Here is a 144,179-nt window from a genome sequence, read left to right as displayed (position 1 = left end):
TCCCCTGTGTGACTCCGTTCACCCAGGCAAACGAAGTGCAGAACAGCATGACACCGCCATGCCCTGCACATGTGGTATGCTGGAGGGGCACTTTGATTTGTTCCTGCAGAGGTGGCTGAGGACACTGGAGGATGAGAAGGCAGAGGCGGACATTGTCGCAGGACCAATGGCGTGACAACGTGGAGGAGGAAGCAGCGTCACCTGGCCAAGTTGCTGGTGTGGCTGTGCAAGAACCACATTAACCCAGTGGGCCATAAAGGACATGTATTGTCCCTGACCGCAGTTACAGCTTCACACGTCCGCGCTGCCATGCGCTTTGACAGATAGCGACAGGCTCAAGGACTGACCCACCTTCTGTTCTACATACGTGTGCACGGCTGATACTGCATTTTTGGCAAAGAAATGATGTCTTGGGACTCTCCACCTCTGCTCGGCAGAAGCCATCAGTTCTCTGAAAGGTGCACTACTTGGAAAATGAGGGACTGCAGCACCAGCAAATTGGCCAGGAGCACATTCAGCTTGTGCGCCGTTGGATGAGTGCACGCATACTGTTGTCTCTTGGCAATTGCTTTGGTGATCGATTGCTGACGGAATGACTGATGAGGACTGGAGTAGGAGGGCGAGGAGCAGGAGCATCAGGACCAGCAGATAATGGGAAGGACAGACAGCTCCCTTCGGCTGAGGTGGTGGATCCTCGACTGCGTGAAATCAGGTGCAAGCCATGAGGTGATGCAGCGGTTGCTGCGGCAGGTTTGACCACAACATCTGAGACACAGTTCTCCCAGGCCACTTTATGATGATGCTGCATATGTTGATGCAGGGCCGTGGTGTCAACATTGGCACGCTGGCCACGCTTCACCTTCTGCCCACAGAGTCTTCGAATGGCCATGTTCACCTCCTCCGGTGGCTTAACAAAAAACTGCCACACCTGCGAGTAGGTGATTTTACCCCCAAAATTCTGCATTTACTGATTGCTACCAACGCTGCTTCCATGAACCCCTGCACCACTACTTTCCAGGCAGGTAGGCTCCTGCAAAGCAGGTGGTCTTCCCCGGGCAGGTTTGGCTCCCATACCTCTTACTGCTGCCACCCTGCTGACTCCCGGCCATGATAGCGACTTGTTGGCTCCTCCACTGCCTCACGGGCAAGCTGCCACCCTCTTCTCCCGATAATGGTAAAACCTCTAATTCACCCGACTCCCAAGTGTGATCAGCTACATCATCATCCTCCACTACTGTCTGCACATCACTGATGTCCTCCTCAACGGTCTCTGGGTCAGGAGCCTGACCGCTCGAAACACTAGCTCCCACGCCACTCTCCTCATCACTACTTGCCGGCCTACCGGATGTGTCTCCTCCACATCTTGGCTGGCCAGTAGCTGCTGACTGTCCACTAGTAGCTCATCCTCACTGTATAGTGGAGCTGAGCCCACAGCATACAATACTTCTCTGGCTGAGGGAACAGAAAAGGACAGAGGCAGGTTGAGGATACTTGGCAAGAGCGGGAGAGGCGCTAATAGGGCAATAGTATCAAAGTTATGCTCACCTTTTCTTGTTGTGCAAGCATAGGCACAACACTAGTGTAGGTGTATGTTTAGATACCACACCACAAACCATTCGCCAATCAAAAAACATCCACATTTTTGTTTACCCCTACTGATAGTCCATACATCGATTCGACCACACCAACGCCACTAACACCGGGTCCTACCCATAACCCGAAAAGTCCGCTCATACCTCATTCCCAAAATTTCAATAAGCCACAGGACAACAATTTTGACAATTCTGCTCTCCTGGAGGATTCACTCATTACAATTCACAATACCAGTACCCACGCTCTTCAGGGACTACTATGATAACGGACTTCTTCCGACCGACTCTAAAAAAGGGTCTCAATAGAAGAATAAGCCTCGAAGAGGACGACGGGGTGGAAAGAGAACAATCAGCAAATCCCAAAGTAGGATCACATACAACCAAGATCCCAAATGCAAACATCCAAAGTCCCAAGAGGAACAAGATGAATCACTAGTATCTTCAACCTATCCTTTCATCAACTCACCAATACAGTAATTAACACTACAAAGACACTTCGAGATCAAAGCTCTCAAACCCCAAGCCATCCCTCAGACTACATTAGGGATCCCCTCAACCACTATAGATGAAACACCTAAGGCAATCAACACAGGATTAAGACCTAAATCCTCATTTAATCCTGTCCATCACAAAGGCAGTAATATCGAGACCTTTTCCACCCTTGTTGTCAAGGATCTAAGAAATAATAATAAAGATCTAACAGTCCCAAATAACCTTAGCAAAAGCGAGAAGGACGCTCTCAAAAACCTCATGTCCATCGTAATCAGTAATGCAGATAGAGGAGACATCGTTATACAGGATAAAGTTGATTATCTAAAAGAAGCTCAAAAAATTATGGAGGATAAAGATTATTATCAGGTTCTAACTGAAAAACCACTGAAAGAGGACATCAACAATGTTACACTCTTACTAGAAGAAGCTGAAAAACAGCAAGTCTTAACAAAAAAAGAAAGATTATATAACTGTTTATCATCCGAATCTAGCTCTGTTCTACCACCTTCCGAAAGTACAAAAATCCACCTCCAACCCCCCGGGGAGACCAATCATATCTGTCATCTCCTCTCTAACCTGCAATTTGTCCCATTACGTATACATCCTATTGCAAAAGTATCTCATCAGACTACCATCATATTTGAAGGACTCACCAAGTCTAATATCTCTACTCAAAGACGTTGAGTGGCAGGAATCATACACTTGGATGACGTTGGACGTCTCCACCCTCTATTCCAATATTCCACACATAGCAGGCAGAGAAGCAATAAGACACTTGCTTCAACAAGATACAACAATAGGTATCTCACAGAGCCATTTCGTACTAGATGCAATAGACTTCATTCTAACCCACAACACTTTCTCCTTTGAAAACAAAATATACAAACAAATTAAGGGTACCACGATGGGTACGCGTTTCGCGCAGAGTTTTGTAAATTTATATATGGGCCACTTTAAAAAACAAAACATCTACAACAACCACCACTGGACCAATAAGATAATACTGTACAAACATTAAATCATTGACCTATTATTTATCTGGAATGGAAACATGAATAAAGCCATGGAATTCACTTCATAGCTAAACAATAACAAGTTCAAGCTCACGTTTACAGCCAATCATTATACCACAGCCATCGAATACCTAGATTTATTTATTTTATTCAAAAACGAATCCGTCAAAACCAAAACCTTTTTTTTTTTTTTTTTTAAGTTGATGGCAACAGCTTTCTGGACTACCAAAGCTCTCATCATAAAAAAATGGAAGAACAACATATCCCAACATAGCCAATTCAAGCGGATACGTAGAAACTGCACAATGATGATGATTACATCACCCAAATCCAAACTGTCAAAAGCAGATTTAAAAGATTATAGAGGCGGCCTACAAGCGGGCAAAGAACCAATCCCAGGAAGAATGCCTAATATCCATGAAAAAGAGAGAGGACCATCAAAGAATATCCGCAAGCTTCAAATCCACTTTCCTGACGACATACATCGCCAACCACAATATATTATGCAACATTTTGACCAAGCATTGGTCCATCCTACAGGTGGATCCTTTTCTAAGGAAATACATCAAACCAAGACCTCAAATAACCTTCAGAAGGGCCCAGTACCTGAAAAACCTTATTGCTCCCAGTCGTATATGAAACAGAAAAAATATCAAACCTCAACAAACCACCCTCTTCTCCCAACTTCTTGGCAGCTATAAATGCGGCCACCACTGATGCAAATGTCTGAACATTTCCATCCACACCACCAAATTTTCCAGTAATATCACCAGGAAAAATTTTGAAATATATTTTTTTTGATTGCTCCTCTTCTTATATTATATATTTATTGGAATGTACCTGCCGACTCCAGTACATCGGCCGAACTTCCCTGACTCTAAGAGAGAGGACCAACAAAAATCATTAGAGCATAGTCAATGGTTACAGCAAACATGTGGTCTCTAGTCCTTTTTTACAAGTCCACATCAAAGACCCCACTAAATTCACCATTAATCCTATAGAACAGGTCCTAAATAGTGATGATCGAGCACCAAAGTATTCGTGTGCTCGGTTGAGCACCCGAGAATAATGGAAGTCAATGTGAGAGAACCAGGGGGCTCTGAAGAGGGGAGGGTGCCTGGTCCATTGGAAAAGGTCAGAAAGTGACAGAAACACCACCGAAATGGATCAGAAACACCATGGGGACGATGCATCTTGGACTCCCAGGTCGCTGCTGGGAACCATGTTATGCGAGTTGTACACCACTTTTACAGACTGACAAAAATACGCACAAAACCCCCCAAAAAAATTATTTTACAGGAAAAATTGTTAGGAAACATTCTTTCCTGTATATTCAGTTGTATATAAAGTGCAAGTGCTGCAAAAAAATTACAAGCAAGAGGCACTCTGAAACAGCCTGTATATCACATAAAAGAGGGCCTCATTCACATTGTGGTACAATTGTTCAGGTAGTGGGACTCCTACACTAATAAAGCCTATGCACTAAGTGAAAGGGCTGCCAAAAATTACAAGGAACCGGCACTCCAATACACCCTTTGTTACACATAAAGGAGGGCATCATACATAGCCTTGAAAAATTATGATTGATGGCCTGCTGGTGACCCTCAAAAACATTTGGAGCAAGGGCCTGCTGATCTGACCATCTAAAACCTTAGGGGCAAAGGCCTGCTGCCTCATTGGTGACTCTAGATAACCTCTGGTTGATTGTACTTCCCAGTGACGCGATGATCCATTCGCATGTCTGCAGTATAAACTTTCAATGTTCATTTCCGCGCCTACCATGATGATCATGGGTAATGGGGAATCAGGGTTCAATGCCGATCAGGGTTCAATGCCGGAGAGGGAGCTTGAGAAAGGGATACCACATCCAAGGGAGGTCAATGGCTGAAATCTGATTGGGTGGAGAGGGTGGTTCGTTATTAAAGCAGAAAAATCGAAGGAAGGCAGCAGGCGCACGGAAATTACCCACTGGGGAGGTAGTGACGATAAATAACAATACAGGACTCTTAAGATGCCCTGTTATTGGAATGAGTAATAAAAAATTACAGGGAATGTAACTGTGGTATTTTGAATGAGGAAACGTTATACAGGAGAGGCCCTGTTGCCGCTTTGTTAACTTCAGCCCGATCGCATGTCCCCGTGACATCCACAATCCATTTGGATATCTTCCCTATCAACTTTCGATGTTCTTTTATGCGCCTAACATAGTGACCACCGGTGACGGGGAATCATTGTTCGATTTCGGAGAGGGAGCCTGATAAACGGCTATGGCTACTACTTCAAAACAAGGCAGCATGAGTTGCGGGCCTGCAGGTGAGCTTATCCAGTAAAAGATTTGAGTTGCGGCCCTGAAGGTGAGCTGACTCTGTAAAATATTTTAGGTTTGGGCTTGCTGATGAGCTGACCCTGTAAAACATTATATGCTAGTGCCTGCGGGTGAACTGACCCTTTAAAACATTATATACGAGGGCCTGCAGCTGAGCTGACCCTCTAAAAAGTTCTATGCGAGGGCCTTCATGTGAGCTGACCCTATAAAAGATTTCAGTCGTGGGCCTGCAGGTGAGCTGACCCAGTGAAAGATTTTAGGTGCGGGCCTGCTGGGGAGTTGAGGTGGAACCGACAAACCCACCTTGATTTTGATGGCTGCATTAATCTGCAGGTGACCGTGATACAGCTCCACAGATTGTTTCCATCTCCATCTTTCTAAGCAATCTGTGGCCTTAGTCTATTATCCAGACTCAGTCATTGTGCCACTATGTGGCCTCCTCATGCTGCCAGCTCCACACCATGTCACCTTGCCACTCATTTTTATCACCATGCTGATGCAGCTTAAAAGGTCTTAAAGTGATCACCAGGCCCACAATCTAATTAAGGTTTTACGCACAAAACCAAAGTAAAAAAATCAATTTTATAGGAAAAATTTATTGAAAACATTCTTTCCTGTATATTTACTTGTATACAAAGTGCAAGTGCTGCCAAAAATTATAATGAAGAGGCATTCCGATACAACCTGTATATCACATAAAGGAGGGACTCATTCACATTGAGTTGAGGGCCTGCGGGTGAGCTGACCCTGTAAAAGATTTTAGGTTTGGGCCTGCTGGTGAGCTGACCAAGTAAAAGATTTTAGGTGCGGGCCTGCCGGTGAGCTGACCCTGTAAAACATTATATGCGAGGGCCTGCTGGTGAGCTGACACTCTAACATATTATATGCAAGGGCCTGCTGCTGAACTGACCCTCTAAAACAATAGGGGCAAGGACCTGCTGCTACACTGACCCTCTAAAACATTGGGGCGAGGGCCTGCTGCTGAACTGAACCTCTAAAACATTAACCCTTTGAGGACCAAGGGACGTATTTGTCCCATGTTTTTAATTGCCTGTATCGTCTGATTAAGAACTTAAAATACTTCTTTTTTTTTTCTGTTTGAGTCAAAATATTAGTTCTTATCAACAAAGGGATTTTGCTTTTTGCCAGTTATTTCATGAAATGGCTTAGTTACAGCAACTGAAGTGTACGAACTTCAGTTGCTGTAACAAAAAAAATGTAGCTTATTTTGGCCTTCCATTGAAAGTAATGTAAAAAGTCACATTTGTCCCGTGTCATAACTCCTCCCCCAAAAATGACACAAGTGTGGAAATGGTTTTATTTATTGTTCAAATACATTCTTAAATGGAAAAAAATATAATTATTTTTATATTGATGACGGTAATCTTATGGTCCTCAAAGGGTTAAGGGGTGAGGGCCTGCTGCTGAGCTGACCCTCTAAACATTACAGGCGAGGGCCTGTGGCTGAACTGACCCTCTAAAACATTAGGGCTGAGGCCTGCTGCAATACTGACCCTCTAAAGCATTAGAAGCGAGTTCCTGTTGCTGAACTGACCCTCTAAAACATTATGGGTGAGGGCCTGCTGCTGAGCTAAACCTCTAAAACATTAGGGGCGAGGGCCTGCTAGTGTGCTAACCCTATAAAAATTTTAGTTGAGCTGACCCTATTAAAAAAATTTGAGACAGCATACAGTGCAGTAATGCCTGCAAGGGATCGATCAGATTGGTAGTCTGTGCAGACTCACCAATCGGATTACGGCAGTGCTAAAATGCCGGTTTCAGGCTCTGATCTGCGCTCTGCAGATCAGAGCCTGAAATCAGGTAATGTGTTCTGGTGCCCCCGATCTGTGCCCCCTTCTTGTGCGCCTCCAACCCCCCACCACCACCGTGAGCCCTGCCTCTGCCTACCCCTGATGCGGTTCGTCCCCACCCCCCCATCCATGTATTGTGCCCTGCCCCCTCCCCGCCCAATACATTTATCCTGCCCCAATCTGTGCCCCCTCCATGCTGGCCGTACCCACCGTTTCCAGCCATGCCCCATTTGTGCCCCCTGCCCCCCATACGGTCCCCCTGCTGTGTTTGGCGGCTGCTCCATTCCTGAGCCGCCACCATCAACAGCGAGTGTCAGCTCTATGCTGACACTCTGCTGTAACCCCTTAGATGCCGCAGAAGCGGCATCCATGGGGTTAATAGAGGGAGTGGGCTCCCTCTCTCAACCATCGGGGCTGCTGCGCTGCGATTGCAGTGCCCGATGGTTGCCATGGCAACCGGATGGTGTTGCCACCTACAGGAAATCTGGTAGTATTATACTTTGCAATGCAAGAGCATTGCAAAGTATAGTACAGCCATCAGCTCCACTGGATCTTCAAGATCCAAGAGGGACTTGATAAAAAAAAAAGTGAAAATAATAAAAGTCAAAATAAATAAATAAATAAATAAAAATGGAAATGAAAAAAATGAATTGCCCTTTCCTATAAAAAATGCAAAAAAAAAATACACACATATTAGGTATCACCGCATCCGTAACGACCGTCTATATAAATATATCACATGATCGACCCCGTCCAATAAACACCATAAAAAAAGTGTAAAAAAAAAAGCTATTTTTGTCACCTTACATCACAAAAAGTGCAACACCAAGCGATCAAAAAGGCATATACACCCAAAAATAGTACCAATTAAACTATCACCTCATCCCGCAAAAAATTATACCGTATTTAAGACAATCGCCCAAAAAATAAAAAAGCTATGGCTCTCAGACTATGGAGACACTAAAACAAATTTTTTTGGGTTTCAGAAATGCTATTATTGTGTAAAACTTTAATAAATAAAAAAAAAGTATACATATTAGGTATTGCCATGTCGGTAACAATCTGCTCTATAAAAATGTCGCATGACCTAACCCCTCAGATGAACGCTGTAAAAATAAATAAATAAAAACTGTTACAAAACAATTTTTTGGTCACCTTGCCCCATAAAGTGTAATAATGAATGATCAAAAAATCATATGTACCCAAAAATGGTACCAATAAAAACCTCTACTCTTTCTGCAAAAAACGAGCCCCTGCACAAGACGATCGGCAGAAAAAATAAATAAATATATGGCGTTCAGAAAATGGACACACAAAAACGTAATTTCTTTTTCAAAAATGCTTTATGTAAAACTGAAACAAACAAACAAACAAAGTAGACATATTCGATATCACTGCATCCGTAACAACCTGCTCTATAAAAATAGCACATGATCTACCCTGTCAGATGAATCTTGTAAAATATTAAAAATAACAAAACGGTGCCAAAACAGATCTTTTTTTTATTACCTTGCCTCACAAAAAATGTGATATAAAGCAATTAAAAATCATATGTACCCCAAAATAGTACCAATAAAGCTGTCACCTTATCTTGTAGTTTCCAAAATAGGGTCACTTTTTGGGAGTTTCTACTGTATGGGTGCATCAGAGGGGCTTTAAATGGGACATGGCATCTAAAAACCAGTCCAGCAAAATCTGCCTTCCAAAAACCATATGGCTCTCCTTTCCTTCTGCGCCCTGCTGTGTGCCCTTACATCAGTTTATGACCACATGTGGGGTGTTTCTGTAAACCACAGAATCAGGGTAATAAATATTGAGTTTTGTTTGGCTGTTAACCCTCAATGTGTTAAAGAAAAAAAAATTAATAAAATAGAAAATCTGCCAAAAAAGTGAAATTTAGAAATTTCATCTCCATTTTCCTTTAATTCTTGTGGAACACCTAAAGGGTTAACAAAGTTTGTAAAATCTGTTTTGAGTAACATGAGGGGTGTAGTTTCTACAACGGGGTCATTTATGGGGGGTATCCACTATGTAATATGTAAGCACAACAAAGTGACTTCAGACCTGAACTGGTCCTTAAAAAGTGGGTTTTGTAAATTTTCTTAAAGATTTTAAGAATTGCTTCTAAACTTCTAAGCCTTGTAACGTCCTAAAAAAATAAAATGACATTTCCAAAATGATGCCAACATAAAGTATACATATGGGGAATGTTAAGTAATAAATATTTTATGAGGTATCACTTTCTGTTTTAGAAGCAGAGAAATTGAAATTTTGAAAATTGCTAATTTTTTAAAATTTTGGGTAAATTTGGGATTTTTTCATAAATAAAGATGAAATATATTGACTCAAATTTATGACTGTCATGAAGTACAATGTGTCACGAGAAAACAATCTTTGGCCAATGGCTTGGATAAATAAAAGTGTTCCAAAGCTATTACCACATAAAGTGACGAATGTCAGATTTGTAAATTTTGACCTGGACACTGGGGCATCAATGACTTTGGTCATGAAAGGGTTAAGCACTGGGATATCCTGAAAAAAGATGGGAGTTTGAGAGGCATAGTGGATGATAAACCGTTAGTCACGTATAGACGTAGTCACACAATAAAAGATAGGATTGTGAGAAACAGATTTTTGGGAGAAAAAAAGACTAATTGGTTACAGGAGAGGTTGCCGGCTGGTAACTATAAATGTGGCAGTTGTTCGCTATGTGAACATAATTACCAAAAAAAGATTGTCAAAATAGGTCCCATCACAAAAAGGATCACTAGTTTCATAAACTGTAGAAATACTTATGTAGTATATGTTTTGATGTGTGATTGTGGCCACTTCTATGTGGGAAAGACAATTAGAGGTTTATTTGAGAGGATCAGGGAACACTTTAACTCTATAAAGACGGGAAAAGGTTGCACCAGACTAATTGACCATGTGAGAAAGGTACATGGAGGTGATGTGAAAGCACTGCAGTTTGCTGGGATATAGACTGTCCCATACCCAGTTCAGGGAGGAGACAGACACCGCACCCTTTTGCAAAAAGAAGCAAAGTGGATCATTTGTACAGGAGCAACAGGTCAGCTTGGTCTGAATGACCGCAATGATTTAAATGCATTTTTGTAATATTGTATCTCTTTGTTGTAACATGTTTATTAATGATCTCTTGTGTGCACAGCGCCTGGTTGTTGTGGGTTTCCATGGCAACCTGACGCGGGGGTATAAGAGGTCAGCACGTATGGGCGTGCACCTGTAGTGGCCTGAGGAAGCACGATCACTCGTGTGCAAAACGGCCGTCACCACTGGTATGTGAATCTGGCTAACTGCTACCTTGCCGCATGAAGCACTTGTCTGCTTGAAATAAAGAAGCAAATGAACCATTGGTGAGTGCTGCCTATTTTTTCTTCATCTCAGTCTCCAAGATTTAATGATCTTTTGGATTGTGCACCACCTTGTTGGTTTTTGTTTGGAGGTATCGAGAGGCTTGTGCAGGCACGGACCAGTGTGAACACGCATCAGCAGTGCCACCTGTGATTCTTTTGCTGTTAAAACAAGATTCAACCATATACTCTTTTTTTGCCGTGGAAAAGGTGCATGGGAATACACTACAGTAGATGAGTACATTATAAATGATAGATTGAAAGTGCCTTTATGTTCATAATCAGCTCAGCTGTCCTCTGGTGGAGTTGAGAAGTCAGGGGCAATCCAGGCCTTGTTCATTTTTATCTGAGTCAACCTGTCAGCATTGCCAGTGGACAAGCGGATACGCTTATCTGTTATAATGCCACCAGCAGCACTAAATATCCGCTCAGACAAAACGCTGGTGGCAGGGCAGGTCACCACCTCCAAGGAGTAGAGCGCAAGTTTGTGCCACGTGTCCAGCTTGGACACCCAGTAGTTGTAAGGCACTGAGAGATCATTTAGGACGCTAATACGGTCTGCTATGTATTCCTTCACCATCTTCCAAAACGTTTCCCTCCTTGTACCACTAGGCCGCGCTTCACTGTGAGGTTGCTGGCGGGGTGTCATGAAAGTGTCCTATGCCTTGGAGATTGTTGCCCTGCCTTTGTTGCAACTGCTGTGTGTTGCCCTTGTCTCCCTTCCTCGGTTGCCTAAGGAAGTTCGGACTCTGCCACCTGCGTTGTCAGATGGAAAATTTTTGAGCAATTTTCCAACAAGGATCTTCTGGTATTGCACCATTTTGCTCGTCCTCTCCACCAGAGGAATGAGAGATGAGAAGTTATCTTTGTAGCGGGGGTCGAGAAGGGTGAACACCCAGTAATCCGTGTTATCTAAAATGTGTATAAAGCGAGGGTCGCTGGAAAGACAGCCTAACATGAAGTCATCCATGTGTGCCAGAGTACCAACAGGCAAGACGTCAATGTCGACATCAGGATGACTCTCCATCTCCTCATCCTCCACTTCTGCCCATCCACACTGAAACAGATGGAATTAAAGTTTCATGGGTACTACCCTCTGTAGCAGAGGCAACTGTCTCCTCCTCCTCTTCATGGTCCAATTCGAGCTGAGAAGACGAAATGAGGGTGGGCTGGCTATCACCCTGTGTAATGTCCTCCCCCATTTCCTCATCTGCCACATTCAGAGCGTCGTCCTTAATTGTAAGCAGCGATCATTTGAGTAGACACAGAAGTGGGATGTTTACGCTTATAATAGCGTTATCGCCACTAACATTCTGTGTGGATTCATCAAAGTTTTTTAAAACCTCAGAGGTCTGACATCAATGCCTACTCCTCGCTTGTGAATAGTGGCAGTTGACTCGAAAGGCGACGACCATGTTGCAGCTGGTAGTCCACAACTGCCCTCTGCTGCTCACAAAGCCTGGCCAACATGTAGAACGTAGAGTTCCAGCGTGTGCTCACGTCGCGCAACAGTCGGTGAGCTGGAAGCCGCAAGCGCTGCTGCAGCATTGACAGACCGGCTGAAGCTGTGGACGATTCGCGGAAATGGGCACACACGCGGCACGCCTTCACCAGTAGCTCTGGCAAATTGGGGTAGGTTTTGACAAACCGCTGAACCACTAAGTTTAAGACGTGGGGTAGGCATGGAATGTGTGTCAGATTGCCGAGCTCCACAGCCGCCACCAAGTTACGGCCATTGTTAGACACAACCATGCCTGGTTGTAGATTGTGTGGCGAGAGCCACAGCTCGGTCTGGTCCCTTATACTCTGCCACAGCTCTGCAGCAGTGTGCTGTTTGTCCCCTAAACAGATCAACTTCAGCATGACCTGTTGATGCTTACCTACAGCAGTACTGGAACAAATAAATATGAGGCGGCACTGCCGCAAACCTCTTCAGGTAAGGGGTGGTATACTGTGAAAGCCAGTCCAGTTCAAGCAATATAAACGCGGTGTTCTGCTATTAAATAGTATAGAGCAACTTATGGTATAATCCGGAGATAAGAAACAATATCGGCACTCACCAATTGCAATCAAGATCGGTTACACGGGCTGGGGCAGACATACAGCGTTAAGCTACTGAGTGATCAGCTGGCGACGGCTGCTTCGCGGACTTGCGCTTCTTCTGGCCTCTGACCTATAGCCGTGCTACACTGCTTCCAGCAACCAACTGATGGCGGACTGCTGCTGAAGGTGGAAGTGAAGAAGGAGGCGGCAGAGAAGGAGAAGTGGGGTTTGGAGCCAGTAATATAGCTGCTGGCGAAAACTCTGATGGACGTAGAGCCCACAATTCTAAGTGTGGGTAGCACCTGGGCCATCCCAGGGTACGATTCACTCCCGGCCTCCACAACATTCACCCAGTGGGCGGTCAGGGAAATGTAGTGTCACCAGCACTTGTCCATGTGTCTCTGTGGTTAAGTGGACCTTCCCAGTAAATTGGTCAGGGCACATGTGATGTTCTGGGACACATGCTGGTGTAAGGCGGACACGGCACACCGTAAAAAATAGTGGCAGCTGGGGACTGCGTACCGAGGGACGGCTGCCGACATCAGGCTGTGGAAGGCCTCAGTGTCCACAAGCCTAAAGGGCAACATTTCAAAGGCCAGTAATTTCGAAAGTTGCGCATTTAGTGTTTTGGCCTTTGGGTGGGTGGGTATTTGCTCTTGTGTTCAAATGTGTTATGGACATTTGGACGCTGCGCTGAGACAGGGAAGTGGATGTTGTTGCTGATGGTTCATGCGAAGGTGCAGGGCGAGGGGCATCCGGGCCTGCGCCTTCGACAGGGGATTGGCCAGCAGTGCGTAACACAGGGGAAGAGGAGGCAGTGGTGCGACCTACAGACCCAGATTGTGGACCCAGGCATAGAGTGCTTGGATGTCATGTGGTGGATCATGCTTGTGGTGTTGAGGTTGCTTGTGTTCACGCCCACGGCTCATTTTGGTACGGCACAGGTTACAAACTACCACTCTTTTGTCGTCTGCACTTTCCTCAAAAAAGTGCCATACTGCGGAACATCTACTCCTTGGCAAGGTAAATTTATGCATTGGAGTGCTCGGTGTAATGGTTGCGGCCTGTTTGGTGTGGGACGACTTCTCCCTTTTGCAACCCCACTGCCTCTTTCAGCCTGTTGCGGTGCTGCGGATACCTCCCCCTCTGTACTGCTGTCCTCGCTCGTCTTTTCACCTTCCCATGTTGGGTCAGTGACCTCATTGTCAACCACCTCCTCTTCCACTACCTCACTCTGCTCATCCTTCTGTCTTGATCTAACCACAACCTCAGTGATTGACAACTGTGTCTCATCATCATCCACCTCGTGAATGAATGATTGACGTTCACTACCGTCATCTTCTTGAGACTGTGAATGCTCAAGAGGTTGGGAATCAGGGCACAATATTTCAGGTCCCTCTTCAAGCGTGCTGGGTGTGAGGGCCAAATGTAATAGTAGCGCTGGATAGAGGTCCTCAGAATATTCGAGTGTGGGATCACTCATTTAGCAAGCCTCTCCATGGTGGGAGGAAGGATGATCAGAGAGAGGATTCGGTTGACCAGACTCTTGGCTACAGAGACTGGACTGGTGGAAGAGAGGGTGGTGCTTAACTCAATGTAAGCATTATCTTCAGCAATCCAACTGACCAATAGAGATGTCCCGAACTATTTGCCGGCGAACAGTTCCCGGCGAACATAGCTTGTTCGCCGCTGCGGGCGAACATATGTGATGTTCGGTCCGCCCCCTATTCATCATGATTAAGTAAACTTTAACCCTGTACCTCACAGTCAGCAGACACATTGCAGCCAATCAGCATCATACCCTCCCTCCCAGACCCTCCCACCTCCTGGACAGCATCCATTTTAGATTCATTCGGAAGCTGCATTCTCAGTGAGAAGGAGGGACAGTGCTGCTGCTGATTTAATAGGGAAATCGATAGCTAGGCTAGTGTATTCAGTGTCCACTACAGTCCTGAAGGACTCATCTGATCTCTGCTGTAAGGACAGCACCCCAAAAAGCCCTGCTTTTTTTCCCCTGTGTAATCTAGTGTCAGGCTTACAGCGTATACTGTTCCCACTTGCCCAGTGCCACCACTAATATCTGGTGTCACGGTAGCTTGCATTTAAAAAAACAAAACATTTTTGACTGTAATATAATAGCAGTCAGTTGCCTGCACGCGTGTGTGTTTCATGCCCTGCAAGTGCATAGTGTCACCAGTGCAACTTATATCTGGTGTCACCGTTTTTTACATTTAAAAAAACACTTCAATTTTGACTGTGAAATAATAGCAGTCAGTTGCCTGCACACGTGTGTGTTTCAGGCCCTGCAAGTGCATAGTGTCACACCAGCGCAACTCATATCTGGTGTCACAGTAGCTTGCAAGCATAGTACCACTAATCGAAAAAAAAAAGACAGGCAGAGGCAGGCCACCCCGCAGGGGCTGTCGTGGTCGTGATGCTGTGATTCCCTTTGGCCCTAGAATAATGCCCAGTATTCAGAGGCCACGTACCCTGAACTCGAAGTTCTGAGGACATAGTTGACTGGCTAACACAGGACACCCAATCTTCTACAGCTTCCGCTCGGAATCTTGATGCACCATCCTCCTCCAGCTCAGCTTCGGGCACCTCTCAAGTTACCACTCGCCCGCCTGCCGCCACCACCAACACTAGCACAGCTGCTTCACCTTATCTGTCAGGAGTTATTTACACATCAGTTGGAAGAAATGAGTGGTGCGCAACCATTATTGCCAGAGGATGTAGATAACAGGGATATGTCTCAGTCAGGCAGCATTACACACATGGACATACGGTGTGATGATGATGATGATGTTATACCCGCTGCTTCCTTTGCTGAGTTGTCAGATACAAGGGAAGCAGCTGTTGCCACCACCAGAATGACGTCATTGCAGAGATCAGCAGTGTGGCATTTTTTTTTGTGTATCTGCCTCTGACATCAGCGATGACATTTGCAACCTGTGCCAAAGGAAACTGAGTCGTGGGAAGTCCAACACCCACCTAGGTACAACTGCATTGTGAAGGCACATGATCTCAAATCACAAACGCCTATGGGATCAACACTTGAGTACAAGCAGCAAACAAACTCAAAGCCGCCATCCTCCTCCTGGTCCATCATCTTCAGCCACGTCATACACTGCTGTCCTCCTTGCCCCCTCTCAACCATCCGCCATTCCGTCTCTCGCCTTGAGTAGTTCCTGCTCATCTGCCCACAGTCAGGTGTCTGTCAAGGATATGTTTGAGCATAAGAAGCCAATGTCACAAAGTCACCCCCTTGCCCGGCGTCTGACAGCTGGCTTGTCGGAACTCTTAGCCCGCCAGCTTTTACCATACCAGCTGGTGGAGTCTGAGGCCTTCAAAAAATTTGGAGCTATTGGGACACCGCAGTGTAAGGGACCCAGCCGAAATTTCTTTGCACAAAAGGCAATCCCCAACCTGTACTCGATTGTGCAAAAGGAAGTCATGGCATGTCTGGCACACAGTGTTGGGGCAAGGGTCCACCTGACCACTGATACCTGGTCTGCAAAGCACGGTCAGGGCAGGTATATCACCTACACTGCGCATTGGGTAAACCTGCTGACAGCTGCCAAGCTTGTATTGCGTGGCTCTGCAGAGGAGTTGGTGAGACCGCCACGACTTGCAGGCAGGCTGCTGCCACCTCATCTACTCCTCCTACTCCATCCTCTTCCATAACCTCCTTGGCTGAGTCCTCTTCTGCTGCTGCGCCTTGCTCCACATCAACGGCACCCCCCCAGCTCCCCAGGGGCTATTCCACATCCCGGATACAACAGTGTCACGCCGTCTTGGGGTTGACTTACCTGAAAGCAGAGAGTCACACTGGACCAGCACTCCTGTCCGCCCTGAGCGCACAGGTGGATCAGTGGCTGACCCCGCACCAACTGGAGATCGGCAAAGTGGTGTGTGACAACGGAAGCAATTTGTTGGCGGCATTGAATTTGGGCAAGTTGACACATGTGCCGTGCATGACACATGTGTTGAATCTGATTGTACAATGCTTTGTGCATAAGTACCCAGGCTTACAGGACGTCCTCAAGCAGGCCAGGAAGGTGTGTGGCCATTTCAGGCGTTCCTACACGGCCATGGCGCACTTTTCAGAAATCCAGCGGCGAAACAACATGCCAGTGAGGCGCTTGATTTGCGACAGCCCAACACGTTGGAATTCAACACTCCTAATGATCGACCGCCTGCTCCAACAAGAAAAGACCGTCAACGAGTATTTGTATGACCGGGGTGCTAGGATAGCCTCTGCGGAGCTGGGAATTTTTTTGCAACGTTACTGGACGCTCATGCGCAATGCCTGTAGGCTCATGCGTCCTTTTGAGGAGGTGACAAACCTAGTTAGTCGCACCAAAGGCACCATCAGCGACATCATTCCATTTGTTTTCTTCCTGGAGCGTGCCCTGCGAAGAGTGCTGGATCAGGCCGTAGATGAGCGGGAAGAGGAAGAGGAAGAGTTGTGGTCACCATCACCACCAGAAACAGCCCTATCAGCATCGCTTGCTGGACCTGCGGCAACGCTGGAAGAGGAGTGTGAGGGAGAGGAGTCAGAGGAGGAATGTGGCTTTGGGGAGGAGGAGAAAGACCAACCACAGCAGGCATCCCAGGGTGATCGTTGTCACCTATCTGGTACCCGTGGTGTTGTACATGGCTGGGGGGAAAAACAGACTTTCAGTGAGATCACTGAGGACGAGGAACGGGACATGAGTAGCTCGGCATCCAACCTTGTGCAAATGGCGTCTTTCATGCTGTCGTGCCTGTTGAGGGACCCTCGTATAAAAAGGCTGAAGGAGAACGACCTGTACTGGGTGGCCATGCTACTAGACCCCCGGTATAAGCAGAAAGTGCCTGGAATGTTACCGAATTACCGCAAGTCGGAAAGGATGCAGCAGTTCCAAAATAAATTTAAAAGTATGCTTTACACAGCGTATAAGGGTGATGTCACAGCACAACGGGAATCTAACAGGGGAAGAGGTGAAAGTAATCCTCCTCCTACCATGACCACGCCGGCAAGGACAGGACGCTTTACAGACGTGTTGTTGATGGAGGACATACAGAGCTTTTTAAGTCCTACGCATCGCCACAGCTCTTCGGGATCCACCCTCAGAGAATGACTCGACCGACAGGTAGCAGACTACCTCGCCTTAACTGCAGATATCGACACTCTGAGGAGCGATGAACCCCTTGACTACTGGATGTGCAGGCTTGACCTGTGGCCTGAGCTATCCCAATTTGTGATAGAACTTCTGGCTTGCCCCGCTTCAAGTGTCCTGTCAGAAAGGACCTTCAGTGCAGCAGGAGGTATTGTCACTGAGAAGAGAAGTCGCCTAGGTCAAAAAAGTCTAGATTACCTCACCTTTATTAAGATGAATGAGGCATGGATCCCGAAGGGACTGACAGTAGGCGATACATTTCACTAATAAAGGCCTGGTGATGAGATGAGCTGCCTTGGGCTAAAAATGGTCCACACGCTGCTGTATTTTATCTCTGCATGCCGGATGACTTGCGTGACTTCTCCGCCACCAACTAGGGTTCAAGCCGCAATGTTTTAGTGCACTTTCTGCCTGGAAAACAGCAGCGGCTGCAACAATACCTAATTTTTCAGGCATGTGTACATGCCTAATTTTTCTGGGCTCTGGTGCTGCACTGTGGCTGCAAAAACAAAACAAAAAAAAAGGCACATACATGTGTCAATTCCCCTTCGTGATCATTACCTTGTTGTTGTGAAGAGGCTTGCGTATCACAATGAAGCGATCACCTCTATGAGCGTGTTTGCAATGGCAATGTTGGCACACCGATAAGGTCATTGCTTCATTGTGAACAGACCAAAAGCGATTGGCTGGATAACTTTGCATAGAAAAATCATACATTTTCTTTGTGATCATCTAAGGTGATCATTAAAGCCTACTAGGACAACAATGGGCCCACACTGCAGAATCATTGTTTTCTGGGTCACTTAACTGTCACTGAACTACCTCAGCATGACCATAGGCTTTTAAAAACCCCCATCGCCTGCAATCTCCCAAACGTGCGCACGAGCACAGTCATCACTACACCAAGATTGACACATAGAGGAATAAAATTTATGTCATGAGTGTGTCAACTATTGACAACTCTTTGCGGTTGTCTAAAATCTATTCCATAGACCGGCTCCTGATAGGGGACGTAACAGGGATTAAACTGATAGGAATAGTACTACTTAACACACCACTCATATCTGGTGGCACAGCACATTGCACGGCGCACGCCCAGTGCCCCAAATTGGAAGTAAGAGGACCGACCAAGCATCTTTTTCCATCTCCCGGTTCCTAAAATCTATTCCATACACCGGCCCCTGATAGGGGACAAAACAGAGATTAAACTGGTAAGAACAGATTATTATTTTTTTTTAAAAGAGGACAGCCTTTGCGGAGCTGGGTATTTTTTGGCCGCGTTACTGAACGCTCATGCACAATGGCTGTAGGCTCATGCGTCCTTTTGCGGAGGTGACAAACCTGGTCAGTCAAACCCAAGGCAACATCATCGACCTCATCCCATATGCATTTTTTCTGGAGCGTGCCCTGCGACGAGTGCTGGATCAGGCCGTAGATGAGCATGAAGAGGAAGAGTTGTGGTCACCATCCCCACCAGAAGCAGCCTTGTCGTCGTCGATTGCTGGACCTGCGGCAATGCAGAGAGAGGAGTCTGAAGAAGAGGAGTCAGAGGAGGAAGGTGGCTTTGAGGATGTAGAAGACCAACCACAGCAGGCGTCCCAGGGGGCTTGTTGTCACCTTTCGGGGACCCTTGGTGTTGTACGTGGCTGGGTGGAGGTAGAGACCTTCAATGACGTCAGTGAGGACAAGGAACGGGACATGGCTAGCTTGGTATCCAACCTTGTGCAAATGGGGAGTTTGCAGTTGTGCAAATGGACTGTTTGCGGTTGTTTGCGGTGCGTTAAACGGGGAATTTGGTCTGTCATAGTTTGGTCTGTCACTGTGAAGCGGGCGTAACTCTTACACTACCTGATCGATACAACATCATACCTGATGTTTTAAAGCACGCTATTCCAAACAATTTAGGAATGTTAGGGGATTTATGCCCTTTATGGATTAAAACCCGACTCTGCGTCAACTACGTAATTTTCCATGGGAGTTTTGCCATGGATTCCCCTTCGGCATGCCACAGTCCAGGTGTTAGTCCCCTTGAAACAACTTTTCCATCACTATTGTGGCCAGAAAGAGTCCCTGTGGGTTTTAAAATTTGTCTGCCTATTAAAGTCTATGGCGGTTCGCCCGGTTCACCCGTTCACGAACATTTGCTAAAATTTGCATTCGGCATTCGCGAACGGAAAATTTTATGTTCGCAATATCTCTACCGACCAACTGTTCGCACTAGTCCGACTTGGACAATGTTGTCCTGCGCCGCCCAGCTAAGTTGGACATGAAGCTAGGTACGATGGATTATTTTTTTTTCTGGTGCACTGGCAGTAGGCACAGTTTCATTGCGCCCAGAGCCACGGCCTCTGCGTGCACCATCAGCATCAAGCCCATGTCACATGACCCCTGGTGATGTCAGTGATCCTCCAATATTAATGTTGCCGCTTGAGTTCTTTCTGGTAGCGGTGCTCTTCATCATTTTAGTACTAAATGTAGCCCATGGTTTATAGGCCCTATGTGGCACTTTACCTTTGTATGTGTGTTACAGTTTTGTTTAATTGTCTCCATCATCAAGTCATGGGGTTGCCTTGGGAAACCGCCCACCTCCCCTTTGACCCTGATTGTTTGCATGTGGGTGTATGTGTATATATACCCAGTCTGTTTGATAAGGTGATGACACTATTCACCTGAAGAAGGGGAAGTGGTCCCCGAAACGCGTAGTGATTCTGCAATAAACATTAAAGATTCTTCATCTGCACCTGGTTGGTTCTTTGCGCCGAGTGATGTCTTTTCCTTCTACTCTGCATTAATCCTCCATGAGGGCCCAGGCGCGCTCATCTGAGGAGACCTGCATCCGTGGCTGCATACCTACCTCTCTATTGGGGATTGATCTTATTCCCTATACACCATCATTAGTGTTGTGCCTATTAATTGCACAACCATCTAAGGTGAGCCTCCAATTTGGAGTTTATTTTACCTTTCCCCATACGTTTTCACCCTATGGTGCGCCCTGTTTTTTGTTTATTTAGTAAAAAAACACCTGTATATTTGTCACTAGATGTGGCGCTGATTTTTTTACAGTCCGCTAAAGACAGTTTTCTGATGCAGGACAGTATATGTCACAGAAACACACAGAATATGGACACTATATTAAGCCCAGATTATTGGAATCTGCGGTACAGACACTGTTTTCTGATGTATTTTATATTTATATTTTTTCCGATATCTAGGCCTGACAACCACACAGATCGCACAATTGACGGATTACACCGTTGACAGCAAAAATGTGGATAGATTATGGGAAAAAAATAGTGTTTTCTGTACTATAATTTTTTCCCTATATCTGGGCCTGACAACTACACAAGGTATTGAAGCACAGATCACAAAATTTACGGATCACACCGTTGACAGCAGAAATGTGGATTATGGGGATTTTTTTTTTATTTTCACTAATATTCTTCCTATCTCTGCCCCTGACACACAGAAGGTATTGCTGGACAGATGTCACAAGTCACTGCAGACACCTTCTATATAGCAAAATAATCGCTATTTCGAAAAGTACAACTTTGCACAATTAAATTGCTGCCACCACACACAAGAGTCCCTAAAAGGACTTTTGGGTCTTTGAAACGTTTTAACATTGAATAAATTGCGATCACAATCTCCCTACACCATCTGTCCCTTCCTAAGCGCAGCTCTCCCTGACTCGCAATGAGCCGAACTCGCGTAATCGGGTGCTGTATTTGGCCGAGCATGCTCGCTCATCACTACTGCTGTCCCATAGACATACAGCAGCAAAGCAGGAAGAGAGACGGCACGTACACACAGCACACGCTGTCTCCTCAAACAGCTGATTGTCCGGAGTGCCGGGTGTCAGACCCACACCGATCTGATATTGATGACCTATCCTGAAGACTGGTCATCAATATGAAAAAACCTGGAGAACCTCTTGAAGCTACCCCCAATACTGTGCCTGATCTGCTCTCCCACCCATGTCCACAAACACTGTACTATCCACCCAGACTGCCCTCATTAGTAATAGTGCCCCCAATAGTGATAATACTCCCCAAGATAGCCCCCATTAGTAGCAATTAGTGATGTCCAGAAATATTCGCCGGCGAACAGTTCCCGGCGAACATAGCTTGTTAGCGTTTGCCGCGGCGGGCGAACATATGCGATGTTCGGTCCGCCCCCTATACATCATCATTGAGTAAACTTTGACCCTGTACCTCACAGTCAGCAGACACATTCCAGCCAATCAGCAGCAGACCCTCCCTCCCAGACCCTCCCACCACATGGACAGCATCCATTTTAGATTCATTCGGAAGCTGCATTCATAGAGAGAGGAGGGACAGTGCTGCTGCTGCTACTGATTCAATAGGGAAAGCGTTAGCTAGGGCAGTGTTCTGTGTCCACAGACTCATCTGCTGTAAGGACAGCGTCCTGACAGCACCCCAAAAAGCCCTTTTCAGGTCTGGTACATCAGTCTGCTTTTTTTTAAATATATATTTCAGTTGCCTGGCTGCCCGTGTGTGAGAGGCTACAGGCTCAGTCACAGACAGCACAGTGCACACCATTCATACAGGGTATGACAGAAAATACCTCGCAGATAAAAAAAAAATTATATTTAATATTTTTCTGTGACATAATCACATTTGCAAGCCCGTGTGTGTCAGGCCCACACAGACTGTATTGTGGCCACTGGCTAGTAGCTGGCTAGGCCTCCACTCATACCGTTACAGGGTGTCATTCACTCAAATACCTTGCAGATAAAAAAAATTATATTAAAATTTTTCTGTGATATTATCACATTTGCAAATTGCAAGCCCGTGTGTGTCAGGCCCACACAGACTGTACTGTGCCCACTGCCCACAACTTATATAGGGTGGCACAGTACCTTGCACGCATAGTACCACTTATCTAAAAAAAAATGTCAGGCAGAGGCAGGCCACCCCGCAGAGGCCGTCGTGGTCGTGGTGCTGTGATTTCCACTGGCCCTGGAATAATGCCCAGTGTTCAGAGGCCACGTACCCTAAACCCAAAAAATTCGGAGAAAATAGTTGACTGGCTTACACAGGACACCCAATCTTCAACAGCTTCCGCTAAGAACCTTGATGCACCATCCTCCTCCAGCTCAGCTTTGGTCACCTACTCTCAAGTTACCACTCTCCCGCCCGCCACCACCACCACTACCACCACAGCCACCAAAGCCGCTTCACTTGATCCCTCAGAGGAGTTATTTACACATCAGTTGGATGAAATTAGTGATGCGCAACCATTATTGCCAGGGGATGTAGATAACAGGGATATGTCTCAGTCAGGCAGCATTACACACATGGACGTACAGTGTGATGATGATGATGATGTTGTACCCGCTGCTGCTTCCTTTGCCGAGGTGTCAGATACAAGTGAAGTGGTTGATGATGACGATGTGTCCGTGGATGCCACGTGGGTGCCTGCTCGAAGAGAAGAAGAGGGGGAAAGTTCAGAAGGGGAGACAGAGAGAAGGAGGAGACGAGTTGGAAGCAGGGGGAGGTCGTCGCAAGGAGCTAGTGGCACAGTCAGACAGCATGTATCGGCACCCGGGGTCAGCCAGACAGCACGCCAATCAACGCATGCTGTTGCCACCACCAGAATGCCGTCATTGCAAAGCTCTGCAGTGTGGCATTTTTTTTGTGTGTCTGCCTCTGACAACAGCGATGCCATTTGCAACCTGTGCCAAAAGAAACTGAATCGTGGGAAATCCAACACCCACCTAGGTACAACTGCTTTGCGAAGGCACATGATCGCACATCACAAACGCCTATGGGATCAACACATGATGACGAGTAGAAGCAGCACACAAGCTCAAAGCCACCATTCTACTCCTGGTCCAGCATCTTCAACCACTGCTGTCCTCCTTGCCCCCTCTCAACCACCCGCCACTCCGCCTCTCACCTTTAGCAGTTCCATCTCATCTGCCCACAGTCAGGTGTCTGTAAAGGAAATGTTTGAGCGTAAGAAGCCAATGTCACAGAGTCACCCCCTTGCCCGGCGTCTGACAGCTGGCTTGACGGAACTCTTAGCCTGCCAGCTTTTACCATACCAGCTGGTGGAGTCTGAGGACTTCAAAAAATTTGTCGCTATTGGGACACCACAGTGGAAGGTACCCAGAGAATTTTTTTTTTAAAATAAGGCAATCCCAAACCTCTACTCAGTGATTGAAAAGGAAGTCATGGCATCTCAGGCATACAGTGTTGGGGCAAGGGTACATCTGACCACTGATACCTGGTCTGCAAAGCACGGTCAGGGCAGGTATATCACCTACACTGCGCATTGGGTCAACCTGTGACTGCTGCCAAGCATGGAATGCGTGGCTCTGCAGCGAAGTTGGTGACACTGCCACGACTTGCAGGCAGGCCTACTGCCACCTCCTCTACTCCTCCTACTCCATCCTCTTCCATAACCTCCTCGGCTGAGTCCTCTTCTGCTGCGGCGTCTGGCTGCACATCAACTGAATCCCCCCAGCTCCCCAGGGGCTATTCCACATCCCGGATACGACAGTGTCACGCCGTCTTGGGGTTGACTTGCCTGAAAGCAGAGAGACACACTGGACCAGCACTCCTGTCCGCCCTGAACGCACAGGTGGATCAGTGGCTGACCCCGCACCAACTGGAGATCGGCAAAGTGGTGTGACAATGGAAGCAATTTGTTGGCGGCATTGAATTTGGGCAAGTTGTCACATGTGCAGTGCATGGCACATGTGTTGAATCTCATCGTACAACGCCTTTGTGTCTAAGTACCCAGGCTTACAGGACGTCCTCAAGCAGGCCAGGAAGGTGTGTGGCCATTTCAGGCGTTCCTTCACGGCCATGGCGCACTTTTCAGACATTCAGCGCTGAAACAGCATGCCAGTGAGGCGCTTGATTTGCGACAGCCCGACACGTTGGAATTCAACACTCCTAATGTTCGACCGCCTGCTCCAACAAGAAAAAACCGTCAACGAGTATTTGTTTGACCGGGGTGCTAGGACAGCCTGTGCGGAGCTGGGAATTTTTTTGCCACGTTACTGGACGCTCATGCGCAATGCCTGTAGGCTCATGCGTCTTTTTGAGGAGGTGACAAACCTAGTCAGTCGCACCGAAGGCACCATCAGCGACCTCATCCCATTTGTTTTCTTCCTGGAGCGTGCCCTGTGAAGAGTGCTGGATCAGGCTGTAGATGAGCGTGAAGAGGAAGAGTCACCATCACCACCAGAAACAGCCTTGTCATCATCGCTTGCCGGACCTGCGGCAACGCTGCAAGAGGAGTATGAGGAAGAGGAGTCAGAGGAGGAATGTGGCTTTGAGGAGGAGGAAGACCAACCACAGCAGACATCCCAGGGTGCTAGTTGTTGTCACCTATATGGGACCCGTGGTGTTGTACGTGGCTGGGGGGAAGAACAGACCATCAATGACATCAGTGAGGAGGAGGAACGGGAAATGAGTAGCTCGGCATCCAACCTTGTGAAAATGGAGTCTTTCATGCTGTCATGTCTGTTGAGGGACCCTCGTATAAAAAGGATGAAGGAGAACGATCTGTACTGGGTGGCCACGCTACTAGACCCCCGGTATAAGCAGAAAGTGGCGGAAATGTTAGCAAATTACCGGAAGTCAGAAAGGATGCAGCAGTTCAAAACCAAACTAAAAAATATGCTTTACTCTGCTTATAAGGGGGATGTCACAGCACAACGGGAATCTAACAGGGGAAGAGGTGAAAGTAATCCTCCTCCTACCATGACCACGGCGGCAAGGACTGGACACTTTACAGATGTGTTGTTGATGGAGGACATGCGGAGCTTTTTCAGTCCTACACATCGCCACAGCCCTTCTGGATCCAGCCTTAGAGAATGACTCAACCAACAGGTAGCAGACTACCTCGCCTTAACTGCAGATATGGACACTCTGAGGAGCGATGAACCCCTTGACTACTGGGTATGCAGGCTTGACCTGTGGCCTGAACTATCCCAGTTTGCGATAGAACTTCTGTCCTGCCCCGCTTCAAGTGTCCTGTCAGAAAGGACCTTCAGTGCAGCAGGAGGCATTGTCACTGACAAAAGAAGTCGCCTCGGTAAAAAAAGTGTTGATTACCTCACCTTCATTAAGATGAATGAGGCATGGATCCCGAAGGGACTGACAGTGGGGAATACATTTGACTAACAAAAGGCCTGATGACATGCCTTGGCCTCTAAATGGTCCCCACGCTGCTGTATTTAATGTCTGCATACCGGATGACTTTCGTGAATTCTCCGCCACCAACTAGGGTTCGAGCCGCAATGTTTTAGTCACCTTTCTGCCTGGAAACAATACCTCATTTTTTAGGCATGTGTACAGGTCTAATTTTTCTGGCCTCTAGTGCTGCACTGTGGCTGCAAAAACAAAAAAAAGGCACATACATGTGTCAATTCCCTTTCGTGATCGGTACCTTGTTGTGGTGAAGGGGCTTGCGTATCACAATGAAGCGATCATCACCTTTATGAATGTGTTGGCAATGTTGCCACACCCCAGATGATAAGGCCGTTGCTTCATTATGATCAGACTAAAAGCGATCGGCTGGATAATTTTTCATAGAAAAAACATTATTTTTCTTTTCTTTTTTTTAAGTTGTATGTTAGAAATAATGCAGACAATTTAAAAAATCCACATCAATTCCAATACAAAGCAAGTATAGAGCTCAGAACAAAATTATTTTAGGATGTCGTTAATTTGACAATGATTAATCAATTCGACACACGTCCCCGGATAGGGGACGTAACAGGGATTAAACTGATGAGAATAGTACTATAGAAAATACCATTCATATCGGGTGTGACAGTAAATTTGCACGGCGCAGACGCAGTGACCGTGGCGTGGACTCAAACAAAGGGGAGGGAGCCAGCGTTTTTTTAACCGTCTCCCCGTTGGAAAAATCAATTCAATTCACCTTTCGGGGACCCTTGGTGTTGTACGTGGCTGGGTGGAGGAAGAAACCTTCAATGACATCAACGGGACATGGCTAGCTTGGTATCCAACCTTGTGCAAATGGGAAGTGTGGCGAAACCAACCTCGCCACTGGGTTTTGGAGAGGCCTATTTACCAGCCTCTTGCCTCAGGATTACGGCCCTTTAAGATACTTTTACTAACTTTTAAACCCCTGAACCTATTCAAGTGAATTTTGGATAGGATTGTCCCCAAGTTATACTGGTTAAATTGATATAAGTTATATGTATGTACAATGTAAACTCACAAAGTTGTAACAATTTATAAGAAGTGTAACTTTTCAGCTTAGGAGATAGTTGAGTAGATACAGAAATTGACTCAATTATCTCCTAGACAGAGGGGAGGAATATGCTGGGTGTGTTTCTATTGTCCCATTGTGCCATTGTCCCATTGTGTGTTTAAATGGTGATTTCTGTCACATGTGTATTGGCGATTTCCCTTTGTCCTGAGAGATAATTGGATTGCTCCTCGGGTGTCTCCAGGGCAGAGAGGAGGAAACCATGATGTGGGGATGTGTTGTGTGTGTGTATTCTGAATTGCTACATATCTGTCCTGTGTCACAGTCTTCCTTCTGGTCCCCTATGGGCGTGTCCGATTGTTTGCTGTACTTACATTGTATGTGTTGTAATATATTGATTGGTTGTATTTCAAAACCCTGTGGGCAGTACTATGTTTGTGGATTGTGAATAAAAGAGGCTGTACGTGCAAGTACAGTCAGGGGCTGCTTTTATACCTTCATGAAGTTTTGGCTCATGTTTGGGGAATGTGATAACTACACTCTTGGGGATTGCTATATCACAATACTCCCCTGAGTATAAGCTCTTGTAAGAGCTTGTTCATGGTTCCTGCTCTCTGGATGTAGGAGAGGTTCACCCACTGGAAGCTGAAGCCCGGTCTTGGGTCCAGAGTGGGTGGAGGACGGTGAGACCCCAACTAAGCTGTTGCGGTTCGTGGGGTCTGCAGGGCGTACGGTGTCCGGTGGAGTGCTTGGAGTCCTCGGAAAACACTAGGAGCATCTGTCGACGGAGGTACCCGGTCGGGGTGCTAGGCGTTCTGTTACAGGAAGTTTGCTGTTGGGCAAATGGACTGTTTGCACTAAAAGGGGAGTTTGGTCTGTCAATGTCTGTGAAGCGGGCGTAACCCTTACACTACCTGATCGATACAACATCATACCTGATCGTATACACACACACTGGATGTTTTAAACCACGTTGTTCAAAAAAAATTAGGATTGTTAGGTGATTTATGCCCTTTATGGATTAAAATCCAACTCTGCGTCAACTATGTAATCTTCCATGGGAGTTTTGCCATGGATCCCCCTCCGGCATGCCACAGTCCAGGTGTTAGTCCCCTTGAAACAACTTTTCCATCACTACTGTGGTTAGAAAGAGTCTCTGTGGGTTTTAAAATTCGCCTGCCTATTGGCGGTTCACCCGGTACGCCCGTTCACGAACATTTGCAGAAATTCGCGTTCGCGAACGGAAAATTTTATGTTTGCGACATCTCTAGTAGCAATGCCCTCCATATTGCATCAAATAATAAAAAACGCCCCTAAAGTACCCTAGTAGTAATAATATAATCATAATGCTCCCAGTGGCTCTAATGTCCCCCTGTAGTGCCCCCCCACTAGTTCCAATATATAATGCTCCCCCCATAGTGCCAGTATATATATATATAATGTTCCACCGTAGTGCCAGTATGTATATAATGCTCCTCCATTCCTCCCCAGTAGTGCCAGGTATATATAATGATCTCCTTCCCCCCTCCCTGGTGCCCCCAGCAGTGTGGACATTTAGTATAAAAAAAAAACTCCTATCCCCCCGCCACTGTTTTATATGTGGCTTGTGTTGCTGCGTCCTGATGCATGCGGTCCCAATGACATCACCGCTCCTGCCATGAGTGAGCCCCCCCCCTTTATGGGTAGCGAAGTGGCATCCTAGACGGATGACTACCCTCCGCTATCCATCATCCCGGCCCTAATTCAGAGCACATTACTGCAAGAGGTATAACAGGAGAGGAACATAACTCCCAGCATGTCTAAGCCATTATTATTATTTAACATCAGAGAACATTACAGGGAGACGTATAAGAGGATGGGACTACAACTCCCAGTATGTCCAAGCCGTTATTATATAATACCAGAGTACATTACAAGAGGAGGTATAAGAGAAGAACTACAACTTCCAGCATGTCCAATCAGTCATTATGTAATATCAGAGTACATTATAAGAGGAGGTATACAACTCCCAGCATGTCCAGGGTGTTGTAATGTACCCTGATATTATATAATAATGGCCCGGACATGCTGAGAGTTGTAGTTATCTCCTCTTATTCCTTCTCTTGTAATGTACTCTGATATTACATAACAAGCTGCACATGTTAGGAGTTGTAGTCCTCTCCTCATACCTCCTCTTGTAATGTACTCTGATATTACATACCAGGAGGTATAGGAGGAGAGGACTACAACTCCCAGGATTTCACTGGCGCTTACATTGAATCCATCCTTCTTCACATGCATGGCTAGTCTTCTTCTTCTTCATTACTTTACTGCACTGCTGAGCTCCACCTCCTGTTCTGGTCACATGATGATGAGGTCATTGCAGGTCCTTCAGCCCCTCTTCTCTGCTGAGCTCTGCCTCTTGCATCTGACATTATGGCAGGTCCTGTCAGCACTGTGGTAATGATTTCTCTTATATGTGAGGGGGGGGGGACAGTACACTGGATTACTAAAGTGCAGCTGTTCAGCTGTCCGCCCGTTTGCTTCCTTGGACGTTCAGCTGAACAGCAGCACTGAATCAGGGGGCCCCTTAGACAATGGGGGCCCTGGCCAGTTTGTCCCCTAATGCCGGCGTTAACTGTAGCCTACCGATGATTTCCCGGCTCCCCGGTGGGCCAGTCTGAGCCTGCCTAGCACTAACATCAACCTATAAGGCTGAGATCACACTTGAGTAATTTGGTCAGTTTTGGCCCCATAACTGCCCAAATAAGTGAAGTGTGAAGTGATTATAAGAGTGACGCCTGTCATCTGCATGTCATACTGACTCACAGTACTGTTTCACTACCACAGCAGACTTCTTATGTGTGTGTTTTTGCAAACAGCCATGAAATAGCTGTTTTTTAACGCGATTCGTCACAAATAAACTTGGATCAAATCTTTTTGAAAAATGTGCTCATCTCTAATATTCAGCATAAAGAACAAGTAGTCCTGGAAGTCATCCAGTCTGTATGGGATTACATGAAGAGAATGAAGGATTTGAGTAAGTCTACATTCACGGATCTGTGGTTACTTCTCCAAGATGTTTGGAACAAACTCCCTGCCGAGTTTCTTAAAAAATGGTGTACAAGTATACCTAGAAGAAGTTAAAGGGAGTCTGTCACCAAATTTTGACCTTATAGACCGCTTACATAGCGCTCTAGCATAGCAGTCTATGATTCTAATGGTACCTTTGATGTTTTCTTGTGAAGTTCCCCCAAGGCAAAAACAGACTTTTATTCATATGTAAATTAGGTCTCGCAAGTGCCCAGGGGCGGCGTTCACCTCGTTGGTGCCCAGGCTGTTCTGCCTCTTTTCATCATATCCCCGCTCCAGCCTGTTACTCTGCCCGCCCCTCTCTTCCTTTGCGTCCTCCTTCTCTACAGCGAGATCCCGCGCCTGCGCTATCCATAGCTTTGCCGGGGCATGTGCACTGTGATGCCCATTGTGGACACGGCATCACAGTAGCTACTGCGCATGCGACGGCAAACGGTGTGAAACAGCGGCGAGGAGGCGGACCAGAGACACCCACAATGGGCATCGCAGTGCGCATGCCCCGGCCAAGCAATGGAGAGCTCAGGCGCGGGATCTTGCTGCAGAGAACTTGAGAAGGAGGACAAAAAAGGAAGAGCGGGGTGGGCAGAGGAAGAGGCTGGGGCTGGGATATGACAAAAAGAGGCAGAACAGCCTGGGCACCAACGAGGTGAACGCCGCCCCTGGGCACTTGCGAGCCCTAATTTACATATGAAAAAAAAGTCTGTTTTGCCTTGGGGGAACTTCACAAGAAAACATCAAAGGTACCATTAGAATCATAGACTGCTATGCTAGAACGCTATGTAAGCGGTCTATAAGGTCAAAATCTGGTGACAGACTCCCTTTAACCACTTAAGGACCACAGGTTTATACCCCCCTAGTGACCAGTCCCTTTTTTACAAATCGGCACTTCACAACTTTAACGGTTTATTTCTCTGTCATGCAACTTGGCACCCAAATGAATTTTACCTCCTTTTCTTCTCACAAATACAGCTTTCTTTTGGTGGTATTTGATTGCTGCTGAGATTTTTCATTTTTCTGATATTAATCAAAATAGACCGCAATTTTTTTTTAAAAATGTGTATTTTTTACTTTTTCTAGTAAAATTGTTTAAATATAATTACATTTCTATGCAAGTTTGTGTCAGAATTAATTTTGTTACATGTCTTTGATAAAAAAAAAATCCAATAAGTGTATATTTATTGGTTTGCGCAAAAGTTATAGCGTTTACAAACTATGGTACAAAAATGTGAATTTCCGCATTTTGAAGCAGCTCTGACTTTCTGAGCACCTGTCATGTTTCTTGAGGTGCTAGAATGCCAGGATAGTATAAATACCCCCCAAATGACCCCATTTTAGAAAGAAGACACCCCAAAGTATTCGCATAGGGGCATGGTGAGTTCATGTATGATTTAATTTTTTTTCACAAGTTAGCGGAAAATGACACTTTCTGAGGAAAAAAAATTAAAATAAAGTTTCCCTTTCTGCTAACGTCTGGCAAAAAAAAAAAAATCTCCCACGGACTCACTATGCCCCTCAGTGAATACCTTGGGGTGTCTACTTTCCGTCATTTGTGGGGTGTGTTTACTGTTCTGGCATTTTGGGCGGGGCTAAATTCTGAGCAACCCTGAAAAGCCTAAAGGTACTCGTTGGACTTTCGGCCCCTTTACGCACCTAGGCTTCAAAAAAGTGTCACACATGTAGTATCGCCGTACTCAGAAGAAGTAGGGCAATGTGTTTTGGGGTGTATTTTTACATATACCCATGCTGGGTGAGAGAAATATCTCTGTAAATTGACAACTTTGTATAAAAAAAATGTAAAAAGTTGTCATTTACAGAGATATTTCTTTCACCCAGCATGGGTATATGTAAAAATACAGCCCAAAACACATTGCCCTACTTCTTCTGAGTACGGCGATACCACATGTGTGACACTTTTTTGCAGCCTAGGTGCGCAAAGGGGCCCAAATTCCAATGAGTACCATTAGGATTTCACAGGGCATTTTTACGCATTTGGATTCCAAACTACTTCTCACGCTTTAGGGCCCCTAAAATACCAGGGCAGTATAAATACCCCACAAGTGACCCCATTTTGGAAAGAAGACACCCCAAGGTATTACGTGAGGGGCATGGCGAGTTCATAGAAGATTTTTTTTTTGGCACAAGTTAGCGGAAATTTTTTTTTTCTTTTTCTTTCTTACAAAGTTTTATATTTCACTAACTTGTGACAAAAAATAAAATCTTACATGAACTCGCCATACCCCTCACGGAATACCTTGGGGTGTCTTCTTTCCAAAATGGGGTCACTTGTGGGGTATTTATACTGCCCTGGCATTTTAGGGGGCCTAATGCGTGAGAAGAAGTTTGGAATCCAAATGTCTAAAAATGCCCTCCTAAAAAGGTACTCATTGGAATTTGGGCCCTTTTGCGCATCTTGGCTGCAAAAAAGTGTCACACGTGGTATCGCCGTACTCATGAGAAGTAGGGCAATGTGTTTTGGGGTGTATTTTTACATATACCCATACTGTGTGTGAGAAATATCTCTGTAAATGACAACTTTTCACATTTCTTTATACAAAGTTGTCAATTTACAGCATGGGTATATGTAAAAATACACCCCAAAACACATTGCCCTACTTCTTCTGAGTACGGCGATACCACATGTGTGACACTTTTTTGCAGCCAAGATGCGCAAAGGGGCCGAAATTCCAATGAGTACCTTTAGGATTTCACAGGGCATTTTTACGCATTTGGATTCCGTGAGGGGTATGGTGAGTTCATGTAAGATTTTATTTTTTGTCACAAGTTAGTGGAATATGAGACTTTGTAAGAAAAAAAAATAATAATAATAATTTCCGCTAACTTGTGCCACAAAAAAAAATCTTCTATGAACTCGCCATGCCCCTCAAAAGTGATCTTTTAATAGCGCCGCAGCGATTTTACGGTGCTTTTGCAGTGATCAGAAAAAAAAATTCTGTCACTGCGGTGAGGCGGACTGAACGCAAGTGTGCGCACAAGATCAGGCCTGATCAGTCGATCACTGCATTTTCTATATAGTTCTGGCAATGTGCGGATCCGCAAAATGCGGAAAGCACATTGCCGGTGTCCGTGTTTTGCAGTTCCGCGAAATCTCGGGTCTCACGAGATGACGCCAATAGGCGTCATCGAGACTTGAGAGAGCCGCCACACTGAAGCCTTTTGGCGTTAGTGTGACGGCAAGCGGTTAAAGGGTGGTCACGCCAAATATTGATTACATTTAGATTTCTTCACTCACTTTGCATTTTGTTAATTGATAAAAAAAAAAAAAGAACTATTACTTCTATTTTAAAGCATTTCTACTTTGCAGCATTCTCTCCAGACCTTTTGCACAGTACAATTTTGATGACTTCAGGGTAAGTCATCGATATCAGATCGGCGGGAACCGATCAGCTGTTTGAAGAGAACACTGCACTCGTACAAGGTAGGTCATCAATATTACAAAATACTAATACTGTAGACAATCCCTTTAATTCTAGGACCTGGTTTCTGCAAGACCTTTTCTTCTTCACAATGTCCTGTTTGACGTTTGGGTTTACAGGTTGCTTAAAGATGGCTGCTTTCTTCCAGAATCAGTGCCACAAAACTGCCCATAGGTTGAGTCTGGTATTGCAGCTCAATTCCACTGAAGTGAATGGAGCCGAGCTGTAATACCATACACAACCTGAAGATGGCAGTGCACTGCTCTTGGAAAAAGGCAGCCATGTTATTCTAATGTTGGACGAGCCTTTTAAGTTGCTAAAAATAAAATATCAAATCCATGTTCTGAGTATTCATGTAGTCTTTATTGATAGTATATGATTATGTGTTTTTTTTTTTTCACAGGATGCAAAATTTGTAATATAATAATCAATTATGTGATTATGTAATATCAGGCAGGTATCACACATAGCAGTTTTTGGAAAAATTACACTTTCTGTGCCAATTTGCCATTTATTTATATTTTTCCAGCAAAAAAAGCAGCATCTATACTGTATACCAGCTGTAAGGCTACGGGAAACTATAACACATCGCAAAAAAAAATGCTTTGTTTTTTTTTCTCACTTTTGTTGCTCTTTCTGTGGCCATTTTTCTTTTTTAAAAATGCAGCATGCTGAGTATGTTTTTTTTAAGCATTTTTTCCATAGACTTTTTTTTCAAAGAAAAAAAAAAGCTTGAAAAAAATGTATGTACCGTAAAAATATATGACCAAAAAAATCCTGTAAAAATTCCCAAAATTCATAGGTTCTTCATTGTATTTTTACAAGCCCCATGAATTTGGCTTTAGCAAGTTTTTAACATTAAAAAAACAAAAACGCAATTTTTAGAGAAGGTGGTGCGAAAACCTGGGGAAAAAACCTAAGGGCTCCAGCAGGCTGTGTTTTTAAAAAGAAGTAAGGCCTCTTGCACACAAATGTTTTTTGTTAGTTTTTTTATTACGTTCTGTTTTTTGCTATCCGTATGTGGAACCATTCATTTTTAATGAGTCCGACAAAAAATGGAAGTTACTCCGTATGCATTCCATTTCCGTATTTCTGTATTTCCATTCCGTTCAAAGATAGAACATGTCCGTGACTCCATTCAAGTCAAGTCAAAAACAGAACACATATGGAATGCATCCGTATGTCATCCGTATCCATTCCGTTTTTGCGGAACCATCTATTGAAAATTTTATGCCCAGCCCAATGTAATTACTGTATACAAATATTAAATGCTTCTGTTTGCGATGCGCAAAAAAATGGATCACAAACGGAAGCGCAACGGAAACAGAAACACTACGGTTATATAAAAAAACGGCCCGTGAAAATTGGATCCGAGAAAAACGGCCTGCAAAACCATACGGTCGTGTGCAAGAGGCCTAAGAAAGACAAAAAATGCCACCTAATGAACATCAGTGGTCATTGAATGGTAATGAACATTGTGTGTCCCGCAATGCGTATTTCCCATAAGCCTTCAGCTAACACCAGGAGATGGAATTTGTATTGCAAAAAAAAAGGCTGCAAAACGCTTCACAAAAAAGAAATGCAAAAGTGCAAAATGCGCGACTAAAAAACTACATGTGAAAGCAGGCTAAAGACATTTCTATACGGGTTAATCCATACAATTATTTTGCTGAACACCATTTGTAAAGCAACGAATGCAGTTATTTCCATTACAGCGATACAATGGCATATAATTATTCAATGTTCTCCAAGAAGCCCAAGTCTGAGGTTTATCTGCATCATACCAAAACACTTGTCTAAATGCAAATACCTTGTCTTGAGGGACATTAGTCACTGACTGAAGTAAGTTAATAATATTATACTTTCCATTAGGTCTGATGCATTTTGTTATACATGGGGAGTTCAGAGAATAAAATATGGCGCAACCAGCAACAGGTTCTCTCTGCAGCAGCCTACTAATCGGGGAACTATTCTCAGGGGTTAACAAGCGATATTCGGAATGTTCAGTATAGCTCCCTTGTTTTAAGTATGAAGCGGCCACCATTCGATTTCCTTCATAAATCCCATAATTATTTACTGTCTGGACCAAGTTGTTAGAGTTTTCTCTTTGCAGGGCTTCCCGTAAGACTTGATTCGTTAAACCTCTGTTGCATTCGTCTGCAGTGAACTTGACAAAGTAGGCATACTGATAATTAAAATTTCTGCAAGAAAACAAGAACAAACATGTCATATCAAGAAGTTACATTTAGTGTAGCAGAATTCACTACTCCCATGGAATCTCAGGACATCTTCCTAGTGGTAAGGAACCATTATTCGTGTAATACACACAGTACTGTCTCCTCTTCACTAACTATTGCATAGTTGTTAATGTGTGTGTTCATATGTGTGCCTTCAGCACCATCTAGTGACCTTTAGCTGTAAGTGCATCTTCTGCCTTGTTAAACTATGCATATTCATCAGGTCGCCTGACTTCCTGCTCACAGTGCTTTCTTGGAAAGAGACGGACACCTTCTTCCTTTTCTCCTCACCTCATGGAAGGAGCAGCTGCACATTGTGTGTCTCTTACTAAAGCATAGTCGGTAAGGGATTAATTAATGTTTTTGTATAGGTTTTGTGTACATTGTGCTGTATATTCAGTTCTTGTATGTTCATTTTCTTATAGTTTACCTTATCTACTGCCGGTTAACCACTACAGGACCGCCGCACGCAGGATTGTGTCTTTGCGGCGGCCCTGTTATTCCTCCTGGACGCCCCGGGGCGTCATCTCGCGAGACACGAGATTTCGGGCAGAGCCGGCCCGCGCTTGCGCATTGATCATCGCTGCAGGCTGGTGATTTTCAAAAACGAATCACAAGCCAGTTAACACATTTATATTTATAAATATAAAGGGGTTATATGGCTTGTCTGCTCCTCTGCTGGTCCTTTTCGTCGGTTGGTCCCAGCAGAGAGCACAGATCACAGTGAGAACACCAAACAACACACTTAGCCCCCAGATCACCCCCCAGCACCCCAATTAACCCCTTGATCGCCCCCTGTCAATCACCTAGTAAAAGGGAAAAAAGTGATCAGTGTAAACTGTCACTTTTTTTCACTAGTATTGACGGTTAGGTTTTAGGATAGTTTAGGCCCCTTGGTTAGGTAGTTAGCGTCGGTTAGCGCCCAGCCCACCGCACCGCAGTCACTGATTCGCTGATTAGCGTATCGCTAATCGGCATTTGTACTTTTATAGTATCTGTAAGTGATCAGAACTGATCACAGTCAGATCTATAATAGTTGAGTAGCTAATATGAGACGCACAGGAGTGAGTGAAACCACAGAGGGAGGTGCTCTCAGTAATAAAGGATTCGCCCTTCCTTTAACAAATGAACGATACAAAACAATATACTGGGCACTCGCACTAAACGTGGAAACATACGACAATATAGTAGTTTAAACAGTTTATTAATAAGCTTGATGTGAATAATATAAAATAAAATAAAATAATACACAATATACTACACTGGGCTTATTTAAAAGTCAAAAAATGAATACATTAGGTATAAAAACCGTGAAGTAACGTTAGACTAAAATTGATACAATAAATACAAGGAATTAATAGTACAGTTGAAATAAAAGATAGCAGCGATGATGTTTCATAAGTAATGTCTCATTCCAATTTGGGAATAGATAGTAGGTTGGGAAAAAGTCTCCGATTATTTCAAAGGACAAAGATCTATAATAGTATTAGTGTCACCTTAGCTCGCCCTCCACCCAAAACAGTGTTTGCCCGATCAGGCCTGATCGGTCGCCCACACGTGCGTTCCCCCACGCCCGCCCCGCCGCAGTGACAAAAAATTATTATTTTTTTGATCGCTGCACAATCACTTTACAAGCGCTGCGGCGATAAAAAAATAAGTTTTGATATTTTTTATCGATCGCAGCGGCCTCCGGTACTTCGCTAGCCTCCCATTTGTAAGACAGGCTTGCTTTTTTTCTTGGGTAGTCTCAGGGAATACCCCCTAAATTTAGTTGTCCAAATGGCAAATAAGGGGTATTCTTCTAAAGAGGCCTACAGGCTTCTGACCCAGTCGGATGAGGAATGGGAACCCTCATCTGACGAATCCAGCGGTTCAGAATATGAACCTGTAGAAAGCAGTGGCTCTCTGACCCAAAGTTCGGACGAGGAGGTTGAGGTCCCTGATACCACCAGGCGTACCCGGCCCCGTGTTGCTAGACCATAGGTTGTGCAGGATCCGCTTCAAGGGCAGCAGAGTGGGGCTGGCGCTGTCAGATCACGTGGTGAGGCATACACCAGCAGCGCAGCCCATCCTGGACCTAGTGCCAGCACTGCCGTACAACATGGTGAAGGGGCAAGTACCAGAAGAGCAGTTGAAGCTGGTACGGTGGCACGTGCATTAGTTCCCCCGTCGCAGCCACCACACAGACAGGCCCGTAGAGCCCCTAGAGTCCGTGAGGTGCTGGCAAACCCTGATTGGCAGCCCCCAACTTCAGCCGCACCAGTAGTTCCACCTTTCACCGCCCAGTCTGGAGATCGGGTTTCCGAACTCCAGCTTTCCGGTGGAAACCCGTCCAAGTTTCCAAAATTAAAACTTTTCTGGGCCTTCTCCTCAACATGGGCCTAACAAAAAAGTATGAATTGCGGTCATATTGGTCCACGAACCCAATTCATCACATGCCCATGTTGTCTGCTGCCATGTCCAGGACATGCCAGTTTCCTGCACTTTAGTGACAACAGCACCTCTCGTCCCAGAAGCCATCCAGCTTTTGACCGGCTCCACAAAATTTGGCCCCTCATAGACCACTTTACCACCAAATTTGCAGATTTGTATACCCTTGAGCAAAACATCTGCGTAGACGAGTCCCTTATACATTTTACCGGGCACCTTGGCTTCAAACAATACATCCCAAGCAAGCGCGCCCGGTATGGGGTCAAATTGTATAAGCTCTGTGAAAGGGCCACAGGCTATGCGCACAAATTTCGTTTCCATGAGGGTAAAGATCAGACCCTGGAGCCGGTCGGTTGCCCTGACTACCTGGGGAGCAGTGGGAAGACAGTCTGGGACTTGGTGTCACCCTTATTTGGCAAGGGGTACCATCTTTATGTGGACAATTTTTACACAAGTGTGCCCCTCTTCAGGCATTTGTTTTTAGAACCGATTGGCTGTTGTGGCACCGTGCGACGTAGTCGCCAGGGCTTCCCCCAACGGCTCGTTACCACCCGTCTTGCAAGGGGGGAGAGGGCTACGTTGTGTAACGAAGAACTGCTTGCGGTGAAATGGAGAGACACGCGTGACGTTTACATGCTCTCCTCCATTCACGCAGACACGACAATCCAAATTGAACGATCAACCAGTGTCATTGAAAAGCCCCTCTGTGTCCACGACAATAATTCGCTCAGGGGAGGGGTGGACTTCAATGACCAGATGTTGGCTCCCTATTTACTTTCCCGCAGAACCAGACGCTGGTATAAGAAGGTGTCTGTATATTTGATTCAATTGGCTGTATATAATAGTTTTGTTCTCTACAGTAAGGCTGGGAGAGCAAGATCCTTCCTCAAATTTCAGGATGAGATCATCGAGAACCTTCTGTATCCAGGAGGTTCCGTGGCCCCAACCACCAGTGTAGTGAGCCGTCTACACGAGCGACATTTCCCCAGTGTCGTTGCTGGTACCTCAAACCAACCGCCACCCCGAAAAAAATGTTGCCTGTAGCAGAAGTGGAATAAGGCGTGACACCCGATATTTGTGTCCTGACTCCCCTGACCACCCTGCCCTATGCTTAGGGGAGTGTTTCCGGAAGTACCACACACAGGTACACTTAGCATAGGGATTGCATCTCACAGGACAGGCACACAGGGCTATTAGGGCCCATTCACACAGAACTGCTGCAATCTCCTTTCACCTGGGACAAAGTGCATAATGTACTTCGCCACATCTCTGGGCGATTTGCGCTTTGCACATTGTCCCATGGGGAAGGAGAGGTTTGCCCTATAAAAGGTAAAAAAAGCAAAACAGAAAAAAAATCACCGGTAAGCAAAAAAGTTAATGTTCTGTTCAAATATTATTATAAAGTACATGTTAATAAATTTATTGCGTTGCAGCCTGGTTTTTTCTTTTTTGTTTAAATTTTTTACCTTCTAGGTGGACCAACTGATGAACCAGCTGCAGCACTGATGTGCATTCTGACAGAAGCATTGCGCTGCTGTCAGATTACACAAAAGTGGGTGTATGCGGCGCTGCAGGACGAGATTTCTCCTCTGCAGTAAAAAAGATATGTTTGCCTAGGCTTATGAGCTGAGGGGGCGGTGGTGTTCATATGCTTTGGCAAATACTTTGTATATAAAAAAAAACAAAAAACCGGGCAATGATTTATTCATCCACATCGATTAATGTGAATGGAGAAATCGGGTTTGCCAGGGCATACAAGCTAAGTGGGTATGGATGTTGGGCGGAGCTCCTATGTCCTGGCAGACGCCTTTCCCCTCCTTTTTTTTTTTTTTTGGCAGAGATTTTTTCATCCACATTGATCGATGCAAATGAAGAAATCTGTGCCGTTCATTTTTTCTTTCAGCCCAGAGGCTGAACGAAAAAAAAAAAAATCTCACCCTAAGGTCTTCGCTGATGGGCATAGTGAGTTCATAGAAGTTTTGATTTTTTGTCACAAGTTAGCGGAAAATGTTTTTTTTTTTTTTTTCTTACAAAGTCTCATATTCCACTAACTTGTGACAAAAAATAAAAACTTCCATGAACTCACTATGCCCATCACGAAATACCTTGGGGGGTCTTCTTTCCAAAATAGGGTCACATGTGGGGTATTTATACTGCCCTGGCATTTTAGGGGCCCTAAAGCGTGAGAAGAAGTCTGGAATCCAAATGTCTAAAAATTCCCCCCTAAAAGGAATTTGTGCCCCTTTGCGCACCTAGGCTGCAGAAAAATGTCACACATGTGGTATCACCGTACTCAGAAGAAGTTGGGCAATGTGTTTTGGGGTGTCTTTTTACATATACTCATGCTGGGTGAGCGAAATATCTCTCCAAAATGACAAGTTTGTATAAAAAAAATGTGAAAAGTTGACTTTTAGAGAGAGATTTCTCTCACCCAGCATGGGTATATATAAAATGACACCGCAAACACATTGCCCAACTTCTCCTGAGTACAGCGATACCACATGTGTGACACTTTTTTGCAGCCTAGGTGGGCAAAGGGGCACAAATTCTAAAGAGCACCTTTTAGGATTTCATTTTTTACACATTTGGATTTCAAACTACTTCTCAAGCATTAGGGCCCCTAAAATGCCAAGGCAGTATAACTACCCCACAAGTGACCCCATTTTGGAAAGAAGACACCCCAAGGTACAGTACAGACCAAAAGTTTGGACACACCTTCTCATTCAAAGAGTTTTCTTTATTTTCATGACTATGAAGGCATCAAAACTATGAATTAACACATGTGGAATTATATACATAACAGACAAGTGTGAAACAACTAAAAATATGTCATATTCTAGGTTTTTTAAAGTAGTCACCTTTTGCTTTGATTACTGCTTTGCACACTCTTGGCATTCTCTTGATGAGCTTCAAGAGGTAGTCCCCTGAAATGGTCTTCCAACAGTCTTGAAGGAGTTCCCAGAGATGCTTAGCACTTGTTGGCCCTTTTGCCTTCACTCTGCGTTCCAGCTCACCCCAAACCATCTCGATTGGGATCAGGTCCGGTGACTGTGGAGGCCAGGTCATCTGGCGCAGCACCCCATCACTCTCCTTCATGGTCAAATAGCCCTTACTTTCAAAGTTTTCCCAATTTTTCGGCTGACTGACTGACCTTCATTTCTTAAAGTAATGATGGCCACTCGTTTTTCTTTACTTAGCTGCTTTTTTCTTGCCATAATACAATTTCTAACAGTCTATTCAGTAGGACTATCAGCTGTGTATCTACCTGACTTCTCCTCAACGCCACTGATGGTCCCAACCCCATTTATAAGGCAAGAAATCCCACTTATTAAACCTGACAGGGCACACCTGTGAAGTGAAAACCATTTCAGGGGATTCCTCTTGAAGCTCATCAAGAGAATGCCAAGAGTGTGCAAAGCAGTAATCAAAGCAAAAGGTGGCTACTTTGAAGAACCTAGAATATTACATATTTTCAGTTGTTTCACACTTGTTTGTTATGTATATAATTCCACATGTGTTAATTCATAGTTTTGATGCCTTCAGTGTGAATCTACAATTTTCATAGTCATGAAAATAAAGAAAACTCTTTGAATGAGAAGTGGGGTCCAAACTTTTGGTCTGTACTGTATTTCGTGATGGGCATAGTGAGTTCATAGAAGCTTTTATTTTTTGTCATAAGTTAGTGGAATATGAGACTTTGTAAGAAGAAAAAAAAAAAAAATCATAATTTTCCGCTAACTTGTGACAAAAAATGAAAACTTCTATGAACTTACTATGCCCATCAGCGAATACCTTAGGGTGTCTACTTTCCGAAAAGGGGTCATTTGTGGGTTTTTTCTACTCTACCTCAGGAAACATGACAGGTGCTCAGAAAGTCAGAGCTGCTTCAAAATGCGGAAATTCACATTTTTGTACCATAGTTTGTAAACGCTATAACTTTTGCGCAAACCAATAAATATACACTTATTGCATTTTTTTAATCAAAGACATGTATAACAATAAATTTAGATAAAAATTTATATAGAAATGTAGTTTTATTTGAAAAAAATTTCAACTGAAAGTGAAAAATGTCATTTTCTTGCAAAAAAAATTGGTAAATTTCGATTAATAACAAAAAAAAGTAAAAATGTCAGCAGCAATGAAATACCACCAAATGAAAGATCTATTAGTGAGAAGAAAAGGAGGTAAAATTCATTTGGGTGGTAAGTTGTATGACCGAGCAATAAACGGTGAAAGTAGTGTAGTGCAGAATTGTAAAAAGTGGTCTGGTCATTAAGGGTGTTTAAGCTAGGGGGGCTGAGGCGGTTAATAAAACCAGACTACAGAAACAAGTCTCATCTTATCAACTAGTAGAATGATGATATCTGCCTGTTGAACTGCATATAGACCCCGGGGGTACATTTTGTGAGTACAGGACAGTAAACGACGACTTCTAGCGAGAGAGACGCACCTGACTACATAGAAGTCTGTTACAGTCCACGCAATCTCTGCAAATGGACACCACAGCGACTTCTATACAGTCCAGTGCTGCAAGGCGATAGCTGCTTCAAGCAATGTAGACACATTTGATTGCATAGAAAAAAATAAGGGGTTGGGTCAGCACAACCTGCCTGTAGGTGCAGATCACTATGGCGAAATACATATATAAACGGAAAATGCAAATGTGATCGCACACTACATCCAGCACTCTGCCCTCCATGCTGGATGAGACATTGGTTTATATTTTGGCCAAAGCATAGTAAGCCACTCACCGCGTCAAGGTCGTCTCATGAGTGGTCCCTAACTCTTGTTCCTACCTGTTCATGGGCCATGACAGCCACATAAAATCCAGGGAATGCAGGTCAGCATGCAAGCCAAGTACACTTTGCTTGTAACCCCGTCCGGTGCCATTACAGCTTTCATCGGATCCAGGGATGCAAGTACCAACATGCATGCTTAACCCACCATATACTTCTCCTGGAGCCAGATGGCTAATGGTAGGTTCTATACAAGCAGACTCAGTTTTATACTGACTTTAAAACCAGCCTCAAGGACAGATTAACTGGTCAGGTGTGCAATGACTCCAAGGAGATCGCCACGCCTCCAATATATACTACAAAGAAAAAAATAAGGGGTTGGGGTCAGCACAACCTGCCTGTAGGTGCAGATCACTATGGCGAAATACATATATAAACGGAAAATGCAAATGTGATCGCACACTACATCCAGCACTCTGCCCTCCATGCTGGATGAGACATTGGTTTATATTTTGGCCAAAGCATAGTAAGCCACTCACCGCGTCAAGGTCGTCTCATGAGTGGTCCCTAACTCTTGTTCCTACCTGTTCATGGGCCATGACAGCCACATAAAATCCAGGGAATGCAGGTCAGCATGCAAGCCAAGTACACTTTGCTTGTAACCCCGTCCGGTGCCATTACAGCTTTCATCGGATCCAGGGATGCAAGTACCAACATGCATGCTGAACCCACCATATACCTCTCCTGGAGCCAGATGGCTAATGGTAGGTTCTATACAAGCAGACTCAGTTTTATACTGACTTTAAAACCAGCCTCAAGGACAGATTAACTGGTCAGGTGTGCAATGACTCCAAGGAGATCGCCACGCCTCCAATATATACTACAAAGAAAAAAATAAGGGGTTGGGTCAGCACAACCTGCCTGTAGGTGCAGATCACTATGGCGAAATACATATATAAACGGAAAATGCAAATGTGATCGCACACTACATCCAGCACTCTGCCCTCCATGCTGGATGAGACATTGGTTTATATTTTGGCCAAAGCATAGTAAGCCACTCACCGCGTCAAGGTCGTCTCATGAGTGGTCCCTAACTCTTGTTCCTACCTGTTCATGGGCCATGACAGCCACATAAAATCCAGGGAATGCAGGTCAGCATGCAAGCCAAGTACACTTTGCTTGTAACCCCGTCCGGTGCCATTACAGCTTTCATCGGATCCAGGGATGCAAGTACCAACATGCATGCTGAACCCACCATATACTTCTCCTGGAGCCAGATGGCTAATGGTAGGTTCTATACAAGCAGACTCAGTTTTATACTGACTTTAAAACCAGCCTCAAGGACAGATTAACTGGTCAGGTGTGCAATGATTGCATACTGTGACCGCTCTCTAAGCACAGCGACCGGCATTCCACAGCACAGTAGTCTCCACACAGTTAAGTGTCTTCACCAACACGATGTCGCGTAGCACAGTATCAAGCTACAAGACCAGATCAGGGAAGGATGGTTCCACCAAGTCGTCTTCCGTTAGCAATGCAGCTGCCTATCACGATTGGCGTGACTATCACATACGTGACACAGAGGGAGGGAACGAGGAAGGCCCTGCCCAAGTGAGAGGGAAGGTGGTGACCCCTGACTCACCTTGCGGCTGGCACCTGGCTGCCCTGACGTCCCTAGACGGGTTCCTCACCCGTACGCCGATCACGTGCCTAAAACCCTGGCTTTCCCTGAGCTGAGCCCTAGATAGTGAACAGGGCGGTGGGAGCACTAGTCCGCACCACTAGCTCTAAAGGAAAACACCAAGGGGAGGACAAACAATACAGACTCAACATATAATCCCAGGTGGGCGACAACAGGAGACGACAAGAAGCCCAACAGGGATCCGGAGGGTAGCACTCTGGAACGACAACCAGGATTCACAACTCCAGTGGGTCAGTATAGAAGTCCAGGCAGGAAGCTCTATAACTGGCAACTAGAGAAGTGTGAGGGGAGAATATAAGGAGGTTGGGAGTGGCAGACAAGAAACAGCTGAGGAGGAGAAGTTACGGATCCCTGAGTGAGACAAAAAGGATAGCAAGGCAAACACAGAAAACAATCACTAAGAAACAACGTGATCTTTAGATATAGAGCGCGCAGCCACCCGCTGCGACTTCCTGACCCCGGGTATAACGGAGTCAGACGTGGCTCTTGATACCCTCGTGACAGTACCCCCCCTTTCACGAGGGGCCTCCGGACACTCAGGACCAGGTCTCTCCGGATGAGAGGCATGGAAAGCCTGAATTAACCTGTTGGCGTTTACCTCTGACGCTGGAACCCACATTCTTTCCTCGGGACCGTAACCCCTCCAATGCACCAGATACTGAAGAGAGCGGCGGACCCGACGAGAATCAACAATTCTGGCTATTTGAAACTCCATATTACCATCCACAATAACAGGAGGAGGTGGCAGCGGTGATGGTTCTAGAGGTGGAACATACTTCTTGAGTAACGCTTTATGGAAGACGTTATGGATCTTAAAAGTCTGAGGTAGCTCCAGGCGAAAAGCCACAGGGTTAATGACGGCTACTATTTTATAAGGACCAATGAACCTAGGGCCCAGTTTCCAAGAGGGAACCTTCAACTTAATATTCCTAGTAGACAACCACACATAGTCATTCACTCCTAGGTCCGGACCTGGCGACCGTTTCTTATCGGCCATGCATTTATATTTACCACTCATCTTTTTCAAGTTAGCTTGCACCTTCTGCCATACCGATGAAAGAGATGAAGAAAACCTTTCCTCTTCGGGAACCCCAGAAGACCCCCCCTCTTTGAAAGTACAAAATTGGGGATGAAAACCGTATGCACCAAGGAAAGGTGACTTGCCAGTGGACTCCTGATAATGATTATTTATGGAAAACTCAGCTAACGGTAAATATGAAGACCACAATTCTTGGTTTTCAGACACAAAACACCTTAAATATGTTTCTAGGTTTTGGTTGGTACGCTCAGTCTGTCCATTCGACTGAGGATGGAAAGCTGAGGAAAAGGACAAGTGTACAAAAAGGACAAAAAGCTTTCCAAAACGTAGAAATAAACTGGGTTCCCCGATCCGAAACCACATCTAAAGGGACCCCGTGAAGCTTCACGATTTCACTGATAAACACCTGAGCAAGAGTCTTAGCATTAGGAAGTGCGGGTAGCGCAATAAAGTGTACCATTTTGCTAAACCTGTCTACTACTACCAAGATAACTGTTTTCCCCGCAGACAACGGTAAGTCAGTAATGAAATCCATTGACAGATGAGTCCATGGCCTATTGGGGATGAAAAGTGCCAATAAAGACCCTGCTGGACGTGTATGAGAGACTTTCGCGCGTGCACAAGTAGAGCAAGTAGACACGAAATCCATTACATCCTGACGCAACCTTGGCCACCAGAAAAGACGAGATAATAGCTCCAAGGTTGCTTTACTACCCGGGTGCCCAGCAAGTGCCGAATTATGATGTTCTTTTAATAATTCAAGACGCAGGTTTAACGGTACAAACAATTTCTCTGAGGGGCAAGAGGCCGGGGCGTCCCCCTGGGCCTCTAACACCTTTCCCTCTAGAACAGAGTGTACAGCAGAGACAACCACTCCTCTTTGTAAAATAGGTACCGGATCACTAACATTACCCCCTCCAGGGAAACTACGAGATAATGCGTCTGCCTTGGTATTTTTTGCCCCAGGACGATAGGTGATTACAAAGTTAAATCTGGTAAAGAATAGCGACCACCTAGCTTGTCTAGGGGTGAGACGCTTAGCCGATTCTAGGTACAGAAGGTTTTTGTGATCCGTAATCACCGTGACGGGGTGGATTGCTCCCTCTAAGAAGTGACGCCACTCTTCAAGCGCCAGTTTAATCGCCAACAGTTCCCTATTTCCAATATCATAGTTCTTCTCTGCAGAAGATAATTTTTTGGAAAAGAAAGCGCAAGGACGCCATTTGCCAGGAGACGGACCCTGAGACAATACAGCCCCCACTCCCACCTCTGACGCATCTACCTCAACAATAAAAGGCTGGGAGACATCAGGTTGAATTAGAACAGCTGCCGAGGTAAACCTCTCTTTTAGAGAGGAAAATGCATTTTTAGCGGCGTCAGACCATTTGGAAAAATCAGTCCCCTTCCTAGTCATGTCGGTAAGGGGTTTAACGATCACTGAATAATTTTTAATGAACTTTCTATAGAAATTTGCGAAACCCAAAAACCGTTGTAGGGCTTTAAGGTTCTCAGGAAGATCCCAATCTAAAATTGCCTGGACCTTCCCAGGATCCATACGGAAACCTGAAGCAGATAATAGATATCCCAGGAACTGTATTTCCTGAACGGCGAAGACACATTTTTCAATTTTCGCATATAATTTATTCGTCCGTAGGACCTGCAGTACTTGCCTGACATGCACCTCATGTGTTTTCAGATCAGCCGAATAAATTAAGATATCATCTAGGTATATGACTACAAACCTGCCGATGAGATGACTAAAAATATCATTAACGAAATGTTGGAAGACAGCAGGGGCATTGGTCAGACCGAAAGGCATAACTAGATTTTCATAATGCCCCTCAGGGGTGTTAAAAGCTGTCTTCCACTCATCCCCTTCCTTGATACGAATCAGATTGTAGGCCCCCCTAAGATCAAGTTTGGAGAACCACCTAGCACCCGCAATCTGATTAAAAAGGTCAGGAATGAGAGGAAGAGGGTATGGGTCTCGGATGGTTATCCGGTTTAGCTCACGGAAATCTAGGCAAGGACGCAGGCCCCCATCTTTCTTTTTAACAAAGAAAAACCCTGCAGCCACGGGTGAAGAAGAGGGTCTGATGTGTCCCTTAGCCAGACTCTCTGAGATATAATCTTTCATGGCTTGTCTGTCGGGACCCGAAAGATTATACAACCTGGACTTGGGTAATTTTGCACCGGGAATCAGGTTACCGGGCAATCATAAGGACGATGAGGTGGTAGCTTCTGACAACCCTTTTCAGAAAAAACGTCCTCAAAGTCCGAAATAAATGTAGGTAGAGAAGCTATGGAGGCGATTAAGCAATGGTTATTTAAGCAATTCTCTCTGCAATGCTCACTTCACTCCAATATCTCCCTGGCCTGCCAATCCACCACTGGATTGTGAGCTACCAACCAGGGGAGACCCAATACCACAGGAGAGGGAAGGCCCTCCAGAACGTAACATGAAAGACACTCATTATGGTGGTCCCCTACCCGAAGGTGTAAATTATGAACAACGTGGGTGAGGTTTCTCTGAGACAGAGGAGCAGAATCTATAGCGAATACGGGAATAGGTCTCTGCAGCGTACAGAGAGACAAACCCATAGTGCGGGCAAAATGGGCATCTATCAAATTTACCCCTGCTCCACTGTCTAGAAAAAAAGAAATAGACTCCGTCTTAACACCAAAAACAATAACCGCTGGTAACACAAATTGAGATGTTCGTATGGAGGAAACGTATACCCCCCGGCTGACATCCTCCGCACAGCCTGGGGTTAGTAGTTTTCCGACGGTCTTTTGTTTTTGAGAAAGGAGGGACAGACATTAATGAAATGACCCTTCCCCCCACAGAAAAAACAAGCCCCCTCCCCCTACGGCGAACCTCAGGAGGACGGACCTGACGAGAAGTTCCGCCTAGCTGCATAGGCTCATCTAAGTCAGTACAGACTAACTGTTGCTTGGGAGAGGCGACCAATTGCTCAGGAATTTTCGATCTCTCCCTAAGACGTCTATCTATTCTGATAGAGAGAGACATAACAGCATCAAGGGAAAGGGGGGTCTCATACAGCGCCAGTGCATCCTTAACCCTTTCAGATAACCCAGAGCAGAACTGACTCCTGAGAGCCGGGTCGTTCCACTGAGTATCCGTAGCCCACCTACGGAACTCTGAGCAATATTCCTCTGCTGACCGATTTCCCTGTAAGAGTCTCCGTAACTTCGACTCAGCCAGAGCGACTCGGTCAGGGTCATCATATATGAGACCCAAAGCCCCAAAAAATCCCTCCACTGACCGGAGAGCCTGGGAACCAGGGGGTAACGAGAACGCCCAGGATTGTGGATCCCCCTGAAGCAGGGAAATGACAATCCCTACCCGCTGTTCTTCATTACCTGAGGAGTAAGGGCGCAACTTAAAATATAATTTGCAGGCCTCACGGAACGTCGCAAATTTGTCCCTTCCCCCAGAAAATCTGTCAGGAAGAACAACCTTGGATTCTGTAACAACCTGGTTACCCATAGCAACCGCTGGGGGTGCGGTCTGCTGCATTTGCTGCTGTTGTTGGAGGACAGACGCCTTCAATCCTGCCACCTCCAAAGACAGGCCTTGAAGCTGTTTTGCCAAGGCAGCAATAGGATCCATATTGGATTCTAAGTAGAGAAAAAAAAAAAAAAAAAATTTTCTATTTATTTTTTTCTCAAAAAGTAAGGGCCAGTTATAATATCACGATCGGCGTGACTATCACATACGTGACACAGAGGGAGGGAACGAGGAAGGCCCTGCCCAAGTGAGAGGGAAGGTGGTGACCCCTGACTCACCTTGCGGCTGGCACCTGGCTGCCCTGACGTCCCTAGACGGGTTCCTCACCCGTACGCCGATCACGTGCCTAAAACCCTGGCTTTCCCTGAGCTGAGCCCTAGATAGTGAACAGGGTGGTGGGAACACTAGTCCGCACCACTAGCTCTAAAGGAAAACACCAAGGGAAGGACAGACAACACAAACTCAACATATAATCCCAGATGGGCGACAACAGGAGACAACAAGAAGCCCAACAGGGATCCGGGAGGGTAGCACTCTGGAACGACAACCAGGATTCACAACTCCAGTGGGTCAGTATAGAAGTCCAGGCAGGAAGCTCTATAACTGGCAACTAGAGAAGTGTGAGGGGAGAATATAAGGAGGTTGGGAGTGGGAGACAAGAAACAGCTGAGGAGGAGAAGCTACGGATCCCTGAGTGAGACAAAAAGGATAGCAAGGCAAACACAGAAAACAATCACTAAGAAACAACGTGATCTTTAGATATAGAGCGCGCAGCCACCCGCTGCGACTTCCTGACCCCGGGTATAACGGAGTCAGACGTGGCTCTTGATACCCTCGTGACACTGCCATTGCCCGCGCAAAGGCAGAAGCCGCGAAGGTCAAAGCAGCCTTTGCTGAACAAGAAATGAAGATGAAAGAAGAAAAGGCACAACTAGAGGCTGAGAAAGCAAAGCAACAGGCTTCAATAGACATGCAAAAGGTCCTCTTAGATGCAAAGCTAGAGAAATTTGCCGTAGAGAAAGAAACGCCAGCCACCATAGCTGAAGCAGAGTTCTTGGAAGCAATGGAATACCTGAAAACCGGAAGTCACCGCAGTGTGCTTAGCCCAGAACTCGGCCAGCAAGATCCTGTACAACGCACTTCAGAGTACGTCCGTCAACACTCTAGACCAAACAGCAATGCTGATCCATTCCCAGGAACCGAAGATGTCACCTATGCCACAGAGGAATCTTACCATCCAAAAGAAAGAGTCACGCTCGGAACCCAGTCCTACAAACAAGAGAGCCCAGAGCCACGTGACAAAACTCCAGCTAACTTCCCTGCACACCAAGGAAGCCAGCTTCCAGTCCAGCCTGCAGAGCCACCTTATCCCACAAGACGGTATGACATGGGCTGGCCTAAGTCAGAGACTCCATACAGGTATGATCGCCCACCACACTCTCACTGTGACTTTCCACCTCCAACCAACCTTAGTAGTAACCAGAGCACAATAGACTTTGCCAGGTTCTTTACTAAACGAGAGCTAGTTACAAAGGGACTGGCAAAGTTCAGTGAACGCCCTGAAAACTATAGAGCATGGCGGGCCTCCTTTTATAACATTACAAAAGACTTGGGTCTGTCATACAGTGAGGAGATAGACTTCCTTGTAGATCGGCTTGGAAAAGACTCTGTAGAACATGCCAAGAGAATCAGGGATATTAATATAAACTACCCAGAGATTGGCCTAAAAATTATCTGGTATAGACTTGATGAATGTTATGGTTCTGCAGAGGTCATAGAGCAGGCATGTCCAAAGTGCGGCCCTCCAGCTGTTGCAAAACTACAACTCCCAGCATGCCTGGATAGCTTACAGTTATTAGGGCATGCTGTGAGTTGTAGTTTTGCATCAGCTGGAGGGCCGCAGTTTGGACATGCCTGTCATAGAAGATGCGTTGTTTAAAAGAATTGACAAATTCCCTAAAATATCTAGCAAAGGGTTCCAGAATTTTAGGTATTTAAGTGATCTACTGATGGAATTACAGGTTGCCAAAGCCGAAGGGGACTTACCGGGGCTTGCTTACCTCGACGCTGCCAGAGGTGTCAAACCTATTGCATTAAAGCTTCCCCACAACCTGCAGGAGAAATGGGTCTCCCACGGGTCAAGGTACAAACATACCTACAATGTGCCATTCCCTCCCTTTAGTGTGTTTGTTGACTTTGTAAGGCTAGAAGATAATATTCGTAATGACCCTAGCTTTGATCTATCACAGTCTTGTGCCACTCCCTATGACCACAGACCACACAAAGGATCAGTGGCAGTGCACAAAACTAACATTTCACCTGCAGATTCTTACAGGCATTACAGCTCCGCCAGCCGCGAAAGAGTCAAAGATCCTGGTAAGCGGTGCCCTCTACACAAGAAGCCACACCCTCTTCTCAAGTGCAGAGCCTTTAGAGAAATGTCCATAGGAGATTGCAAAGCCTTCCTCAAGGAGAACTGCATTTGCTACAAGTGCTGCTCATCAACATCACATATTGCCAAAGACTGTCAGGTTAGTGTAAAATGCACAGAATGCAACAACTCAGATCACAACACGGCCCTACATCCTGGGCCTTTCCCATGGACCTCATCACAGAGTAACAGTGCCAGAGAGCATGGCGGGGAGGAAAGTACCGCCGAAGCTAACCCACCAGCAGTTACTTCACAATGCACTGAAGTCTGTAAAGGACTCATAGGCGGCAGGTCCTGCTAAAAAATCTGCCTAACAAAAGTATACCCAAAGGGCTGCAGAGACAAAGCCATCAATGTTTACGCCATCCTAGATGACCAAAGTAATGCGTCCCTAGCCAAATCTACTTTCTTTGACATTTTCAACATCAAAGGGCCCAACACTCCTTATTCTCTAAAGACTTGTGCAGGTACTGTAGAAACAGCGGGGAGGAGAGCTAGTGGCTACCTAATTGAATCCATAGATGGTAAAACGTGTCTTTCCTTACCAACTATTACTGAATGTAACCAAATCCCTGATAATAGACACGAGATCCCTACACCAGAGGTAGCCATACATCACCCCCATTTACAGCGTATAGCCCATCTCTTACCAAAACTCGATCCTAATGCTCAGATAATCCAACTCCTAGGGAGAGATATCTTACACATTCATAAAACTAGAGAACAGATTAATGGCCCACATCATGCTCCTTATGCCCAAAGGCATGACCTAGGATGGGTCATAGTAGGAGATGTCTGCTTAGGAAGCATACACAAACCAACTTCCATTAATAGCATGCTTACAAGCACATTACATAATGGACGTCCCTCTATCTTCCAACCATGTAAAAACAACTTCCTCATAAAGGAATTACCACATAGTACTCAACTACCTTGTTCTTTCATAGACTCTGTAGACCACGACATAGCTTGTGACAGTAACAAAGACCACTTAGGTTGCTCAGTGTTCCAAAGGACCAAGGAGGACAATCAGGTAGCAATGTTCCACAAAGACAAATTGTTTTTAGAAACCATACTAAAAAACAATACGTCAAAACACAATGTCCATATTCTCACTGTTTGTAAAAATACATTAAAAAAACAATATAGGCAGGGACTGGTAGAACCAAATTCTCTCTTTTTATATTCCTAATATGGACTCAAAGGGTCCTAGATGTTGGATATAGGCTGTTGTTTATAGAGAGAAAATGGTGCAAACAGTCTCCGCTTGTTTAGGTGGTAGTCCTCCTAATAGGTTATCCTTCATAAAACATTCTCATGCACCAATCCTATATTTATATAAAGATTGCACCGATTGTGCTCATAGGTCACTGAACGTTGATAATGTCCTGTATTAGTAAGTTATATCCAGGAGTAAATATTCAAATAGCGCTCCACACACTTGACACTTTTAATAAACAGTATCTAGTTCCTATATATACTGTTTCAATTGGTTATAATTGAATCGCTGGAAAGAAAAAAATCCTTGGTAGGTGACTAATAGGTTTGTATCACTTCACCTCCTTATATCTTAGTAAAGTAACTCTTTATATTTCACCCACAAGTGTGGGCTTACCTCCGCCTGTGCTGTTGTTTTAATGGGACTTGTTGGTAAGTCTTTCCTCCGTTCTCTGAGCCGGCGTCCCGGCTGCGGAGTTCTTAGCGTCCCTCGTGTCTCTCACAGCTGATCGTGAGGTGGTGGTGAGGGTCACGAACCTTAGCTTCCAGGCGCTGGTAAATGACGTAATGCGGTCTTTTGTTGTAGAGTGAAGAGAATCCTTCTTTTTGTTAAAGTGCACTATGATTTAGTCCATATGGAATTATTTCATGTTGGGCCTTCCATTAATATATTCTGCCTTACAATATTCAATACAAGGGGGTAACTTGTGTTTCCTTGTATATTACCACTACGACTTATTCAATTCAAGCGGCAGATCTAATCTCGATGCAGTATGACGATGAAATTGGTGATGTATAGCATAAAAAATATATAATAAAAAAGATTAAAGTAAAATATAAAACCAATAAATATGTGTGCTTTTCTGTACAAAAATCCTTTATGATTAGTCTAATAAACGCAATATTGTGGATATGAGACAAAAAACACATCTATAATTAAATTAAACGCAACCAAAATCGCAGATGCGCTTTTAATTGAAATGGGTCTTTAAGGGATTTGTTACTGGAGGGAATATACCCCTTCCATATAGAACTAATAGAAACCTATATCAAGCACACATATTTATTGGTTTTATATTTTACTTTTATCTTTTTTATTATATATTTTTTATGCTATACATCACCAATTTTATCGTCATACTGCATCGAGATTAGATCTGCCGCTTATATTGAATAAGTCGTAGTGGTAATATACAAGGAAACACAAGGTACCCCCTTGTATTGAATATTGCAAGGCAGAATATATTAATGAAAGGCCCAACATGAAATAATTCCATATGGACTAAATCATATATACAAAATTGCAAGTATAATAGAAAAAAACGCACCTTTATAAAGAAACCGCACCTAAATCGCAAGCAAGCCGCAATGATATAAAATGATATCCAGGAATTGGATCCAGACCGGATTTTGGACGTAACCAAGATCCAGACCGGACTTTTTGAAAGACCAGTAGTAACTATAAAATACACTGACTTATGGAATTGGGGTATGCCACTGAGGAAGGGGAAAGCGTCTCCCCGAAACGCGTTTGGCGTGAATCCTGGACAGATACCCCGAATTTTCTATGGAACTTAGTGCACTTTAACAAAAAGAAGGATTCTCTTCACTCTACAATAAAAGACCGCATTACGTCATTTACCAGCGCCTGGAAGCTAAGGTTCGTGACCCTCACCACCACCTCATGTTTTATGAAGGATAACCTATTAGGAGGACTACCACCTAAACAAGCGGAGACTGTTTGCACCATTTTCTCTCTATAAACAACAGCCTATATCCAACATCTAGGACCCTTTGAGTCCATATTAGGAATATAAAGAGAGAATTTGGTTCTACCAGTCCCTGCCTAAATAGTTTTTTTATTGTCTTTTTACAAACAGTGAGAATATGCATATTGTGTTTTGATGTATTGTTTTTTAGTATGACATTTTTATTGTATTTCATGTGCTATTAACCCATTAAATAGTGTCCTATATTTCCATATATGAGTGCCCAACCCATATTTCTATGCAAACTATATTAAGCCTTGATGGGTGTCTCAAACTCGGGTTTGGAGCACCTATCGTGAGAGAACAGAAGTGAGCGGATCTCTTTATCTATTTTCTTGTATTTAGAAACCATGCAAAAGAAAATCACTAAGGATGAAACAAATAGTTGGGTCGCACCCCTTCCTTTCAGGCCTCAAAGGCAACATTTGCCTAACAGAGAGCAAGTCTACAGACGTTTTGTCTCTCTAAGACAGCGGTTCTCAACCTAGGGGTCGCGACCCCTTTGGGGGTCGATCGGCCCTTTCCGGGGGGTCGCCTGAGGCTTATCGTAAAAACTCAAATTCGATGGTATATTCTAACCCCCAGACGTTCCCATGGTGACAGGGACGCTTGCCTGGGGGTTAGGCTACTTTCACACTTGCGTTAGGAGCGGATCCGTCTGGTGTCTGCACAGACGGATCCGCTCCTATAATGCAAACGCTTGCATCCTTTCAGAACGGATCCGTTTGCATAACCATGAACCATGTTCTTGATAATGCAAACGGATCCGTTTTGACTTTACATTGAAAGTCAATGGGGGACGGATCCGTTTGAAAACTGAGCCATACTGTGTCATCTTCAAACGGATCTGTCCCTATTGACTTACATTGTAAGTCTGGACGGATCCGTTTGCCTCCGCACGGCCAGGCGGACACCCGAATGCTGCAAGCAGCGTTCGGGTGTCCGCCTGCTGAGCGGAGCGGAGGCTGAACGCTGCCAGACTGATGCATTCTGAGCGGATCCGCGTCCACTGAGAATGCATTAGGGCTGGACGGATCCGTTCCGGGCCGCTTGTGAGAGCCTTTAAACGGATCTCACAAGCGGAGCCCCGAACGCTAGTGTGAAAGTAGCCTTAGAATATACATGGCCACGCCGCTCACAGCAGTATATTTATAAACTAATCAGAAACTACTTTAACTTTAATCATTGCTCATTGCTGAGCTCTTTACTTAGATTATAATTTATTTGGATATGGGATATCTTACTTTGTCTTAGCTCCGGTAATAGCAGGCAGTGCGGGGGGCGGCGCTCACTCACTGACATCATGGCACTGTTTAGGGGAGGGGGGATCTGTGGATGGCACTGTTTAGGGGGGATCTGTGGATGGCACTGTTTAGGGGGGATCTGTGGATGGCACTGTTTAGGGGGGATCTGTGGATGGCACTGTTTAGGGGGGAGATCTGTGGATGGCACTGTTTAGGGGGGAGATCTGTGGATGGCACTGTTTAGGGGGGAGATCTGTGGATGGCACTGTTTAGGGGAGGGGGATCTGTGGATGGCACTGTTTAGGGGGGATCTGTGGATGTCTTTGTGATTAATTACTCTGCTTTAATTATGTTAAATTTGTAGCAATAAAAATACATCCTGCATATCAGATATTTACATTACAATTCATAACAGTAGCAAAATTAGTTATGACGTAGCAAGGAAAAAAATGTAATGGTTTGGGGTCACCACAACATGAGGAACTGTATTAAGGGGTCACGGCTTTAGAAAGGTTGAGAACCATTGCTCTAAGACGTAGCTTCCACAAGAAACCAGAAATGAAAGACCACGTCTTTACTTTCATGAGGAAAATATTTGAGACTGGTCCTGCTGAGGTAGCTCCCACCCTTAAAAACTCGGAAGATTGTTGGTATTTACCCATATTCGGGGTTTACCATCCAAAGAAACCAGGTCAAATTAGAGTAGTGTTTGACTCTAGTGCAAAATACGAAGGTGTCTCCTTAAACGACATCCTGCTCTCAGGTCCAGATCTTAACAGGCTCCTAGGAGTACTGCTTCGTTTTCGCAAAGACTCTAGACTAATTTAGTAGATGTTTCATTGCTTTCTCGTTAAAGAGGAACACAGAAACTTCTTAAGATTTCTTTGGTTTATTGACAATGACCCCACAAAAGATATCGCGGAGTACCGCATGCGGGTACATATCTTTGGTAACAGCCCCTCCCCTGCAGTTGCAACTTATGGTCTCAGACACTCTGCTCAGGAAGGCGAACTAGAATATGGGTCAGACGTCAGACAATTCGTAGAAAGAGACTTTTATGTAGATGACTGTCTAAAATCCCTACCCACTATTGAGGGTGCAATAAGTCTCCTTAAGAGAGCTCAAGAAATGCTCGCATGCTCAAACCTGAGACTTCACAAAATAGCCTTCAATAGTAAGCAGCTGATAGAAGCATTTCCCTCTCAAGACCACTCAAATGACCTACAGAGCTTAGACTTAGGGACTGACTCCCTTCCTATAAAACGTAGCCTTGGTCTCCACTGGGATCTAAAATCAGATATGTTTACCTTCCAAGTCAGCCAGGAAGAGAAGCCCTTTACCCCTAGAGGTGTCCTGTCTGTCATAAACAGTCTTTATGATCCCTTGGGATTCACGGCCCCCATTAAAATCCAGGTCAAATCATTACTTAGAGACTTAACTCAGGAGACATTGGATTGGGATCACCCACTTTCCCCTGAAAAAAGAAACATATGGATAGAGTGGAGAAACTCCCTAAAGACTTTATCTAACCTGCATGTTCCACGTTCTTATACTCCTGTGCCATCCACAGAAGTAAAAACACAAAGACTTTACGTATTCTCTGACGCGTCCGTCTAAGCAATTGCCGCTGTAGCTTATCTTAAAACTGTAGACAACAAAGGTCAATGCCACACAGGGTTTGTCATAGGCAAAGCGAAACTCGCACCACTTCCCGAACATACAATACCCAGGCTACAACTCTGTGCCGCTGTACTAGCCGTTGAACTAGCAGAATTAATTACATCAGAGATAAACCTAGAGATTCGAGACATCGAGTTTTATACAGACAGTAAAGTGGTCCTGGGCTACATTTAGAACCAAACTAAGCGTTTTTACGTTTACGCTAACAACCGAGTGTTAAGAATCAGGAGGTCCACTTTCCCAAAGTAATGGCGCTTTTTACCTACTGACCATAACCCAGCAGACTTAGCAACCAGGTCAGTTGCTACCAGTCACCTTAAGGACACAGTTTGGTTCACGGGTCCTGTTTTTCTATGCAACTCATAGGCGTGCGCACGGGGTGTGCCGGGTGTGCCTGGGCACACCCTAATAGGTTCGTCACCGTGCGCACTGCCCCCCAGCCTATTTCCCTGTCTGTTTTGCTGGTGGCCGCCGCCCGCTGCGCTGTCAGTTCATTTACAATATCTGGCTGTGGGCTGCCGGGCGGTGGCTAGTATTCAAATAGGGGGGCGGAGTCCTGGACCCGGCGGAGGCAGAGAGGGAGTGCGTGCTGTGCGGCGCAGGCTGAGTTGACGCTGACGTTACGTCACGCTGCATCTGAGTATTAGTACCCTGCCTGCGCGCCTGGCCGTCTGCTAGCTGGTGAGGTGAGGGCTGGGCATATAAAAAAAAGTAGTATGTACCCCCCCTGTCCCACAGTGCTACGAATCCTCTGTTGTCGTCTGTATTATCCTGATACCCCTCAGTTATATAATATATCTGATGGGTATCAGGGTAAATCATACAGGGGATAATATAACTAGGGGTATCAGGGTACATGAGGGGAAATATAACTGAGTAGGGCTAGGCTACTATCAGACATTATACAGGGGTAATATAACTTATCTTACCCCTCACCCCTGTATTATGTCCCTGATAGCCCTCCTCACTTGTATTAACCCTGTATAATGTACACTGATACCCCTCAGTTATATAATATAACTGAGGGGTATCAGGTTAAATTATACAGGGGGTAATATAACTAAGGGGTATCAGTGTACATTATTATACAGGGGGTAATATAACTAAGGGGTATCAGGGGACATTATTATACAGGGGTAATATAACTTAGGAGGGCTATCAGGGGACATTATACAGAGGAAATATAACTTATATTACCCCTGTATAATGTCTTTGATAGCCCTCCTCAGTTATATTACCCCTGTATAGTGTACCCTGATACCCCTCAGTTATATTACCCCTGTATAAAGTCCCCTGATAGCCCTCCTCAGTCATATGTCATCCACAGGTCCCCCATAATAGTGTGTCATCCACTGGTCCCCCATAACCAGGGCCGGCGTCATAACCCGGCATCCCTGGGCAAGTGCCGGGGCCCAATGCTCCTGGGGGGGCCCACTAAGCTGCTATGAGCACTTCCATCAATACAGATGGAAGCTCTCACTGCTGTCATTTCACTTACGTAGTACCCCTTTGGTCGGCCCTCTGAGCTGCAGAGACTCAGAACACGCCCCCTCTACACAGGACATGCCCCCTCTACACATGACACGCCCCCTCTACACAGGACACGCCCTCTCTACACAGGACATGCTGCCTGAGGAGAGAGACCTGGAGCAGAGAAGTGTGAAGACAGTCTGTCACGACCGCTAGCCCAGCAGCAGTCGTGTCGCACCAGACGGAGGGGAAGGGGGACCCTTATCTACGGATGGGAAATAGAATGGCCACCCCTGACTAACCCTAAGCTGGCACCTGTCTGCCCTGATACCCTAGATGGGGTGTGAACCCGTGCGGCGAGCAGGATGCCTAAACCCTCAGTCACCCTAAAGCCTAGAGTGGGGAAAGGCCGATGGGAGCGCTAGTCACCATCACTCACGTCTAGGAGAACAATAGGGGAAGACAGCAACAAACAAACAATCTATATCAGAGATAGACTTATCCAGTCACGAGCAGAGAAGGCGATCCCAAACACGACAGTCCACGCCGGACAAGAGCTCCACAGCATCACCATCAAACGATCTCCTTCCAAGGTCAGAGTAGCACTGGAAGTAATGACTATATCTGGCAATGACTGCAAGTGAAACTGAAACTAATATAGTAGCTGGGAGTGGCAGACAGGACTCACCTGAGAAGGATGCCTACAAACTCCCAGTCAGGACAAAAATGTTCACAAGGCAAAACCCAGATGACATACCCTGAACCACGGAGCAAACTCACAAGCTATCGCGAGTAGCAAGTCGCTGCGACCTTCTCCTCCCAGACCTGTCTGGATCAGTCACAGTCGTGACAGTACCCCCCTTTCTACGAGGGGCCCCTGGACCCTCAAGACCAGGCTTCTCCGGATGGGAGCTATGAAAGGCCCGAATGAGTCTGTCCGCTTTTATCTCTGATGCTGGAACCCACATTCTCTCTTCGGAACCATAACCTTTCCAGTGCACGAGGTACTGAAGAGAGCGGCGAACATATCGTGAATCAACAATCTTTTCTACCTGAAACTCAAGACTGCCATCAACAACCACCGGTGGAGGCGGTAGTGGCAATGGTTCAGGAGGTTCTACATATCTCTTAAGCAGAGATCTGTGGAAGACATTATGGATCCTTAGAGTCTGAGGTAGCTCCAGACGAAAAGCCACCGGGTTAATGATCTTAATTACCCTATAAGGACCAATAAATCTCGGACCTAATTTCCACGAGGGAACCTTCAACTTGATATTTCTGGTAGACAACCACACCAAGTCATTCACCCCAAGGTCCGGACCTTCAGAGCGCTTCCTATCAGCCGCACATTTGTATCTACCACCAATTCTCTTCAAACTTTCTTGCACACTCTGCCACACTGAAGAAAGTGAAGACGCAAATCGTTCCTCCTCGGGAATCCCAGACGGCCCCCCTCACTAAACGTACAAAACTGAGGATGGAAACCATACGCACCAAAAAATGGTGACTTATCGGTGGATTCTTGACGACGATTATTAATGGCAAACTCGGCTAACGGTAAATAAGATGACCATTCCTCCTGATTTTCGGAAACAAAGCATCTCAAATATGTCTCTAGGTTTTGATTGGTACGTTCAGTCTGACCGTTGGACTGTGGATGGAAAGATGAAGAAAACGACAGATGAACGCCTAAACGAGAACAAAAAGCTTTCCAAAATTTAGAAACGAATTGGGTACCACGATCCGAAACAATATCGGAAGGGACCCCGTGAAGCTTCACGATGTGGTCAATAAAAACCTGAGCCAGTGTGTTAGCATTAGGCAATGCGGCAAGAGCAATAAAGTGCACCATTTTACTGAATCTGTCAACAACTACAAGAATAACAGTCTTCCCCGCTGATACTGGTAGATCCGTAATGAAATCCATTGACAGGTGCGTCCAAGGCCTGTTGGGGATGGCCAGAGGTAAAAGACGCCCTGCCGGACGAGTATGATCTACCTTAGAACGAGCACAGGTAGCACATGCAGACACAAAATTCAACACCTCCTGGCGCCATTTAGGCCACCAGAACCAACGAGACACTAACTCAGAGGTTGCCCTACTACCTGGGAGTCCTGCCAGTGTGGAGTTATGGTGTTCTTTTAGTATCTCCAGTCGTAAATTTTCTGGCACAAACAGTTTACCCGAGGGGCAGGAGGCCGGGGCGTCCCCCTGAGCTTCCAACACCCTCCCCTCCAAACCTGAGTGTAATGCAGAGACCACCACCCCCTTTTGCAAAATGGGCTCTGGTACCTCAACATCACCCCCTCCAGGAAAACTTTAAGACAATGCATCCGCCTTAGTATTTTTTGCCCCCGGGTGATAGGTTATTACAAAATTAAACCTAGTAAAAAATAACGACCACCGAGCCTGTCTAAGGGTGAGACGCTTAGCAGACTCCAGATATAATACGTTTTTGTGATCCGTAATCACCGTGACGGGATGAACCGCCCCCTCCAAAAAATGACGCCACTCCTCAAAAGCCAACTTAATAGCCAAAAGTTCCCTGTTGCCAATATCATTGTTCCTTTCTGCAGTAGACAATTTCTTTGAAAAGAAAGCACACGGACGCCATTCACCAGGGGACGGGCCCTGAGATAGTACCGCTCCCACCCCCACCTCTGATGCGTCAACCTCTACAATAAAAGGAAGCAAGACATCTGGCTGTACAAGAATAGGGGCCGAGGTGAATCTCTCCTTCAGAGATGCAAAGGCAGTTTTGGCTGCATGTGACCATTTGGAAAAATCGGATCCCTTTCGGGTCATGTCCGTCAGTGGTTTGACAAACCAAGGAATAGTTCTTTATAAACTTTCTATAAAAATTAGCAAACCCCAGGAAGCGTTGCAATGCCTTCAGGTTCTCAGGCAGATCCCAGTCTATAATCGCCCGGACTTTCTCTGGATCCATGCGGAAACCTGAATCTGACAACACATACCCCAGAAATGGCAGTTCTTTTATGGCGAACACACATTTTTCTAACTTAGCAAACAATTTGTTGGCCCTTAATATCTGCAGCACTTGTCTCACATGGATCTTATGTGTATCCAGATCCGGGGAACAGTGTTCCCTCTAAGCTGCGCGGGTGGGCGGCCGCGCAGCAATTATTGTGGCCCCGCTCACAATTTTATAATGCCCGCTCACTCAGCCTACAGCGTGCCGCTAAGTTCGCTAACGCTGCTGGTAAAATGCCAGCACTTGTCGTCAGACTCATCTGCGTGACGGCGCCGACGTCCTCCGCGTAGTCTTGTGCAGCGGCACGGCACAGCGGGGCGCCGCCTACCAGCTACCACGTGCGACTTCTGCCTCCTCCTTCTTTTTGCAGGAAGAGGAGGACTGAGCAGCAGCAGCAGGCAGTAAGGTGCGATAGTGGCGGCGGCACCGCCATCTTAGAGCCAGGCCAGAGGCACACAGTGAGAGTGAGTTTCTCTTATGGGCTACCTACAATAAGTAAAATCCTAGAAACCGTCATTGATTGCTGAGCTGGTCTGTCCTGGTATTTCTAGAGTGTGAACTCGTGACAAGAAGTGGAGAACAGCGGGGGACAATAGTGGCACTAGTAGACTACTAGTGCCACTATTGTCCCCCGCTGTTCTCCACTTCTTGTTACGAGTTCACACTCTAGAAATACCAGGAGAGACCAGCTCAGCAATCAATGACGGTACAATGTCAGTAGTAGGGGAGAACACAACAATCAAAGTTATTTTTAATCCTATAGGCTAGAGTGAGTGAAGTGAAGGAGTCTCTCTGGCCGAGCCTGATAGTGATAAGTCCTTCATGTGGGCAGCAGGAGCTGTGTCTGTGAAAGCAATGAAAACAGCATGTTCTGTATGGGAGGTTTTATCACAGCAGACTCGCCAATGCAAAACAAGGGAATGCTGGTTGGTGCCGCCATCTTAGAGAGGCTAAAGGGAGTCTCTCTGAAACAGCATTGCATTCCCTTCAGGTTTTGCATTGGCAATGTTGCTTGTCTCAGCCAAGGAAAATGGGGGGGAAAAGTAACATATATAACTATATAAAACAGGAAGTAAAAGGTCCCCCCTGCGCTCCTATTGTTTGGATGTGTAAATCTACCTTAATAGGAAGATCCCGCTGCTTGCTGTCTATCAAGGAGCTATTGTTCTCCTTAGGAAAGTATATATAAAATGGTATATCACCCGTGGGTGATGCGAGACAAAAAGCGCTTTTTGTCTCACATCACCCACGGGTGATATACCATTTTTTATATACAACAGGAGATGCCCAGGTTATACCAGCATGTTCCATATCACTGTATACAAGAAGATGTATAACTTATACCAGCTGTACGTATATAATTATATACAGAAGATACCCAGGTTATACCAGCATGCTCCATATCACTATATACAAGAAGATGTATAAGTTAGATGTCCTAGCCAGTGTCAGGTTAGCACTTAGCAAGGTCTTTCTTCACTCCGCAGGAGACATTTTGTGTGCGGTTCTGTTCTGACCCTTATGTTAAAACATAACTTTCATTTGATTGCTTTAATACCTAAAGGAAAAAAATAATTTTAAAAACCTGCTGTTTCTCTAGATGACCTTATGTTTATGGTAGTGGTAATAGAGTCTCAAGGGTCTATAAAAGCAGCTACACTATTTTTACAGACCTTTGAGACTCTATTAACACTACTATTAACATAAGGTCATCTAGAGAAAAAGCAGGTTTTTAAAATTCTTTTTTTCCCCGTTTAGGTGTTAGAGCAATCTAATTAAAGTTATGTTTTAACACCTAAAGAGAAAGAAAAAAAAGAAAAACCTACTGTTTCTCTAGATGACCTTATGTTGATAGTAGTGTTAATAGAGTCTCAATGGTTTGTATAGTGTAGCTGCTTTTATAGACCTTTGAGACTCTATTACCACTACCATAAACATAAGGTCATCTAGAGAAACAGCAGCTTTTTAAAAAAAATAAAAAAATATTTAGTTGTTTAGGTATTAAAGCAATCAAATGAAAGTTATGTTTTAACATAAGGGTCAGAAACTGGGTTTTGTTTTAGGCTCTTGGTTATTAGTTTTTCTATGTAAGTTCTCTGGATCAAAGATTTTTTTTCCCTGTATGGTTTTTATATGGAGAGCAATGTCCAGTGATCACAGAGAGGACTATACTGTATTGTACGGGATGGTGCAGGGGTTATACTGTATTGTACGGGATGGTGCAGGGGTTATACTGTATTGTACGGGATGGTGCAGGGGTTATACTGTATTGTACGGGATGGTGCAGGGGTTATACTGTATTGTACGGGATGGCGCAGTGGTTTGTATGCTCTTTGATGTGACAATTATCTTAGGTTTTCCTATCGCCCACCTTTGATGGCGCTGTGCACAGCTCTGAGCCGACCCCGCTCAGCAGCTGCCAAGGCTTAGAGGGAACACTGCCGGGGAATAGACCAGGATGTCATCCAGATATATCACAACAAATCTCCCGATAAGGTGACTAAAAATATCGTTGACAAAATGTTGGAATACCGCAGGCGCATTAGTAAGACCAAATGGCATGACCAGATTTTCATAATGCCCTTCCGGAGTATTAAAAGCCATCTTCCACTCATCCCCCTCTTTGATGCGAACCAGGTTATAGGCTCCTCTGAGATCAATTTTGGAGAACCATTTAGCACCAGCATCCTGATTAAAGAGGTCGGGAATGAGAGGAAGAGGATAGGGATCTCGGATAGTTATCCGGTTTAAATTCCCGGAAATCCAGGCAAGGACGTAGGCCCCCATCTTTCTTTTTAACGAAAAAGAACCCTGCAGCCACAGGTGAAGAAGAGGGTCTGATGTGTCCCTTAGCCAAACTCTCCGAAATATAATCTTTCATAGCCTTCCTCTCCGGGCCAGAAAGATTGTATAACCGGGTTTTAGGTAGTTTTGCCCCAGGTAATAGATTAATCGGGCAATCATATGGACGATGAGGTGGTAACCCCTGACAACCCTTCTCAGAGAACACATCCATAAAATCTGATAGAAAGGCAGGTAAAGATGTTACAGAGAGTGTTGAGCACCTACTACTCAAGCAGTTGTCCTTACAATGTTCACTCCACTCCACAATCTCCCCGGCCTGCCAATCCACCACTGGATTGTGAGTCACCAGCCAGGGAAACCCCAATACCATAGGAGCCGGAAGACCATCCAGGACATAACAAGAGATATGCTCTTTATGGAGGTCCCCTACCTGCAGATGGATATTATGGATGATCTGAGTTAACTCTCTCTGAGTAAGAGGGGAGGAGTCGATGGCAAAAACAGGAATAGTTCTGCATACCGGTTCCGGAGTAAAACCCAGCGCCTGAGCAAACCGTGAATCCACCAAGTTGACCCCCGCCCCTCTGTCCAAAAAGACGGAACAGATCTCAGTTTTATTGCCCGCCTCAACGGTAGCGGACAACAAAAACTGAGACATGCGTATGGAGGAAACGAATACGCCCAGACTGTTATCCTCCGCACAATCTGGGGACTCTAGTTTTCCGGCGGCTCCATTGTTTGTGGTCTCTTGGGTTCTGATGGACAAACCTTTACCAAATGACCCCTCCCCCCACAACGAAAACAAACCTCTGACCTACGGCGGAACTTAGGAGGATTCATCCGTCTAGTGGCGCCCCCTATTTGCATTGGTTCGACTGGACCATAACAGACCGATCCCTGCCCTATAGAGGCCTCCAAAAAATGTAATAGTCTCTCCCTGAGCCGTCTGTCGATTCTTATGGACAGAGACATAGCAGCCTCAAGAGACCCAGGCACCTCGTATACCGCCAGCGCGTCTTTTAATTTTTTAGGCAACCCCTGGCAGAACTGACTCCTAAGGGCCGAGTCGTTCCATAACGTATCAGTAGCCCACCTACGGAATTCGGAACAATATAGTTCAGCAGACCGGTTCTCTTGCCGAAGTCTACGTAGCTTAGACTCAGCCAGTGAGACCCTGTCCGGGTCATCATATACGAGACCCAGGGCTTCAAAAAACTCCTCCACTGATCGTAAGGCCGGAGAGTCTGATGGTAGGGAGAAAGCCCAAGCCTGCGGATCTCCTTGCAGGAGAGAAATTACAATGCCCACCCGTTGTTCCTCACCGCCGGAGGATCTAGGGCGTAACCTGAAGAACAACTTGCAAGCTTCTCTGAAGGTTATAAATTGGTCTCTCCCTCCTGAGAACCTATCAGGTAAAGCCACTTTTGGCTCAGGAGTACCTTGGTTTCCCGTAGCAACGGTGGAACCCAAGGATTGCTGCTGTAGCACAGTTGTTTTTAATCCTGCCACTTCAAGGGATAACCCCTGTAATTGTTTCGCCAAAACCGAAACCGGATCCATAGTGGAACAGACAAAATACAAAGCAAAACAGCAAGCAAGAAAAATAAATAAATAAATGTCACTTTTTTTATTTTTTTTTTAAAAAGACCAGATATACTGTCACGACCGCTAGCCCAGCAGCAGTCATGTCGCACCAGACGGAGGGGAAGGGGGACCCTTATCTACGGATGGGAAATAGAATGGCCACCCCTGACTACCCCTAAGCTGGCACCTGTCTGCCCTGATACCCTAGACGGGGTGTGAACCCGTGCGGCGAGCAGGATGCCTAAACCCTCAGTCGCCCTAATAACAAGACTGGACTGGGGAAAGGCCGATGGGAGCGCTAGTCACCATCACTCACGTCTAGGAAAACAACAGGAGAAGACAACAACAAACAAACAACAGCAGAGATAGACTTATCCATTCACGAGCAGAGAAGGCGATCCCAAACACGACAGTACACGCCGGACAAGAGCTCCACAGCAACACCATCAAACGATCTCCTTCCAAGGTCAGAGTAGCACTGGAAGTAAGGACTATATCTGGCAATGACTGCAAGTGAAACTGAAACTAATATAGTAGCTGGGAGTGGCAGACAGGACTCACCTGTGAAGGATGCCTACAAACTCCCAGTCAGGACAAAAAGGTTCACAAGGCAAAACCCAGATGACATACCCTGAACCACGGAGCAAACTCACAAGCTATCGCGAGTAGCAAGTCGCTGCGACCTTCTCCTCCCAGACCTGTCTGGATCAGTCACAGTCGTGACACAGTCTGTGAGTGAGTCTGCACTGTGACTGTCTCTTGTCTGTGGGACAGAAGGAAGAGGGACTCTTCGATCTGCTGCTGCTTCATTCTATTTAGTTTTGTTACTGTTTCATTAAGCAGTTTGCCCCCATGACACCTGCCCCCCCCCCCCATATCCTGTCCTATCTCATCCTCATGGAGCCCCTGCCGTCTCCTTTCCTCCCTCATGTATCCAGGGCTCCTGTCCCACCCTCCTATCTCCTATTGCTGCTCTGCACAGACCTCCTGCCACTACTTGTTGTATGAATCCCCCTCAGAGCCCCTTCCACCTACTTGCTGTGTCCACCCCTCCTGTCCATCCAGGGCCCCTGTCTCACTCCTCTGCCTCTCATTATGGTGGCATCTGAACCGCATTCACCATAAGGACCTTCTAACGTCACAGGGTCATGTGACTGTGCCCCCCACCCTGTACTGTGCCCCCCACCCCGTACTGTGCCCTCTTATACCCTGCATTGTGTCCTCTTACCACACCCTGTGCAGTGCCCCTAGTCATTCCCTGTACTGTGCCCTCTTATACCCTTTTATCCTGTCACAGTATGGCGGTGTTATTACTATATGGCGGTGGTATCCAATAACTGCATGGCCAAAAAAAGTAGGCACTTTTTTTAGACCTGGCACGAGCGCGAAAAGATACAGATTGCGGTGCTAAGGACCTTTGCGCCACAATCTGTGTCAGAAATACGCCTAACATAGACGTATTTCTATATAATAAATGACCCCCTAATTGTATTATTATTCGGGGGTAGGGCTAATATCTTTATATTATATAGATTCTAGTGTATTATACTGGGCCCTGTATTTCCCAGTAGAAAATGATCCTTGGGAGACAGTCCTCACCCTTGACTACCAGGACCAGGCAGCGCTCTGTCAGTACATGGCGGCCTCCCCTCTCCGCTGCTCCGCTGTGTACTGGGGCTTATTCTGACACTAGGTATAAAGATAAAATATCCCAGGGTGCAAGAATCCAGTCCAGATAGTGATAGTAAATAGAAACGTATTTATTGCAGAAGTACAACGCGTTTCGGGGAGCAGTTCCCCTTCATCAGGTACATAACACTGCATATGAAATTACGCAAACACACAGCATTTAAATGCACACAAAAAAAAAAAAACGCCAATGTGAAAAGTAGGCGGGGGTAAGTAAAGGGGGAGTGGTTGGTGGGGATGTGTCCCCAGTAGATGTGCATAGGTTTGATGTTCAATATATAATGATATAGCAACAATGCAGAGGTACCATCATTGGTGGTGTGGTGAGGCCAGAGAAGTAGGAATGTTGTGCTCCGATCAGTTTCTATGCCTCTGATCAAGGAGCGCTCGCACTGAAGGGGAAGGTCACGTGATCGCGGCTTGCCGGCAGCACATAGTAACCTGGTTGCTGGGTAACCAGGACGCTTAGTGGCCGCACTGGTGTGTTGCGGACACAAGCGCAGCGAGGATGGCAGGGGAGGGAGGTGGAGTAGGTACTGCAGGGAGGGCGGACCTGTGTAATGAAATATATTAATAGCAAGGGGGGGGGGGGGCTCTGTCGTTGTGTCCCGGTAAGGGACTGAAGGGGGTAAAGAGAAGAGACAGTTATAACAGATAAAATGATGATAATGATGTATAAATGGTGCTAAAAAGATTGGATCAATCAATTCTGATAATGATAAAACCAATGATCGACAATGAAAAAGGGTAATGGATTAGTGATGCATAATTGGTAATAGATGAATCAACATTAAATAATTATCATCCATTAATCAATCAAGGACTAATGATTTGATAGGAGAATGAGGGGGGGGGGGGTAATAAATGAATTAGAAGGTATTAATCCATGGTGATGCATGTACATATTGTTCATTGCACAAATAATGAAAAATACTAATAATGGATATAATAATAATGGTTAAAAAAAAAATATATATATATATATATATATATATATATAAATAATGAATAATAAATGATAAATAATAATAATAATGATAAATAAATAAATAAAATATAAAATAAACAACAAATAAATGATAAAAAATAAATAAAAATGTTGGCTCAATATATGGAGCGTCATGCTTGGGCTACTTTCACACCTGCGTTTAGGTGCGGATCCGTCTGGTATCTGCACAGACGGATCCGCACCTGTATGCAAACGCTTAGATCCATTCAGAACGGATCCGTTTGCATTACCATGAACAAAAAAAAATAAAAAATTATTATATATTTTTTTTGTTTTGTTCATGATAATGCAAACGGATCCGTTTTGACTTTACATTAAAAGTCAATGGGGGACGGACCCGTTAGAAAATTGAGCCATATTGTGTCAACTTCAAACGGATCCGTCCCCATTGACTTACATTGTAAGTCTGGACGGATCCGTTTGCCTCCGCATGGCCAGGCGGACACCCGAACGCTGCAAGCTGCGTTCAGGTGTCCGCCTGCTGACCGGAGGACAAACGGTGCCAGACTGATGCATTTGGAGCCGCTTGTGAGAGCCTTCAAATGGAACTCACAAGCGGAGCACCGAACGCTAGTGTGAAAGTAGCCTTAAATGTGTACAGAAAATCAGGTGGTGGTGGAATATACATGTAAAATACTACATTGCACAACCTTGGGGGACCTTGGCTGTTTGAAATAGGGAACGTCACAATTGGAACATAACTGAACTCGGGGTATTTCAGAGGTTTATCTCGAAGGCCTCGTTAAGACCAAATGGGTTAAGGCAGTTGAGTTTGTATATCTAAAAACATCTCGCCCCTTTTTATCGTCTGCATGACATTATGGCAATCAGAGCCGATTTGTTCAATGGGCGTGATAGAAAAACAAGTGGCGAGGCCCTCATGGCGAATGGTTGCGTGTCGAGACACGCTGTGCTGTAGGAAACCCTTTTTGATATTTGACCGATGTTTGTTAAGCCTGTTGCGCAAGGTTTGGATTGTCCGCCCCACATACTCTAGTCCGCAGGGGCATTCCAGTAGGTAGATAACATTCTTTGATCCACAGTCTAAATGTTGTCTGATGGAGAAAATTCCCCCATTAGATCTACTTTGGAAAGAAGTTGACATCCGTATAGCGGTACAGCAGAGACATTTGGGTTGGTTGCATCTGAAGCTGCCAGGTTGTTCAGAGTGTTGGGTTCTCGTGGGGGAAAATTTGTGGTCGAATCTGTCAGCACGCAGTTTGCTTGGAGCTAATAGATTTTTTAAAGTTTTAGCTCTCCTGAACGTCAAGGGAGGATGGCTGGGTAATGATTTGGATAGAAATGGGTCGCTTCTTAGGATATGCCAGTGTTTGGATAGTATGCTCCTAATATCCTTATGATTGTTGCTGTATGTCGTGATAAAGTTAGTACTCCACTTATTTTCAGATTTCTTAGTTTTTTTGATATTTTTAGTAATATCATCTGTATTATTATTTTTATTAGTGGGTATGCAGTTTTTTTGTGTGAGGGTTTTTGCTTTGTTGAAGGTCGCTTCTATGATTGGGAGAGGATAACCATTTTGTATAAACCTCTTACGGATGATCTCACTCTGGGTCATGAAGTCTTTGTCTAGGGAGCAGTTCCTTCTAATTCATTTAAACTGGCCGAAAGGAATATTGGTTTTCCATTTTTTGTGGTGTGAACTGGTGAAGTCCAGGTAGCTGTTGCAGTCCACCTTTTTGAAATACGTGCGTGTTTCTAATTTATTATTGATGACGTTCTGTTCCAGGTCCTCAATTTGCATCTGATTGTGGGTACCGGACAAGGTGATGCCCCAATCAGTGGAATTGAGGTGTGCAACAAAATTATTAATAGAGCAAATATCACCGTTCCAAATACTTAACAGGTCATCAATGTACCGTCAATAAAAGATTATGTTTAGATCCCAAAAACTAGTTATATATGAATCTGGTTTTGAAAGCCCCCATAAAGAGATTTGCGAAACTCGGCGTGAAACGCGTGCCCATGGCGGTCCCCCTGGTTTGCAGGTAAAGTTGATCCTGGAAGCGAAACATGTTGTGCGTCAGAATAAACCTAATGGATTTGAGAATAAAGGATTTTTGGTCGGTGGGCAAGAGATGGTCGTTATCCAGATATTGTTTGGTACAGTTGATACCCAATTCATGTTCGATGTTTGAATACAGTGCCGTGACGTCTAATGTCATCAATCTGTAGCTGCCTTCCCACTTAATCTCCTTGAGCGATTGTAACAAGGAGGAGGCGTCTCGGAGGTATAATGGTAAAGTGGTGACATACTTCTGTAGGAGAACGTCAACGTAATGTGAGAGGTTACAGGTAAGGGATGAGATGCCTGATATGATCGGGCGGCCTGGGGGTTTCATTGGGTCCTTATGGATTTTTGGTAAGTGGTAGAATATTGCAATTGCTGAGTCTAGGCCTAGAATGTAATTTTGTTCCTTCTTGTATAATATGTGTTTTGCGGATTCAATAAGGGTTTTGAATGCCTTCTTGTGCTCTAAGGAGGGGTCCTCATTAAGAGGGAGGTAATAGTCTCTATTAGATAGAATGTGAAGTGCCTCTTTCACATAATCCTCTTTGTTTTGGATCACGACACCCCCACCTTTATTCTGACGCACAACGTGTTTCGCTTCAGGATCAACTTTACCTGCAAACCAGGGGGACCGCCATGGGAATTTCACGCCGAGTTTCGCAAATCTCTTTATGGGGGCTTTCGAAACCAGATTCATATATAATTCTAGTTTTTGGGATCAAAACATAATCTTTTATCGACGGTACATTGATGACCTGTTAATTATTTGGAACGGTGATATTTGCTCTATTAATAATTTCGTTGCACACCTCAATTCCACTGATTGGGGCATCACCTTGTCCGGTACCCACAATCAGACGCAAATTGAGTACCTGGACCTGGAACTGAACGTCATCAATAATAAATTAGAAACACGCAAGTATTTCAAAAAGGTAGACTGCAACAGCTACCTGGAATTCACCAGTTCACACCACAAAAAATGGAAAACTAATATTCCCTTCGGCCAGTTTAAACGAATTAGAAGGAACTGCTCCCTAGACAAAGACTTCATGACACAGAGTGAGATCATCCGTAAGAGGTTATCCTCTCCCAATCATAGAAGCGGCCTTCAACAAAGCAAAAACCCTCACACAAGAAAACTGCCTACCCACTAATAAAAATGATAATACAGATGATATTACTAAAAATAAAAAAAAGAAATCTGAAAATAAGTGGAGTACTAACTTTATCATGACATACAGCAACAATCATAAGGATATTGTAACGGTCGCGTACACACACACACAGGGGGGAGGGAAGTGACCACTGCGCTCCACCCTCACCCCTGGCCCTGCCTACTTGCCTCGCGAGTCCTAATGACAGGGGACAACTGGACGGCAATCCCTAGCTTGGAATAAGTGCAGGGATGACAGACAGACAAACAACAGGACGTGAATGGACCGAGTCAATACCAGGAAAGCTACAAAGTACAAATGGAGCAAGCAGAGAATTGTCAGGAGAAGCCGGGGTCATAAATACCAGGAGAGCAGTGAAGTACCAAAGGAGTCAGCAGAGGATCGTCAGGAATTCAGCAGGAGGTAAGTACGCCAGGAAAGACAAAATCACAGGTGGAACCTAAATTAACAGGCAACCTGTGGCCAGCAGGCTGTCTGTATTTATAGTGGGGAGTGAGGGTCATGTGACGTGGCCAGCGTCACATGACCGACAGACCAACCAGTCGAGTACCGAATGATCAGCTCGGCGCTCAAGGCAGACTAGGAGCAGGGAGCCACCCAGCTAGTAAAGCCGCCCTGGGAATGAGGTCAAACACAGATCCTCATTCCCAAAGCTAAGCAACAGTTCTGCGGGCAATGGGGGACCGAGTGCACCTTCGGAACCCCGTTACAGATATTAGGAGCATACTATCCAAACACTGGCATATCCTAAGAAGCGACCCATTTTTATCCAAATCATTACCCAGCCATCCTCCCTTGACGTTCAGGAGAGCTAAAATCTATTAGCTCCAAGCAAACTGCGTGCCGACTGATTCGACCACAAACCTTCCCCCACGAGAACCCAACACTCTGAACAACCTGGCAGCTTCAGATGCAACCAACCCAAATGTCTCTGCTGTACCGCTATACAGATGTCAACTTCTTTCCAAAGTAGATCTAATGGGGGAATTTTCTCCATCAGACAACATTTAGACTGTGGATCAAAGAATGTTATCTACCTACTAGAATTCCCCTGCGGACTACAGTATGTGGGGCGGACAATCAAAACCTTGCGCAACAGGCTTAACAAACATCGGTCAAATATCAAAAAGGGTTTCCTACAGCACAGCGTGTCTCGACACGCAACCATTCGCCATGAGGGCCTCGCCACTGGCTTTTCCATCACGCCCATTGAACAAATCGGCTCTGATTGCCATAATGTCATGCAGACGATAAAAAGGCGTGAGATGTTTTGGATATACAAACTCAACTGCCTTAACCCATTTGGTCTTAACGAGGCCTTTGAGATAAACCTCTGAAATACCCCGAGTTCAGTTATGTTCCAATTGTGACGTTCCCTATTTCAAACCGCCAAGGTCCCCCAAGGTTGTGCAATGTAGTATTTTACATGTATATTCCACCGCCACCTGATTTTCTGTACACATTTAAGCATGACGCTCCATATATTGAGCCAACATTTTTATTTATTTTTTATCATTTATTTATTTATTTTATATATTTTTTATTTTTCATTATTATTTTTTCATTATTATTATTATTATTTATTATGTATTATTCATTATTTATTTATATATATATATATATATATATATAAATATTATTATTTTTTTATCCATTATTATTATTTTTCATTATTTGTGTAAGGAACAATATGTACATGCATCACCATGGATTAATACCTTCTAATTCATTTATTACCCCCCCCCCTCATTCTCCTATCAAATCATTAGTCCTTGATTGATTAATGGATGATAATTATTTAATGTTGATTCATCTATTACCAATTATGCATCACTAATCCATTACCCTTTTTCATTGTCGATCATTGGTTTTATCATTATCAGAATTGATTGATCCAATCTTTTTAGCACCATTTATACATCATTATCATCATTTTATCTGTTATAACTGTCTCTTCTCTTTACCCCCTTTAGTCCCTTACCCGGACACAACGACAGAGTCCCCCCCCCTTGCTATTAATATATTTCATTACACAGGTCCGCCCTCCCTGCAGTACCTACTCCACCTCCCTCCCCTGCCATCCTCGCTGCGCTTGTGTCCGCAACACACCAGTGCGGCCACTAAGCGTCCTGGTTACCCAGCAACCAGGTTACTATGTGCTGCCGGCAAGCCGCGATCACGTGACCGGGTCTGATCACGTGACCTTCCCCTTCAGTGCGAGCGCTCCTTGATCAGAGGCATAGAAACTGATCGGAGCACAACATTCCTACTTCTCTGGCCTCACCACACCACCAATGATGGTACCTCTGCATTGTTGCTATATCATTATATATTGAACATCAAACCTATGCACATCTGCTGGGGACACAAAGTATGGTCGTTCAGGAGGGGCAGTCAGAGCCTCCCTGAGAAACTGCTCAAAAGATGCAAAAAGGAAAACTAAAGGGGCAGTTAACTAAATAAAACTTCGCTTTTATTGAATAGGAGATAAAATGGCCCCTACTAACATACAACGAATAAGACGTGCCCTCTCATTAAAGTAGCAATGACAAATGACAAGACGTACATAAAATGTCACTAGGGGGATGGATCAAGTACCACGTAGAGGGTCGGGTAGGGGCGAGGGGTGTAAATGTGTACTACCCACTGGCCCTAATACCTCCCTACTTGTCCTGTTACTCCCTCAAAGTGTATCCGAAGGACGGGGTCCAAAAAGCCCCGCAAGGGGTGGCCCAGACAGGAACTCTGATCCTATTAAGAAGCCCTAATAAGGCCCTGGTCAGGATAAATGACAAAGGAAAAAGAGTTCTCACTTTGGAAAACACACTAGTAGGCAAAGAAAAAAACACATAAATATAAGTATAGCACCACCTAGACACCCAGTAAAGATCAGAGTGGGGGAATTGTTAAGATATATGACATCTTTTTATATGCCCTTATACAGCTTATCCATTGATCTACAGTCATATGAATATGTTGTCTGTTTGTTAACCAAGAAGTGTTTAAATAAAGTTGCACTCAGAGAGAAAAAAAAAAAAAGAGCGGCTGCAGTGAGCAGAGCAGTGTGTGCTCCTGAGGAAACAAAAGCATGGAGTCTGTGTGAATTTGTCCTCCATCAGAGATCTTTTGTAATCCACAAGATAGGTTCAGAAGCAACTTAATCCGTTATCCTATCTCTTAAGTAAAGAAATGGCAACAGGTTATGGGCCCAGGAGAGAGGGAACGAGCCGATGGAACAGGCTACTTTTCGATGGAGATGAGAAGAATTATGAGCTGTGGGAGACAAAATTCCTAGGCCATCTACTCTGGATGAATCTTAAAGAAACCATCCTGCGGGAACCAGCAGATGGAGTGGATCCTATGCAAGATAGGAATAAGAATGAAGAAGCTTATGCTGAACTAATACAATTCCTCTTATAATGAGAGAAGCAACTGATAATGGAAGGAAAGCGCTGACAATCCTGAGAGATCATTACGCTGGCCAAGGTAAGCCACGTATCATACATTTATACACAGAACTAACATCTCTTCAGAAATCTGAATGTGAAAGTGTCACAGACTATATCATACGCCCAGAACCAGCTATTACAGCACTCAGAAATGCAGGAGAGACCCTCAGTGATGGACTAGTAGTTGCTATGATTCTTAAAGGCCTGCCTGAATCATTCAAACCATTTGCAATCCATATAACACAAGGTAAAGAAGATATGACTTTTACTGATTTTAAAACCAAGTTAAGGATTTTTGAGGACACTGAAAAATATGGCAGCAGCACAAGCACTGATAATGTTATGAAGGTCAGCACCCCTGCTATACCAACAAAGGAGAAAGACATCATTATCTGCTACAGTTGTAATCAGAAAGGTCACAAAGCCAATGCATGTCCAAGCAGAGTGAAAAAAAGGAAGACACAGTGGTGTAATTATTGCAGGAGCTCCACTCACAGAGAGACATTGTGCAGACGGAAAGCACCAGACAATGTAAAGCATGTAGTTGATGATACAAAACAAACATTTGCTTTTAAAATAAGCGAAGACCAGTTAAGTAATCCCGTAACAAAAAGCCTGATGGTAGATACAGGAGCAACATCGCATATTATTACAGACATTAAGAAATTTTAAAGATTTGACACCTCGTTTAAGCCAGAGAAACACTACATGGAGTTGGCAGATGGGAAAAGAACTTCCGGTGTAGCGCTCAAGAGAGGCGACGCAGAAGTGTACCTAATGGACAGTAAGGGAAAACAAAAGAGGACATTGCTACAAAACGCATTATTTATCCCCACATATCCACAAGACATTTTCTCAGTTGAAGCAGCAACAAGGAATGGGGCGTCTGTTGAATTCCGACAAGCTGACAGTATTCTGGTTCATAAGAATGGGACAAAATTTATTATTAAGAAATACAACAGGCTTTACTATTTGAACACCTATAAGGGATGTGAAGACAGTTGTTACGGTTGTTATGATATTCAGATATGGCATGAAATCCTTGGTCATTGTAATTACGATGATATCTTGAAACTACAGAACCTAGTAGATGGAATGAAGATCCAAGGTAAGGTTGATAAGTCCAACCTGAATTGTGAGATTTGTACCCAAGGGAAATTTGCTCAGAGTAGAAACAGAGAGTCTGACACCCGTGCAAAATACCCACTTGAACTAGTACACACAGATTTAGCAGGTCCTATAGAGCCAGTTGCAAAGGACGGATTCAAATACATCATAGCGTTCACTGATGATTATTCTGGTGCAGTGTTTGTATACTTTCTGAAAAACAAGAGTGACACAGTTCTATCCACAGAGAAGTTTATCGCTGATACTGCCCCCTATGGGACCATCAAGAGAATGAGGTCAGACAATGGTACCGAATTCACATCGAATGACTTCCAGTCACTACTCATAAAGAGGAGCATAAGACATGAGACTTCAGCACCTTACTCACCACATCAAAATGGAACGGCTGAAAGAAACTGGAGAACACTGATAGAGATGGCAAGATGTATGCTAATAGAGAGTAAAGTACCAAAAGAGTTATGGACATATGCAGTGATGACAGCAGCTATGATTCGAAATCGATGTTTTAACAGTCGTTTGAAGCAAACGCCGTACAACATACTGACAGGGAAGAAACCAGACTTTTCAAAAATGAAGATTTTTGGATCAGAATGTTTTGCATACAAACACAATAAGAAAAAGTTGGATCCAAAATGCACAAAAGGGATTTTTGTAGGATATGACAAAAATAGTCCCTCTTACCTGGTGTATTACCCTGAAACTGGCAAAGTCTTCAAGCACAGACTAGTAAAGTTAATTGAAAAGGACGTAATCGAGAAACAAACTCAGACTGAGCTGTTGGACAATAATGATGATGACTATGAGGAAAGGAGTGTAATTCCTGTATCAAGTCCAATGACTAAAGAGACCCCAGATTCTTTAGCGGAGATTGCAGAGGACAAAGATGATAACCATGGTACAAGATACCCTACAAGAAATAGAAAAACTCCTCAGTATTTAAATGACTATGCACTAGAATCTGTTTGTGATGATCAGGTACTGATGAATATAGATTACTGCTATAGAGCACATGATGTACCCCAGACCTTCAGAGAAGCCATGGAAACACCCCAGTCACAAAGTTGGTTAGATGCAATGAAAGAAGAGATGGAATCACTAAAGGAGAATGATACCTTCACATTGACCACATTACCAGAAGGTAAAAATTCAGTGGGGGGTAGATGGGTATATGTGATAAAAAGCAATGCAAATGGAACTGAAACATACAAAGCCAGGTTTGTGGCAAAAGGTTATAATCAAGTAAAGGGAACTGACTACATGGAAACTTTTTCTCCAACTGCAAATTTTACTTCATTACGCATTTTGATGCAAATGGCAGCACAATATGATTTAATTTTGCATCAAATGGATGTGAAGACAGCTTACTTGCATGCCCCAATTGATTGTGATATATATATAGACCAACCAGAAGGTTTTAAGATCAAAGATGACACAAATAAAAAGCTAGTTCTCAAACTAAAAAAGTCACTGTATGGTCTTAAGCAATCGGGAAGAAACTGGAACAAGATGCTACATGATTATCTATGTCCAAATGCATTTATACAAAATTCTGTAGACCATTGTGTATATGTCAAACAGAATGGTAATGAACAAGCAATATTACTAATATGGGTTGATGATCTGATCATTGCTGCAAGCAATGAAAAACTACTCAATGATGTGAAGTTAACACTTGCGACAAAATTCAAAATAAAGGATCTTGGGAAACTGAACTATTTTTTGGGCATCGATTTTAGACAGACTAGTGAAACGGTGAAGATGAATCAGAAGAGATACATTTTGAAAATGATAGAAAGATTTGGTATGTCAGATTGTAAACCGAGATCTACTCCCTGTGAACAAAAATTCGATTTTGACGACAAAAGTGAACTTGCAGATGTAAAAAGCTATCGGGAGATAGTAGGCAGTTTGATTTATGTGGCTACGTGTACAAGACCGGATTTGAGTTGGACTATAAGCAAACTGTCACAACACTTTTCACAACCAAGTGTACAACACATGATCACTGCCAAACACGTACTAAGATACTTGAAAGGAACTGTCAATTTTGAACTATGCTACAGAAAATGTAAAGAGAAATTAAAACTAGAGGCATATAGTGATGCCAGTTGGGCCTCGGACCAGATTGATAGGAGAAGCACAACAGGATATTGTTTCAGCCTGACTGAAAATGGACCTCTGATTTCTTGGAAGTCAAAGAAACAACCAACAATTGCACTATCTTCCTGTGAAGCTAAATATATAGCATTAGCTGCAACCACACAGGAGAGTCTATATCTTGCACAATTGCTAAGAGAATTGGACAGTGAATGTCAGTATGAGCCAGTAAAGATTTTTGAAGACAATCAGAGTGCGATAGCTCTCGCAAAGAACCCAGTTTACCATCAGAGATGCAAACATATTGACATTAAATTTCATTTCCTTAGATCTGTTCTGAGTGAAGGCAAGATAGATCTTGAGTATTGTTCTACGGATAAAATGCTAGCTGATGTTATGACTAAACCAATAACAAAGTTTAAGCTTGATAGATTTGTGAGTTATATTTTTGGAATATAGATAGTAAAATGATGTAACTGTACCAAACTATTTCTCATAAGAAGTATAAGAGCAAGTGGGGGTGTTAAGATATATGACATCTTTTTATATGCCCTTATACAGCTTATCCATTGATCTACAGTCATATGAATATGTTGTCTGTTTGTTAACCAAGAAGTGTTTAAATAAAGTTGCACTCAGAGAAAAAAAAAAAAAAAAAAGAGAGGCTGCAGTGAGCAGAGCAGTGTGTGTGTTCCTGAGGAAACAAAAGCATGGAGTCTGTGTGAATTTGTCCTCCATCAGAGATCTTCTGTAATCCACAAGATAGGTTCTGTCACGGAACCATGAACCAGACGTACAACAAGAGATAAGTGAAAATAAGAAGGCTTTATTGAAAATAAAGCTGTAAAGCAAAAGTCCAAACGAATGGTGAAACCGAAGCAGAGTCTTTGAGAGGCCAGAGATCAGGAACCAGAAGGGTAGTCAGACGAAGCCAGGATCAGGAACCAGCAGGGTAGTCAGACGAAGCCAGGATCAGGAACCAGCAGGGTAGTCAGACGAAACCAGGATCAGGAACCAGAAGCAGCAGCAGTCTTAGAAGCATGTGAACACAGGAGGACCAAGCAAGGAACTGAAGCCACAGACCTCCTATATATATGAGCTAGGCATCCAGCTCCTCCCAGTGGGAAGGAGGAGCCGCAGGGTGGAAGGCTACAAGAAACCCAGAAACCAAGATGGCCGCCAGCACATGTCAAACGAAGGAGAACAGCAAGAAGGTAAGACCATGACAGTACCTCCCCCTCAAGGGCCCCTCCTCCGCGGAGCAAAAAACGGTTTCTGAGGGAAGCGTGCGTGGAAGGCTCGGAGCAAGGCAGGAGCATGGACATCTGCGGAGGGAACCCAGGAACGCTCCTCTGGACCATAACCACGCCAATGGACCAAAAACTGCACCCGACCGCGGACCAGGCGTGAGTCCAGGATATTGCTCACCTCATACTCCTCATGATTGCCCACTCGGACCGGACGAGGCCGAGGAACCGAGGAAGTGAAACGATTACCCACCAGTGGCTTCAACAGGGAGACATGAAACACGTTAGAGATCCGCATGCCAGGAGGAAGCGCAAGGGCATAGGCTACCGGGTTTACCCTGCGAAGCACTCGGAAGGGACCAACAAAGCGAGGCGCCAGCTTGGGAGTGGGCACTCGAAGGTTGAGGTTGCGGGTGGACAACCATACACGGTCTCCGACCTGGTAGGAAGGAGCAGGCGCTCGTCTGCGATCAGCCTGGAGTCTCTGGCGCTGCGCAGAGGCCTCAAGGGACTTCTGGATCTGTACCCAAGAAGCACGTAGGACGGAAAGGTGATCCTCCACCGCCGGAATATCCTGGGGAGAGAATACCTCCGGTAACACGGCAGGTTGGAACCCATAATTGGCCATGAAGGGAGACGTCCCAGAGGAAGAGTTCACCGCCGTGTTCCTGGCAAACTCAGCCCAAGGCAGAAGGTCAACCCAATTGTCTTGGTGATCGGAGACATAGCAACGAAGGAATTGCTCCAAGGCCTGATTGGATCGTTCTGCGGCCCCATTGGACTGAGGGTGGTAGGCCGAGGAGAAGGAGAGATGAATCCCCAACTGGGAGCAAAAGGCGCGCCAGAACCTGGACACAAACTGACTCCCCCGATCCGACACAATCTCCTTGGGCAAACCGTGCAACCGGAAGACCTCCCTGGCAAAAATCGTGGCCAACTCTTGTGCAGAGGGTAACTTCTTGAGAGGAACACAGTGGCACATTTTGGAAAACCGATCCACAATCATGAGAATGACCGTATGGCCTCGGGATGCAGGGAGGTCCACAATGAAATCCATCCCCAGGTGTGACCATGGGCGCTCCCCGATGGCTATGGGTTGCAGAAGGCCCAACGGAAGGTGCCGAGGGGACTTACTCTGGGCACAAACGGAGCATGCCGCTACATATGCGGCGATGTCGGAACGTAGGGAAGGCCACCAGAACAGACGTGAAACAGCCCAGGACAGCTGATTCTTTCCAGGATGCCCCGCGGTCTTGGAGTTATGGTAGGTTCGCAACAACCGAGTGCGCAACTCCTCAGGCACAAAACATCTGCCGTTGGGTCTCCCAGAGGGAGCACCAGATTGAGCCGCCAAAATCTGCTCACCCAGGGGAGAGGTCAGGCTGGTGCGAATGGCGGCCAGGATCTGATTCGGAGGTATGACCGAAGTCGGAATCGACTCCTCCCTGGACAGCTCGGAGTACTGCCGTGATAGGGCATCCGCCCTGATGTTCTTGGAACCGGGTAGGTAGGAGACCACGTAATTAAAACGTGACAAGAACAGAGCCCATCTGGCCTGACGTGGTGTCAATCTCTTAGCCTCAGAAAGGTAGGTCAGATTCTTATGGTCCGTCAGGATGAGAACCGGAACCACCGAACCCTCGAGCAAGTGCCTCCATTCTTTAAGGGCCTGCACGATGGCCAATAACTCCCTGTCACCAATCTGATAGTTGCACTCCGCGGAAGACAGTTTCCGGGAATAAAACCCACAAGTAAGCAGAGGACCCTCTGGTGTTCTACGCTGAGACAGAAGGGCGCCTACTCCCGTCTCAGACGCGTCCACCTCGAGGACAAAGGGCAACCCAGGGTTGGGATGCGACAGAATCGGAGCCGACACAAAAGCGGACTTTAGGGCCTCAAAAGCTCGGATGGCCTCGAGCGGCCAGACCTGGGAATTACAGCCCTTCCTGGTCAGATCCGTGAGAGGCTTGGCCAGCATGGAAAAGTCCCTGATGAACTTCCGATAATAATTGGCGAAGCCCAAAAAGCGCTGCAGGGAACGAAGACCACTGGGCTGGGGCCACTGTAAGACAGCCGAAACCTTCTCAGGATCCATGGAGAACCCCTCAGCGGAAATGATGTAACCTAAGAAGGTTACCTGGGATCGGTGAAATTCGCATTTCTCAAGCTTACCGAACAGCTTGTTCTCTCGTAACCGTTGCAACACTCGTCTGACATCCAGAATGTGGGCCTCCATGGATTCAGAATATACCAAGATGTCATCCAAATAGACCACCACACACTGCTGCAACAGGTCACGGAAAACATCGTTGATGAATTCCTGAAAGACTGCGGGCGCATTGCACAACCCAAAGGGCATAACCAAGGATTCATAATGACCGGTCCTGGTGTTAAACGCGGTCTTCCACTCATCGCCCGCCTTGATCCTTACCAGGTTATATGCCGCCCTCAGGTCGAGTTTGGTAAAGACCGTGGCCCCTTTAAGGCGATCGAACAGCTCGGAAATCAAGGGTATCGGGTAAGCGTTCTTGATCGTGATGTGATTGAGACCCCTGTAATCGATGCAAGGCCTCAACTCACCGCCCTTCTTTTTCACAAAGAAAAATCCAGCCCCTGCCGGGGACGAGGATTTGCGAATGTGTCCGCGTGAAAGCGCCTCCCTCACGTACTCCTCCATGGCCTCATTCTCCGCTACCGACAGTGGATAGACCTTGCCACGAGGAGGAACGGCACCAGGTTGTAACTCTATGGCGCAATCATATGGGCGGTGCGGAGGTAGGGCAACCGCGCGCACCTTATCGAATACATCCCGGTACTCCTCGTATTCAGGAGGCAACAGAGAGTCCGAGGAAGTACACAGCAACTTGACAGACCCATGGATGCAACTAGTCCCACACTGCGGTGACCACGAGAGGATCTCGGCCGATCTCCAATCGAAAGTCGGATTATGCTTCTGGAGCCAGGGGTACCCCAAGACCACCGAGTAGTGTGGAGACAAAATAACCTGGAGACAGACCGACTCTCTGTGAACGGCACCAATGGCTATCCCCACTGGAAGGGTCTCATGAGTCACGTGTGACGACAGAAGGGGTCTGCCGTCTATCGCCTCAAGAGCCAGTGGGGAACCTCGAGCCTGCAGAGGAATGGAATTGGCGGCAGCGAACACACTATCAATGAACAAACCACCAGCACCCGAGTCCACCAACGCCTGGGTCGTCACCGAGCCCCCGACCCAGGAGAGGACAACAGTGATCAGTGGTTTGTCAACACGGGAAACCGGGGACGAGGAGACTCCACCCAAGATCTGCCCCCGACAGGATCTCAGGTACGAGCGTTTCCCGGACGGTTCGGACATGCCAACCGAAAATGCCCACCGAGACCACAGTACATGCATCGACCCTCGTGTCTCCGGAGTACCCTCTCCCCCTCGGACAGGCGAGCAAACCCCAGCTGCATGGGTTCACCCCCAGACAAGTCATCCCCAGGAGGCGTGGGAGGAGAGGGAGGCACGGGTGGGACAGCAAACGTAGGCGCCAATCTGTTAGAAGACCTCCGCAGGCTCTCCTTAAAGGAAGGTCTCTCCCTGAGTCTGGTGTCAATCAAAATCAGGAAAGAAATAAGAGACTCGAGCTCCACTGGTAGGTCCTTAGCTGCAACCTCATCCTTCAAGGCATCCGAGAGGCCATGAGAGAAAGCAGCGACCAGAGCCTCATTATTCCAGCCCACCTCTGCTGCCAGGGTACGAAACTCAATGGCGTATTCAGCTACGGATCGTGAACCCTGTCTGATGGACATAAGGAGCTTCGCAGCAGAGGCAGCACGAGCCGGCACATCGAATACCTTCCGAAGAGAAGCAACAAAACCGGAAAACTCGGCAACCACCGGATTGTTGTTCTCCCATAAAGGGCTGGCCCAGGCCAAGGCCTTGTCCAAGAGCAGCGAGATCAAGAAGCCCACCTTTGATCTCTCAGTAGGAAAGGCATGTGGCAGCAACTCGAAATAAATGCCCACCTGGTTAAGGAAACCTCGGCACTGAGTTGGCTCTCCCCCAAAGCGCTGTGGAAGAGGGGCAGAACCGGTCATACCCCGAAACACCGCAGGCGCAACAACAGGTGTCGGGGTAGACTCTGGCGCAACAACCGGAGCGGCAGTAGAAGCGACAACCGACCCATCGGCAACGGGAGCGAAATGAGCCGTGCGTTCAAGCAGGGTTTGCAACGTCACAGCGAACCGACCCAACAGGTGATCCTGCTGATCAAGTCTGGCAACCAGCATGGGTAGCGAGGATGGCCCTGTACCGTCAGAACTCATGGCTTGGTCCTAATGTCACGGAACCATGAACCAGACGTACAACAAGAGATAAGTGAAAATAAGAAGGCTTTATTGAAAATAAAGCTGTAAAGCAAAAGTCCAAACGAATGGTGAAACCGAAGCAGAGTCTTTGAGAGGCCAGAGATCAGGAACCAGAAGGGTAGTCAGACGAAGCCAGGATCAGGAACCAGCAGGGTAGTCAGACGAAGCCAGGATCAGGAACCAGAAGCAGCAGCAGTCTTAGAAGCATGTGAACACAGGAGGACCAAGCAAGGAACTGAAGCCACAGACCCCCTATATATATGAGCTAGGCATCCAGCTCCTCCCAGTGGGAAGGAGGAGCCGCAGGGTGGAAGGCTACAAGAAACCCAGAAACCAAGATGGCCGCCAGCACATGTCAAACGAAGGAGAACAGCAAGAAGGTAAGACCATGACAGGTTCAGAAGCAACTTAATCCGGTTATCCTATCTCTTAAGTAAAGAAATGGCAACAGGAATACTCAAGTGGCCCGACGCGTTTCTTCAGTTAGAGCCCCAAGATTCTTCAGGGGACACGGGGCTATGCGTTTGCTGAAGTCAGTCTGTGACTAAGCCTGTAAATAATAAAGTGCATATATAATAATACGTCACAAAAAATAGTCAGAAGAAAGAATACCTCCCCATCCATTGTCCAGTGTAGGATCGTGGAGAGGTTTTTAACCTACTCGCTGATGGCTGCGGTCAGGGGTGGCTGTAGGCACACAGAAACGGCAGGACCCAAGGCGATGGTGTCTGCTGAGATGATGACCGGCAGCTAGTGGGGCGAAGTCCGCCACATTATAAGGGCTAGAGGGCCAGGTGAGGCGTATTTTTCGGATCAGTAAACTTCCGGTTAAGCGCCTACTCATGACGCACCTGTAAGGCGTCTGAGGCCGTGATCACGTGATCGGAGAATCCAGAAGTCACGGGTCCGCGCCTACGCCTCACACCCCTGACCCATGCGTTCCAAAGGGCTAGGGGTGGAACGCACGGCCGGCGCCGGGCCCGACGTCATCCGGCCGCGCCACATGAGATGCAATTGCGTCACCGCCGCGGTCACCTCATTGAGTCCCGGCCACGGCCGCACAGGTGCAGCAATATCCCGAATGGCCAGACTAAGAAATTACATAAACAAAAGCTCCTGTCTATTATCTGGCTACCACTCGGGATAAACAAAGTGTCCTGCCTCAGCCTCTCCTGCGACCAGCAGGACACTGTGATCATACACTAAGAGTGGGTTGCTTCCCATTCTACTACAGATGGAAGACTTGCATCGATCACGAATTTGGAGTGGAGGGAGGGAGCGCTCAGGGGGGGAGAGAAATACTGGTCGCTGGTCCGTCAAGACCACTAGCCCCCCTGTACCTCCTCCATCTCCCCGCAGGGGTTTGGCAGTATGTGCCAGAAATCCCGCGTAAGAAACCAAATAAATAGAGGTTTAATGTGGGGAAAGTGGCCACAGGGCCCGGACAGGAAAAAAATAGGCAATCAAAGGAAACAGCTGAAGTTCAGATGTTCATTAAGCCCGTTGGGGACAACCGTATTAAGTGTAAATGTCCACCAACATTCCCTTTGTGGGATGGACCTGTTCCAGTCTCCCCCCCGAATGGGCTTTGGTACGTGTTCAATCCCCATAAAGCTGATGGACGCCAAGCGTCCTTCATGGAACGTCTGTACATGACGTGCAATGGGGGTATCCCTATTGTTGCGAATGTCGCCATGGTGCTCCCCCATACGTTTGCGTAATTCCCTGAATGTTTTGCTTATGTAGCGTAGGCCACATATGCATGTTATCAGGTAAATCACAACTGCAGTACGGCAATTCAGGAAACCTTTCACATAGTAGGTGGTATTCTTGGGCTCTCCGACAAACGTCTTGCCCTGTGTCAGGCAGCCGCAGAAGCTACATCGTCCACATCTGTGGCACCCCGTCACAGGTCTATCCAGCCACGTCCGTGGTTTAGCTGCGGAAGTAAAGTGGCTGTGTACCAGTCTGTCCCTCAGGTTATTGCCCCTCCTGAATGTGAGGGAAACCGAGGGATCCAAGACCTCAGCCAGGTCTGGGTCCATCAGCAAGGTGTCCCAATGGTGTGCCAGGATCCTCCTCACCTGTGACGCAGCAGCGTCAAAAGTGCCTATCACCCGGACAGTACCTTGAGACCCGCGTGCCCTATTGTTTTTAGAATGAAGAAGTTTGGTTCATGTACGTGCCTTGGTTCTCTCATAGGCCAGTCTGAGGGTCCTATCTGGGTATCCCCTCTCCTGAAACCTAGACCTAAGGTCTCGTGCTTGATATTTAAAGTCCTTATCTTCAGAGCAGTTGCGTTTAAGTCTCAGGTACTGTCCGGTGGGAATCCCTCTCTTAAGAGGGACAGGATGACAGCTGTCCCACCTAAGGAGGGAATTTGTGGAGGTGGGTTTTCTGTAGATGGATGTATTGAGACCACCTTTGTCATCCCTAAGGATAACCACATCCAGGAAGGGAAGGCGGTCCTTAACGATAACCGAAGTGAACCTAAGGTTAAAGTTATTAACGTTAAGTTCAGAGATCAGTTTGTCAAAATCGCTCTCTGGTCCGCTCCACAACAAAAAGATGTCGTCGATATAGCGTGACCAGAGGGCGATATGATCAATGAACCACCGTGGTGGGTCCCCAAACACCACTGATTCCTCCCACCAGCCCAGGAGCAAGTTAGCATAGGATGGGGCACAAGAACTGCCCATCGCTGTGCCCCTGAGCTGGTGGTATATGCGACCATCGAACATGAAGAAATTGCTCGATAGCACGAAGTCCAGGAGTTCAAGGGTGAAGACGTTATGCATGGAAAATTGCTGCCCCCTGGTACTCAGGAAATGACTAGAGGCCTCCAACCCTCGTTCGTGTGGGATGGAGGAGTAGAGGGCCTCCACATCAATGGAGGCCAGAAACCAGTGTGGCTCTATACAGATATCCTCTAATTTCCCCGGTAGGTCACCTCAGCAGACATCATCTTAGCAGACACCATCACCTTGGGTCCTGCCGTTTCTGTGTGCCTACAGCCACCCCTGACCGCAGCCATCAGCGAGTAAGTTAAAAACCTCTCCACGATCCTACACTGGACAATGGATTTGTGACGTATTATTATATATGCACTTTATTATTTACAGGCTTAGTCACAGACTGACTTCAGCAAACGCATAGCCTCGTGTCCCCTGAAGAATCTTGGGGCTCTAACTGAAGAAACGCGTCGGGACACTTGAGTATTCCCCCACTCTGATCTTTACTGGGTGTCTAGGTGGTGCTATACTTATATTTATGTGTTTTTTTCTTTGCCTACTAGTGTGTTTTCCAAAGTGAGAACTCTTTTTCCTTTGTCATTTATCCTGACCAGGGCCTTATTAGGGCTTCTTAATAGGATCAGAGTTCCTGTCTGGGCCACCCCTTGCGGGGCTTTTTGGACCCCGTCCTTCGGATACACTTTGAGGGAGTAACAGGACAAGTAGGGAGGTATTAGGGCCAGTGGGTAGTACACATTTACACCCCTAACCCCTACCCGACCCTCTACGTGGTACTTGATCCATCCCCCTAGTGACATTTTATGTACGTCTTGTCATTTGTCATTGCCCACCTTAATGAGAGGGCACGTCTTATTCGTTGTATGTTAGTAGGGGACATTTGCTGGGGACTCATCCCCACCAACCACTCCCCCTTTTCTTAGCCCCGCCTACTTTTCACTTTGGCGGGTTTTTTTTGTGTGCATTTAAATGCTGTGTGTAATTTCATATGCAGTGTTATGTACCTGATGAAGGGGAACTACTCCCCGAAACGCGTTGTACTTCCGCAATAAATACGTTTCTTTTTACTATCACTATCTGGACTGGATTCTTGCGCCCTGGGATATTTTATCTATATACCTTTGTATCCTACCACTTCTTGGAGACTTCAGGTATCTCCGACAAGAAGTCATCCCTCCGCGGCTGCAGATCCACCAGCGAATCGTGACTCCAATACACGTATTGACAAGCTTTTACTAGAGTTGTGCCTACAGATAGCACAACCACAAAAGGTGAGCCCTGTACTGGAACCATTTATTTTATCTGTCTACCAACGGAATTACCCTATGGTGCGCCCTGCTTTATCTTTAACAGCATAAAGTAAATCCTGTGGATCCATTATTCTCACACTAGGGCTGGGTTCACATCCCATTTGTGCCATCCATTTAATGTATACCAAAAATATATGCGTTAACAGATGCCTCAGACTGATACCGTACAGTGGCGTCCGTTCACCATACAGTTCCATTGTAAAAAAACATATACGTTAACGTATGCATTTTTTACTTGACTCTGCAGGATACAAAAACGTGGAGTGCTGCACATTTGTATACATCAAACCGATAGGAAAAACGTGATGTGAACACACATTGGGGGGGGGGGGGGGGCTACTAAAATTTGCTGTAGGGCCCAATCGGTTCTAGCTACATCACTGCACATCTCCTTCTCTCCTCCAGGCCTGGCCCACTGCTGCAGCGGGCCGGAGGAGAGAAGGAGCACAGCGAGCTACGGTTAGTGAATGACAGGACCGCCGGCTCCCCTGCGCTCCAGCAATGATAGGTATGTGAGGGGGCCACTGGGGGGTCATTCATCACACTGTGAGGGCCCCTTACACAGTATAATGACTCCCAGTGCCCCCCATTTAGTATAATGATCCCCATTGACCCTCCATTTAGTATAATGACCACCAGAGCCCCATTAAATATAATGACCCCTCGTGCCCCCTCCATACAGGGGAGGGAATCCGTCTCAGTGCAGTGAATTTGTATGAGACGGATTCCCTTTTATCCCCCCTCCCCCATTACACTGTACATTTCTGTACAGTGCTTCAATGTGAGCATTCACTGTGAGTGTAGCAGGAGCCGATCTCCGCTACACTGGTGAGTTGGTGGCGCGGCATTGTTCTCCCTTAAAGAGGAACTTTAATCGTTCCAAACATTGTAAGATAACTATCAGGCTGTGTAGAGCGGCGCCCTGGGATCTCACTGCACTTACTATTATTTCGGTGTGCCAGTTCGTTCTTGCACTATGTCCCCCGGTATTTTTGCTGTATTGGTAACACTGGGAAGAGCCTGCCCTTTTTCTCCTGGGTGTCTTCTTCTCCCAGGCTGTAGCGCTGTCTACAGAGAAAAAAAACCTCATACAGCAAGCAAAAGTTTACGCATTTCGGACTATGACAAGGTGTCCAAAACGCGTAAACTTTCGCTTGCTGTATGAATTCTTCTGCACTTGTCATTGTTAGGCTTCGTTCACATCACTATTCAGCCTTTCCGTTCTCCTGATCCGTTTAGGAGCAGGAGAACGGAAAGGACGGAGAAGGCACATAACTGAGCCAAACGGAGCCTGAGGACCCCATAGACTATAATGGGGTCCGTTATGTTTCCGTTCAGAAGATGATTTTGGAGCGGAGACAAACTTTGTGCATGCAGGACTTTTGTCTCTGCTTCAAAATCATCTTCTGAGCGGAAACATAACGGATCCCATTAGAGTCTATGGGGTCCTAAGGGCTCCGTTTGGCTCAGTTATGTGCCTTCTCCGTCCTTTCCGTTCTCCTGCTCCTAAACGGAGCAGGAGAACGGAAAGGCTGAACGGTGATGTGAACGAAGCCTAACATGAATAAAGAGGAAGATTTTATTGAGAAAACTTCAGTGCCGGAACCATTTTCTTCATACCATTTGACTTATCCAGGGGTAAAAAGTGCTCAGATACAAACAGGTTCAAACCGGACAAGCAAAACCAGGACCAGATAAAAAATCCAAAATCTGATACAAATACACAGCAAAGTAAAACCAGGAGAAAACGTCAGACAAAAAGTCAGCAGGCAAAGCAAGGGCAAGGTCACAACAAGCAGAGTCAAGTACCAAACAGTGTCCAAATACCAGGAGGTCAAGCCAGAATCAAAATCAGAGGCAATGTCAGGAAAACAAGCAAAGTTTTTTTTCTTTTTTATGATTGCATGTTACTCATTTTTGTCTAAAAATATTTTTTTCAGTTGGCCTTTATTAAAAATACTGAGCTGTTCTATCACAATGGGTTAACAGTTTTTCTAGATGTGTGGCTAGTACTTTCACTTTGGTCATCTAATAACACTTCTCTCTAAACTACTGAGAGGCCATAAACACTTACTTAAGCCACATTCTTATCAGTAAAATAAGGACTGAGCTATAATGAGTCTTTAGGAGGTCAGAGAGCAGAGATAAGAAGTGAAGTCCATCTGCTCCTGGTCTGACAGAAAAGACAGAAAATCCAGTAGAGCATCTCAGTTCTATACAGAAAAAAGAACAATTTAAAAAAATACATATATTTTTAGCTCAAAATAAGTACAATGCAATAATAAAAGAAATTGCCCGCAAAGGTGTACATAGGCATTAGGCTAGGGCTACATGACGACATATGTCGTGCAACATTTTGTCGCACCAATGTTGCGTAACAATTTATATAATGATGGTCTATGGAGTCGCACTGCGAAGTGCGACATGCTGCGACTGCGACACGACAGTAGCAAAAAATCCATCCAAAATGGATTTTTCTGCGACTGTCACGTCGCAGTCGCAGACTGTCGCAGTGCAACACCATAGACTATCATAAAAATTGCTGAGCGCCATTGGTGTAACATCAATGTCGTGCAACACATGTTGCAGTGTAGTTGTGCCCTATGTGCTCTCATTGTTGCGCGACACATGTCATGGTGTAGCCCTAGCCTTAAGAAACCAGTCAGTGGAGTAAATGTCAGAGCATATCATGTGACCATCCAACCAAATGTCGGCAGTATTTTAGTATTTTAGTCACAAACCGACACAGGACTAGGGTTGTTTTGGGTATCGATACCTTTGTCTGGTCTCGACCTTGATACCGGGATTTGCCTTTTTTCGATACTAGGCTTCGCTATTGCACAGTCTAGTATCAGAGAACAAGGAGTGTGCTGCTCTCAGCGTGCTCCGTGTTCTCCTCAGCAGCACAGGGGAGAAGGAGTCACTCTCTCTCTACCCCCTAATTCTGAGTGTGACATTTAGCCATTTTTTGGGGTTTGGCTGGTATATTTCTCTACTCTGCCTATATAAGACATAAAAATCTTGAGCCAGGAAGTGGAGGTCCGAGTGGAGGAGGAGGTGGAGGTGGCGGTGCAGGCAAAGAAGCGGAGGAGGTAGCCAACTTATATTTTTTTATGTTTAAAAATTTCTATATATATATAAATGATTTTTGTTTGTTTCTGGAGGCCCCAAAACATTGGGAAATTGCAAATAGTGCTGCAGTATAACAATGGCTAGGTGCACCCGGTATATCTCTCTACTCTTCCAATATAAGACTTAATAATCTTATAAATAAATGGCACATTTTCTTAAGAACTGCTACACCAGGGAACTCCTTTGAGCTGGGTTTGGTGTGCTCAGTCACTGGGTGAGGTGGGCAGTAGCAGGCATACTGGCTAGAGGCCGGCCGCTCTGCTTTTGCACCCTGCTCCCTCTTTTGCTGTGCGGCTGGCTCTGCATGACCACCTCCTCTTCTTTAGAACTGCACGCGTCACTGGCATGACATGGAGTCCATGTGGGGTCTAGGACTAGGGTTGAGCGAACATGAACCCGAACATTTCAGGGTTTCAAGTTCGGGTTCCAGTTCGGTGCTCGGCGATTTAATGACGAGTGTTGAAAAGCTACAGAGCAGCCAATCAACAAGTGTTTAACTCTGTGCCCTTAGAAGCCATCACAGCCATGCCTACTAATGGCATGGCTGTGATTGGCCAGTCCATAATGTGACCCAGCCTCTATATAAGCTGGAGTCACGTAGCGCTGCACGTCAATCTGCTGTTACTAGTGTAGGGAGAGGATGCTGCTGCTGTGAGGGAGAGAATAGGAAACAATTCTGGTGTTCTTGGTGTTAAATCTGCAAACTACAGCGATTATTTTTGTTGGTGCTATGCTCATGTTTGTACCCCTGAGCCCAGTGCCACAGAGAAATAAGCTTTAATCAGTCTGTTTGTTAGGTGGGAGTGCAAGTGCATGTGTGCCAGGGACATTACTTTAATCCTGTTCTGGTAGCTAAGTGTGTGACATCTGGGCATTTTTAAGGACACCTGCACTGCATATGTGCCAGGGGAAGGGAAAATAATATAGGTAATCTGTCTGTGACTTCAGGGCCCCGGGGGTGGGGGGGGGGCATATTCACATTTTTTTCTGTGAAGTACGCCTGTGCTGAATATCTGACAGCGAAAATCTATTCATTAAATCCATCTGTTAGATTCAAGGGGGACAAATTCCCTTTTTTTGGTGGTCAAGTGCCCCTGCAGCCTGCAGTGCATACCTGGCAGTGAAAATAATTCAATTACATTAGTCTGTCACATATTTGTGTGACCTAAAGCGATTTTTTTCTCTTTCTTACACCGACACTGCATATCTGACAGTCCAATAAAACCAGTCAATACTGCTGTTACATTGTTGGTTGACAAATTAACATTTTTTGTGACAGTGAAGTAATTGTATTACATTCGCATGTCACACTGTTGAGTGACCTCCAAAAAATGTTTCTCTTTATGACACCGGCACGGTCTTACTCTCAGTGAACTTAATTGTTGACTATTGGCGGTTACATTGTTGCCTGACAAAAACCATCTGTTAGGGTGCATTCACACGTCAGTATTTTTACCTTTCCAGATAAACGTTCATGTTTTTTGCGGATCCGAAAATCTGGATGACATGAGGATGCTTTTAGCATGTCATCCGATTTTTGGTCGGATCCATTGACTAGAATGGGATGACGGAACGCAAAATCGGACTAATAGTAGGACAGGGTATATTTTTTTTCCAGGATCCGAATAACGGAACCCACGGAACGGAACGGAATCACGGAATCGGAGAGCACCATGAGTGCTCTCCGATTATTTGCGGATTCCATTGAAAATGAATGGATCCGCATAACGTTCCGTTTTTAATCGGAACGGATGCGGAACACCAAAACGGACGTGTGAATGGACCCTTAGTTTAGTGGGTGAACGCAAAGAATAAGGAGAGCGTCAAATAGGGGACGTGGCCCCGGTCGTGGTGCTGCTGGTGGAGCTTCTGTTGCAGGGAGAGGACGTGGTCGATCTGTTCCAGCTACACGCACAAGTGAAACCCCTTCCTCAGGTGCAAGTAGGCGACAGAACCTTCAGCATTATTTGATATGCCTGAATGCCGCTCTACGAATGGTGAGGCCAGAACAAGTACAGGCGATAGTAGATTGGGTGGCTGACAGTGCCTACAGTTCCTTCACATCGTCTCCCACCCGGTCCCCTGCTGAAAGCTCAGAGTTGGCATTTGCAGCCCATGGCCATCAGTCTGAGCCCCAAGTCATGCAGCAGTCTCTTATTATTTTTGATGACTCTGCTGGCAGCGTTTCCGTGGGCCATCCACATAGCCCTGCCCCAGAAGTGGAAGAGATTGAGTGCACCGATGCCCAACCACTTATTTTTTAGGATGAGGACATGGAAAGACCACCACAGCACGTCTCTGATGATGACGAAACACAGGTGCCAACTGCTGCGGCTTTCTGCAGTGTGCAGACCAACAAGGAAAAGTGGGTGGAAGATGATGTGGAGGATGATGAGGTCATAGACCCTACATGGAATCAAGGTCATGCGAGTGACGTGTGCAGTTCAGAGGAAGAGTCAGTGGTCGCACAGAGGCACCAGCACAGCAAAAGAGGGAGCAGGGTGCAAAAGCAGAGCGGGCGTCGCCTAGACAGTATGCCTGCTACTGCCCACCGTACTAAGGGACCAAGCACACCAAAGCCAGCTCCAAGGAGTTCCCTGGCGTGGCACTTCTTCAATGTATTGACGACAAGACACGAGTGGTTTGCACGCTGTGCAATTAGAGCCTGAAGCGAGGCATAAAAGTTCTAAACCTGAGCACAACCTGCATGACCAGGCATCTACATGCAAAGCTCGAGCTGAAGTGGAGTAAGTGCAGCACGCCAGACCTGCAGGGTATAGCGACAGTGAGGTCACGGTATGGGCAATCGAGGGTCACTCACTTTTCTGAGAAGAACCCTGGGCAGGCATGCAACAGTGAAGGAGAGGCAGACACTAGTTCCTCTGGGGTACACTCTGTAGATAGGGACAAGGCCTGTGGTGTGTGAGGTGCCCTTGATGTTGTAGGTGTTTTGAGTGCCTTAGGTAAGGTCCCTTTAAGATTCGTGACGCCAGTGCCTGTAACGGTGGCACACCGATTTGTAGGAGGATTAATAGAGTACGCAGTTGGTGAACCAAACGTTGCTTTACTTTGGAAAAACAGTCCAACTTTGTACATGTAGTTACAGTTGATAATGATGATGCAGTCCTTTGAACAATACTCCGCAAGCAGGTTTACTTTCAATAATGGCAGGTATTAATTATGCAAGATACTTGGAGGGCAAACAGTTAATGCTTTGCAGTGCAATGCTGCTCTATCCCCTTCAGCTATTCTAGCTGGCTGGATCCCAAGGCCCGGATGCCTAATTGCTGGCTTTAATCCTTGGTATATAAATCCTTCCTCCAGTATTGACCCTTGCTCTTTACTTTATAGTACTTCTGCCCATCAGGTTACTTATCTGAACTTGCTGTATTGTCCTTACTGTGAGGGATGCTGTAGGTTGCTCCCAGGAGGTACATCTCTTCTACTGGGGCAATCTTCTGAGCTAACGGAGGCTCACTTGATCTACAGGCAGGCTAGAGTTCTTCACTAGCCTCCTGGTCGTAGCTAGCAGCCAGGGCTATCAAGCTGCATGTCAGGAGGAGGCCCTCAGCATATCTCTGGCTGGTGCCTTCTCACTTCTGTCTCCACAGACTCCTGACTATGACCTAACTCCTCCCTGTCTGGGCCTGAACATTTATACTAGGGGCTCCCTATCTCCCTCTAGTGTCTAGGATGCCTAACTACACCCTAATAGGCCTGCAATGCATAATACAGGGGAAACATTGCATGTAAAAACACATAGAAAAATACATTAAAGTGCACAGTTAAATATAATATTTCTGTCCCTTGTGAGCAGGAGTAACACGTCACCCAATTAACCCTTGTGTAGTGCCCACGCCTACCTAGTGGGACACTACATAAGCACCTCAAAAACCAAGAAAGGTCTCAGGCTTCTTCTGCTTCCTCTTCTTCCTCCACCTCTGGAGTGACAGTGGCACCTGCCACCCCGCAAACAGAGGATGTGGCAGCTTTATATTCACAGCATCTTCACTATATTCTATAGTGCTTTATATTTGTTTTTGACCCACACCTGTATTTGATCGCGTAATATTCGCATATTACGCGATCATTACCTTGCCAATTTTCGAATAAAAAAAAAGAATGTGGAATATAATGAATATTCAAATTCGCAAATATTCGACGAATATTCTACAGAATATTCACAAAATATTGCGAATTTGAATATTGCACCTGCCGCTCATCACTATCTAGGATACTATATCGACTTCTAATGTTCTATGCTAGGAAGTCTACCCTGCTAAACTGGAAGCCCCCTAAAGCCCCCTCAGTCCAACATTGGATGCAACTTATCGAAGCGGCCTTGCCAATGTACAAAATGACTTACCTTGCTAGAGGAAGTCCAGAGAGATTTGATAAAATATGGGGTTTATGGTTAGCTGCTAGAACATCAGTAGCTTAGCTGAAGGTGGGGATCCTGCGGCACTTGTCTCAAAAAGCAACGGCGAAACTAGAGGCTCGAAGGAACACTGCTGACAGACTTTTGTGGAGTTTGTATCATGTACCAAGCCGCTGTTGCAATGTCTCATCGGTTTGTGCTTTATTGGTTCAGTGAACTGTTTTAAATATTTATCTTTTAACAGGATAAATACAAACTTTTAAAAAAGAAAAAGAGACTCATGGCAGTCTGCATGGATGACTAGAAGAAGACGCAGGAATGGGGTGGCTGAGCCACAGACCATGAGTCACCAGTCCTGTGATCAAGGAGCCAGCTGGACTACTGAGCCGCAGACTGTGGGCCACAAGATTTTGGCCACGGTACCAGCCTTCTGAGAGAGAGAGAGAGTGAAGGGGCCAGCTAGCTAATGTGCGTTCATACATGACCACGGCATCTTGGAGTAAAAACAGAGTGAAAAATAAAGCTCAAGATTACGTCGTCATGCAGACGGCATGGTGGAGTCATACGTCACCACGCATAGGATTTCAGCTGAGATCTTCAGTCCCGTCGCGAGCAAATGGAGGAGGCAAATATTATTATTTTTTTTACACTATTTCAGGTCAATCAATAACTTGGCTTTGTGGCGAATCAAATTTACCCTGAAATTTGGATTGAATTCCACTTTGTGGGGTTGAATTAGCTCCTCTCTAATCCTTATTAAAGAGACCGTTCTTTATTCTTACTAAACTGGCTTTTTATAGCTAAATTGGGTCATTGCCTCCATTATCTGCCGGACCTGCATCAGTTGTCCTGCCTTGCACCCCATCACCCCAAAAGATCAAGGTGACTTGAATAAAGAAAGGATGCACCCTCCGATCACTGCACGGCACCAGGGAGCGCCATGAACCACTACTACCTCTATCTGTGCCAACACTACCACTCCTCTCCTCCTCACAGCACCCCGCAGAGGGTCACTGCACAACTAATATTATTACAGTTTTAGGGTAACAGGTCTAGTGAGAGTTTACAGAAAGAAAAAACAGGATCCTGTAAAAAAAAAAAAAGATCTTGTTGCATCAGTTACGGCTCATGCACACAACCGCCCGTACTGTGGACCACAACTTGCAGACACAGACCATTCCCTTGAATGGGGTTTGTGATCTGCATCCAAGTAGTGCATTCATCACTCTCTTGCGGTTCGGAGGCATGGACAGAAAACACACGGAAGCACTCCGCAGGGCCTCTGTGGCCTTCCGATCTGTGCCTCCATTCCACACCGCACTGTGTCTCCCAGATTGCAGCCCCAGTTAAGTGAATGGGACTGCATCCGTGAGACTGTGAGCACACGGCCGCTGTCCATATATTGTTGACTCGCTGTTTGTGGGCCGCAGTATGGACATGGGCCGGCTATGGTCGTGTGCATTAGCCCTTATGCATAGGATCCGTTTTTTTTAAAGATCCTGTAAAAAAAACTGATCCTGTTGCATCAGTTGGCATCCGTTTGAGACAATTTTGTCTGAAATACGATTTTTTAGACGTAAAAAAAAACTGCATTCAGAACTTTTTTTTTCTGTTCAAAAAAACAGATCTCAGGCAGAAATGGCTCAAACAGATGCCAACTGATGCAACAGGACCATTCTTTGTTAAAGGATCCTTTTTATTTAGTTTTATTTTTTTGTTCTTCTGATGGATCAGAAAAACAAAAAATAAAATGGTGGTATGAACTCCCCCTTAGTAGAACATTACTTCTACATGTGACATCCTGAGATTCCTGACTGATGTCAATCTCATCAGCTCCACACATCTACTTACTTGGCGAACTGCTGCTGGATGTAGTTATTTGCTCTTCCCACTTGTTCCTCGTTTAGTATTGAAGTCACCGTCAGTGCACAGCTCCACAGGCAGAGCGCGGCCAGGAGAATGTGCCCCATCCTCATCTGCAACAGTAACAAAAAACTATATAATAGCAGCAACATGTAAGTCTGCATCATACAGTATACGGACACCTGGCAGTAACCAGCAGTGACGATGGGTTCACAAACAGGACTGCAAATACAATAACCCGGTTCTCTGTGATGTCATCTGAGCTTTATGTAATATAATGTATTGTAACACCACAGATAACACAGGGATAACTCTGAGTACAGATAATGTAGTAGATGTCACCTGCAGTCCTATGTAACACCACAGATAACACAGGGATAACTCTAAGTACAGATAATGTAGTAGATGTTACCTGCAGTCCTATGTAACACCACAGATAACACAGTGATAACTCTCTGAGTACACATAATGTAGTAGATGTCACCTGCAGTCCTATGTAACACCACAGATAACACAGTGATAGCTCTGAGTCCAGATAATGTAGTAGATGTCACCTGCAGTCCTATGTAACACCACAGATAACACAGTGATAACTCTCTGAGTACAGATAATGTAGTAGATATCACCTGCAGTCCTATGTAACACCACAGATAACACAGGGATAACTCTAAGTACAGATAATGTAGTAGATGTTACCTGCAGTCCTATGTAACACCACAGATAACACAGTGATAACTCTCTGAGTACAGATAATGTAGTAGATGCCACCTGCAGTCCTATGTAACACCACAGATAACACAGTGATAACTCTCTGAGTACACATAATGTAGTAGATGTCACCTGCAGTCCTATGTAACACCACAGATAACACAGTGATAGCTCTGAGTACAGATAATGTAGTAGATGTCTCCTGCAGTCCTATGTAACACCACAGATAACAGTTATAGCTCTCTGAGTACAGATAATGTAGTAGATGTCACCTGCAGTCCTATGTAATACCACAGATAACAGTTATAGCTCTCTGAGTACAGATACTGTAGTAGATGTCACCTGTAGTCCTATGTAACACCACAGATAACACAGGGATAACTCTAAGTACAGATAATGTAGTAGATGTTACCTGCAGTCCTATGTAACACCACAGATAACACAGTGATAACTCTCTGAGTACACATAATGTAGTAGATGTCACCTGCAGTCCTATGTAACACCACAGATAACACAGTGATAGCTCTGAGTCCAGATAATGTAGTAGATGTCACCTGCAGTCCTATGTAACACCACAGATAACACAGTGATAACTCTCTGAGTACAGATAATGTAGTAGATATCACCTGCAGTCCTATGTAACACCACAGATAACACAGGGATAACTCTAAGTACAGATAATGTAGTAGATGTTACCTGCAGTCCTATGTAACACCACAGATAACACAGTGATAACTCTCTGAGTACAGATAATGTAGTAGATGCCACCTGCAGTCCTATGTAACACCACAGATAACACAGTGATAACTCTCTGAGTACACATAATGTAGTAGATGTCACCTGCAGTCCTATGTAACACCACAGATAACACAGTGATAGCTCTGAGTACAGATAATGTAGTAGATGTCTCCTGCAGTCCTATGTAACACCACAGATAACACAGTGATAACTCTCTGAGTACAGATAATGTAGTAGATGTCACCTGCAGTCCTATGTAACACCACAGATAACAGTTATAGCTCTCTGAGTACAGATAATGTAGTAGATGTCACCTGCAGTCCTATGTAAGATCACAGATAACAGTGATAACTCTGAGTACAGATAATGTAGTAGATGTCACCAGCAGTCCTATGTAACACCACAGATAACAGTGATAACTCTCTGAGTACAGATAATGTAGTAGATGTCACCTGCAGTCCTATGTAACACCACAGATAACACAGCGATAACTCTCTGAGTACAGATAATGTAGTAGATGTCACCTGCAGTCCTATGTAACACCACAGATAACACAGCGATAACTCTCTGAGTACAGATAATGTAGTAGATGTCACCTGCAGTCCTATGTAACACCACAGATAACACAGCGATAGCTCTCTGAGTACAGATAATGTAGTAGATGTCACCTGCAGTCCTATGTAACACCACAGATAACACAGCGATAACTCTCTGAGTACAGATAATGTAGTAGATGTCTACTGCAGTCCTATGTAACACCACAGATAACACAGCAATAACTCTCTGAGAACAGATAATGTAGTAGATATCACCTGCAGTCCTATGTAACATCACAGATAACACAGTGATAACTCTCTGAGTACAGATAATGTAGTAGATATCACCTGCAGTCCTATGTAACATCACAGATAACACAGTGATAACTCTCTGAGTACAGGTAATGTAGTAGATGTTACCTGCAGTCCTATGTAACACCACAGATAACAGTTATAGCTCTCTGAGTACAGATCATGTAGTAGAGGTCACCCACAGTCCTATGTAACACCACAGATAACACAGTGATAGCTCTCTGAGTACAGATAATGCATTAGATGTTACCTGCAGTCCTATGTAACTCCAAATATAACAGTGATAAATCTCTGAGTACAGATAATGTAGTAGATGTTACCTGAAGTCCTATGTAACACCACAGATAACACGGTGATCACTCTCTGAGTACAGATAATGTAGTAGATGTTACCTGCAGTCCTATGTAACACCACAGATAACAGTGATAACTCTCCGAGTACAGATAATGTAGTAGATGCCACCTGCAGTCCTATGTAACACCACAGATAACACAGCGATAACTCTCTGAGTACAGATAATGTAGTAGATGTCTCCTGCAGTCCTATGTAACACCACAGATAACACAGCAATAACTCTCTGAGAACAGATAATGTAGTAGATATCACCTGCAGTCCTATGTAACACCACAGATAACACAGTGATAACTCTCTGAGTACAGATAATGTAGTAGATGCTACCTATATAACTATATGAAAAACTGCCGGTCACCAGAGAGGGAGGCTTTTTTTTCTATAGTATGTAAGCATTGCAGGGTGGTCATAACCACTGAAAACAAGCAGTGTATAATGTGATGGACAAATGGATGAAGTGAGACAACTCCTTTAAGTAACGTGAATATGGCCATTCTACATGAATGCTCGAGGACCTTTCACTACAAAAAATATGACCCATAAAATAATATCCATTACTGGTAGGTCGCTACTTCAGGATTTAATCTCACGCTCTCCTATCCCAACATATATATCTGCTTGGGGAAACAAATAGCTATATGCTAAAGAGATGACATCCTCTGTTATAAAAGTTCCCAAAACTGTATCTAGAGGTTGTCTGATTCAAGAAAAAGGCTTCAAAACTTTAAATACCTTTGACATTGAATGGTAGTGGCCCCGATGAAGTGTTGTGACATGGTATACTACCTCAGGTCATTAATCTCTGGGCATCAGTGCAGTGGAAATGCAATATTAAAGAATAAAGCTAGAATTAAATATATAAAAGTCTCTTTTACTAAGTGCAACATAGAACTTCAGGTACATTCAATAGCAGCTGATTTCAAGTGCAATTCTCTGATACTAATAAGGATTTGGAGGCAGGTTTGATTGTTACAGTTTAGCACTTATGTTCTACTGCCTAGTAGTATTCTGAGTGATGGATGTCTTAGCCGTAGTCCCTCACCTCACAGCAGTGTCTTTAGTGCTGGTTGTAGCTGTTAACTCTACTGTTGGTCTTCCCAAGGTTTTACTTGAGGCTGTCTTTAGCTATAATTCTCTTTGGAGAATCCTTCCAGGCATGTGCTTCCTCTCCACTGTGTAACTCAACAGGAACTTTCCCTCCTGGCAAGGAATCAGGACTGGCCCATTCCTAACAAGATGGGAGGAACAGGGTGGTAAGCCCTGTTCCTTGCCAACCATATCCTTAACTGGAACTAACGACCAAATAACAACAAAACGATACATAATATATACATAACTGTATACAATTGTAGTACCCCCAGGTATTGGGTGCGGCAATATAACACCACCTATGATTAACAAAATAATTAGCTCTTACACTTCCAACAAGTATCTCAGTATGTGTGTCATTGGAGCTATCACATATATGGTGGGACTGTAATGTCTCCATGTTAACTCTAAGTACAGACCTGCAGTCCTATCTAACCCATAGATAACAGACATGTTGTCCCATGTTTAAGCTATATATATACTGTGTGTGTGTGTGTGTATATATATATATATATATATATATATATATATATATAGAATAGAAAAACTACTGGCAGCACCACCATAAAGGTAGCATGAAGGCGGGTGCAAAGTCCAAGTACGGCAACTGGATCTTACCCACTTGTAGATAATGAGAAAAATTGGACTGCACTCCAGACGGTTTCTTCAGTAAAACAACAGGTAGTGTTTATTGAATAAACACTACCTGTTGTTTTACTGAAGAAACCGTCTGGAGTGCAGTCCAATTTTTCTCATTATATATATATATATATATATATATATATATATATATATAAAAAAAGAAAGTCCAACGGGAGCACCAACCTGACAAGCGGGTGCAATGTCCAAAAGGGGTCAACGGCAATCCCCAATAGTATAATCAAATAGAAAGCAGGACTGCACTCCAAAATGTGATGAAAAAAATCAAAGCTGTTTATTCACCCATGTTATGGCAAAGTTTGCGACGTTTCAGCTCTTGCGAGCCTTTCTCAAGGCTTGAGAAAGGCTCGCAAGAGCTGAAACGTCGCAAACTTTGCCATAACATGGGTGAATAAACAGCTTTGATTTTTTTCATCACATTTTGGAGTGCAGTCCTGCTTTCTATTTGATTATATATATATATATGTATATATACATTACAGACCAAAAGTTTGGACACACCTTCTCATTCAAAGAGTTTTCTTTATTTTCATGACTATGAAAATTGTAGATTCACACTGAAGGCATCAAAACTATGAATTAACACATGTGGAATTATATACATAACAAAAAAGTGTGAAACAACTGAAAATATGTCATAGTCTAGGTTCTTCAAAGTAGCCACCTTTTGCTTTGATTACTGCTTTGTACACTCTTGGCATTCTCTTTATGAGCTTCAAGAGGTAGTCCCCTGAAATGGTCTTCCAACATTCTTGAAGGAGTTCCCAGAGATGCTTAGCACTTGTTGGCCCTTTTGCCTTCACTCTGCGGTCCAGCTCACCCAAAACCATCTCGATTGGGTTCAGGTCCGGTGACTGTGGAGGCCAGGTCATCTGGCGCAGCACCCCATCACTCTCCTTCATGGTCAAATAGCCCTTACACATCCTGGAGGTCCAACTAAACACAAACGAAGACCGGATGGAATAGCATGCTGCTGCAAGATGCTGTGGTAGCCATGCTGGTTCAGTATGCCTTCAATTTTGAATAAATCCCCAACAGTGTCATCAGCAAAGCACCCCCACACCATCACACCTCCTCCTCCATGCTTCACGGTGGGAACCAGGCATGTAGAGTCCATCCGTTCACCTTTTCTGCGTCGCACAAAGACACGGTGGTTGGAACCAAAGATCTCAAATTTGGACTCATCAGACCAAAGCACAGATTTCTACTGGTCTAATGTCCATTCCTTGTGTTCTTTAGCCCAAACAAGTCTCTTCTGCTTGTTGCCTGTCCTTAGCAGTGGTTTCCTAGCAGATATTCTACCATGAAGGCCTGATTCACACAGTCTCCTCTTAACAGTTGTTCTAGAGATGTGTCTGCTGCTAGAACTCTGTGTGGCATTGACCTGGTCACTAATCTGAGCTGCTGTTAACCTGCAATTTCTGAGGCTGGTGACTCGGATGAACTTATCCTCCGCAGCAGAGGTGACTCTTGGTCTTCCTTTCCTGGGGTGGTCCGCATGTGAGCCAATTTCTTTGTAGTGCTTGATGGTTTTTGTGACTGCACTTGGGGACACTTTCAAAGTATTCCCAATTTTTCGGCTGACTGACTGACCTTCATTTCTTAAAGTAATGATGGCCACTCGTTTTTCGTTACTTAGCTGCTTTTTTCTTGCCATAATACAAATTCTAACAGTCTATTCAGTAGGACTATCAGCTGTGTATCCACCTGACTTCTCCTCAACGCCACTGATGGTCCCAACCCCATTTATAAGTCAAGAAATCCCACTTATTAAACCTGACAGGGCAAACCTGTGAAGTGAAAACCATTTCAGGGGACTACCTCTTGAAGCTCATCAAGAGAATGCCAAGAGTGTGCAAAGCAGTAATCAAAGCAAAAGGTGGCTACTTTGAAGAACCTAGAATATGACATATTTTCAGTTGTTTCACACTTTTTTGTTATGTATATAATTCCACATGTGTTAATTCATAGTTTTGATGCCTTCAGTGTGAATCTACAATTTTCATAGTCATGAAAATAAAGAAAACTCTTTGAATGAGAAGGTGTGTCCAAACTTTGTACTGTACATATATATATATATATATAGTACGAGAAAAATGACGGCACTGGTGAAAATGACTGTGGAAAGTAGGGTGCACGTCCCAAGGGGAATAGGCTTCTTACCCCAATGTATAAATACCGGAAAAACGAGCGGCACTCCGTAGGATATAGAAAAGTGAACCTTTAATCACCCAGAGGTGCAACGTTTCGGCTCTGCTCTTGAGCCTTTTTCAAGCATGCTTGAAAAAGGCTCAAGAGCAGAGCCGAAACGTTGCACCTCTGGGTGATTAAAGGTTCACTTTTCTATATCCTACGGAGTGCCGCTCGTTTTTCCGGTATTTATATATATATATATATATATATATATATATATAATATATATATATATATACACACAGGTGAAATTTGAAAAAATAGAATATCGTGCTAAAGTTCATTTATTTCAGTAATGCAACTTAAAATTAGAATATTTTGAAAAGGTTCAATATTCTAGGCTGAAAGTGTCACATTCTAGTCAGCTAATTAATCCATATCCCCTGAGCAAAGGGTACTTGAGATTGTGACTTTGGGGTTTTCATAAGCCCATAATCATCCAAATGATAACTAGTGTTGATCACAAATATTCGAATTGCAAATTTTTATCTCGAATATTGGCACGTCAAGAATTAGCGAATATTTAGAATATAGTGATATATATTCGTAATTTCGATTTTTTTTATCAGTACACATGATCCCTCCCTGCTTCTAGCTTGTGGGCCAATGAGAAGGCTGCAATATCTTTGACTTTAGGAGTAGTGTTGATTGCAAATTTTCGTAATGCAAATTTTTTTAATGAGAATTTTCGTAATGCGAATTTTCGTAATGAGAATCAATGAGATTGTGAAAACTCAGATCCGATGGTATATTACAGGGATGGCCAACCTGAGGCTCTCCAGCTGTTGCAAAACTACAACTCCCATCATGCCCGGACAGTCTACAGCTATCAGCCTACAGCAGGGCATGGGGAGAGTTGTAGTTTTACAACAGCTTGAGAGCCGCAGGTTGGCCATGCCTGGTATATTCTAACCCCAAGGCATTCCCATGGTGACATGGACTTGTCAGGGAGGAGTATGCCAAAGTGGAACTGTACAGATTTATTTTAAAAAAGACGAATATTCTAAAAAAAACTATATATTCGTTTTTTTAGAAAATTCGTAATAATCAAAAACAAGAATATATAGCAATATAACGAATATTCGGAAAAAAACTAATATAGAGCAATTTAGCTAATATAGTGCTATAATTTTCTTTGTCCAATAGTTGTAATTTTTTTCTCATCTGAAGTTCAGATTGGAAAAAAATTACAACTATTAAAAAAAAGATTATAGCACTATATTAGCGAAATTGTTCTACATTCGTTTTTTTTATATTCGCTATATTGCTATATATTCTTGTTTTAGAATATTATGAATATTCGAAAAACTAATATATAGCACTATATCGAATATATTAGTTTTCCAGAATATTCGTCTTTTTTTAAAACAACAAAAGGTGGCTACTTTGAAGAACCTAGAATATGACATATTTTCAGTTGTTTCACACTTTTTTGTTATGTATATAATTCCACATGTGTTAATTCATAGTTTTGATGCCTTCAGTGTGAATCTACAATTTTCATAGTCATGAAAATAAAGAAAACTCTTTGAATGAGAAGGTGTGTCCAAACTTTGTACTGTACATATATATATATATATATAGTACGAGAAAAATGACGGCACTGGTGAAAATGACTGTGGAAAGTAGGGTGCACGTCCCAAGGGGAATAGGCTTCTTACCCCAATGTATAAATACCGGAAAAACGAGCGGCACTCCGTAGGATATAGAAAAGTGAACCTTTAATCACCCAGAGGTGCAACGTTTCGGCTCTGCTCTTGAGCCTTTTTCAAGCATGCTTGAAAAAGGCTCAAGAGCAGAGCCGAAACGTTGCACCTCTGGGTGATTAAAGGTTCACTTTTCTATATCCTACGGAGTGCCGCTCGTTTTTCCGGTATTTATATATATATATATATATATATATATAATATATATATATATATACACACAGGTGAAATTTGAAAAAATAGAATATCGTGCTAAAGTTCATTTATTTCAGTAATGCAACTTAAAATTAGAATATTTTGAAAAGGTTCAATATTCTAGGCTGAAAGTGTCACACTCTAGTCAGCTAATTAATCCATATCCCCTGAGCAAAGGGTACTTGAGATTGTGACTTTGGGGTTTTCATAAGCCCATAATCATCCAAATGATAACTAGTGTTGATCACAAATATTCGAATTGCAAATTTTTATCTCGAATATTGGCACGTCAAGAATTAGCGAATATTTAGAATATAGTGATATATATTCGTAATTTCGATTTTTTTTATCAGTACACATGATCCCTCCCTGCTTCTAGCTTGTGGGCCAATGAGAAGGCTGCAATATCTTTGACTTTAGGAGTAGTGTTGATTGCAAATTTTCGTAATGCAAATTTTTTTAATGAGAATTTTCGTAATGCGAATTTTCGTAATGAGAATCAATGAGATTGTGAAAACTCAGATCCGATGGTATATTACAGGGATGGCCAACCTGAGGCTCTCCAGCTGTTGCAAAACTACAACTCCCATCATGCCCGGACAGTCTACAGCTATCAGCCTACAGCAGGGCATGGGGAGAGTTGTAGTTTTACAACAGCTTGAGAGCCGCAGGTTGGCCATGCCTGGTATATTCTAACCCCAAGGCATTCCCATGGTGACATGGACTTGTCAGGGAGGAGTATGCCAAAGTGGAACTGTACAGATTTATTTTAAAAAAGACGAATATTCTAAAAAAAACTATATATTCGTTTTTTTAGAAAATTCGTAATAATCAAAAACAAGAATATATAGCAATATAACGAATATTCGGAAAAAAACTAATATAGAGCAATTTAGCTAATATAGTGCTATAATTTTCTTTGTCCAATAGTTGTAATTTTTTTCTCATCTGAAGTTCAGATTGGAAAAAAATTACAACTATTAAAAAAAAGATTATAGCACTATATTAGCGAAATTGTTCTACATTCGTTTTTTTTATATTCGCTATATTGCTATATATTCTTGTTTTAGAATATTATGAATATTCGAAAAACTAATATATAGCACTATATCGAATATATTAGTTTTCCAGAATATTCGTCTTTTTTTAAAACATCTGTACAGTTGTTCCACTTTTGCATACTCCTCCCCGACAAGCATCCCCATCACCATGGGAACATCTGGGGGTTAGAATATACCATCAGATCTGAGTTTTCACGCATCACGAAAATTCTCATTACGAAAATTTGTATTGCGAAAATTCGCAACAACACTACTCAATGGGTAAATGCATAGTTGGCGATGTTAACAAACAGTGTATTTAAAAACAGACTGTGCTGTCACACGTGTTATGCTTTTTTTATGTTCTAAGGCTTCTAAAGTTGTCCCTTATCAGAGGCTGATGGTATTTAAACAAAAAAAAAAGACTATGGCTTGCTGGGTCCACGCATCCAAAAATTTAAAATTTATTTATAAACACACATTAATGTCATAAGAAACAGTGGCTTGTTCTTAACAAGTGTCCAAAAATTATTTAACAGGGGCAGAATGCTTGTCCGTATGGGTACACACACAAGTGTTATATTAGAAAAAAGAGTGACTTCTGAATAAGCCTGGAAAAATTCTCCATTTTATTTGGGAGCAGCAGCAGTATAGTGTGGATGTGTAAAGGTTAAGGTAATTATAGTGGAAACAGTAACAGCACAGCATGGAACAAACAAAACAGTACATGTCTTTGTGGCTCTTTAGGGGTAGTAGTAGTAACAGTAGTGGTGACTGTAGTGGCAATGGTAATGGCAGTAAGGATTAGTAGAACAGAGTAGCAGCTATGGCGGTAGGGTCAGCAGCAATCATACAGTATGGAACATGATGGTAGGCAGACAGACAGCTTTAGTGGCATGATGTGAGCAGATGTGGTCATACAGTACGGAACAAGATGGTAGGCAGGCAGACAGCAGCAGTGGCATGATAGGGCACCATCAGCAAGGTAGATTTATTTATCGGCCTCAGCCAGAGGGGGTGAAAATCCTCATGAATCCATGCATCCTTCATTTTGACAAAAGTGATGTTTTGGACACTGGCAGAGAACAACACGGGTAAATTAGGTGTCATAAGGCCCCCAAAATGTTGTTTTGATAATCCTCTCTGAGTTGTCACTAGAGGCCAGGCAAAACAAATTAGAGAGAGCATACTGGGCCACTGTTCTAGCCTGCCTGCTATAGGGGGATCAGGGAACATAGTATGTGCCAAAAAGAGGCTAGAGTCCAGGTAGGTCTCCATTGTTGATTTGCCTAAGCTTGCCATGGCACATAAAAAAAATTACTCCATCATTTTGATAATACTGAGCTGGCTGCTGTGGTTTCGGATGCTTGTGGTAGCAGAAATGGCGGGAGTTGGTTGACTCTGTGTGAGGAGGAGAGGTGCCTCAGACTTATGGACAGCAATACTGCGTGTGTCTGCTTGCCAAAAGCTGTGTACACAGAGTATCCTGGTCTTAAAGCAATTTGTCTTTACTCTTTCCCCCATTTTGCTTTGATAATGAGGGTCTAAAAGAATGACTATCCAGTGATCAGATTGCTTGATGTCAATATTAAAGTACGTAAGCAATGATATAGTACGTACCTGTCAGTACATAAGCAAGCAAGCATACAGCTTGCTATTCTGGCCTGCATATCCGAGGACCCAATTCTTTCCAACTCTGCCCCCCCCTTACACTGAGTTGATTGGTTATCATAACCAGTGTCATCATCATCATCATCAGCCTAGAAAGGCCGGACGCTGGAGGTAGGCCTGCATGAGGGGTTTTGGGCTCCAGGGCCAAGGAGGGCTGGAAAGGGTTAGGATAGTGAGGGGGCGGAGTTGCGCTGTGTGGGGGCGGAGCTTCAAAAAGGGGCGGAGCCAACAGACTGGCGCCATTTCGGGAGAAGAGGAGCAGGAGAGCGGACATCTCGGCATCCTCTCCAGCTCCAACCTTACCATGTCGGGCGTCGAGGAAGTCCTGGAGAGGCTGCGGGCAGCGGCGGTGGTCCGGGGTCAAGGCTGGCTTGAAGACCAGGTAGCCGGCTTGTTGCAGGGGGAGGCGGCGGGTGCAGTTTGCCCGCCGTCCGAGGAAAGACGGCCGCGGAGGGCTAGGCTGCCGGCGCGCCTGATTGAGGAGGACACCCCCAGAGTCCAGCGCCGAGTTAGGAGCCCCTCTAGGGACCCTCCGGGCCATAGGGGACACGCTCAACCCCTCCCTAAGTCCTCACGGCTCGGGAGGAATCCATATGCACGGCGGGATTCAGTGAAGGGAGGGGGGCGGCCCCCTTCATCGCGTGCGGCTGCAGACGGCGGGAGTGCAGGACCAGGTGCTGCAGGCTCCCCTCTTGGGCCTGAGGGGAGGCCTGCTCGGCGTGGGAGAGCAAGTGGAGCGAGGGGCTGCGGGGCTGTCCATCGGGAGGCGGTGCGGGTGCACAGGCCCCTTACTGATGACGGACAGCCGGCGGATGGTTTTATTGAGGAGTCGGGTGAGCAGATGGCAGGGGCTGAACAAGACGTGGCCAGCGCTGGAAGTGCTGGGTCGCCGGGCTACAGTGGAGGATTACTGGAAGCAGGGTCCAGGATGGTGCGATCGTAAGTGGAGCGGCGGGAATCCGGATCAACGGCTGCGGGGTTCACAGCGCCCGGGCAGCCAGGTGAGGCAACCTTGGGGACACTGTTTACATTATTGCAAGGTGTGGGGTTGTGGGCCAGCGGGGGTGGTCAGGCTGATTTATTTGGTGGTTTAGGGCGGTTGCTATGCGGTTTGGCTGGTGTAGGTCACGGAGGGGCAGGGCCTTTGCAAGGAGTAGGAGGAAGTACGTGGATATCTTTTCCCTTCTCCCGTTGGAGCGCTTTAATTTGGATGTTGTGAGGAAGGATTTGGGAAAGAAGGAGGAGGAGGAGAAGAAGCGGTATAGGCTGATACCTCGTACGTTTAGCAATTGGCTTCAGGCGTTTGCTATTTTGGCGAGTGTGATCGGGGAGAAGGCGCAAGACAGTTGTTCGCCTCTGTTTTGCTACATGGATGCGATAGGGGAAGCTTATCGTGTTTATGCAGGTTACGGGTGGTTGCGTTATGACGAACAGTTTCGTCAGAGGAAGGCGGTCCGCTCTAGTATGCGGTGGGACCATAAAGACATAGGGCTGTGGATGAGGGTGATGGGGGCTGGTAGACAGGGGCAGCCTTTTCGTGCGGAGCAGGGGGGGGGGGGGGGGGGCGGGCAGTCGGGTTTTGCCGCTGCCTTGGCAAAGGGCTTGTGCTTTTTGTTCAATGAGGGGAGTTGCAAGTTCGGTCAAAAATGTAAGTTTAAGCACGAGTGTTCGGGATGTGGGGGGAGCCACGGGGCCAGCAGGTGTTTCCGGGGGAATAGGCAAAGGGGGGGAGAGACGGTTGGAAAAGGGGCGGACTCCGGTCAGGGTGGACGCGATGGGGCTGTATTTAAGTAGGTACCCGGATAGGGTGGGGGCGGAGCTGTTGCGGAGGGGATTTGAGGAGGGGTTTGTGATTCCGTCTGGTCATGGGGATCTTGGGGGTGGGAGATGTAAGAATTTGAGGTCGGCTTTGATGCACCCGGAAATGGTGTCTCAGAAGCTAGCTAAGGAGGTGAGTTTAGGGAGAATGTACGGGCCGTTTGTGGAGTTACCTTTGGGGAACTTGGTGGTTTTGCCGTTGGGGGTGGTTCCAAAGAAGGAGCCGAATTCTTTCCGGCTGATTCACCATTTGTCTTTCCCAAAGGGGTCATCGGTGAATGATGGGATCGATCCGGAATTGTGTTCGGTTGTTTACACCTCTTTTGATACGGCGGTTAGTTGGGCTAGGAAGTTGGGGCCGGGTGCGATGTTAGCAAAGGCGGACATTGAGGCCGCATTTCGTTTGTTACCGGTTCATCCGGATAGTTTGCGCTTGTTGGGATGTTTTTTTTGGGGGGGGTATTATGTGGACGGGTGTTTGCCGATGGGGTGTTCGATCTCTTGCGCTTAGTTTGAGAAGTTTAGCTCCTTCTTAGAATGGGTGGTGAAGGAGGTGGCGGGGTGTCAGTCGCTCATTCATTATTTGGATGACTTCCTTTGTTTGGGGCCGGCTGATTCCGGGGTGTGTGGGTTGCTGTTGGCCTCGTTGCAGTCGATGTTTAGAGAGTTCGGGGTGCCATTGTCGGCTGAGAAGACGGTTGGCCCCACTACAGAGTTATGTTTTTTGGGTATAGTGCTGGATACGGTTCGGATGGAATGCAGGTTATCTGAGGACAAATTGATTGATGTGCGGTCGGCGAGGGTGGGGCCGATGATTCGTTTGAGGGAGTTACAATCCTTATTAGGGAAGTTGAATTTCGCTTGTAGGATTATTCCGATGGGCAGAATATTTTGTAGGAGGTTGGCGACGGCAGGTGTGGTGTCGGGTCACCATTTTATTCGGCTGGGGAAGGAATTGAAGAGGGACTTGGAGGTTTGGGACGTTTTTTTGGGACAATTTAATGGCAGGACGTTGGTTATGGGGGAGGTGGTGGAAAGTTTTAACTTGTTTTCAGATGCTGCTGGGGGGGTGGGTTTTGGGGTGTATTGTGAAGGACAGTGGTGTGCGGGTGAATGGCCGGTGAGTTGGTTTGAGAGGGGTTGGGTTAGGAACGTGGCGTTGCTTGAATTGTTCCCGATAGTGCTGGCGGTGGTGCTGTGGGGGGGCAAGTTTAAGGATAAGAAAGTGAGGTGGCATTGCGATAACTTGGGTGTTGTGCAGGCCGTTAATAGTCTGACTGCATCTTTGCCTCCTGTAGTTAGGTTATTGCAGCACTTGGTGCTGATGTGTTTGCTGCTGAACACATGGATTGTGGCGGTGCATGTGCCGGGGGTTCATAACGGGGTGTCTGACTCTCTTTCTCGTTTGCAGTGGGAGCGTTTTCGTCAGCTGGCTCCAGAGGCAGAGGAGGAGGGGTTGGAGTGCCCGGCATGGCTCTGGGACCTATTGGATGTACTATAGCGGATTTGTTTAGGAGGTCTTTGAGTGAAGGTACTTGGTCTGACTATGGTAAGGCGTGGCGTTCTTGGGAGCAGTGGTGTTTGAGTATGGGGGTTGGTGTTGATGGGGGGGGAGATCCCATTGGTGTTGTTTTTGGGACATATGGTGGAGGAGGGTTGGTCAGTGGCGAGGGTTAACCAGTGTTTTGCGGGTTTAGTTTTTGGTTTTAGGTTGAGGGGCCTTCCGGATGTTACCAAATCATTTTTGGTTAAGCAGGTACTGAAGGGTTTTCGTCGTGGGGGCCGGGTGGCGGACGGTCGGAGGCCGGTGTCCTTTGAGTTGCTGTTGAGAGTGGGGGTTTGTGTGGAGTCGGTTTGTAGCTCTGAGAGTGAGGTCCGGTTATTTAGGCTTGCATTCGCGTTGGCTTTTTTCGGGGCTTTCCGGCTGGGGGAGCTTGGGGGAGTACGGTGTGTGGGGGCGGTTTGGCGAATGACGATGTGGATTTGTTCGAGGATAGGGTGGTTGTACGGATTAGGGTATCTAAGACGGACAGGGAAGGAAGGGGTCGGAACGTGTGTCTGTATGCAGTGGCGGGGTGCTTGGTTTGTCCAGTAAATTGTTTGAGGGTATATAGGGGGGGGGGGTCCGTTGTTGAGGCATCAGGATGGTTCTTTTTTGTCAAGGTTCCAGTTTGTGGCGGTATTCAAGAAGTGTATGGCGGTGCTGGGAATGGACTCTAGTGGCTTTACGGGTCATTCCTTTCGTATTGGGGCGGCGACGGAGGCTGCCAGATTGGGGTTGGGGGACGAGGTGATTAAGAAAATTGGGCGGTGGGAGTCGGCCCGTTTTAAGTCGTATGTGCGTCTGGGGGGCTTGTGAGTTGGGGTTGGAGGGCGCAGTGGTTTTTTGTTCGTATTTTCATTCTCGTTTTTTCTTGTTGCAGGTGGGGAGGCGGCGTTAGTCTGGATCCTGGGGCATTCGTTTGTTTTTTGGGGTGCTTTGCGGGCGGATGTGAGGCCTAACGGGCGGCAGTTGGGGATAGGAAGGGATGAGGCGGTGGTGAGATGGATTGGATGCAGGGGGATGTTGTGGGGGAGTGTGATGGGTGAGGTTCATAGACATGCGAGGTTGGATAGGGCCCCGGATATTCTGGTGCTGCATGTGGGTGGTAATGACTTGGGGGTGAGGTCTTGTCGGGATTTGATCAAGGATATCAAGTTTGACTTGTTGCGATTGTGGTCCTTGTTTCCTGGGATGATCACGGTTTGGTCGGATATGGTGTATAGGCAGTCATGGCGAGAGGCCAGGTCGTTTGAGAGTGTGGATAAGACAAGGGTGAAGGTGAACAGGGCGGTGGGTAAGTTTGTGGCCAGGAATGGGGCGGTGGTGGTTCGGCATGTGGAGTTGGAGGCGGGTACAGGAGGATTTTGGAGGGCTGATGGTGTTCATTTGAACGCGGTGGGGATTGACTTGTGGTCTTTGGGCCTGCAGGGAGAGATCGAGAGGGCGCTTTGCATGTGGAGGAACGCGCGGGCTTGAGGGAGGAGTCAAGCCGCGCGTTGTTGGCGGGGGAAGGTCATAGAAGCTGGTGGTCTTGAATGGTGTGAAAAATGGGAGGGCCCCCAGGAGGGGGGGCTGGACTCTCATAGTTGGGCATTTTTGGTTCGTTCAGAGAGGCGTCCATCAGTTGGTGTCTCCGAGCTGGAGTTTTGCAGCTGGAGGCAAGATGGAAGTGCCGGGTTGGCGTGTTTATACATATATGTGAGAAATTTGGGGCTTCTATGACCTCCCTCGTCAGGGGGTATGGAAAAGTTATGGTTATATATTTATATATATATTTGTATATGTTATGTATTTATTTATTTATTAATAAACGGCTGCTGTGGCCGATTTAATCCAACTCGGACTGTGTGTATTCATTTAAGGGGTGTGAGAGGTTGGGAGGTAAAAAGGGTGGAGTTTTATGTGGAGTCAGTAGGCCCCGGGGGAATGCACAATAACCCATTCATGGCTTTTTGCACTTTTGCATCGACTTTTCCTCCTCCTGCTGCAATTTCTCCAGTGGCTCCTCATCATCCACTTCCTCCTTCATGGGATTTTCTCTGTGTGGGTTCCTAACGGCTACAGGGCGGCCAGCAAGACGTTCAAGCTATTCTTCTGCCATATCTTGTTGCAAATTTTGAGCCTGCTTCCACAGTATCAGCAACATTACAAGTTAACAAGCTAACCATAATATAACCAGATCTGGTCCTGGAGGTTTTTTGGAAGGTTCTAGCCATACATTGCCGCTTCTGTTTATTGTTGCTATGACCAACACTTTCCTCCTCTGATGACATCTCCTTAGCTCCCCCATCCAGCTCAGGTCCTGTTCAAAATAATTGTCATTCTCATCCTCCATGTCCTTTTTATGAGACTGTCATATGTCATCCTGGGCTCCTTGAATGCTTCCTGATTCCCTGCTCTGTATTTTCTCAGAGTGCTCCTTTTGCTACCACTGCCCCTACATCACCACTGTGGCTGCAAGTGCCGCTACTATCACCACCAATACAGCTACACCACCCCGCCTCCACCTGAACCACCTCCTCATTTCAGTCCAAATACTGACTGTTCTCACACTAGTCACCAAAAAGACTATCTTGACCATCTTTTATAGCACATGGGGTTTTTGTTACCTCTACTTAGAAAAAAAGAAGGCACTCCACTACAGGGGGCAGTGAAGACAGAGAGGATGCAACTAAAAAACTTCTCTGGGGTTTCAAGGAGGAGCAAGAGGATTATGGTGACCCCTGGCTCCTAGGCACAGACGTCTTAGAAGTGACATATACTGTACATCATTCTGCTGTGACTGAGAGGAGGAGTAACTCGTCCAGTCCACAATTTCATCTTCACAATAATAGGCACCTATTTGAAGCCAGGGAGAACGTTCCATACTACCCAACTTCTGGCTGGATAGCTGGTGCTGCTACTGCTGTGACTAATAGTGATGGCCCTGTGGTTTGCCCGGCGGTCGGTTCGTGGCGAACTTTGCTGGTTTGCGATTCGCTGGACATGCGAATATATGGCGATATTCGTGCCCGCCATATTCTTTTACATTGTGAAGAACTTTGACCCATGACACATCCATCAGGTGGTACAGGACAGCCAATTGAAAAGTTTCAGCACATGGACATACCCCCTACCTTATAAATAGACCTGATCTGGCAGCCATTTTACATTCTGTCTTTTGTCAGTGTATGGAGAGGTTGCTGTGTGAAGCTGGGACAGACTGTTAGGGACAAAAACGCTATCAAATAGGTCCACAAAAGTCCTTTTAAGGACTGGTATAGGTGTGCTATTGATAGGTGTGAAGTACAGAGGGATGTAGTACACTTAAAATATACTTTCTAACATAGAAAGCATATTATAGTGGATTTGTATTGTGCAGCAGTTGTGTGCGGTTCTGTAGCGATACTGCAGCTACACAGAGTGACAAAGCAATTAGAAAAAAGAATTATAGGGGCGGAGCCTGCGCTGAGCGTGGATGGTGGTGTGAAGTGCTGCTCTGTGACCAGACTATCCCTCCTAGCACAGTATTAACAGCTCCTCAGATCAAAAAATTTTCAAAATCGGTGGACAGAAGCCCACTGACTCCTCCGGACCTGCCAAATCGATGATAAATGCAGGAGATATGGACAAATTCATCAAAAAGGCAGCCGCTACATGCGTGGCAAAGAAATCCAAGATGGCGCCCGGAACACCGAAAACCTCCGGCTACAGACATCAAGCTCCTAACGGTGCTGATGGAGGTAGGGATGCTTCCCCTGGCCCAGATGCCCGGCCAATATCTAGAGGATTCCTGAAAGAATCGCTAGCTGAAGCCCTCAAACCCTGAGTTCAGAAATGTCGGCTATCAGGAGCGACATACGCCATATTGGCATGAGAGCGCAATCGCTAGAAGAAAATCAAGCTAAACTTACTACTCACCAGAAAGAAATGTCTTTAAACATGGCGGGATACCACGCACACATCAACATGTTGCACACAGCCGTGGAAGATTAAGAAAATAGGGGACGAAGAAACAATCTTCGCTTCAGAGGAATCCCCGAATCTGTTGCTTCAAGTGACATACCAGAAACGGTGATACAGATTTGCCTACATCTTCTGGGCCCAGATACTGCCCATGAAGTCACCATTGAAAGAGCACATAGAGCCCTAAGGTCTAAGCCTCAGCCCAATGAACAACCTCGGGACATTATCTGTAAGTTCCTATGCTTCCCGGTCAAGGAAGCAATTCTTACAAGTGCCAGGAACAACCCGTCCCTGAATTGGGAAGGCAATGATATCTCCATCTTTCAGGACTTGGCGCAATCGACACTTAAAAAACGTAAAGCTCTAAAACCGCTCACCAACTGGCTGCGAGCTCACAATATACTGTATAGATGGACATTTCCTTTTGGCCTCTCCTTCTCCCAAGAGACGTCGCCTTTTCTTATCCTCATTCAAAGACCTGGAGAAGATTTATGACCATCTCGGGATCCAGCCACTACCTATCGAGAATTGGGATGCGTTCCAGGGGATGACAACCTTTCCTGAGCTTCCTAACATCCTGCCCTGGGAGATTCCTCGTACCCCCAAGCCGCAAAGAGCAAGAAGAGGAAACGTCTCCACTCCTAGAAGACTCCTACTTTCGGATGAATGAATGTTCGGGACAAATTATACCACTTCTATCTGACTTTGCGGTTATTAGAATTCCTCTTTCCACAAGTTAGATATATCACCTGCTCATAGTTGCCTATTAGATCTCATCGTATTATATCCAAGTCGGTTTGATACTTAATCGCAACACAGTAAGACATGTTAATTTTTTGCGCAAATGATATCTTCGCAATGTCTATATCTCTTGGTGCTCACTTTCAGAAAATTCGGAAATCGTTGCGATTCCAGCCTGTGCTTATACATACGATCTCCTGATTTTTGCAAAGATGCAAGAGAGTCAGATGATCAATTGCCCAAAACTGAAGATACATGCCTTCATTCTTGTTGTTCACCCTTATCGATACGCCCTTGCAACCCCAAACGTGTTTAATCGCAATGCAGTAGGGCATATCTAGGTCTATGCATATGGTCTCTTCGGAATGCTCACTTCTCCCTGTACCCGCTTGCATAAAGGTCAAAACCAAAGCGATCTATAATGTTCATGGGCGCATGACCTTTTGATTTTTATAGCAACGCGAATGAGTTAGTTGACACCAAGCTTATATCGAAGAAACTTAGTAATAACTCTCGTTGCCCAGTATGCCATTTCGCCCTTGCAAATTCAGCTTTGTTTAATCGTAACTTAGAAGGGTTTTTCTCTATTTGGGCCAATGATTTTTTTCGCTTCAAATGTTCGATTATAATACAATCGGAAACCAAAGTGATTTAGCATAAGCTTATGCATACGATCTTCGGAATTTAACAATGACACAGGAGAGTTTGCCGACCCTTTGTTTAAATCGAGGTTACATGCCTCTGTTTCTATTACACAGTTATGCAAATATGCCCTCTTAGCTCCAGTGCGATTCAACACGATTATGCATACACTATAATATATGCCTCTATTTATCCTATAACGGCGTATAGGTAATATTCATTTCTTTGCATTATGATCATTACACTATTTGGTCCTTGATGATCCTTAGAGGGATAGGGTTGGGAAAACAACATTGCTTACCGGTAACTGGTTTTCTCGATACCCATGACGGCACCCCATGCGACCAGGGACCTCCCATCCTGGACAGGAAACCTGAGAAGATAAAAGGTTCACACCCCCACCAAGCACCAGTGATAGTAATAAACAGTACTCTGGAGGTGAACACACGTAAGAAAAGAGAGTGAGAGAGAGATCCAATATGGTACATTATATCTCTTCTGAACTAGACTGTACATTAGGGAATTTCTCTAAGAATCTTACCAAGGAGTAGCAGGCTACTCCATATTAAACCTATTAAGGTAACTATAATACCTATAAAGTCCTTTTTTTGGGGGGGGGGAATGGAAAAATTTTGGGGGTGCCGTCATGGGTATCGAGAAAACCAATTACCGTTAAGCAATGTTGTTTTCCCCTCACCCATGACAGCACCCCATGCGAGATAGACTATTAATGAGGAAATTAGGGAGGGACCACCACCTGAAGCACCTTCTTACCAAAGGCGGTATCCGCGTGAAGTTGGAGCCAGTAATGCTTTAAGAACGTATATGTGGAGAACTCCACGTTGCTGCTCTACAAATTTGAGCCAGAGAGGCATCCGCCTTCTCGGCCCAGGACGTAGCCACTGCTCGGGTGGAGTGAGCTCCAAACCCTGAAGGGGGCGAGAGACCCTGTGCTAGGTAGGCTTCGGAAATGGCCCTTTTGACCCATCTAGCAATGACTGCCGTAGACACTTTCCGCCCCTTATTTCTACCCCAAAACTGAATAAGGAGGTTTTCTTCCAACCTCCAGGCCGAGGTAGACTCCAAATAAGTTAACAGACATCTTTTGACGTCCAGGCAATGATACTCCCTTTCTAAATTATTGGAAGGATTTGTGCAGAAAAATGGAAGAATAACATCTTGACTTCTGTGGAAGTCCGTAACCACTTTTGGCTGGAAGGACGGGAGAGGCCTAATAATAACTTTGTCATCTAAGATCTGGGTATACGGTGGAAAAGCCGAGAAGGCTTGAATCTCTGAAATCCTTCTAGCTGAAGTAATGGCCAGTAAAAAGGAAATTTTAAAGGAGAGCATATCTATGGGGATCTCTGACAGGGGTTCAAAAGGTTTCTGTGACAGGGCCGTCAAGACCGTGTTTAAGTCCCAAGGAGGGGACAAAGGTCTTATCGAAGGGTGGATCCTGGAGGCCGCTGAAAGAAACCTTTTTACCCAAGGATGAAGGGCCAGCTGTATATCGAAAAAGTAACTTAAAGCTGCCACATGCACTCTCAGGGTGGAAGCCCTAAGCCCCTTATCCAGACCAGCTTGTAGAAAGTCTAGGACTCTTGAGACATTTGGAGGAGAGAAGGGGTCAGGATTGATCCCTAAGAAGGGAGAAGACCTCCCAGATCTTATTATATTTCCTAGCTGTAGTAGCTTTCCTACCACCCAGAATGGTGGTCACTACTGATTGGGACAGACCCCGACCTAACCAAATCCCCCTTTCAGTCTCCACACTGCCAGGTGCAAGATTTTTGGATTGGGATGCAGGATTGGGCCTTGATACAATAGATCATCCCGCTGAGGTAGAATCCATGGGGGGGCTATCGCTAAGTCTAGGAGGCAGGAGTACCAGGACCTTTTCGGCCATACTGGGGCAACTAGGGTAATTATCGCTTTCTCCCTCTGGACTTTCTTTAGGACCTGTGGAATTAGGGAAAAAGGAGGGAAGGCATAACCCTCCTCCTGAGACCAGTGCTGTGCCAATCCGTCTAGGGCTGTTGGATCGTCCAAACGATTTAGGGAGAAGAATCTCTCTACTTTCTTGTTCTTCCTGGAGGCAAACAGGTCTACTGTGGGGAGGCCGAATTTTTGAGTTAACTGGGAGAATACCTCTGGGTTTAGACACCAATCTCCCTGTTTTAGCTGGACGCGGCTCAGAAAATCGGCCACTATGTTCTCCTTCCCTTTTATGTGGACTGCCGACAGGGATAGATGTTTCTGTTCTGCTAGCTGAAAAATCTGGTGACAGAGTATTTCCAGAGAAGATACCCTGGTTCCACCTTGATAGTTGACGTATGCGACTGTTGTTATTATTTTCTTGTGGGATATGTCCGGAACTATCGCTTTTAACACCTTTTCCACTGCCTTTAGTTCTTTGAAGTTTGAGGTGGCTTTCCTGGTGTTCAAATCCCACCTCCCTTGCCAACCTTTGTTCTCCGAGTTAGCCCCCCACCCCCATGGGCTGGCATCCGCAGTTATTAGCATTGGATCCTGAAAAGACCAGGGTACCCCTGCTGAAAGATTCTCTGGCACTGTCCACGAAAGAAGAGACATCCTCGCTTCCGTGGATAAATGGAAAGACCGGTCTAACGACTGATTGCAGCCGTCCCATTGGTGCAGGATGCATGACTGTAGCTTCCTTGTATGGGCCTGCGCATATGGGACAGCCGGAATTGTTGCTGTCAGGTGGCCCAGTACTGCCATTGCCCTTCTGAACGAGCAGAGGTAGGACCTGAAAAGATCCCAAACGTGTTCCCTGATGGAGATTATCTTGGTGGACGGGAGGAATGTTTTTTCTACCCGGGAATCTAACAGGATGCCTAAAAACACACAAGTCTGAGATGGTGACAGGCAAGACTTTTTCCACTTTATTTTCCAGCCCAGGTTTTTTAACAGGGAGCAGGAAACACTGATGTTTTGTTTTAACTTTTCTTTGGTCTGGGAAATAAACAGGAAGTCGTCTAGATATGGCAGCAACGGAACCTCTGACAATCTTAGAAAGGAAGCCACCTCCGCAATCACTTTTGTAAAGATTCTGGGGGCTTGTGAAACCCCAAAAGGTAGGGCTTTGTACTGCAGGTGTAGACACTCTCCCTGAACCCAGATCGTTGTCCTTAAAAAATTTTGGGAGGACACATGAATTGGCACATGGTAATATGTGTCCTCTAAGTCCAGAGTCGCCATCCAGCAATCTCTTGCTAGGAGATCTATGGTTGATCTTATGGTCTCCATGCAAAACTTCTTGTATTTGAGGAACCTGTTTAGTTTCTTTAAGTTTAGGATTACTCGGAAGGAGCTATTGGGTTTTTTCACTAAAAAAAGAGGAGAGTAAAATCCCTTGCCCCTCTCTGCCTGTGGAACCGGGACTACTACCCCTTTCCGTAGAAGAAGCAACACCTCTGACTCTAAGGCCCGTCTTTTGATTTGGTCCTTGGGGCAGTCTGTCTGAACGAATGAATCCCGGGGAATGGTCAGAAACTCTAACCGGAACCCTTCTCCAATACCTCCCAGGATCCAACCGTTTTTGGTTACCGTTTTCCAGGCTGGGAGAAAAAGAGATAATCTTCCCCCTACCAGAGATTCGGCGTCATTGCTTATCCTTAGGTCTTGGGTCCTGGGGCTTAAAAAGGAAACCGCTGGATTTCTTAGGAAATCTATCCTTTTCCCTTCTGTCGTACTGTCTACCCCTTTGTTTTTTATTCTGGTATCTACGAAAAAAGGGGGGGGGGCGTTGAGAAACCGGAAAGCCCTTCTTTTTGTCTGAGGCTTTTTCAAGTATGTCGTCAAGAGACGACCCTCACAAGGGATAGAGCACAGTCTGACCTTCGAGCCCTGATCTGCTTTTCAGGATTTCAGCCAGATAGCTCTCCTAGCCGCATTGGACATGGCAGATGATCTGGCCGAAAACCTAATCATATCCGTGGAGGCATCTGCTAGAAAGTCGGCGGCCTTAAAAAGGTAGGAAGGGAGGCCAAAACTTCCTCTCTTGGCTTTTTTTCACTGAGATGCTGTTCTAACTGTTCCAACCAGATATGCAGTGATCTTGAATGCCATGATGCTGCGACAGCAGGTCTCAGGCAGGCAGAGGACGATTCACACGCCTTCTTTAAATAAAAATCTGCTTTTTTTGTCTAAAGGGTCAGACAGGCTACCCAAATCATCAAACGGTAGAGCAGACTTCTTGGCGATCTTTGCTACCGGAGCGTCTACTGCAGGGGCCTTGTCCCAAATAGCTGCTACTTTCTCATCAAAGGGATATTTCCTTTTAACTGAATTTAGGATAAAAAACTTCCTATCAGGATTTTTCCATTCCTTTCTAATTAATGCTTGGACGTTTTCGTGAATGGTGAAAACCCTATGCTTCCTGGGGCCTAATCCCTGAAAAGCTAGATCTGCTGTAGACTTAGCCTGCTTCACATCTTCCAGTTGCATTGTCTCTCTGACAGCTTTATGAAGGTTTTGGGTGTCCTCAGGTAAAAAAAAGGAACTCCCTGCTTCCTCATCTTCTGACGATGTAGCGTCATTAGAAAATAACTGACCCGCTTCTCTTTCCTCCATGTCGGAAAGGTCTATATCAAAATCCCTAACCTCCAGGGACTTCTCTGGTGACTTATGGCGGCTTTTATTCAATGACTTTAAGGAGGCCCTGACCTCAGATCTTATTAAGGACCTCATGTTTTTGGATAGGCTCTGAGATTCCTCTGCCACCAACTTATCAATATACGGCGTTCATAATGGTTTAGAATAAGAGAATGCCAGGGCCACTCTGTATCCCGCACACTCCTTATGTTTCGTTTTTGAAGCCGCTTTTTGGGGGGTCTTTGCAACCTAAAACATGCCAAACAAACAACACCCCATCAATAAAAAAGATCCACCTCACCACTGATCTTTGTCCACACTCCTCAGGACTGGTACCGGACTAGCAGGCCTCGAGGGTTCCAGGGGTTCGGCCCGTCCATCTGCTGGCTCAGACATTTTTGCTGGAAAGAGAGCCTCTTAAGCACAGCACTGTGTGCTACATCGGCTGGCTGGATTCCCCCCGCAGCCACATTTATATTTTAAAGGACGCGCCTAGGCTATTCCGGCGCTTTTTTCCCTACTTCCGGGTTAAGCTCCACCGAGTAGGAGGCGCGCGCATGCGCAGATGCCTCCCTGACGCCAACAGGAAGCCGGGCAAAGACGCCGAACAGCATGAGAGAAGTCGCCTGAACACGGCCACGGTGGCTCCCTCAGGATCGGCCCTGGAATGCGGGGGAAAGGAAGACTATAGGCAGCAGCCCGGAGAGCCTTCAGCCACCTGGGGGAGGCCACCTACCGGATCAGAACCTGGGCCTCCCCCCAGCTGCAGGTGAGAACCATCCTTAAGAACTTCCCAGGAACTTCCTATCTGGAGGACAGGAAACCTGAACTGGTGCTTGGTGAGGATGTGAACCTTTTATCTTCTCAGGTTTCCTGTCCTGGATGGGAGGTCCCTGGTCACATGGGGTGCCATCATGGGTGAGGGGAAATTTATATATTCCACCCCTTACAAGTTCTTAGAGCTCTTATGCTCTGCTGGATTAGTGTTTACCCTGGTCTTGTTATGTATTATTTTATGTTCTTATTTTTTCCCTTTGTTGCTGTCTTAATCTCAGGTACTGTGACATCCATACATGTTCTTCAACCCACGCGTGGACTACATGGACTGCTTCTCCCGGGGAGGCTGAGTGCTATTTGATATCTTTCTATATCTTTTTAGCCTGCTCACTATCAGTAATATGCTTTCCCACCACACCCTTTACGTTGAACCACGGCTAGCATCCGTATGGCTTCCTTCAACGTGAAGGGTTTTAACTCCCCCTCTAAAGGTAGTCAGGTTTTCTCTTACCTAAAAAAAGAAAAATGTTCAATCATTTTCCTCCAATAAATCCACTTTAAATTTGATAGATACCTGAATCTCACGAGATCTTTATATTCAAATTGGTTCCATTGTGGAGTGGGATCCTCAGCCTCCAAGGGCGTAAGCATAGGGATAAGGAAAGACCTTCCATTCTCATATCTCCACCATATTCAAGATGTTGAGGGAAGGTACATTTTGCTTAAAGGGTCTATTGCTAACCAGGTGTATACCTTTATCAATCTTTACGCACCCAATACTGGTCAGGTTACTTGGATAACAGAAGTCCTTTCGTTATTAGAGCCACACAAAGAGGGTATAGTGATTCTAGGCGGTGATTTTAATATTGCGCTTGAGCCAGAACTTGACTCCACCTCTAAAAAATCTGCTATATCCGCCAAAGCTCTCAGACATCTAAAAAAATACCTTCATGATTGGTCTGTTTGTGATGTCTGGAGACTCTTTAATCCAAAAACATGTGACTATTCCTTCTTTTCGCCAGTTCATGGGTCCTACCACAGAATTGACTACCTATTTATCTCAAAAGAACATCTCCAATTTTGTAACCTGGCCAGTATAGGTTTGATGTATTTATCGGATCACTCCCCTGTATTCTTCACAATAGATATGCCCACCTCTGATACTCGCCCCTTTAGATGGCGATTACATGAACAATGAACTATTTTCGCCTGGAGATCCCCTGACACAAACACAAAAAGTGTTAAAGGAGTTTTTCTCCCTGAATACTGGCTCAGTAACCTCTCAACAAGTACTATGGGATGCTCATAAAGCCCACTTCATATCCATGGGAGCTAGGATTAAAAAAGCCAGAAGGCTTCAGATAGATAGCTTGCTAAATAAAATTCAACATCTTGAATCCCTACACAAAAGGTCCCTGTCAGAAACACTATATAAAGATTTAACAGACTCCGCGAAGCCCTAAAAAACGTATTAAACGTTGCCTCAGCCAAATATTATCTCCAAGCACAATTTAAATATTATGCTAATGAGGATAGAGCATCTAAATTTATGATGCAACGTATTAAACAGAGAAAGTCCCTTAACTACATTCACAAAATTAAATCAGCAAATGGTGAAACGGCCTTCACTACCTCATCCATAGCTGCCAAATTTAGAGAATTTTACCATTCGCTATACAATCTACAGCCTTTCCCCTCCTGCCCTTTCCGAAAAGCAGACCCTAGCATTACAAACGCCCTTCACCTTGAAAGAACTAGAAACCGCTATCAAACAGCTCCCTAAAGGGAAATGCCCAGGCCCTGATGGCCTCCCGGCCTTATATTATTGGTCGTTATCAGATACCTTAGGCCCTCATTTGCTCAAAGTCTGTAACAACTCTCTGCTGGGTACCCCAATGTCAATAGATATGACTAGAGCCCATATCTCTTTGATTCCTAAAGAGGGAAAAGACAGCTCCAACTGCGCAAATTGTCGTCCGATTTCCTTGCTAAATTTAGATTTAAAGATTCTAGCAAAGATGCATGCGATACGCCTCTCAGACTTACTTCCCACATTGGTCAATAAAGATCAAGTAGGCTTCGTGAAGGGCAGGGAGGGCAAGGAGAACACATCAAGAGTACTTAACTGCATATATTATGCAAAAAGAAAGATACAACCATCCAATGATCCTTCTCAGCACTGATGCTGAGAAGGCTTTTGACAGAGTTGACTGGGATTACATGAATAAAGTGCTACACACGTTTGGGATTCCAGATCAATTCATTAATGCTGTAAGTTCCCTTTACTTTAACGCATCAGCCTCTGTTATCGTTAACAACTCTCTCTCCCCTTGCTATTCGCAACGGGACGAGACAGGGATGTCCCCTCTCTCCCCTATTTGTTTTAGTCATGGAAACTCTTTTACAGGCTATTAGGAGAGAGAGGGGGATTCAAGGTATGCGAGTGGGTGGTTTCGAACATAAAACAGCAGCCTTCGCTGATGACCTATTCATTATGGTCACAAATCCTACTATAAGTAAAAAACAAGTATGAGGGGGCACACTCAAAAGGAAAACACAAGCAGTGATAGTGATGATACACTTTAATATACTAAAATATTAAGAACATACCCTAAAACAATACATAAAATTCATATACCACGTATACAGATGGAAATAGGTGTGAGAACCTGTATAACCGACGCTCAGTCTCTGCGGCAAACACCAAATGATCGCAACAAAACCGCGTAGCGGCAAAGTCCCAATCAGGGAATAACGTTCCTAGTCCCTGAAGGTGATATCACAATAGGATAGAGCACGTGTCAATTCTATCACAAGTTCTGTGACGCTCTGTCCAGACTCAAATTAACCAGCAGTGGTATAATAGTGTGATAGCCCAGTTCATGTCCGGCACAATGATATACTGTAGTAGCCCAATTCACTGTCAGGCACAATGATATAGTATAATGGCCCAGATCACTGTCCGGCACACTTGTGGTATAACGCCCACAGTGGTGGGCTAACTCACACTTTCTTCCACAAAATAGCAATGCTCATAAACGAGCCCGGTCTTACCCGTCTTCACTGTTTCTTCCACAGCATAGATCCCAGGTGGCCGCACACCAGCGGTGTGCTCGGCCTGTGCGTGGCGTCCCACGTGACCTGGTTGCCTAGGGGACCAGATGCACGCTCGTGTGACGTAAATGTTGCGCGACTGCTCTCCAGTCTTTCGGTCAGAGCTACTTTAATAACTTTGCTCCTTTGGTTGCCGGCTTTCTTTTTCTTTAGATGAATCCACGCTCACTCTAAACCGCCAGACGCGTTTCGGGGTCTTGCACCCCTTCCTCAGTGGCCAACTGAGTGAGCGGATCCTCACTCCTTATATATGGGATACCTCCGCCCACATTCCTCCATATTCCTTGTGGATTTGTACTATATGGAGTGGATTTAACCCCTGTGGAATGGGTTCCCATTCTCAATATGTTAGTCATGCATACCTTTATTAACTCATTCTAAAAAGTTAAAACAATAAATACACCCCTACATAGTACATGCCCTACCATATAAAAATACATAAAAAATGCATTAAAAATAGATAATGGAGAAGACTGCAAGGTCCTACATCATATATGAATAACCGCACAAAAAACGCATTAAAAACGCATATAAGTGTATTGCGTTTTTTATTGCGATTTTCATGTTGAAGAAGAGATATTCATCCAGGGATGCTATGATATTCATCCGAAGACAAATAATATTCATCCGAAAACAAATGGCGGGGATAATTGACTAATGTAGCCTAGAGGAACCGTCCGGCAAGGAGGGGAGATCACAGTGTCGATAAACGGCCAAACTGCGATGTCCCATCCATACTGGACAACCTCCCTCACAGGAACCCAAAAACCTCCATTTCGGCGTTTAGGCCCCTGGGAATAATTGTGTCATACTCAAAGATCCTCCGGGATTCTTGTCTTGACATATGTGCGATGTGGTTCCCCCCTCGCCATGCTTTTTTAACTCTCTCTATAGCCACAAATTTCAAACCAGTGGGGTCACAGTTATGTACAGTTTTGAAATGTTTGGATAATGAGTGTGTCTCTAGGCCTTTCTTGATGTTTGCCACGTGTTCCGCTACTCTCTTTTTGAGCTTTTTTTTTGTTCTGCCTATATATTGCTTCCTGCATCCGCATTGTAGCAAATATATGACGTCTGTGGAATCACAGGTCAGGCATTCCTGTATCTCCAAACTAAATGAATTAACTGTAGACTGCACTTTTGTGGTTTTCTTGGGGAAACTAGTGATTTTACGATTAGCACATCTGCCACACTTGAAGAACCCGTTCACTGCCAACCAATTTTCTTTTTTGTGGCCATCTTTCTTCACTTTCACAGTTGGAGCTATTTTACCGGCCAAGTTACTTGCCCTTGTATAGGTTATCTTGGGTGCTTCACTTAAGAGAGGACCAACTACCTTATCATTCAATAGGTGCCCCCAGTGTTTCCAGATGCTCCTTTCCATTATTTTATACTGAGAATTAAATGGAAGGATAATCCTCAATGTTTCGTCACGTGGCTGGGGGTCACCAGCCAAAAAGAAGTCTTTTCTTTCCATTTTCTTTACTTTTTCCAGTGACCTGTCGATCACCTGGACTGGGTAATCTCTTTCTAGCAATTGTTGTTTCAAACCAGTCACTTCCTCCTTAAATTTGTTATCATCAGTACAGTTCCGCCTGAGTCTCCGGAACTGACTGGTCGGCACATTGATCAGCCATCGAGGAAGATGGCAACTAGCAAATCTAATAAAGCTGTTTTTTGCGACTGGTTTGAAAAAAGTATTACAATGCAGTTGGTCCCCCTTTACCCATATTTCCAAATCTAAAAATTCAACTTTCAATTTACTGACACTGGGGCTGAACACTAAGTTCCTATCATTGATGTTAATATTCTGGAGGAATAAATCCAGGGATTCAGTTGTACCTTGCCAAATGAACAAAATATCGTCTATGTAACGCCGCCATAGCACCAGATCCGTCCCCAGCCTGGGCATGATAGCCTCCTTCTCCCATTGAGCCAAAAACAGGTTGGCATAGCTGGGGCCGAATCTGGTGCCCATGGCGGTGCCGGTACGCTGCACATAGAACTCCTGCTCAAAAGAAAAATAATTATGGGCCAATATGTATCTCACCCCGCCCAATAGAAACTCCAACTGTTCAGTGGAGAGACCAGCATCTCCCAACAGTTGCTCTTGCAATGCCTGTATGTCCTGGGTGTGGTCAATGACTGTATATAGGGATCCAACATCCAGCGTCCCCAAGATCCATCCGTCTACCCACTTGATAGTTTCAAGAGTTTTAATAATGTCAGTAGTGTCGCTTATATATGACGGCACTCCTTTCACGTAGGGTTGAAGCCATTGATCGATGTACTTCGACAAATTGCATGATATGGATTCAATCCCTGACACTATTGGGCGACCTGGGGGTGATTGTAGATTTTTATGGATCTTGGGGATGCAATAGAACATCGGGATCCTCTTCTCAGTGTCCAGAATAAACCTAGCCTCCTGATAAGAAAGAAAGCCCATCTCTAATCCCTTTTCACAATACATCTTTAAAGTTTTATAGTACTCCTCTGTTGGGTCTCCTCTTAGTTTTTGATAGGTGTTCTCCTAATTGTCTATGACACTCTTTCAGATAATCCGCCGTATTCTGTACCACTACCGCCCCACCCTTATCGGCTGGCCTGATTACAATATCATTTATCTCTTGTAGTGATTTGATTGCCTTAATCTCCTCTTTAGTCAGATTTGCATTCACCCTGCTGCTTTTAATTCCCCTCAAGTCTCGTTCTACATTGTTTCTGAATGTAGCCATTTCACTACTGATCTCCTGCCTAGGAAATGTCTTTGATCTAGCTTTCAAATCAGTGTGTGGATATTTACTTGCATTCCCTTCTATGTCCATCTCTCTATTGATAGGATTTTTCAGAAAATACTTTTTAAGACATAACCGTCTGATGAATTTTTCCACTCCAATGTACGTGGCAAACTTATCCAGAGGGTTTGACGGGGCAAATTTTAAACCTTTGTTTAATAACGGTACCTGGGTGTCTGTAAGTACAGTGTCACTGATGTTAATTACGTTGGTCGTCGATTGTGTGGATTTCTGTGATCCCTTCTTATGTGCATGTCGTCCTCTCCTGATTGTCCGTTGTGTTTTTGCCGTTTCGACCTGGTCAATATCGGCGTGTGATAGTGTTCCGTGTTTTGGTGATACCTGTGTTCCTGTCTTTGTGACTGATAGTTCCCTCTGTCCCATGCATAATCCATCGAACGGTCCCTCAAATTGTAATTGTGTGCATATCCCTGTCTGTGATTGTGTTTCCTTACATTTTGTCGTGGTGGTGTGGGAGTGCGTGTGGTCCTCGTTCGTGCTTTGTGATGTGGTGGAGTGTAGTCTAAAAAATGAGGTGCAACAAGTGTTTCAAATCTGTTAGAAATTTTAACGTTGTCATATTCTGTGCTCATACCCTGTGTATTGGTGTACTCGACCTCCCTCTGCAAATTAGCCTCCGTGACTTCTTTCCTCTCCAAGTAATGTAGCTTCCTAGACATCTTCCCTATTATTTCCCTTTCCAAGGAGTCCAGATTTTTGCAAATCCTCTCATGCCATTTGCGTACTACCTCTGTGTCTGGGAATGCCTCCATCTCTCGTTTGAGGGTATCTATCTGCTCCGTCATTTCCTCTGACATCTGTATCCTTCTTCTAATGATCATTTGAACAAGGGTTCCTGATTGTGTTTTCAGGAAAGCATCCCATTCTTTTTTGAATTTGTCATCCACCAGATCCATAGCAGGCATCTTAGTGAGTGTCAAACCCTTGGGGATGAGTCCCTTGTCCAAATATTGTGTTAGTGACCTTATCTTCCATTTATTTCCCAACTGACGTTGCAAAGTCTTCTCCAGTCCCTTAAAAACATCATCCATTGATCTTTAGATCCCCGCCAATGCTTCACCTTCCACATTGCTTCTATTTTCTTATATTTGTTATCCAAGTGTTCCCAAATGTCCATATTAGGGAGAGGGGAGCTCAACTGTGAAGGGTGCTGTGAGTATTGGGTAAAAGAAATACAGGGGCTCACCCCCTCTCTATATGGATAAGGTGCTCACCCCCAGGTCCCACCCTCAGGACCAGTAAGGACAATGAGTAAAAAACAAGTATGAGGGGGCACACTCAAAAGGGAAACACAAGCTGTGATAGTGATGATACACTTTAATATCCTAAAATATTAAGAACATACCCCTAAAACAATGCATAAAATACATATACCACGTATACAGATGGAAATAGGTGTGAGAACCTGTATAACCAACGCTCAGTCTCTGCGGCAAACACCAAATGACCGCAATAAAACCGCATAGCGGCAAAGTCCCAATCAGTCAATTATCCCTGCCATTTGTGAATATGATGATTATTTGTCTTCGGATGAATATCATAGCATCCCTGGATGAATATCTCTTCTTCAACATGAAAATCGCAATAAAAAACGCAATACACTTATATGCGTTTTTAATGCGTTTTTTGTGCGGTTATTCATATATGATGTAGGACCTTGCAGTCTTCTCCATTATCTATTTTTAATGCATTTTTTATGTATTTTTATATGGTAGGGCATGTACTATGTAGGGGTGTATTTATTGTTTTAACTTTTTAGAATGAGTTAATAAAGGTATGCATGACTAACATATTGAGAATGGGAACCCATTCCACAGGGGTTAAATCCACTCCCTAAAGTACAAATCCACAAGGAATATGGAGGAATGTGGGCGGAGGTATCCCATATATAAGGAGTGAGGATCCGCTCACTCAGTTGGCCACTGAGGAAGGGGCGCAAGACCCCAAACGCGTCTGGCGGTTTAGAGTGAGCGTGGATTCATCTAAAGAAAAAGAAAGCCGGCAACCAAAGGAGCAAAGTTATTAAAGTAGCTCTGACCGAAAGACTGGAGAGCAGTCGCGCAACATTTACGTCACAAGAGCGTGCATCTGGTCCCCTAGGCAACCAGGTCACGTGGGACGCCACGCACAGGCCGAGCACACCGCTGGTGTGCGGCCACCTGGGATCTATGCTGTGGAAGAAACAGTGAAGACGGGTAAGACCGGGCTCGTTTATGAGCATTGCTATTTTGTGGAAGAAAGTGTGAGTTAGCCCACCACTGTGGGCGTTATACCACAAGTGTGCCGGACAGTGATCTGGGCCATTATACTATATCATTGTGCCTGACAGTGAATTGGGCTACTACAGTATATCATTGTGCCGGACATGAACTGGGCTATCACACTATTATACCACTGCTGGTTAATTTGAGTCTGGACAGAGCGTCACAGAACTTGTGATAGAATTGACACGTGCTCTATCCTATTGTGATATCACCTTCAGTGACTAGGAACGTTATTCCCTGATTGGGACTTTGCCGCTACGCGGTTTTATTGCGGTCATTTGGTGTTTGCCGCAGAGACTGAGCGTTGGTTATACAGGTTCTCACACCTATTTCCATCTGTATACGAGGTATATGTATTTTATGTATTGTTTTAGGGGTATGTTCTTAATATTTTAGGATATTAAAGTGTATCATCACCATCACCGCTTGTGTTTCCCTTTTGAGTGTGCCCCCTCATACTTGTTTTTTACTCATTGTCCTTACTGGTCCTGAGGGTGGGACCTGGGGGTGAGTCCATGACTGCCCTGGACCTCTTTCAGGAACTTCTAATAGTGCAGTAAATAGGCCATATAATCTGACAAAAGTAGATTATTCTTTGAATTGAATGATGTGTCCATTCACTTTGGTCCTCGTAGGATTGTCACAGAAGGATTGCCCTCTTTTTATGACTGTAATGCCATTTTAGTTCTGTGCCTGAGAAGTAACTTAACTGTACTATGTTATTTTCTATTATATGTAATGTCACTATTTTCTACAATAAAGAATTATAAAAAAAAATAAAAAATGGCTGTATTTCAAATAACTGAATAGAACCACAGTATGTAAAGGCGGTATCTCACATATCTTTTTTTTTAAATAACAGAATATGAAAGCTGTATATATTAAACTTGAATTTCACACGTGCAGATCTGTAAAATAGTGGATTTTGCAAAGAAAAATGGGTGTTTTTACAAACCCAGAAAATTATGGCTGTATTTCTATCTTAAATTGCACACTGACTAATCCAGATGTTGGATATTGCCAAAAAAGGGTGATTTTTTTTTAAATCAATGATTATTATTGCAGTATTTCAAGCGATTTGAATGTCACAAAAGCTTAGATGCTGTGCTGGTGCACTGAGCTTGTATAAAATGGCCGCCGCTGCTGCCCACCTAACTAACAGATGGATAAAAGTTTTTTTTTTCTGTCACTGGGCTCATTGCAGGGTGAAAAGATTGTGCACTGCTCCCACACAACTAAATCTATGTAGATCGCTGAGTTAGATTCAAGTTCTGAACAAAGATTCTCTCCTATTCTCTCCCTCACACCAGCAGCATCCTCTCCCTACACTGATCAGAGCAGAGTGACGTGCAGCGCTACGTTTCTCTAGCTTATATAGAGGCTGGGTCACATGCTGCACTGGCCAATCACAGCCATGCCATTAGTAGGCATGGCTGTGATGGCTTCTAAGGTCAGACAGTTAACCGCTTGTTGATTGGCTGCTCTGCAGCCTTTCAAAAAAAGCCAAGAAATCGACGAACACCGAACCCAAACTTTTACTGAAATGTTCGGGTTCGGGTCCAGGGTCCAAAAATCCTAAAGTTCGGTACGAACCCCAACTTTACAGTTCGGGTTCGCTCAACCCTGATGACCGGCACTCCACACTCCTGAGACAAGGCTGTCGGCACTAGTAAGAATCGCACATGCGCGATCCCTCACGGGAGCCGGCCGGCAGCCAGAGGGAGGGGGCGGGCACAGAAGGCTCTGACGTCGTGGGTCACGTGACCCACATTAGAAGAGCACTGAGGAGGTAAAAAAAAAAAACATTGAATAATTTGTAAAGTTAGGGTTAGGTAGGTAATTAAGCTAAAGGCACTAGATAACTCAGATAACCCCTTTAAGCCATTCTGTCACAAAGAGTTAACTGTCAAGCTGTGTGAATTGTACAGTACTTTGTCTTTGTGCTGGTTATCTAATAACCCTTATCTCTAAATTAACAAAAAGGTAATAAACACTTATTTACAGCACGTTCTTATCAGTAAGGGCTCTTTCACACTTGCGTTGTCCGGCGTGTACTCCACTTGCCGGAGGTGCCTGCCGGATCGAAAAAACGCAAGTGAACTGAAAGCATTTGAAGACGGATCCGTCTTCAAAATGCTTTCAGTGTTACTATGGCACCCAGGACGCTATTAAAGTCCTGGCTGCCATAGTAGTAGTGGGGAGTGGGGGAGCAGTATACTTACAGTCCCTGCGGCTCCCGGGGCGCTCCAGAATGACGTCAGAGCGCCCCATGCGCATGGATAATGTGTCCATGCGATCACGTGATCCATGCGCGTGGGGCGCCCTGACATTACTCTGAAGCACCCGGGGAGCCGCACGGACGGTAAGTATACTGCTCCCCCGCTCCCCACTACACTTTACCATGGCTGCCAGGACTTTAGCGTCCCGGCAGCCATGGTAACCATTCAGAAAAAGCTAAACGTCGGATACGGCAATGCGCCGAAACAACGTTTAGCTTAAGGCCGGATCCGGATTAATGCCTTTCAATGGGCATTAATTCCGGATCCAGCCTTGCGGCAAGTGTTCAGGATTTTTGGCCGGAGCAAAAAGCGCAGCATGCTGCGGTATTTTCTCCGGCCAAAAAACGTTCCGGTCCGGAACTGAAGACATCCTGATGCATCCTGAACGGATTTCTCTCCATTCAGAATGCATTAGGATAAAACTGATCAGGATTCTTCCGGCATAGAGCCCCGACGACGGAACTCTATGCCGGAACACAACAACGCAGGTGTGAAAGAGCCCTTAGATAAAAACTGAGCTGTGGGTGTTTATTTGGTCAGAGATCAGAGATAAGACACCGTCAGCTGAGCTGTCTGATGGAAAAAAGTTAAAATTCAGAGCCTGCTAGGAGAGAATCTCAAGGCTGAACAGAGAAAGGGACTCACAATTTTAATTAAGACTAAATAAAAAAAAGATTTTTAGCTCAAAATGAGTGCAAAGCAATAATAATAAAAATTGCCCCCAAAGGGATATCAAACCTTTAATCTAAAGTAACACCACAGATACCACAGTGATAACTCTCTGAGTACAGATAATGTAGTAGATATCACCAGCAGTCCTATGTAACACCACAGATAACAGTGATAACTCTCCGAGTACAGATAATGTAGTAGATATCACCAGCAGTCCTATGTAACACAACAGATAACACAGTGATAAATATATGAGTACAGATAACATAGTAGATGTCACCTGCAGTCCTATGTAACATCACAGATAACACAGTGATAACTCTCTGACTACAGATAATGCAGTATATGTCACCTGCAGTCCTATGTAACACCACAGATAACACAGTGATAGCTCTCTGAGTACAGGTAATGTCGTAGATGTCACCTACAGTCCTATGTAACACCACAGATACCACAGTGATAACTATCTGAGTACAGATACTGTAGTAGATGGTACCTGCAGTCCTATGTAACACCCCATATACCATACTGATAACTATCTGAGTACAGATCATGTAGTAGATGTCACCTGCAGTCCTATGTAACATCACAGATAACACAGTGATAACTATCTGAGTACAGATAATGTAGTAGATGTCACCTGCAGTCCTATGTAACACCACAGATAACACAGTGATAACTCTCTGAGTACAGATAATGTAGTAGATGTCACCTGCAGTCCTATGTAATATAGCAAGAGGGCTTTCTGTCTATATGTCACCTGTGACATCTTGCTTCTTGTGGTTGTCGGAGGCTCCTCAGTGATGTCTGTGTCTAAGCTCAAGCGTCCGGTGCTGTTGGGTTTATATCTGTGTCGGGGGGAAGGGGGGCTCATTATTTAGTCACTCATCTACAGAATGGTGGGTGATAAGACAGTTCTGAGGAAATTCTATGTTATTTATTAAAGGTATGTCGTGTATTAGCTGGAAAATTAATTGACAACAGCTGAGTAAACTCACACCCTCAGGAAAATATAATGATTGTATGTAGCGGTATTCACTATCTATCTAGCACCTGCAGGGCGCCCCATGGTGCCCCATGGTCGTGCTGCGGGCCGCAAATTGCGGGCCGCAATGCACGAGCACAGTCTGTGGCTCAGCCGCAGCGGATCGCAAAAAGATAGGACATGTTCTATCTTTTTGCTGAACGGAAGTACGGGACGAAACCCCACGGAAGCACTCCGTACTTCCGCATCATTCCACATCTCCAGATTTGCGGACCCATTGAAGTGAATGGGTCCGCATCCGTGATGCGGAATGCCCACGGAACGGAACCCGTGTATGGCGGATCCACAAATGCGGTCCGCAATACGGCACACGCCCGTGGGAAAGAGGCCTAAATTGGATGCACCTATAAAACCTCATTCAAACATCAGTGCTTTGGTCAGTGATTTCCTTCAGTGATTCTGAGCCAAAACCAGGATTTTAGCCTCCACAGAGATAAGTTTAGGAGCACTATAAGCATTCTCACTGTGTACCTACAAGGCTTGATGTTACTTGCAGCTCCAGGGGACGGTAATGGAGACGTCCTCATTTATCATTTTCTAATTTTATATTTTTTTTAATCAAAATATAAGATACAGTGAAAAATCAAGTGAGCCCTGCCAGGGCAAATATCCAGTAAGAGTTGCAACCAGGTACCTGCAAAGAGGACTGAGCAGTGGAGAGGAACAAGCCAAATCTCAGACCACCTATGATTGTCAGCCTGGGGAGTGGCTGGGGTCCTGTTAGTCTTTACGTGATTTGATTGTCTGACCTGTGAGGATGGGTGGGCTTGGCATTTCTGGGGCCCCAAGCAAAGTTATGTCTGGGGGCCCTAATCTGGACAGCCAGCCAAGAATCGCTATTCACAGAATTGGTCTCTTGTCTGTCCACAACCATGAGTATCTATAGGAGGCAGATACAGTTGAAAGCTGTGGCCATGGATGATTCTACCTCTCCTGCTGCTTGAGGTGAAAATTGAAATGGTGCCCACACCCCTGTGTCAAATTCTCAAGTCAACCCCTCCCCTGGGCCCTACTTCTAAAGGTATGTTTAAATTAGGAATTGCATACAGCACCACATACCTCTTACATCCAGTGATATCTATTCTGATGTAGACATTCTCTTTCCTCATCCTCTCCTTTCGACCAGACCACCATGACATATTATTTCAGCTGCCTCTCATCTCTGCAAAGTTTGGCACGCAGACAAGTTACTGAAGATTTCTCACTTTTCCATCCTCCTCCTTGTCCTGGACCCCAAACAGTGCTATCCTACTAATACCCCCAATATTGTGTCCACTAACAGTACCCCTGTATTTATAATTCTCCTCTCTGCACTGCTCCCAATAGGGCCCCCTGTATTATTATAATGCCCCTAGCAGTTCCCCCTATAATTTTAATTCCCCATCTCTGTTCTGCCCCCAGTATTATTATAATGTCCACAGCCCCCTGACAGTCCCATTTAAAAAACATCACTCCCCTGCCATCAGCCCCATCTGACATACAACCCCATGTAAAAAAAACATTACTGATTTCCCTTCAGCACCTGTAACATACATCATCATGCAAATAATATCACTTCCCTCCCTTAAGCCCCTCCAACATACAGTCCCATGTAAATAACATCACTCCCCTCCCTTTAGCCCCATCCAAAATATAGCCCCATGAAAGATCATCAATCTGCTCTCTTTAGCCCCCTGTAACATACAGCCCCATGTAAAACCATCAATCTTCTCTCTTTAGCCCCCTGTAACATACAGTCCCATGTAAAATCTTTTTCCTCCCTTTAGCCACCGACAAAAAGGGCCCTAAGTAAAAAATAAATCATCATTTCCATCACACACCAACCTGAAACATCCCACTCCTATTTCCACTGCATACTCTGAAGATTCTCCTGTAATCTGGAGGCCCAGCCGACTGGATAACAAGACTCCACCTCTTCCTCTGGCATCATACCAACCAGGAGCTCCTCCTTTCTATTTCCTGTGCAGCAGAAGACCTGTAGTGGGTCCCGATACGCCACAGCCTTTGCCAGTATACTGCCTCACAGGCTTCAGGCCTAATGCCTATGAGATGAAACAGCAAGCATGGGAGCTATAGGCCCCCTGAGAGGCGGGGGCCTGACGTAATTGTGTAGTTTGCATGGTTGCCAAGACTGCCACTCCCTTTGAGGGAATATCTGTGTTTTTGCTCCCATGCAGACTGGTAAGGTGTTGAAACTAAGCAGATGCCGACATGCCACTAGTGTTACGATACTGGTAGACACGGCTGGAATCCGGTAGCCAGATGGAATAAGCAAGGCACAGTTATGAACTGTGGAGTTGTAGTCCGTAGTGCGTCTTGAAGTGTAGATCGTAAGGTGAATATTCAGCAAAGAGTAGAAACAGTCTGAGAAAGATGGTTCTGAGGAGCAGGAGACTGGAACAAGTCACAATACTCAAGCAATGATTGAATTGCCTCATGGGTATAAGTAGGCCCAAATAGGACAAGCAATAAACAAGATGGCTTCGAAACAGCACACATCAGCCATCTTTGTTAAGGGCAAATCCTAGGACAAACACAGTAGCCTCCAGTGGTGAGGAGTGGAAGAGCAACACAATAGTTTAGCGGGAGTGAAACTGCGGTCACTAGTGGTAAATTAGAAAAATACATCAGATTCTCACAACTAGACTCAGTGGTAGGGGATTGACCAGTAAGGGTTTAGCCTCTTTACTGAACGAGCAGTGGTGGCCACTAGCGATGGCCTTGTGGTTCGCCCGGCGGTCATTTCGTGGCGAACTTTGCTCGTTCGCGATTCGCAGAACATATGGCGATGTTCGCACTCGACATATTCTTTTGCATTGTGCCGAACTTTGATCCATGACACATCCATCAGGTGGTATAGGACAGCCAATTGAGACGTTTCAGCACATGGACACACCCCCACTCTATAAAAAGAACCCTGATCTGGCAGCCATTTTACATTCTGTGTTTTGCCAGTGTAGGGAATAGTTGCTTTGTGGAGCAGGAACAGACTGTTGGGGACACCAAACGCTAGCTAATAGAGCCACAAAGTCCTTTTAAAGACTAGTATAGGTGTGCTATCGATAGGTGTGATACACAGAGGGGTGCGAGAAAGTATATTATAGTGCATTTGTATTGTGCAGCAGTTGTGTGCGGTTCTGCTGCAAAACCACATCTATATAAAGGGACAAACGCAATAGGAACAACTAATTGCAACGGGTGTGATATACCTGTTGCTACAAAATACTGATTGAAGGCTGCAATATACCTGCTTCCACAAATACTGCTCTTCTCTAGGGACTTAGGCACATGGTCAATTTGAAAATTACAGGCAGAGGAAGAGGCAGGCCGTTCCGCAGGGGTGGTAGGGGTCGGGCAGGTGCACTGGGCCGGAGCCTAAGTGGGAAGTTGGAGAACGAGCGTGCGATTACTCCAAAGAGCGCACCAGAGTTGGTTGAGTGGCTCACTCACCCTTCCGCTTCTGCACCCTCCTAATCCTCTGTATCTGTACCCTCCTCACTCTCTGCTGTGTGCACCCCCAACTCCACCATCACCACCACCACCACCATAGCTCCTCCACTTGAGTCAGAGGAATTATTTTCCCATCCATTCCCAGACTTTTAAGCCACTGATGAAGAGGTGAGGTCACCTTGAAACGCGTCTGGCGGGCAAAAGAAACCAAACTACTGAATATATATCCTGCAGAACCCAAAAGTGCACACTTGATATTTGAAAAAAAGATAAAAGACGAATAGAATATCTTTGTTTCTCTCCAGCACATATTCTCAGTCATGTGACCACAAACCAGCACGTGGGACGCCGACATTTGAGCTCAATAACAGTGCATCGCAATAACAGTGCACCGCAAAAGACATTGTCACACGTACAGTACGTCTGGATGACCATATGTACCTTTGCATGGTATAAGAACTAAACCACTTCAAGTGCAATCACAAACTCACTCCACAGAAATATAATACAGGATTCACAATTGGCTCATTTATATCGATTTTATTATCACCTTGATACTATCCGATTTTCATCCGATTTTTATCTGATTATTTTATCTGATCACAACTATTAACATACACTGCTATTTTATTTGATATTCTATTTTATTTGATATTAGTATTTTACCTGGTATTATACTGTCTATTGTATTTTACATGGTCCCAATTTATGCTGTGTGTTTTTAATTTTATCTCTATTTTACTTTGCTTCTACCATTCACCTTAATATTTCACAATAAATATGTTATATGTATGAAATACAGGTGGTGAGTGCCTGCTAATCATTATACAATCATTCCCAGACTTTACCAATGTGCAGCGATTCTTGACATCGGATCAGGAAGAGGAGGTAGCGACGGCCACCACCCAGCGGTCTGACATCAGTACCCAGATCAGCCCAAGGAGGGAGGTCCCCGCTGTTGCTGTCTACTCCGAGATCTCAAACGTCAGTGGTCGTGAAGGAGACGATGATGACGTCTCGATGAATGTTACGTGGATTTGGTGTTACCGCCAAGGATTGCATGCAGGCCTGCCTCTTCTCCTCCTCCTACTCCATCCTCGGCTAACGCCTCCTTTTCCACTGCTACCGCCTCTTCCGCGGCACCCCCCATGCTCCCCAGAACCTATTTGACATCCCAGGAGAGATGTTGCCATGCTGTGCTGTGGCTGTTGTGCCTGGAAGCCAAGAGCCACACTGGTCCTGCACTGCTTTCAGCTATGTGGTCACAGGACAATCAGCGGCTAACCCCGCTCAATTTGACAGTTGGTAAAGTGGTGTGCGACAATGGTGCTAATCTGCAGAGCGCGCTGAAACTGGGCAAAATGACACACGTGCCTTGCATGGCACACGTCCTGAACTTAGTCGCGCAGCGATTAGTTGATCAATACCCCGGGGTCTAGGATGTCTTGCAGCAGGCCAGGAAAATCTCTGGTCATTTTAGAAGATCTTACACGGCCATAGCTCGCCTTGCTGACGTTCAGCGGCGACACCACTTGCCCGTCAGACATCTTATTTGTGACAGCCCGCCGGAACTCCACCTTGTATATGCTTGATAGGCTACTCCAGCAGCAACGTGCCGTTAACGACTACATGTACGAACTCTGCAGCAGGACAGGTTCTGGGGAGCTTGGTTTCTTTTCACCGCGCCAGTGGCTGCTCATGCGTGACGCATGCAGACTTCTGCGGCCATTTGATGAGATCACCAAACTGGTCAGTCGCAGCCAGGGCGCCATCAGTAACATTGTACCTTATGCCTTATTTCTGGAGCGTGCATTGCGTCGTGTCATTGATGAAGCCGTCGAGGAGTTGGAATATGAGGAAGTCGCAATGCTGAAGGAATTGCCAGGGGGGGCTACTCCATCCGAGACAAGTCAGCATGAGTCTGAAGAGGAGTCAGAGGAGGATGGTGGTTGGGGGGTTGAGTAGCAAGAAGAGCAGGCTTTGGGGGGGACTTTAAACTTTTTGGGGATCCCTGGTGTTGTCTGTGGCTGGGGGGAGGAGACCAATGACAACATTCTCCTGGGCGAAGAGCAGGAGCCAGGGTGCTCCACCGCTTCCAATTTAGTGCAAATGGGGGCCTTCATGCTCCAGTGTTTGAAGAGGGACCCTCATATAAAAAGCATAAAATGGCGGACATGTTACCAGCATCACTGAGGGCTGTCAGACTATAGGGGTATTTTATACTGGCACATTATGGGGGCACTATGGGGACATTAGCTCAACTGGGGGCATTACAAGTGGGTATTTTTTGCACTGTCACATTATAAGGAGAATTATTTTTACTGGGGGGGCATTATGGTGGGCTTTATTACTCCCCCATGGTATCACCCCCTAATAGCAGCACCAGTCTCTCTCTGCTATCCCTCTGCCCCTTCTCCAAATTATTTTTATGAAATCTTTCTCATTAGGATAAAACACAACATCAGCTCCGCCGAGCCCCCGGCCAAAGTGTTGAAGTGGTGTCCGAGATCCCCAAGGGCCAAGCCAAGTAACTGTAAGTTTTCATGTGAAATATGTTTGTTATACACATAAAGCATACACTGTGCCACACAATATACAGTATACCTCTACACTGTGCCCCACAATATACAGTATACCGCTACACTGTGCCACACAATATACCGCTACACTGTGCCACACAATATACAGTATACCTCTACACTGTGCCCCACAATATACAGTATATCGCTACACTGTGTAGTCTGTTCTATAAGCACTATTGTTTTGTGGCAGCGGACAGAAAATAATCTGGAAGTGCCCCTCCCGAGACCTGGCTCTGGATCCGCCACTGTCTCCACCTGGAGACTAATCCTGTCAAGATTCATGCAAGTGCGGTATTGGCTGCTCATCGACCAAGATACTTCTGGGGGAAACCTGCCTGGCATGAACAGGCCTCCAGTAGCTACAGAGAATGAGAAGACAAAGCTTAAAGATACCTTGGAGCTCGGAAGCGTCGCAAAGTTAATCAAGATTCAAACCATAACTACAAGGACCGGTCTCCTCGTCAGAGAAAACATCACGGTTTCCCAGTCATTAGGGAAATGAAAAGGAGGGCATCCTAAATATATTTAATTAATTTAATAATAAAATATTTAATACATTTACTAATAAAATTTAAATTTTGCCTACTACAGGAGAGAATAGGCCAGTGGTGTTGCGATGGAGAAAGCATGGCAAGAAAACTATTCCTCTCCACCTGGAGACGAATCCTGTCAAGATTCATGCAAGTGCGGTACTGGCTGCTCATCAACCAAGATACTTCTAGGGAAACCTGCCTGGCATGAACAGGCCTCCAGTAGCTACAGACAATGAGAAGACAAAACTTAAAGATAGCTTGGAGCCCGGAAGAGTTGTGAAGTTAATCAAGATTCAAACCATAACTACAAGGCCCGGTCTCTTTGTCAGAGAAAACATCACGGGTTCCTAGTCATCATGAAAATGTAAAGAGATACACAGAGATGGAGAGGGTCTTCAGATTCCCCCTGCACTATACGGACGTCTCATAAATGAATCGCTGCTCCCGACAGCTGCTTCTTGACAGGTCATCATGGAGCGTCCCGGTCATTCGGCCTCTATTCGCACTGCTGAAGGATTATTTTGAAAGTGTGTAGAAGCCACACGGGGCCCCCACGCTGCATATTTATCATGGAGACACTGGATTTTACAATATTAAATTATTATTTTGTGCATTAGCAATACTGATGGATTATTGAGAACATGCTGACCGAGTGAAGGCGGATGCTCCCCAGAGACAGGATCAGTTTTTTGTAGGTTATTGTTCTGACGGATCAGAGGAAGAGCAAAATAATCAGTGACATTAACACAGACTTACTGCTACCACCCTCTCCACTCTGTGGGGAAGGGGGGGTGCTCAACTTGTACAAGCGTTTAATAGAACAGGTTCTGTAGATATATATGTGGAATCAGCTGACGAGGGTGTAAAAGGAGTGTGCTTCTTCTTAACGCTAACATGGACCTGTAAGGCTGAGTTCATACTTGAGTTATTTGGTCAGTTTTGGCCCCATGACTGCCCAAGTGAGTGATGTGTGCAGTGATTCTAATAGCGACGCCTGTCATCTGCATGTCATACTGACTCACAATGTTATTTCACTACCACAGCAGACTCCCTATGCGTGTTACTGCAAGGCACAGTGTTCTACACCCCTATAAAGGCTCTCTGTAGCCTGAAAATAGCAGTTTTTTATCGCGATTCGCCACGAATATATTCTGATCGAAGCAAATTTTGGGGGAAAATTCGATGAACCGGACAAATCGAATTTTTGAGAAATTTGCTCATCTCTATTGATATGCACATGTCGGACCAAAGCACGTTCATCTCTGTGATACAGAATCTGTCTCCTTCCTGAGCGGTATGATGGCTGGACATTCCCATTTTTTTGTACTTGCGTATAATTGTTTGTACAGATGAACGAGGCACCTTCAGATATCTTGAAATTGCACACAAGGTTGAGCCAGACTTATGCAAGTCCACAATTCTCTTCCTGATATCTTGGCTGATTTCTTTAGACTTTCCCATGATGCTACACAAAGATGCAGTGTATTTCAGGTGTGCATTTAAATGCATCCACAAGTGAGCTTCCAAGCTTCCAAACACATGAAATTATCATATGGGCAGTCCAGAATTTTTTAAAGGCATAGTGATCTTTGTGTATGTAAACTTTGGACATTGAAGAAAGTTATACAAATGCCTTAAAACATTCTCTCTCTCTCATTATTCTGGCATTTGGAAAATAATAATAATTATGGTAGTCCTAATTGACGAAAAAAACAGGAAAGGTTTATTCTAATTTCATGTCAGATATTGAGAAAAACATGCATATGGTATGTGTCTTATTATATAGTGTATGTAAACTTCTGGTTTCAACTGTATGTGACAGAGAAGCACTCATCTTTTTTTAAACAATAGTAGTGATGATCAAGCACCTAAGTGATCGGGTGCACTGGCGGGTGTCTGGTTCATAGGAAAAGGTCAGAAATTGATGGAAACACCACCGAAACGGTTCGGGAACAGCATGGGGAGGATTTCTGCACACATCTTGGACTCCCAGGTCGCTGCTGGGAATGATGTTGTCCGAGTAGCACGCCACTTTTACAGACTGACAATAATACGCACAAAACCGAAGATAAAATTGATTTTAGCAAAAAAAATTGTTAGGAAATATTCTTTCCTATAT

The 144,179-nt window shown here is 45.2% G+C and overlaps 1 protein-coding gene across 3 annotated transcripts; it reads right to left on the bottom strand.

The window, feature by feature from the left end:
• Positions 1-34,777: 34,777 nt before the first annotated feature.
• On the bottom strand, positions 34,778-135,269 carry LOC120997106. 3 transcript variants are annotated; one of them, XM_040427043.1, is made up of 4 exons: positions 135,211-135,269; positions 98,011-98,130; positions 38,055-38,059; positions 34,778-35,736 (listed from the first exon to the last, which is right to left on the bottom strand). In XM_040427043.1, exons 1-4 carry the CDS (start codon positions 135,217-135,219, stop codon positions 35,184-35,186), a joined length of 687 nt encoding a protein of 228 aa, XP_040282977.1. In that variant the 5' UTR covers positions 135,220-135,269; the 3' UTR covers positions 34,778-35,183. The 3 variants fall into 3 exon arrangements, with proteins under 3 accessions (XP_040282977.1, XP_040282979.1, XP_040282978.1); XM_040427045.1 differs by lacking the exon at positions 38,055-38,059 and adding an exon at positions 60,789-60,797 and having other exon boundaries at positions 98,015-98,130; XM_040427044.1 differs by lacking the exon at positions 38,055-38,059 and having other exon boundaries at positions 98,006-98,130.
• Between the last annotated feature and the right edge of the window lie 8,910 nt (positions 135,270-144,179).

The sequence above is a fragment of the Bufo bufo genome, chromosome 4 (genome assembly GCF_905171765.1).
Source record: "Bufo bufo chromosome 4, aBufBuf1.1, whole genome shotgun sequence".
In the NCBI taxonomy this organism is placed as follows: domain Eukaryota; kingdom Metazoa; phylum Chordata; class Amphibia; order Anura; family Bufonidae; genus Bufo; species Bufo bufo.
Note: the sequence above shows the minus strand (reverse complement) of the source record. Positions and strands in the feature narration are given on the sequence as shown.

What these genes read in the sequence shown, in the direction of transcription:
- LOC120997106 (XM_040427044.1), bottom strand. An exon ending in ATCCAGCAGCAGTTCGCCAA is followed by an intron (nt 35,737 to 98,005) that starts GTAAGTAGATGT and finishes GTTTTCTTGCAG; the next exon opens with AAATTTTAATTATCAGTATG.